This window comes from Mugil cephalus, chromosome 20 (assembly GCF_022458985.1).
Source record: "Mugil cephalus isolate CIBA_MC_2020 chromosome 20, CIBA_Mcephalus_1.1, whole genome shotgun sequence".
Classification (NCBI taxonomy): Eukaryota; Metazoa; Chordata; class Actinopteri; order Mugiliformes; family Mugilidae; genus Mugil; species Mugil cephalus.
Genome location: NC_061789.1, coordinates 7,587,914 through 7,724,732, shown reverse-complemented (window position 1 = coordinate 7,724,732; position 136,819 = coordinate 7,587,914). Strand labels below are relative to the sequence as shown.

Sequence of the window (136,819 nt, the reverse complement as noted above, 5' to 3'; positions counted from 1 at the left end):
GGTAATAAATAACACAATTAAAGGAGATAATGTTGGCACTATTATTCTGCACTCCTTTTTAAAGGCATCACAGAAAGTGAACAGACAACAGCACATATACACGTTTGCTGAACCAACTTTTTATTGTTTTCTTTTTTCAGAGTCGGTCTCACAGCCGTCTGGTAAGTTACATTTCCATGTGTAATTATTAATTCCTGTTGAGACTTGACACAATTTTAACACATAATTTGGGATTACATTTCTTTCTATTAGCAGAAATGTGTGCAGTTTGATTCTGGCAGAGCCATAGCCTTAAAAAAACAAGCAAAACCAGTTTTTTAATAAACCACTGACTATGATTAGTTGAACTTCTCCTCACTACGTCTTCAGCCAGTAGTTTATAGTCCTGACATGTGTTTTTTAATGGTTCTCTTTAGTCTGCGGTCGGCCAGCGCTCAACACCAGGATAGTTGGAGGACAGGCGGCCCCTATAGGCAGCTGGCCCTGGCAGGCTGATCTGCACAGCAGTGGACGTCACTTCTGTGGAGGATCCCTCATTAACAATCAATGGGTGATGAGCGCTGCTCACTGCTTCTCAAGGTTAGTAGATACCATCATGCCATTGGAAACATGTCTCTGTGAAGGTTCTCAGTCATCCAGATCATGGTAGTCCAAAAGGTGTTGAATAGAGGCAACTGGACTTCTTGAAGACGCTTCGCCACTGATCCAAGTAGCTTCTTCAGTTCTGAGAGACTATTGGGAAGTTGAGGGTAAAATAGTACTTACCTGTCGACGGATAAGTACCTAGCCATTATGGAAATTAGTGCCACCTGGTCAAGCACTTTCTGATGGGTTTACATAAAGTTTTCCTGTTCCCACTTCCCACTAGTCTTCCCACGCCTTTTAGACAGATACATGTCACCACAGGGCACCAATCGCTGAACTGAGGAAAAAAATAAGTAATGCTGGTTTCTTTTGTGGCATTTAGTTCCTCTACAAGGAACCTGCTTGTGTATCTGGGTCGTCAGAGTCAAGAGGGATCCAACCCCAACGAGGTGTCTCGGACGATAACACAGATTATCAATCATCCCAACTACAACAGCGTCACTAATGACAACGACATCACCCTACTGCGGCTCTCCTCACCGGTGACTTTCACCAACTTCATATTACCTGTCTGCTTGGCAGCCACAGACAGCACCTTCTTCGCCGGAGTTAACAGCTGGGTCACCGGGTGGGGCAATATTGGAAGTGGAGGTGGGTCAAAAAGAAACCAGATTATATTTATGCTCAAAGAAGACCTGACTACAGCACTACTGTGTCAGATATGTCACATCTGTTAAGTTAAAGTTGGTGAGGGCCTTTTTATCAGTTGACACTGTAAACACTCAAAAGAGCATGAGCAGCTGCAGAAGATCAGTCGTGTCTTGTTGTTACTTGAATTTAGTGTTTGTCCCTGACCTACCAGATTGAAGGTGGTGGTGTTACTGGTTTTATCATTAATGAGCTGTGTGTTTATCTTTTTTCTGTGATCTTAGTTCCCCTTCCTTCCCCACAAAACCTAATGGAGGTGAACGTCCCAATTGTGGGAAACAGACAGTGTAACTGCAACTATGGAGTGGGCTCCATCACTGACAACATGGTGTGTGCTGGGTTACGTGAAGGAGGAAGGGACTCCTGCCAGGTGATCATTTTACCTGTGTTTGTGTTAGAGTTTTACCTCCTGTACAACTTCCTTCTTCTTCCTCATCCACTCTACAACTAAATGTTTCTGGTCTTAAAGGGAGATTCAGGAGGTCCACTTGTGATCAAGCAGAACAATCTCTGGATTCAGGCAGGAATCGTGAGTTTTGGAATTGGTTGTGCACGGCCTAATTTCCCAGGAGTCTACACCAGAGTGTCCCAGTACAACTCATGGATTAACAGCCAAATCACCAGCAACCAGCCGGGCTTCATCTCCTTCAGATCCACTGGGACAAACAGTGACCTGAGTGTCAACTGTCCAGGCCTGCCACCCATTACAACCACCACACTCCCTCCAACAACTACGACCACCCTCACTACTATAACCACCACCCTCTCTCCAACCACTACAACAACCACCATCGTCCCTCCAACCACTACAACCACCACCACCATCCCTCCAACCCCCACACCAAGACGTGAGTATCTGTCATATCCCGGCGTTTTTCAGATTCATAATCGCAGTTTTGTATTGAAGCTGTATCCCAGATATCTGTGCAAACCTCCCTGAAATTCAGCCTGGCATATTTGGAAGCTTGAATTAAAGTTGTGTGTCTTGCCTGGATCTGCAGTGTTGGAGCTACACGCTGTCTTTAAAAATCAGTCTCATCTTATCTACCTTTGGTTTTTTCTCTACAGCGGTGGTCTGTGGAGAAGCCCCCTTGAATTCTCGTATTGGTGGTGGAAGCTCGGTGGCAACAGCTGGCGTGTGGCCATGGATGGCTAGTTTACAGAAGAATGGGAGTCATGTGTGTGGTGGGACTCTGGTGGCTGTGGACTCTGTGCTAAGCAACGCTGACTGTTTCTCAAGGTAAGACACCTGGGGTGATGGTATTTCAACTAGACTTTGCTATTCACTGTAGGGCTGTCGCGGTAATGATGATAATCGTGGTATTGAAAAAATTATTTCAATATTGTGGTAAAAATGTGCATGTGATAATATCGTGTAAATCCTGGCTATCCAATTATATTTGACCCGTGCCTTTCCCACTGTATAAGTTTTTTCCCTACCATCAGCGCTTGGATTCTGCCTTGCTCTCATTCAACATAATTTATTGGTGCACTTCCACTCTTGACCAGAGAATAACATTGTGACACACGGATGGTAGGGTGGCGCTGTTGAGCTCCTGCCAGCTCAAATGCTGTGAGGTAAAGAAGACCAGCAGTCAGCGAGGGCAGTTGGAGCCTATCAGGCAGTAGTACACAAACAAATGAAAATTCAAAGAAAGTTAGGAAAATGATTGTTTTTCTGAGGTCGATTCCACCGCAGTGTATGTTGTATGACAGAAGACTGTATTATTAATGGGGGCATGCTTTGTCAGATGTTACTTTGTTTATTGCACTAAATGTCTTTGTATTTTAAGATGTGATCCAAGGCCTAGTAATGATCCATGTCTGTCTTTTGCTGTTATTATTTACATTTTTGTTGATATCGTGATAATATCGTTATCATGAAATTTTTTGTCCATGATAATCGTGAAGTGAAAATCTGATGTCGTGACAGCCCTCGTTCACTTGATAACCAGTGACTGGTAGTTCACCAGGTCATACAGCTGCACATCATTTCTAAATCAACACCATCTAATTCACTTCATTTAATCTCCACAGTTCCTCTGTACCGTCTGAGTGGACTGTTGTGTTGGGCCGTTTGAGGCAGAATGGCACCAACCCCTTTGAGATGACACTGAATGTGACAAATATCACTCTGAGTAACCTGACTGGGTCCAATGTTGCCGTGCTGCATCTGTCAACCAAACCCACCCTGACCAACTACATCCAACCCATCTGCCTGGACAACAGACGGACGTTTGCTGAGGGCGTGACATGCTGGGCTGCTGGATGGAGCTCCGGGCGAGGAGGGGGTGAGTCCACAGCACAGTGGCGGTAATGCCACATCTTTGCATCATTCTACATCTTCAGATAAAACAACGTTGTTTAGACGTCATAGTTTTGTTATTTTTCTCCACTTTAGAAGAACAAGTCCTGCAGGAGCTCCAGACCTCAGTGGTCAACTGTAGCAATGCTTCAACAAGTGCCAGTGACATTTGTGTGAGCGCTTTGACCCTGGAGCAGGTAAATGAGGACCTGGTTACTATTATTATGCAGTATTATACTACTATTATACATCTATCACATGATCTTCATCAGCAGCTGAGTTTGCCTGACTTTCTTGGAGGAGTTTTGTCAAACACCTGATAACAACATTGCTGTCTGTTTGTTCAGGGTGACTCTGGGGGTCCGTTGATGTGTAAGCAAGACGGTTCTTGGTTCCAGGCGGTCGTCTTAACGGTTGAAAACAACTCCACCAGTCAAACACGAGCAGACCCACCGATGGTCTTCACAAGACTGAGTCGCTTTGAGTTCTTCCTGACTCAGACTCTGGGGAGGCTCTTGTCTCCAAACTCAGGCAGCAACAACACAAATGTCAACAACGTCATCAACGTCACTACCCCAGCCTCCACCAACTCCATTACCAGTGGGGGCACAACCAATCAATCCATTTTCATCTTGTTCTTCCATGTCCTCTTCCTCTTGTCTTGTCTCCAACTATTCTTATAGAAACGTCTTTAAATGATTTACACAATGTGATGAGCACAAATGAATATGAGCAAACCTTAAATTGAAGAAGCATTGTTACTTAAAATTTATATCTGCCATTAGTTGACTTGATTGTCCCTCTATCCGTTGACCACTAGCAGCAGAGTTGTGAAACGTAAGAGCCAAAGGGTAGCTGCGTGGTGCTTGTGCAGTTGACTCAACAAATACCTGTTAAAGCTCAGTCTGTGTGAGGAAGACTGATTCTTTATTGTTTTTAACCGTGAAGGACAGTAGGACAGTAGGTCTAACCATGAGCCCCATTTGCTACTGCTCTGCTGTAATGTGCCAACAAGGAATTAATTTTAAGGGTGTGGAAATGAAGATGGACTCAAAATTTAGTTATTATGAAGATTTAAAATCACTATGAAGACAAAATATGTCAAATCTTTGCACTGTTGAATGTTCTGTACTTACTGTAAACACAACATTATGTTGTTGTGCTAGAATATTGCTTATCATTAGCTTCTGTCTTTGATTGTACAAGATTTCGAGGTTTAGCTTTGCCGCTCATATTTGTTCTCATTGAAGTAATATGAAGGACAAACTGAAGTCGCAAAAACTAAGCTAATCCATAACTCTATGAAATACTTAGTTCAATGTAGGTAAATGGTTGCAATAGTAAACTCGGCTAAGACAGAAATGAATGAAATGGTTAGCTACAAGGATACTAAATGATAATGGAGTGGGATAGTTAGCTAAACACAATCAAAAAGATAACTTGTTGAAAAATTAACCAAACATATGCCAATACAGTACATATACAGGTAAAAGTAGGCTACTAGATAATTGGTCCAAATAGCTAAATGTAGTCTGCTAAACAAGTTATTGAATATGATGGTTATTTATTTACAGCAAATTTAAAATCTTATCTTACTTAAGAATAAGTGCTGTCAAACGATTACATTTTTAACCATATTAATCACAGTGTTGATTAATTTCCAGGCGGTCGTCTTAACAGTTCAAAACAACTCCACCAGTCAAACATGAGCAGACACACCGACGGTCTTCACAGGACTGAGTCGCTTTGAGTCCTTCCTGACTGCGACTCTGGGGACGTTCTTGTCTCCAAACTCAGGCGGCACAAATGGCACCAACTCCACTACCACTAACAGTGGAGGCACACTCAATCACTCCCCTTTCTTCTTGTTCTTCCATTTCCTTTTCCTCTTGTCTTGTCTCCAACTCTTCTCATAAAAGCATCTTTTAGCCTATTTACATGATGTGTCAAGCACAAATGAATGTGAGCAAGCCTTGAATTGACTTGATTCTTCCTCAAAGCATCTAGTCAACCACAAGCAGCAGAGTTGTGCAATCGGGTTGGAAAGATTACATTTTCGTTCATTTTATAAGACATTAAATCTCCCTGGTACAATCATCAGTAGAAATGCCGAGTGGTCAGCTACAAATACCAAAGAGCACTGCAGTTGCAACACCCAATCATAAAGTTTCGAACGCAGCTTCTGACCCCCGAGACTCCTGGATAATGTAGTGATTAGAGACGTTATCCAAAATCCTTATTGTGAGGTTGGGAACTTACAACAAGTATTTACTTAAGGTTTTCTTGTCTGAACATATTTTTATTTCATGCAGCTGTGAGTTCAGCATAAGTACGTGCACAGGAAATAATTGTTTTTTTGTGTGTCTACTGGCTATTTTAAATACTCACTGTGCACTTCAAACTTGATCGGAATTATAGTGTAGAGGGTGTTTTTGATGAAATTGTACATGTTATATAAGATTCAGGTTTATGAACTATGTGCACGAACACAGGAAGACTAATTGTTTCATTTATGTTTTTCACTGTGAAGGACAGTAACCTTGACACCATTTTACTGCTGCTCTGCTGTAATGTGTCAATATGAAGGGTGTGAAATTGTTAATTATGAAGTTATTATGTCATTATGAAGTTTTAAAATCCCTACAAATAGAAAATGTGTCCGATCTTTGCACTGTTCATTGTTCCTGTACTTAAAGCACTTACTAAATTCTATTTATTTCTTGTTTCATTCATTTTCTGGACAGAGTTAAATGAGGCCGCGCAGTATCTTCATTACCCCACGGTTACAGAAAACGAATTAATGCTGTCCTGTAACTTTGACAGCTGGATGTAAAGAAGGTATTTTGGAGGTCGGTGACCAGTCTGTCCATTGTCTACCTCATTATCAGAAAACTGCAATATAAATTGGTGTCTGGTGTGAAAATGCACTTGATTTTAAATACAGTATTTGCTCCTCTGTAATGGATGAATGCTGGTTTTATGTGATTTCTTTTTCACAGGGGAATAAAAATGTTGTGACATGAAAGTACGGAACTAGCTTTCAATCTTTGATTCACTGACCTTTTCTATTATTGCAAATATATGAAAAGTAACCGGTTAAAACCTAATTTGTAATTGAAGAAATACACTTTTAATGTTTGCTGACAACGTGACAGTCAAATAATTCCAGCTCATGAATCCAATTTAAAATATTTCAGAATTTAATGAAATGTACAAAAGAACAGATTGTATAAAATAAACTAGATTTTCTAAACGTTTACGAACAACAAGCTTGGATTTTCATTTAGAGGCTGGTTACTGAGAGTGTCTTTCTCTTTTAGAGGAAAACGTCGCACACACATAAAATTAAAATTACAAAGGCGCTGCCATATGACGGCAATAACACAATAAGTTTCGATCCTTAATCAAAAATGAAGAGGTCATGCTGATGCTCAGCGAGAAGAGGTTTGAAGCCCTAATGATGAATCATTAGATTGTCTTTGTTACCTCTCCACTGTAAAACCTCGGATGACTCCGTGTCATTGATGGTATGTGGGATGGATAGACTCCTCCACCCTCGTCTTCTACTTGATCCTGATCTCGAAGCAGAGACAGTTGCAGGACTCGCATTCGGGAGGCTGGCAGGTGCAGGCGCAATCCCATTTGAAACACTGTGGGAAAACATTCATCAAAACATTCATTAAAAACAATCCATCCTGCATCTTATTAAATACAACATACTGAGAACACTTCTTTATCCTCTGTAGATTCCTGTATTCACAAATATTCACAAATACTTTATTTATTAGAACAATCACCTGTTCCAAACTAATTTCTGCACAGGGGATTATTTAAATGGTGGTTAGTAAAGTATTTTCAGAGAACAACCAACTATGACTAACACGCGCCTACGTACTTCTCTCCATGCAGCATCAATACTAAAATTAATGATTATTATCTTTTATTCTAAGGATTCTAACTGATATGACAGTGTCCATTTTTACTTACAGAAGGAGAAGCGCATGAATTATTACACATTGCTCCAAACGTCAGCAGACTGCACTCACAGGCCTCAGCCAGCCTGAAACACTGCTCGCACAGCGAAATGTCTGGACAGCAGTCACTGCACTCTGAAGAACAGCTATCCTTTGAGACAGGAAACAGTAACAAGACATTAGAATTTATTTTCTAAAACGCCTAATTTCACTGTATTTCCAGACGGGACTCCGCTATCTTCCCCTTCCACCATCACAATCCACATTTTTTCACAAGTTATGTCCACCCTGTGCATCCATTCTACGATTATTATTATTATTATTATCACAACATATGATGCAACATCTGTAAATCCTGCATTCTTACATTTCAGTAAAAAGCCTCTAGTGAAAAGACGCCTTCCTGTCATGTGACGGAGCATTTTTTCTTGTTATTTCACTGTTGACGTGCACTTAGATACGAGGTGATTGAAGACATTGTAAATATTTTCAGCTTGTGTATTAACTTCTAATGGATCAAATATGTGCTGAATAGAAGCTGGAACGTTGATATCTTCCCTGCGAGTCCCTGACTCAAGAGAAAACTACTTTTTAAGAATATAGATACAAATGAAGTCCTAACATTTTACAAACTCACTGCAGTTTGTATGAAGCCCTCTGTGTGAGTGGGCCAGCAACACCAACCTTAAGGCAGTATCGGATCCACAGTCCAATCACCAGCACGACCATGTAAAGACTCACGGTAATCATCAGCACCGCTGGGAGCGGAATAGCAAGCTGCCAAATGGGCAACACCTGAGAAACACGAACCGACAAACGTTTAACAGCAGATCTGATCGGATGCCACACACCAAGTTTTAAGATTAAATGAAATAAAAGGATTCCTTACTTCCATTGTATCGTCCTGACACCTTTAACTATCACAGTGAATTCTAGGACTTAAGAAAAGAAAAAACAGAATTAAAACCTAGTTATTAAAGACGCTTTATTTACATGCTGACTGATACAGTAGCACTTAATTTTACTATTGCTTTATATATATGTAAATAAGATATGTTGCTGTTAACATACATGGATTTGTGAGTAAAGTAGGCAAAGGGTTTATTTTTAATTCTTTAGAGAGGCCACTGTTTTATCTTCATATCATCTTGGCAGTTTTTTAATTATTCTTTGGAAGTCATATCATATCATTTCAACATTTTTGGTTTGGCACAAATTCGTCTTTTTTGTTTTATTCCGGGTATTCTACTGTATAAGTAGTCAGAAAGGACCGATTTTAAAATGTATTCACCTTCAGTCATGACCCCAAATAATTCTTTAAAAAGTGCAACAGCAATAAAATTGTTAATAAAGTATTAAAATCCTTAAAAACGTGGGGTCGTTTTACAGAACAAAACAAAGATGCACGGGCCATTTTGTGAAAACACACAACTAGCCAACAACTTACCGCTCTGAGTGCTGCTCTGCTTTCAGCGGTGTGTACATACTGCATTTAAACTCCGGTGCTTTTGGAAAAAATGTCAGATTTGCCATGTTTCATCGTTAAACATTGAAGAAAGACACAATAACTGGATGTCCCTCCGCTTTGCTGCTGAAAACAAACAAACTGAGGGTAGGGGTTTGGCGGCAGCGCCGTTGCTATGGAGTCGTAAGGATCCCCGGAAGGGACAAAAAGGGTGAACTCGGAAATAAAACTCATGCCACGAGGAAACCGTAATAAACAATATAAATAACTAAGATCTGGGTGATTTTTTTTTATGGCATATACATTAATTACACATTTCTTCATAAAGGAAGAAATATGTCACAATGGCAGTTTATAGGATTATTTAGGATTTAGACATGTTTTGAAACATACATTTGAATATCAAGTGTAAAAGTGGATTAGATTCAACTTTATTTTCATTACACATGCGTACAGGTATTGGGCAACGAAATGCAGTTTAGCATCTAACCAGAAGTTCAATAAACGGTAAGTGCATGTAGTGTAGTTTGTATTGTTGATATAGGATTTACACCATATTCACAAAAATCTATGTACAGGTGAGACCATTTATACTTGAGCAAGAAATAATTTCGATGTGTTAAGTGAAAGAACCACCAAAATTGGGCTTAGATTAAGCAGTACTAGCACAAATGCACCTTTTTTGAATCATAAAAATAAAGGTCTGTTTAGATATGGTTTCTCATGTATTTTATGCGAGATATAACTTCGTGCATGTACATTAACGTTACTGCAGAGAAGTAAAACCACTCACACAGGGTTATCAACTGCAGAAATTTTTTATTGAACCAAATGTGTAATTTGCAAAACAGATTCTCCATCACTCCAGTCACAGTGTGACCTGGTCATGGCTTTGATTTTTTAACTGCATTAATTCATCACTACAGCTACGCATTCATAAATTATTGCATTGCAGGAAATTTAAGATTCAAGAGTCCATAACCACAGGTTTGGTATCGGGTTAGTTGTGGGACCCAACCAGAAAGCCGGTCAATCGCCAGAGTAGGAAACTTTTTGTTTACTAGTCAACACGATGGAAGACTGTTGCATTTCACAAGATCAGCTTCACTGAGTTCAGGACAACCAGCATTCGCCTTCACTTCCCACCCTAGTGTCTGATCGCACTGAACCAACTCAACTACAGGCCTCGCTTTGGCCAGAGTAAGACCACTTAACTGTCATCTCAAAAGGTCTTTATATATAGAAGAGAAAAAAAAAAAAAAATTAAAAAAAAACTGTGAGAAACAAAAAGGGCAAATCAAGAATTTCCTTAATGGTGGCGACAACGTTCAGTACTTTAAAAGTAGCTCTGCGATGAGTCGGCAGCCTGTTGCGTAAACGCTGCTCAAGGACAACTTGAACAGAATGAAAGGAGATAAATAACTTTAGGTGAAAAACATCCTGGATCCTCCTTCCACTTAGTCATAAATTCAGTCGTAAACAAATGTGACCCTCCTGCGCACAAACCCGTCCCCACCCCCCAATTCCCATGACACCACTCCACTCCAATACATGGAGACTCATTGTTTATTGAAACACCTTGAAGTACAAAACAAAAACGTTACATGAAATGGTGCATTATTGCAGCACAAGATCTAAAAAGAAAAAAAAATTAAAAAGGAAATAAAGGGGATGAGGAAGGAAGTGTTTGTGGGAGGGTCATCACCACTCATCCCTGATGTTGTGTGGAGCTGCAGTGGTGTGTCTTTGAGAGAGCGAGCCTGCCCCCCGGTGTCGTAGGGAGGCAGTGGTGTTACAGAGTCCCATGTTTGTCAGAGGTAATTCACGTGTTAGCTAATAGAAGTTGGTGGGGTCGCAAGGGAGGCGTAGGGGGAGGAAGAGCAACAGCAGCACATAAGAGGAGGGGGGAAGAGAGGAGGGGAGGGGGGGATGGGTGAGTTTAATAGCCTTCCCGGAGAGAGGGGAGAGGGCTGCGAGCAGCTTCTAAAAGCCGTGGACTTTGAGCTGCTCCTCCTTGGCCAGCTGAATCTGCAAAGAGAAAAACAAAACATTACTCACTGAAGACAACGTGACAGTTGAATGAATTCTGTGCTAGTCGCCCCAAACTAATCCTAACAGCAGGCAACCCTTTCCAAAAAAAAAAAAAAAAATATATATAGGGAACAAAAGACCTACATCTTTGAGGAACTGGCAGATATTCCTGCGCTGGTCTCCCTGAAGCTGGATCACTTCACCATACTCTGGGTGCTCAATCACTGTCCCATTGCAGGCAAACTTCTGTTAAGAGCAAATACAGAAAAACAAGTCAGCGTCAGGCAGGACAGGAAACAAGGCCACGCATCAACCTACATTACTATATTCTGAAGATTAGCAGTCACCCACAAAGACAGGTGCTGTAACTGGAGGGGGGGGGGGGGATAAAAATATGGCCGGGTGTAGTACCTTCTTAAAGGCCTTGACTAGCCTCTTCTTGTCATAGTCGGCGGCAATGCCCTGGACAGTGGTGAGGGTCTTCCTGCCGTTCCGCTGTTGGATTCTTATGTGGATGGAGTCCTCTGTCCCAGCTGGGAGGCGGTCATCACCCTTACTTGCATCAGCAAAGGGGTCTGTGGAAAGGGGGGCACAAGACAATAAACATTGTTAGAAAAAAAAAGAGTTGGAAAATATTGACCAAAATACTTCAGCACTGCTCATCTCATTTACCATATCCGTACTGACGAGCCACCCTGTGCCTATTTTGGCATGGCAAAATGTTCAGTGTTTATTTTTAAAGGGTCAGATTTCAGAACTGCGCAGGCGGTCGTGCTAAACAACTGCTAAACTGCACCTTAAGCTAACACCGAGTGAATAACAGCGGAGTCATTGCCGAGCAACGTTTGCTTTCACTGCCTTAATCGGGTTACAGTTACAACTATTTCAGCATAGTAAATCAGTAAAAAATAAAATGTGAAAGCGTTTCAGCAGCAGTGCCGACCATTTCCTCGGCGATGTTAGCAAATATGTTGACTTAGCTACGGCTTTGAAAACGCTGAAAATTTTTTTGGGCCTAATGGCGGCCGTCTTAACGTTAGCAGAGGCCTACGCGTCGACTAAAATCACAGTCCAGACTGCGACATTAATCCTTTAACGATTTACATTTGGGTTACAAATGTACATCTAACCACTTTAAAGCGTGTGAGACACGACAAATATTCAAAATCGGCTCCGAAGACAATAAATCCTCGACGATATTAGAGGCTTAACGTTAGCTCCGCTAGCAATCGCCCTTCCCCCACCTTATGTCACGGTTCAGTTTCATCAAAAAAAGGACTTACCAAAAGTTTGGAGGTTCTGGATAGCGGACATACGATAAGATTTGCTTTCCTTTCAGATAATAACTTGGTTAGCGAGCGGTACGTCGGCTAACTTTGACTTTTTTTGTCGATTCTGGGTTTTGCCTTTTCACGGGAGGGGGGGGACGTCGGTCGGCTCAGCTACAACAGCTCTCACAAAATGGAGATCGTCGAAGTCCGAGTACTGGAAAACAAGCCTTTATAGCCCCGCCCCGAAGATTACGTCTGCACGTCTCTGACGTACGCATTGGACGTCGCCGACTACCACGCCCTTAATGTTTCTCAACGTTACTGGGAAAAGTGACGTCATTGGATCAGAATTCGTATCGATGATCAGAATTTAGTCATCATTTAATCATCCCAGGAGGAAAATTACCAAAACATCCACAAACATCTTTAATGACAATTCCAGTAAAAACGAGGGTTTTGTCTAACAAAATACATTTATTAAGTATTATTTAAAAAAAAAATCTACCTTGAAAAGCTGTAAAGAAATGGGTGGGTTTCATATTAATTATATTTATGATGTGCTTCTTTTTTCTAGTCTTTTTTTTTTCTTTGGATAAAATATATTATTATTGACTTTAATCAGAGCTTAACTTCTTCCCTAAGTTCTGTGTGTGGAGGTGCGGACTTTGTTTGATACTGAAAAGTCTTGTGACCTCTAAGAATAAATGAGCATCTACACATGACGCCTCATCACTCATCACATTAGATTTGTGGAACAGTTTCCATATCGCATCTTTTTTCAAGATATGTTTTACAGTACATCAAGTAAATTTATTTATTGGCAATTGCAGTGCTTCTTAAAAATGAATCTTACAAATGAAACAGAAATATTACAAACATTTGTCTATTCAAGATAGTTAATAATTTGTATAGTTCTGTAACGTGCAAATTTTCTGTATGTGGTACCTTTGTGGGGTAATAACAATAGTTCAGCATCTCAGATAACTCCTAAGTCGTTTAGAGCAGACCGGGGGGATTTTAGCCCGTTCAGGTTCTTCCAAAGTCACGTCTTTGACTTGTCCATTTCATATCAATTAGTTTTGTTCATCTTTAACCATCCTTTTGTAGATCGACCTGTGTGCTTTGGTCTTTCTCTCAAGATTTATGTCATGGTCAGACGTCCTGACAGTTTCTTTTAGATGTCGCTGGTATAATTCACAATTCATTGGTCCATAAGTGATGGCAAGTCCTCCATGTACAGATTCCACAAAAATGGCTCAAAGAGGACATTACTTTGTTTTTCTTAATTTCTACCCCAATAAGTAACTAAGTATTAGCGGCATCTTTCCTATGCTAGCTCATTTTAAATCTTCAATCCTGTCTTTAAAACACCTTTGTATGAAAGCCGTAGTTAGTTTAATAATGTTTAAACCGTTCCTTATCAGTTACAACCAGCGATGAGACATAAACCAATCACCATATAATTAAACAGTTTGTCCTGGTTTTCTTTATTCAGATTGTTCAGCTCTAAAAAGTAACTAGTTGCCTGTGAACGTCAGAAAGAATTTGTTTTTTTTACTGTAGCAGCCATTTTCTATGTAAATGACCACGCGTCACACACACAGCTGAGAGAACAGGCTGTCATAGACAAAACAGCAACTCTTTAATGAAAGTCACATCGGGCTGCAGAGGAGGGGGGGCAGAAAAAAAAAGCATTTCATTGTATCAAGAGTGAGACTGTAGCAACCGTACCACTGTAGTCACAGGAGCTGTCTGGAGAATACTGGATACATCCAAGCACTCAGCAGAGCAACACGCCACCATAACAGCTAACCAGCAAAACTCAACTGCTGCACAACTGCACCGAGTACAAAAAAAAACAAAACATACAAGCAGGATTAGCATCAAAAATGTATATTTAATACAGAGTTCAGAAAAAAAAAAAACACAGATTTGCAGCAACTAAAGAAGATAAAGATACGAGTCTTTGATGAATTTCTGAATTTTAATGAGATACAAGAAGGAATTATGTAAAATCATTTCTTCTCATTGAACGTGTTTGACACTCTTTTACATACAGATTTTAAAGAAGAAGAAAAAAAAAAGAAAAAGAGGGATATTTTGAAAGCATCATCCTGGATTATTTCAACCAGGTGTATCTTCCATGAATGTGGAGGAACCCGTGTGTGTGGGGAGAAATATGCAGCCTAACCGTCAGACAGAAAGTCTGTTTCACTAATGCAGTTAGTAAAACTGAAAAACAAACGTTCCTGTTATTACAAAAAAAAAAAAAAAAAAAATGGTTTTGATAAAGCTGCAGAGTTTGAGCTTTCTGCCCTGATTTACTTCGTTCTGTGTGACTCAATGTTTCCCTGAATCTCTACAACAGAGGTTGAGAGTGAAAAGATTCACATTCATGTAAAACACAGAGGGCTGAAATAACCAGATTTATCCTAGTTGTGTTGACATGAAAGGTGTGGTTAGCGTCAGCTGGTTAATTCTGGCCTTACCTCCGTCTCCACGGTAATACGCACGAAGCTGCCTACCAACACTTGTCAACACGCCCTATATTCATGCTTTTCTCCCTCCTTTCTGGCACTGCAATAATTGAGTTTCCTGATTAAGTACATGTCGCATGTGACTGGATCGGAATAGCTTTGACAAGTTATTCCGATCCAGAGAAAGCCAGGCTAACCCGAGCTCTCACGAAACGGGCTGCGGGGAGAGGAAGTGAAAGGAAAGAGGCGACTGGGAGAAGAGGAACACGCTCATTTCTTTTGAAACCAGATCCAAATAGACATTATACACAGACTTCTAAAATCAAAAACTGGTGTATATATATAAAAAAAAAAAACAAAAAAAAAAAAACAAAGAAAAAGAAGAAAAGGAAATACAAATCACAGCATATGAATGTGTGTGAAATTAAACAGCCTTTCTGTGGCCAAATGAGTAAAACTGACAAAAGCACGGAAGACACAATAACAACCTTTTACAGCTGGACAACGTTGCGTGTTTGGGATCCAGTCTGGGAGCTGTGTCGTCTTCAACTGAAAGCATCAAAACAAACACACGTTAGGTTAAGTGGACCGTTCACCACATGTGTTTGCAGAACTCTTAAATGGAAATGCTAAATAAAACCAGAACAATAATTTAAAGTTGATATATTAACATATGTAATTATTATACTGCATCCTAATACTCAAAATCAAACCGTCACATACTTTGACTCACCATTTAAATCCTAATTTTACCTTTTGGCTGCAATCAAATAGGAGCCTTCTGAAACCACGGGTTTGTTTACGGGTTTTCGAGTAGACGGTCTGAATAACGCAAACACTGCGTTCATTCATTTGCATGCCGGAGGGATTGACACGGAAGCGGAAGCCGATCAAACCTCAGGTCCCCTCAAGCGCCCGCGTCCCCCAAACTGTGGCTTGGGACGCGACCCACGGAGGACAACTTATGTCCGACGGCGGACAGGCAGACGTACCTCGACACCAAACCCCAACACTGACTGCCTCCACCCTGCTGCTGCCGCCGCCGCCGCCGCACAGAAACCCTCACCAGCTGCAGGCGGCTCAGCAAACACCTTCTACCTGCTCAATCTGCCTCAGCTCAAACTCCACTTTAGCAAACTGGACGAAGCAGCTTGGGAAGGAGAGAATTCCAGATTTGGTTTACCGTCAGAACAGAATGTGTTAAAATTACTTTATTTGTTATTTTATTGGGTATGAGGTTGCAAAAGAGGATTGATGAAATGTTTTGGAACAATTAGAATTACTAATTAAATGGCTGCCATAAGGGAACAGTCTACCAGCCACACTACTACCTTACCACCTGCTGCTGCTAACAACCTGCTGACCGTGAGCAGCATCTTATCAGAACTCACCTGATACTGATGTGCTGATCTCTACGAAGAATCGCCTCCGTTTTCTGCTGCTTCCGCCGCCGCTTCCGCCGCCGCCATCGTCGTCTTGGGCTGGCTCTTGGATCTAGACCTGGACCCTCTTTTGGAGGACGGGGTGCGGCTTCTGGACCTGGACTTGGACCGGGACTTGGATCTAGATCTGGAGCGGGACTGTGCCTTGGGCTTCTTGGTCTTGGGGGAGTGGGACTTGGACCGGGAGTAGGACCGGGACCTGGACCTGCTGTAGCGGGATCGGCTTCGGGAGCGAGAGCGACTCCTGCTGCGGGATCGGCTGCGTCGCCTCTGTCTCGGGCTGCGGGAAGAGCTGAATGGATTCAGTGGGTTGAGTTATGGTCAGCGATGTGAAAACAAGTGGCGGTGAAATGAGGAAACATGGGCTGAAGTGAACTCGCTGGAGCTCGCAACGTGTGACATACAAATATAGTAAGACGTGCTCAGGAGAAAAACAAAACAAGACGTGAGCTGATAAGCTGGACCTCAAGTGCAAAGATTAAGCCATAAAGTTTAAATCTGTGTCACCACATTATTTTGGTTAAATGATTCACAGATGTGATTTGTATTTTACCCGGGCCTTGATTGTTTGTACTAATAAGTCAGGTTTATTCTAAAGATGTGTGTATTGTTAAGTGGTTCGAGGCCGCGCTGAGTAGCTTGAATTCGTCAATGGAGTCTGATTTGTTTAAAAATAAATAAATAAATAAATAAATTAACTGTGCTCTTCTTACCTTCTGCTACGGCGTCCATATCCGCCGTGTCTCCGGGTCGGGCCACCTCTCCGTCCCCCGCCAGAATGAGAATCAGGGGGTCTCCCGTACCGGGCCATCTGAACACGCAACTCCCGACCATCCAGCAGCGCGCCGTCCATGTCGTCCATCGCATCCTCCGCGTCCCGTTTGTCGTGGAACCGAACAAACGCGAACCCGCGACTCTCCTTCGTGTAGCGGTCCCGGGGGATGTAGACGTCCCCCACGCGGCCGTACTTCTCGAAAACGCGCCTGAGTGTCTCAGGCGAGGTTCGGTACGTTAAATTGTCCACTTTGAGGGAAGTCATGCCGTCGACGTCTGGCGGAGGCCTTCCGTAACTCATGGTGGTGGTTAGCCTGCCTTCCTCAAAACAGACGAAATAGATTTGAAAGACTTGGCGTGTTTACAAAAAAAAAGTCCACGGAAAATACAGGCGTATCTCACACGGAATTACAAGACCGTATAAACTCTGAAGATGCACAATAACTAAATTAAGGACTTCTGCACTATAACTTCGCCCGCGCGTCTACTACTACCGGAAACCAGGACGGTAGACTTCTTCGTCTGTCTTATTAAGTAGTTAAGGTCAGAGTTTCCTGTTTGGCGCCATCTAGTGGAAAGGTCAAACAAATCGATTTAAAAAAATAAAAACAAAAATACGCCGCCCTTTAAGAATGTAAGACATGATGTTTATCCTGCTTTTAATTTATTCGCTTATTCGTGTATTTATTTTGAACATATTTACAGCGTTTTTGCATTATGTTGTTTATCGTTTCACCGGAAGTTGCGCAATTTCTCGTGCAGCGTGTGCTCAGTTAGCTAGCTCACAAAAGATTAATTTATTTCTCATTGGTCGGTCAGTTTGAGCAAATGTGGGTTGCAAAGAGTGCACGTTTTATCCGCATTAATAAAGTACGACCATTAAACTCAAATAATATCACATTTCCATGAACAAAAAACAACAACTGGATTGAGTTAAGTTAATTCATTGCTAGTGAGCTTCCTCCTGATTCTTTCACATGGCTGTCTCTTCCAGATTTGGAGCAATTCATGTTTTACGGTTCTGTGAAAGGACTAGAATCTGGTGGGGAAAAAGTTTCAAGCACTTCCCCTGATTTGTACTCCCTCTCCTTGCATTCTCAGGTCTGCTCTCCACCACAGCAGATTTATTTGTGTACTTCTTTGAGGAATTTACATATCCCCCAAAATGAGTGCAGAAGGGAACCATATTTTAAACGTCACTATCCTTGGCTCTGGTTTTATGTTCATGCTTACTTATTTTGTGGCAATAAAGAGGTAGGCTGAATTTACAGAAAAATGTTCTTGACTGATCATACACATCTTACGAGAACTGACACTTTCAATCTCACTGTTTTCATAGTAAACAGCTATCAAGAGCTTCAACAGTTTCAAGGAAGCAGGTACAGAAGATAAACTGCACTGATGCAGACTTGGTGGCATGTTCTATAATCAAATGGGATAACAATTGTCCTTGTCAAGCTAACTAATGTCACTTTCATGTGTACTTCTTGATTTAAATAAAACATTTTTGACTCTTCTTCTTCTTCGACTCTGGAAATGCAATCATGTGTATCAGAAAGGAAACATCTACATATATATATATTGACATTGATATGACTTGATATGACTTAACCTTTTTTATTGTGCTCCAGTGATCTCTCTGGCAAATGTTCTCTGACATAGATTCAACATGCTTTAGCCAGCAAATCATCATCCTTGAGGTCCATGACAACTCCACAAACTGGTAATATGTACTAGTAATGTTCATTAATACTTTTACCCATTTACCATCTTAACTTCTATTTACTTTAATGTGTGACCCATAGTTGAAATCCTTGTTTTCCTCTTTAGTTTTAGGTCTGAAGGAGTTAAAGTGTACGGGCAAAGCCTCTTGAACGGGCTTCTGCTACTGAATTGGATTTTTCAGCCACACATCCTTCGCTGCCATGGCAACCCTTGAAAATCCGTGTGTCGGCCAGCTCAGGAGGAGTTTGTTGAAAGTTGTCGGAGCTTTTCACAGCAGAACCGGACAGCGCCGGATTGAAGTTTCTGTGAGCGCCTGTGAGCTGCTCACTGGAAATAGAGAGAGAAGGGGAATACAAGTTATTGATCCAGGTAGGTAAGGGCTGATCTGGGTTTTGTTTTAGAACAACGTGAATTGTCCTGATGTGATTTGTGTTTTTGCCATGATGTTGCCAAAGTTTCAGGAGCAAAGTTTTAATAAGTTTAGATTAACAGAACTTTGAATGCCAAATGGTTTTGATTTAACTATTAAAAAAAAACAAAATTTCTCTTTCACATTTGTAACATCACGTAATAATCACTGAATAAGCAAACTTTAAATTGAAAGTTGCTTGCAAGCTTAGAGTCCAACCCTCTGACGTTAAGTTCATCTGTTTAATCAGGTCTGTTTGAGTTTGAGATTGAATCAGGTTTCTTTGGCAACATAAGCAAACAACTCCACACGACACAACACAGGAAAAAACATGACAATCTCAAAGCAAATTTGCTGTTGATGTACATTGTATTCTGTAAACTATGGTGTCCATGTATTATAGTTAAATTGTTCAGATAAGGTGTGTTTGAATGGAAACTAGATGCATCTTTTAAATGCTATTACCAGATGTGGTGACCCCACATTATATGGACATACATTTTTTTTTCTAGAGTTTGTCATTTCATTGTCACCCTTGCAGGATCCAAAGGACGCCATGTTTTCCTTGTCGGAGCTGGCTCCTCTGAATCAGCATCAGAACAGGTCTAAGCTGCTGAAGCCATGGTGGGAGGTCTTCATGGACTACCTGGTGGTCCTGATGCTGATGGCGTCTGTCCTGGCTTGCACCGAGCAGCTCTCCAGGGACCGGGTCGTATGCATTCCCTTGGATCCAATTATGACCGGAAATAACAGCCACCGTGGTCCCTCAGCTAATGGTGGTGTGGCCCTGACTCCATCTCCTAAACCGCTCGTGAACCCTCCTCTCAACCTGAGCCCAAATCTCCACTCTGTAGCTCGGGGGCGACGCACACATCTGGTCTACCAGCAGTATGTTTACATTAGTCAGGTACGCAACGTTTGGCTGCTTTTTCCATTTCCACACATTTTGCCACTTGTTCAGAGCAGCCAGTAATCATTATTTTTATGTTAACAATGCATTACTTATATGTGATATTCTCACCTGGTGGAACAACTAGGCCACCCATTCCACCTTTGTACTGTACCAAAGACCCAGCTCTGTGTTGAACAGGCTTTTTTTAAAGTGTTGCTTTACTCCAGAATGGGGGACAGCGCTAACATCTAGCTAGTGTGACATTTAGAAGCTAATTTGTAACAAAACAAAAACAAGAATGAACCAAACTTGACTGGGTGAGGAAATGTAAACCGTGTTCAAATGGTGATAAAAATATAGATGTTGCTGTATACATGTCGATATTCCTTCAACTATTTATTTTCATGTGTCTGGTTGTCTAGGTGTGCTACCATGAAGCTTTGCCGTTGTGCTCCCGCTTCTTCCCCTACATGGCCTTGCTACAGTCCCTAGTGTTGGTGGCCAGCGGCTCCTTCTGGCTCCACTTCCCCCACACCTCTTCCCGCATTGAGCAGTTCCTCGCCATCCTGGCAAAGTGCTGCGAGTCGCCTTGGACCTCTCAGGCCCTGTCCCACGCCGCTCGCCAGGAGAACATCCAGGAGGTGGAGGAGGAGGAGCGACGACCCCTCCAGCCTCCTTCGACATCCTCTTCGTCCCCGGTTACCCGCACGAGACGTTCAAGCGTGGACTCGGGCACGGACAGCCCTCTTTTGAAGAGGTCGGATAGCGCATCCTCTGCGGCTCCTCCGTCGCCTTGTCCTTCCACTCTCTCCTCCAACTCTGCCGTGTCTTCATTATCCTTCGGAAACCTTCCCTCTGCCAAGCCCACAGTCATGGCTGATAGCCCCAGGCAGGTAATCAGTTTGGATAAAAGCGATGGGGAACAGGCCAGGGCATTATTTGAAAGGGTCCGGAAATTTCGGTCCCACTGCGAAAGCTCAGCTGTGATTTATAAGGTAGGAGATTGTCTTGTCGAGCTCTCCTTTGTTATCGTAACTTTCATTTATAACTAACCAGATTCCCTTTAACGTGTTTGTCCTGTCAGGTCTACTTGGCTCAGACACTATTCAAACTCCTGATGGTAACGCTCATCTTGAGCTACACCATCCCTCTTCTCAGCTCCTTGTCCTTCAACCACACTTGCTACCCTGAGGAGCACGCCTTGGTGGGCTACGTTACATTTGAGTGCATCCATGTGCTCTCATCACTTCTACACAAACTCCTGTTGGCCTACTTAACCCTGCTCGGGCTATATGGGCTGCTTAATTTTTACACCCTCGGCTGGATTTTACACAGGTCAGAATTACTATAAAAAAAATGCCCATGATTTGGAGCATGCAGAGTCCTGCCAATAGGATTAGAGTGTAATACTTTGTTTTTAGGCTGCAGAATTTCACATATTTTTCTGTTTTTTTGTTCTTTCCCTAATCAGCTCATTACGACAATATTCCTTCCACTCAATAAAGGAGCTGTGCTCTCTAAGAGATGTCCCTGACCTGAGGAATGACCTGGCCTTTCTGATACACATGTTGGACCAGTATGACCCTTTGCTCGTCCAGCGTCTCTCCGTGTTTTTGTCCCCGGTCAGTGAGAGCCGGCTGCTGGAGGAAAACCTGGAGAGGCGCTGGGGAGAGGAGAAGCTGCAAGCCATGATCAGCGTAGATGCAGGCGGCTGCTCCAGGCTGCAGCTGGTCGCCTTGCCTCGCCTTCCTCCAGCCCTCTTCGCCCTCAGCCAGCTTCACGTCCTCAAACTGGAGCTCATCACCGATGCCAGGTTTACCGCACAGGTGTCAAACATGACCTGCCTCAGGTGAGTCGTACGGACGTGGAATGTACTCATCTTACACACATTCGCTTTCGTGTTTTCTTAATTTGGACTCTTCCAAAACAGAGAGCTCCATCTGTACCACTGCACAGCAGCTGTGGACCCCAGTGCGCTGGTGGTCCTCCAGGAACGATTGGAGGTCCTCCACCTCACCTTCACTCAGGCGTCAGAGATCCCCAACTGGGTCTTGTCCCTCCGGAGCCTACATGAGCTCCACCTCTCAGGACGCTTAAGCAGTGAAGGTGGGGTGGGCCGGAGCTGGGCGCTGGGAAGCCTGCGCCAGCTACGTCACCTCCGTGTGCTTGTGATTCGAGGCATGTTGCAGAGGATCCCAGGGGAGCTGTGTGAGGTGGCCGGCAGCTTGGTGAGACTGGAGATCTATAATGAGGGCACCCGGCTCCTTGTTCTGACAGGTCTGAAGCGGATGGTCGACCTGACAGAGTTGCAGCTGCAGGACTGCCAGCTGGAGCGACTGCCCTCAGCCCTGCTAGCGCTGACCAACCTGCGGACGCTCGACCTGCAGCATAATAACTTGAGAACCCTAGAGGAACTGCTAAGCCTGGCTCATCTGCGTCGTCTTTCCTGCCTTCGACTTGCTTACAACCGTGTTTTGGTGCTGCCAAGCAGTGTGGGCGTGCTTCGATGCCTCGAGCTTCTGGATCTGTCCAACAACCAGCTTCAGAGCCTCCCCCCGGTACTCTTCACTCTTCGACGCCTTCGGAGGCTCCTGCTCGCTGGCAACCTGCTCGCGGAGCTTCCTGCGGAGGTAAAGGCACTGCAGCTGCTCACAGAGCTGGACCTCAGTGGAAACAGGTTAGAGAGTCTGCCCGCTGAGTTGTTCAGTTGCTGCTTGGAGCTGCGCATCCTAAATATTGCTCACAACTCTCTCAGTTCGTTACCCAGGGGGATTGCGGCTTTAAACCAGCTGTGCAGGTTGGACTTGCGCAGCAACAGTCTGGAAGACCTGCCTCCAGAACTGGGCTGCTGCTCTGGGTTGCATGGAGGTGGGCTCCTGGTGGAAAATTGGCTGTTTCTTTCTTTGCCTCCACATGTCAGGGACTTCCTGCGTTGTTCTTGTGCCCCAACTGCTACACATTCAGAGGATCAGTCACGGCCAGAGTCTGACAGTTTCCCATACTTCTGTCCTACAGAGTGGAGCTTCTCTTCGGCCCTGGAATCACAGATATAAGACTAATGGCAAGACTAACATCCTTTAGACACTTTCGATACTGATGCAGTTTACACATTTTAATCTCATTTGTTTTTACAGTGCGTTGGGCTGATTCTGCAGTGACTACTTCTTTTGAATATAATTTTTCAATTTGTAATTTTAATTTTCAAACCATACTGATGAGTGGGTAATGAGTGCCCAGCTACTCTTGACACTGTTGTGCATAAAGGGATCCAAAGACAGTTTTCCTGAGAGTGGACAAAACTTTCACAAATACTGTGTATTTTTCAGGGCTGCATCAGTAACTTTGGAACGGAGAAAATGTTGTTGTATTAATACAGATTAGACTGACATAAAATGAACATGTGTATTGATATCTCTAAATACAGTATATTCTGTAATGTAAATTAATTATTTCTCGTAATACCAGGCGTTTTAGTCTTTGTGAACAGTTGTTTATCTGTTTGTTTATAATTGCATCTTGTTGGTTTATTTATTATGAGAAATAGTCACCCAAAGTATTTATGTGACTGAACTGATAGAATTTCTATTTCTAGAAGGTAATATTTGTCTCCCATACATAAATAAACTCTTTATTGTCAGCACTTGTTTGCCTGTTGTTATTTGTAATAATGGGATCAGGTTAATGTATAATAAATATCAGTATTGAGGACAAATTAAACTATACTGATGCTTCATTCCTGTGATTGCTAGTAGAAAATGAAACTCAATATTTTTAGCACACTAAATGTAGTCAAGTAGTTTTTAACACATTAATTTGAAGTCTAGATCTCACATCCAGGAAATCAGTCTGGCAACATATGGAGAAATTAAATTTACACATTTTGTATGACCTAAAACAAATGAAAAAACTCAAATAGAATATTAATTACAGTTTTCAAAAAAATAATCCATTATCTAGCTTTTTCCTCTAATTTTCTTTGTAGCATTGAAACCTTCACCTTTTATGTTTGCAATTTAATTTTAAGCGAAAACTTAATTAATTTATTTATTTCATATGTCCCTCTTGAGCCTCCATACACAAAGCGCAGTACCGCCGCGTCCCGCTTTTTTGAACAGCGTTGTACTGCGGAACACTTTTCATCCAATCACAGGCCGCTGGCGCCACCGGGCATCCGAATCCACCAATCACTTCAGCCCACTACAGCAGAGGCGGGACTTCCGGTTGCTCGTATAAACCAACTGAGGCCTCCCCATGCGGTTTTGATCTGGACTCGGAAGCTAAACCGAAACGGTAAGAGTGCTACATCTGCTCCATTGTGGCAATTGTGGAGTATTTTAAAAAAACTCACATTGCCCCCCAGGTTGCATCTAAACTGTTTTTGCTTCGTTTACACCAGAAATTTGCTTTTTTAGAATGAAATCGCTTTTTTCATTGTTTGCCTGCGGTGGAGGTATTAGCTAGCTTTTTGTAGCCTAGCCCTAGCATGAATAGCTTAGCTTATCCATTCGTCTTCCTCATATTTCCTGATATTAGCTATCTGCGTGGCCTGTTTTTCTTTTCTTAGTTTACACTCGCATATGATATCCGCCAATAATGTGATCGGAGCCCACCTAATAAATGAACGAAATCGCTGTTGCCGTTTAGCAAGTTAGCTTGCCACGCTAGCAATGGTTATGCAACACAATGGCTTTTCAGTGTGTTGACGCAGAGAGGCTAACCGGTTTTGAGAATTCGTTAATGTACGTTTAGCTTCAAGGCTGCTGTTCACCCGGGTTTTTTGTTAGTAGTTTTATTTTATTTTTTTTACACCTTATGGAGATTATCGCAACGCTTAAATGCGTTTTATTGTAAAACTATAACTGCGTTCGCGTTTGAATAGATTAGTGGGTTGTACACAACAATACTAATCCGCTGTAGGTTGTATTTGAGGTTATATTACCAAAACCGTAAACCACACTTCATGTTCTCTTAAAATTTCCACGCTTTATTTCGTAATCCTTTCATAAAGTAATTGTTTACATTTTTATGGTAAGAAGGCGGCTTTGTTAATGGACTCCACCAAGGAATCCTCCCCTTTAAGTTAAGTTGAATGACTCGAGGCTACTTTTTGTTTCCAGAAACACACAATGGCTGAGAATGATGATAACGAGCTGCTCGACTATGAAGAGGACGAGGAGCCCCAAGGAGCCCCCGAGAGTGCAGCCCCCGCAGGCAAGAAGGAGGTGAAGGGCTCCTACGTCTCCATCCACAGCTCAGGCTTCAGGGATTTCCTTCTCAAGCCAGAGCTGCTCCGTGCTATCATCGACTGTGGTTTTGAGCATCCATCTGAAGGTAGGAAATGTTTTTACTTTTATGTGCGTGTGTGTTCAAAGTTGGAAAAAGTTTATCCTAACCAATGTATGGCCAGACAACTACATGCACCAGTTTAAACAATCTCTTTTGTGTTTCAGTTCAACATGAGTGCATCCCACAAGCCATCCTGGGCATGGACATCCTGTGCCAAGCCAAGTCTGGTATGGGCAAGACGGCCGTGTTCGTGTTGGCCACATTGCAACAGATTGAACCCGTCGATGGGCAGGTTAGTGTTTGTGTCTCGGCACACTGTGTTTTCGGAAAAATACAGAGTTTGGTAGCAGAAATTGAGCACTCGACTGGAAGTTGTTTTGGTTTCAAACAAGTTTGCACTCAAGTTTATCTGAGTTTTGTTAATTGGTATTGGTTTTCATGTGGTACATGGTCCCTGTTGCGTATTTTTTTTTAAAGAAATAATAATAATTCACATGCACATGGTTATATTATCCGCATTTCACGTTACATAGGTATGTGTTCCTCTGGCATGTAGTTTTGTCCATCGCCTGAGTATGTTTCTGTGTGTCTGCTCCCAAAAGGTATCTGTATTGGTCATGTGCCACACACGAGAGCTGGCCTTCCAGATCAGCAAAGAGTACGAGCGCTTCTCCAAGTACATGCCGACTGTAAAAGCAGCCGTGTTCTTCGGTGGCCTGGCCATCAAGAAAGACGAAGAGGTCCTTAAGAAGAACTGCCCTCACATCGTGGTGGGAACACCGGGACGCATCCTCGCCCTGATCCGCAACAAGACCCTCAGTCTGAAGAACGTCAAGCATTTTGTCCTGGATGAGTGTGACAAAATGTTGGAGCAGCTAGGTGTGTTTCTTTTTTTCGACCTCTGTGCGTCTACTTTGTATTTTCTGTTCAGACTCTAATTGGTTCCTGATCCCCCCCTCCCTTTTCTTTGTATGTGGCAGACATGAGGCGCGATGTTCAGGACATATTCAGGATCACTCCCCATGAGAAGCAAGTCATGATGTTCAGCGCAACTCTGAGCAAAGAGATCCGACCAGTCTGCCGCAAATTCATGCAAGATGTGAGTAGATGATGGAGAGTTGTTTTTTGTTTTTGCCAGAGAACCCCAGCTGCCGCACATTTTTTTTTAATTTATTTACTACCTCCTAATTGCCCCCACCTGCTGTCTCCTCTTCAGCCCATGGAGGTGTTTGTGGATGACGAGACCAAACTTACACTCCACGGCCTGCAACAGTACTACTGCAAGCTGAAGGACAGCGAGAAGAACCGCAAGCTGTTTGACCTGCTTGATGTGTTGGAGTTCAATCAGGTAAGTGGGCGGAGCTACTGCGATGTCCATAGCATGCTGCATGTTAAATTGAGTTTTTAATAATTGAAGAGGTAGAACCCCTCCACTCGACTTTACTACAGCTACCGAGGAAGCCTCTATTGTAGAAATGAAATATGTCTCCCAGCCCTTAATGACTTTTACTACTCGTATAAATTTTATGGTCTTAAGATATGAACTCGTGGACTCTGACATCCAGCTTCCAGTTGGTGGCCCGTGTTTTAATGCCTGCGCTCCGCCTCTAGGTGGTGATCTTCGTCAAGTCCGTGCAGCGCTGCATCGCCCTGTCTCAGCTGCTGGTTGAGCAGAACTTCCCTGCCATTGCCATCCACAGGGGGATGACTCAAGAGGAAAGGTGAGACCATCGTCTGAACATCTTCTTCTTACACGCCCGCTTAAACATGACCTCCAGTGAGGTCCACATCCTTCAACTCGACACATTATTGCCTTCAAAGGTGGGACACAGTCCAGTTATGCCGAACAGCAGCTGTGTTATTAATCCCCCCGGCTCTCCGTGTACCCCCTGCTAGGTTGTCTCGCTATCAGCAATTCAAGGACTTCCAAAGGCGGATCCTCGTGGCTACCAACCTCTTTGGGCGAGGAATGGACATCGAGCGTGTCAATATTGTCTTCAACTACGACATGCCAGAAGATTCCGATACCTATTTGCACAGGGTGAGTGAACCAGTGTTGTGGTGTGGAAGCCACTGCAAGATTCTGGGAGATGTGTCAATTCCTGTGCATGTTTTTGAGATTATCACTCATTCTTGCTTTCGCTGCATCCATCAGGTGGCCCGTGCTGGTAGGTTTGGGACCAAGGGCTTGGCTATAACCTTTGTGTCTGACGAGACCGATGCCAAGACTCTGAACGAGGTGCAGGACCGCTTTGAAGTCAACGTGGCCGAGCTGCCGGACGAGATTGACATCTCCTCTTACAGTGAGTGTTTCTGAACAGCCAAGACTCTTAGTAATGTTGGTTGTTAATTGTTGTTTGTGGATGACAGAGCTCTTAAGCATTTTACAGTATAAACATCATGCCATCAACGCTGAAGGTCTCACCACAGATAACCTTATCTCATCTCACACTTAGACTTTAATGATGCACCAGGGAAACTACTCGCTTACTGACGAGGGTTGCGGGGGTTGCTGCCGCGGCCTGTCCCAGCTGCCCACAGATAATCAGCCGCCGCAATAAACCTTTAGCCATTACGGCCACAAGACCAGAGCAGTTGTTGCTGTCGTGTAGCTTCCGGGCTTCCGTCAAATCCCTCACACGTTTAACCTGCTGACGAAAAGCTGGTATGCTCAGCTGTTGCTCATTGTGCAGATTTCTGACGCGTCTCTTCTCCTGTGTCCCCCCCTACAGTCGAGCAGTCCAGATGAGTCCTCCGACCAAGCAGAAGCCTCCTCTTCATGGATCTTGTCCTGTGTTTGGAAATAGATGTACTTCACTGTTGAAAGCTCTGCGTTTTCCCCTATATTCACAAGTTATTTTTATTGTCAGTTTTTGGGGGTGGGTGGGGCGGTTTTAATTTGTCTTTTATGTTTTTGTTTTTTGCTTAATGGAATTAAAACTTTTTATAAAATGCCATTTTACTTTTGTTTTTACTATTGTCTCTACCCCATTATCTTTTGATTTCAGTCTCGATGCAGAGCTTCAGGGAAACATTAAGATGAATCATTGTGAGGAACGACAGTTTAGCTTGTTTTATTCTCCCATCTGTGTCCAAGCTAGAATTGTATAGAAAGTTTTTAGTGGAGGGGAAATTTGACCCCTAGGTAGTAATCAAGTATTGATGTAGTGAGTGAACAGAAATTTGGCTCATGGCAGCTCTTTCTATAACTTTCTAACTGAATGCCTCCAATAAATGAAGTCACCAAGTGGAGTCCTAGTGGTGAATTTGCAAAATTTTGATTAGAAGATAATGTCGTTGGTGCGCTGTATTATAATTAACTGATACTCGCTTTGTGTGTCTGAGTATTTTATTGTGAAAAGATGAAAATAAAATGTGTAATGCTGACCAGACAACATAACAAGGATCTAGCAATGATGATGACTCCTTGTTATTGATTATAGCCGTGCAAGCTAAATAAAATTGGGAATATTGCAAAATGGTGTAGCTTTTATAGTCCACAAGAAGTATAAATTATATATAATAGCTAATCCATAGGTTTATAACGAAATGTGTTATTTGGTGCAAACGTTTCTAACACAGGCCATGTGTTCAAATTAAAAAGAAACTAAATGCCTACTCGTAAAGCGCAAAGTTGGGTTTTTGGTTCAAAATACCACAAAGTTAAATACTAAATTGCTGCTGTTAATCTCAAATAACTTCAGAGCTAAATAAAATTTTAACAGTGAGCACAGGCCCCTATAGAAATGGGTTTGGTGCGACCTTTGGCTCTAAACTAATTACCGGGTTGGATGTTGGCGTTTATCTCAAAGCACCACTGAGCTAAACACTTTTTGCATTTAGCTGAAACCACTGCATGTTAGGATGTTAGCATCAAGCTAAAAGTACCACAAAGCTAACATCTTGATGTGACGATGGCCTTTAGCTCAAATCTTTTTGGAGCTAAATGTTTTATGGTAACTTTGCATTTTGCTTAGACTTAGCACTGTGGAGTTAAATTCTGGATGTGAGGTTAGCATTTAGCTAAATAGCTTAGGGTGGTGCTAAGCTTAATTTTTACAGAAACGTTAGCCTTTACATCAAAGCATTGTGTATCCGAGCGAGATGGTGAGCATTTAGCTAAAACCACTTAAAAGCTAAATCCGCTCAAAGCATCACAGAATTTGCCTCAAAACAGTTTTTCTTTTGTTTTGAGGGAGATGTTGGGATTTTGCCAAATGTTTTAGAGAGCTGACTCTAGTTTAAGCAGATTTTACCGTAATGTCAGGAAATGTATTCTCTCTACAAAAGTTCACGCAGAGTAGGAGTGAAAATGGCTTTATTCAAAATGAAAAATAATGAACAAATCTATAACCACTTGTCTGTTAGCTAACCAGCTTCCAAGAGAAGTTACTTTTAGCCTCTGAGTTTTTTTTTTTTTTTTTAATCTTATATCCTCAAAAGCAGGACAGAATATTAATGATGGTATTAAATGTACACTACAAGTCATACAATCATCATGCTTTCAAATTAGCACTTAATGCTCATATAGGATCTGAACACCGCCTCGTTCAGTGCTAAACTATACATCGACTCATTTTAAGAATAATGATTGGCCCTTATACAGCAGATACAACTACGGAGAAGTTAACAATGCATCTGTACATAGCTGCTCTATAGTGTCCCTTAAAACTAGACATACAGTACCAAAACCACAGCATCTACATGGGCACATAGCAATGACACCAAAACAACACTTTTATCACGTAAAATGAAACAAGATTTTGGGCCAGCAGAGACTTTATTATTATTTTTTTTTTTAGCTAAGAAGATTTATTGTAGAAAAAAATGCAAAAGTGTTGAAATTTATGGCACAAGATCTATGATATATTCACATGACATACAAGATTAGATCATGAATCAAAGCTGTTGTAAGGTGCACAGACTTTAACCCGAGTACCATTTATTTCTTGAAGATGCCCCCCCCTCCTTTAAATCTGTCCTGATAATACAAGGTCTGAACAGGCCCTATGATGCCGTGCCCCTCGATTACAGGCCACATTAGACACCCAGAGCGGTTCTACCCGCAAGTCACAGATTACATGTTTACCTCCGCACGCGCAGTTTTTCAGAATTTATTTTTACAGCAAACCAGAGAGTGGTTGATTTTCTCTCGCTGCCCTTCAGAGTCAGGATTGTAATTTGCACAGAATTAGGCGGTTGACTTCTTGACGCCAGAATTCCAGGCTTGTTCCTCTGGCGCTTGCTAAATGTCTCGGTTTCTCGCGGAGGCAAGGCAGAGGATGAGTACAGCTGTGTAAACAACCTTTGACATATTCTCCGCTAAAGCACACAAAGCCTCGACCCATCAGGTTGGACTCTTGTCTTTTTCCAGTACATACCTCCTCTCCTCCTGCATCATCCATCATTAGATATGGTTTTCTGACCGCCGTGACCTCTGACCCTGGGTTAAAATCCCGAATATGTGAGGAGTCCTCCTCTCCCTCTCGTGACTGACAGCTCTCAGCTGTTTTAGTCTTGTTCAGGCACACTGATGCTCCAAACATAGCAGCGCCGCCTCTCCTGGTGGCGGGCCGCTGTGTCATCACGTCTGTCTCAACAATAAATACCAGTGAATAAATACCATAAAAAGACACAAACCACATTCCTGTCAGAACATCTGAGATGCTCCTCCATCTTCTGCCATCCCAGTCTTTTCCGCCGAGTCTTCATTTGGTTTAATCAATACTCACATGTTGGAGTGTGCAGACATTTGATTCCAGCTGCATCACATTTTGGCTCTACGGCAACGTCAGACCCGCTTTTCTATAAGCTAGCAGGAAGCTCAGCAACTGCGATGTGAATCCACATCACCAACAAAAGAGAACAAACATGACACAAGGAACAACTCTGCTTGCGTGTTTGCGTGTCCCACCCCCTTTGCTCCATCATTCCCAATGAAAGTCCCAGAGTTCAGGGAACATTTGAAGCACGGCAGCAACATGGTGGCCCCCGGTGGCGTCCATGTTTTACACAAAGTTTTAGTCGCAGTTTGAAGTCTGACCACGGCCAGAAACAACCTTTTTTTTTTTTTTTTTATCTACACTAAAGCAGGGGCTGGTCACTTTGCTGAAGGTGGAGGTAACGTTCATCTGATTCATTCGTCTTCTCTCCATTCCTCCCCAAATAAGAGAGAAGATGTTTTGACATGTGCACCTCGCTCGCGTCTACTCATAGATACACTAAGGACAGCTATTCTATTAGGGGTATCGCTAGAGGGGAGTTAATGTCAGTTTTTTTTTTTTTATGAAGGAATGTAGGTGGGGCAGGGTCGCGGTACCACTAGTCCTTGAACTTGTGCGTGTCGCCGTAGAGCCACCGCTGAGGAGGCATCGCGGCCTCGTTGAGATGGTTGCACTCGTCACTGCACTTGCACGACTGGATGAACATCACGGACCGGCTGAAGCGCTCGCCGTCGGGGCAGGCGAAGCTCACGTTGGCCGTGCGGGTGCGGCGGGGCGAGCAGCAGCGCCCGTCCCTGCATACTCCACAGTAGTTGGGCCTGTACAGGCGGGTGCTCCTGCAGCCGGCGTAGGACAGACGATGGGGCTCTGGGGCTTTATGGGTGCGAGAGCACTTCCTTCCTTTCTGCGGGTGGAGAAAGAAGAAAGAGCGTATTCAGTTTTCCAGTGAAAGGAGTTTATTAAGAATGTAAAACCTTAGAAGCAGCTTCATAGGGTGTAGTGCTACACTTGTGTTGTACAAATTTAAATTTCGGCCCAGTGATGGTGCCTTATCCTCATCCCAACTCTTCTGTCCATCACTGCATAAAGCCCTTTCAACGATTTGATTGGCCCCGCACCTCTTTTCTCAACAAAAGCCGTTCCAGGCAAACCACCCCCAGAAAAGATTTGCTTGTGTGGCTTCCAGGCCCCAAGGTAGACTTGAATGGATGTACCAAATTCAAGGCGAGCCAATCCACATTTTCATTCAAAACCACAAACCCCATCCTAAGGTGATGCTTGGGGAACAGTCGGTTGGATTTGCCCTCAGGAGAACACAAATATCTGTGCACATGCATGCGGCCGTCTGTCCAATAGTTGCTGAGCAGACCGTATGCGGCTACGCTGCACCATACATAATGTGGAGCAGGCTTAAAACTGCCCTCCAGTGAAAGCTTTAAAAGGATCACAATCCGATTTGTTCGGAATCAGAGCTGCAATCCTGCAGCAGCAACATCAAGGACCATTGTCCAAAGCATGAAAAAACAAAGTGAATGTAGTCAAGTACGGGAACTGGCACAAACAAAATAAAGGTTAGAACAGCAGATGAGTGTTGTAGCGGGCGGCGTGCCAACAATAGTTGAGGATTGACGCTGATGCGCGTTTACCACCCACGGCCACTCCGCAAACACCAAGAGGAGCACAGTGGAACAGGTGCATAACAACCCCATCAGCTCCACGAGTGGCTCAAGGCAGGAGGCAGAAATGTTTCTGAGCGCGTTGTGTTTGAAATGTGAGAGAGGGACAGAGTGGGCGAATCAAGTGCTCTTCAAATCACACGGCGCATTTCGCTCGGAGCAGCTGTCAGGCGCAGTGTCGTCAGATCGGAGCTCCACAGCCCATCAAATGAGGGAGGAGTTTCTGAAGTTAAAGTGGTATCTGTCTTATCATTGAACTCTCCACCAGGAAACAAACAGCCGTATTTTTGTGTGTATTTTCCACACGGCAACAGGACTGTGAATAGATAGATGGATCAGTAATGGACTCCAGCTACAGAAAGATTCAGAGGTGGGGGCTGTATACGTGCCATGATATTAATACCAATCTGCTCCCTTGAGAGCAAGTCTTTCCTGAATCTATTTAGCCTGGTGTCCGGACTACGTGTTTGTAGGCCATTAGAGGAGGCAATATATCCCTTTATAAGAATCTTAAAAGCTCCAAACGCATTCCTCACCTTAACGGGGATGGCCATGGAGCTGCAGGGTCGAATGTTGCACAGACGCGTCTCCTTGATCAGCTTACACCGAGCATTGTCATTGGTAACGCGAGAGGAAACGCCCATCCCGCAGCTCCGGGAACACTGGGACCAGGAAGTGGTCTGGACCACACACTCGTCTCCCACCTGCCTCCAGGCTACAAAGGGGCGACAAAAGAGAAGGGCGCATGATGATCGACAACGGACGGTGCGCGAGAACATGGAGCGCCAGAGACAGAGATTAGCAGAGAGTCAAACTGGGAGGAAAGTGGACGTTGGGAGTAAGAGGGAAAAGCAGGGGTGCGGAGATGCAAAGCACACTGGCCTTATTCAGTGAACAGGCAACAGTGACGCATAGAGAGGGTGATTACAGAGAGGGGAAAACTGGGTGACAGAGGTATGTGCTGTGTGAGGGCAGTGTGAGAGAGAGGGAGAGAGAGAGAGAGAGAGCACCTCTGGTGTGCAAGGAGCCAGTGGAAAACAAGCCTCACATAAACGCGAACACACATGCACGGATGCAGAGGAGAGGGGCTAACAGTGAGGCCGTTTGTGCGTCGGCGGGCTAACGCGGCTAAAACATAAATATGATGCTTTACTGCGCGGAGGAAACAGACGGCACTCTGAGGCGACTCGGCGGCACCCTGTCTTACCGGCCAGGTGCTTGTTTCCACGGTGCTTTTCCCACTTGCGCCCCACCTCCATCAGCTCATTACCCAGGGCGTCCTTGTCCTTCTTGGGCTTGTGGGGGTATAGCTTCCGGTAAGGTTTCGGGTAAGGCTTTGGGAAGGGGTAAGCCGGGTAGGGGACGAAGGGGTAAGGCGGGTACGCCGGAATTTGGGGACGATGCTGCGACGGGGTCAAGGCGCCGGTTCCCTTGTGGCAGTCGACGCTGAGGCAGCACTGGCCTGGGACCTTGACCAGCTGCGGGGAGGGACAGGAAGGGGACGCCAGGGGCACATGGCTGGGGCAAAGGGGCACGCAACCTACGGCTCCATCGATGCAGGTGCACTGGTGCTTGCAGCCAGCGCGGAAGTTCTCGCCATTTTGATATATCCGCCCGTTGTATTCGCAGGAGCGTCCGTCCGCCTTTGCTGAAATCAGTCAAAAAAAAGGAAGATTAGCATTTAATACACATGGTGAGTAGACCATGAAGTGAAAGAGAGACACACTGTCTCAAGCCCTATTCTTAGACCAGAAGGGAACTTGTTTACAATGTCCTTCCCCTTCGCTCCCTCAGCGGGACTCCCCATACATACAACACCCCCGGTCACCCCCTCTATACAGAAACACCCCCAAATAAACACCCAAATAAAAATACCAGTGTGCATGCATGCGTGCGTGTTTGTGTGTTTCACGGGAGCTGTTTGTGTAAGCGAAGTACTTGCATAAATCCCCCGGACTTGGCCGGATTTCAGTCGCGAGCTCATGAAGGTGCTCGTTTTTTTTTTTTTTTTGAAACGTGGCACTGGCTTCAAACCTCAAGCCCCTATCAAAGAGAAACCCCAGCCGCCCGCCTCAGAAGCCAGATTCCCCCACCCTGAAGTTACACATTCCCCTCGCTCAACCTCCGAGCTGTGCCCAATCTAAACCCGAACCCCCCCCTCCTCCCCGTCCTCTGATTCAGCGTCCCGCCAACCTCCTTTGGCACCTACCCCTGCAGATGCCATGGGTGCGACCCACGTCGTTGCCATAATTGCACTCCAGTCCCTTGTGGTGGTCACAGGGACGGCCCTCGTGGCAGTCTTGGTTGAGCTGGGCGGCGCACACCTTGCAGCAGCCGCAGCCGTCGGGGACCGAGCTTACCCCCGGGGGACAGGATGGGGGCCCTGCCGGACACTCGCACACCACCGGACAGCCGGCGGTGACCTGCAGGACAGCGCAGAGTTAACCCGAGTAAACCTACCAGAGTAAATAAGTGGGAGTCACAGTGGAAGCAGTCAGGACACAAATCGTCGGACTCATGTTACCAGATCAGAGAAATTCCTTAAAGTGTGTGTGCGGCTAAAACATTGCCTGAATGCTCAGCACTGTCCCAAACTGCCACCGGGGGTATCTGTGACCCTCTGTCGCCTTCCGCTTGGCATTCGGGGATGAAAGGGATGTTCTCTGAGCCCGTCCCTCGTCCCCCACCTCACCGCTCCTACATCTTTTGTTTCCCATCCTCCTCTAAGCCCAAACGCACAACAAAATCCCAACAGGCATTAAAGATGACAGCGAGCGACGTCGGTCTGCCACTCTCTAAACCCAGACCAGGTCCTGGTTTCACATTTTAAACAACAACTCTACATTTTCAGTATATTATATAATAAATATGTTGTGTTACATTTGAAATATCACCTTACCAGACGTGCTCCTGCAGCTATTTATAGTGTGCAGGAGTACGAGTTCATATTGACCTTAGGTGTATTTTTATCACCATATAACTCTTGGATGATATTACTGTAGCGCAATTTTAGACCTACAGTAGAACAGAGGCCTAAAACACTTAGACGGACCCTTGACAGACGGAAATGTTCCCACTTGGGAACCATTTATCCTTTATCATGTAATTAACAGATGCAAACTGACATTATTTATGTACCAGCTTTAATTACTTGCTCTATACTCCTACAAAATCGACCTTGTAAAATATGACGCACTATTATACACACACTCCAATTCATTAGGAACAGGACGAGATGTGTTAGAGAAAGCTGTTGATGCAACTGTGTTTTCAATCTGGAGGCTGATGTGGTTTAGACGCGTTACAACATAATTTGTGAGTGCACCAGGCTAAATAACAGTATTTAATTCAATTCAGTTTAACTACGCCACAACCTGAATGAATTACCATTTTCCTGACGCAGCTTCAACATAAACTGAACATTATAACACGTCGTTAAGGAAGAATTAGAGCAAAATCTTACTTTAGAAAGCATTGCTTTTCACCTGGTGAGTGCAAACTATTAATAACCAATAGATAAAATAACAAAACTTGCTCCACAATGACCAGAAACCAGTGTGAAATGGACTGAGCTTTTAATTAAATGAGTTATTCATTTAGCCTAACAGGTTCCTGAGAAACCCTTGAAAAGTCCTCCGCTGGTCCACAAACCCCACTTTGAAAACCACCTAAAAGCAGCTATGTTATAATTCAGCTGTGAGGACCCGAACATTGACCATTAACTTTATGAGACAGATTATTATTTTTGACGTGCAGTCACTGACAGTTGTTGGCCGATTAAGCCGAAAATTGGGCTCAATTCCGCTGGAGCTGCTGTTTCACGTGAGTCCCCCCCCCCCCCATGCACGAAGCCAAAACAATGACAGACAATAAACTTACCAAACCAACTGTCGCCACCTGCAAGACAGCAAACAATAGCAGTACCCCCATGCTGTCAGCGGACTCACATAGAAGAGGTGGTGGTGTGTGGGGGTGCTGGGAGGGGGGGTGTTTAAAAAAAATATCACAGAAAATGTAAAATCCTCCAGAAACAATAGCTTTTGTCCATAAGGGTTAAATCCGACTCTCGGAATTGTCCTCAAATGTCCTCCATCACTTTACATCGATCAAAGGTTGAGCCCTGGTTTTATATCAGCCCCGTGCTTCTTATGGAGGCCACGCCCACTCCGCGCCGCTCTCAGCCAATTAGAACGCAGGCGCGCAGCCAATGTTTCCCAATAAGGGAAAGGGAGGCGGGGATAGGAGGAGGGGGTGGGCGTGGCCGCTGAGCTCCAAACATTAGAGAGTTGAGGTCTGAGAGCTTGGAGGGGAGAGGGGGCGTGGCCGAGCATGAATGCAGTCATTCATAAAAATTCAGAATTACTACATTCCAAAGAGGACCTGGCTTCGGGGCGTTTATTTATTTATGTTTGGGTGAAAATAATATTTTCGATGCTTTAAAGTTCTTTTCACACGCATACCTCTGTCCGGCTGCTGCTTTGTGAAAAGCAAAATAAATATACTCAGCTGCTGGTCTGTGCTGCATTAATACGAGAAGCAGCCATGGAAAACAGCGAGGAATTTCCTTTCCTCCTCACCCATGCTTTTTAAAAATACTTTTAGACAAGAGTTGGACATATAAAGTACAAGTGCAGACGAGTTTTCCTTCGAGGCTGGGCACAATGACTAAATTCTAATCTGTATTTCCCATCTTTAGTCCCAACAGCTCCCCACTGAAGAGGTGAGTATGGTCTTCCTGTCATGAGATGTGTGACAATTAAACACATTTTCCAAATGATGTTTTCCCAAATGATCATTTAACAGATTTAGGTGCATGCTCCCTAATTCTCTAAACAAAAATATCTTCTGGTGCTCTTAAGCGGCACAGACATACAAATATATACAACAAGCATTGACCTTCTTTCTTAAATTAAACACAAATTACAAAAGAAAAGGAGAAAAAAAGAAGGGTTTATTTGACCCAAAGTACAAATTAATTGTCAAACAAAAGAGATAAGCTGGGCCATTAAACACAATTAGACTTAATGAATTAAATGCAACTAACATAACAATATCATCAACAATATCATTTCTCCAGTTGACAAAACAAGTCAAGACCAATTCAAACACAAAGGGGGAAACAAATAAATAGATAAATCTTTAGGATTTGACCCCTGATTCTTGACACTGAAGCACTAATTGGCAGGAAGCATTTTACAGGTGTAGCTGCTCAAGGAGGAGCCTGTTTTTAGTGGAGTATTTTATGGGTCAAGACCCTCCTAAGGGTCCCAAGACGAATGTGGGACGATTAATAGCGATGATAGACAAATAACCTCTGCTGCACAAATATATACCCACTTTATAAAATAGTTAAAGCAAGTGAAAGGTTTGGAAGGAAATGTTTCTTTGGTGAAAATGCAAACCATAGACATCCATCTCCATCTTAATGCAACATCCCGAGAATCCCAAAAAGTTTAACGCTCATTCCAATTTCTTCTTCCTCTTCTACTTCTCTACACACCATAAGACGTGCAGCTGCGCAGCACCTGGTCATGGTTAACACTCTGTTTTTTTGGGCATTTCCTGTTTTACTTAGACAGTTACTTAACTCTCTGTCATCACAGATGTTCCTTCCCTTCCTGCCTCCTTGTGGTTGCTGCCCCTGATTGCTCGCCCCGCCATGATGCATCACACCTGTGCCTCTCGTGTTCAGCTCCTCTGTTTCTTTTCCCGCTCGGCCAGAGACGTACCAGCCTGTCTTGGGTTTTTCATGTTTTGTTTCTTTTTTTGGATTTCGTGAGTATTTTTTATGTAAAGAGTTTGTACCTTTGTCTTGGGTCGTGCATTTGAGTCCTGCTCAGGTACACGCTTATGAACAGAAATGTGGCTGACTGATTGTAAATGATGGTGGACTGAAACTCCTCTAAGCTGGAGCACAAGGGCAGCACACCAGACACTGAAAACTTACTTTTGCGCCTCACAGATATGTAATATTGACTCATTTTCCTCCATAAACAAATAGACAAGTGTAATATTTCCCATTTCACTGGGCTCTCTTTGTCTACTTTCCGGATTTGTGTGCAAACCTGCTGCTGTTTTTGAATCGTTCTCATGCAGAAATGTTTAAGCAGTGATGATTGCGAGGAGACGTGAATGTAATTTCCAGCTCTCGTTGCGTAAGCGAGCGGACGCTGAAAAGGCTGAGAGCCACTCCAGCGAGCACGCTGACATTTACATATCAGCAAGACGCCGTCGTAAATACACTATCCTCACACACAGGGACAGACTCCTACACAGCGAGGGAAAAATTATGCATTCACCAAACCTCCATCCTCTTCCCACATAATCCATCTCCCTCTGTCAGGGCGCGGAGGTGATGTAACAGTCGCCTGTAAACAAGCCCAGCGTGGTGAGGAGGGGGAAGAAAAAAAAAACATTTTTCTAAAGCTTGCATGTGTTGAATGTGCAGAACCTCACAAAAAAAAACAACAACGCACTAATACAGACAGAGAAATCTGTTTTTGTTTGTTTTAATATTAAGTTTCACCGGAGAATTTGAGCTTTCCGCTTTGGTCCCAGACATAATAAACAAACCAAAAAGGGGAGCTTTTCATCAGGGCTTGTTGATGACAATATCTTTGGGAACGGCGAGCCAAAGAACAAGAGTGTGTGGGGGGGAGATATTCACGAAGCCATGGGGAAATCTTAATAGGCAGTAGGGGGGGTAAAAAAGAACATTGTGATATTTGAGATCTACGCAACGTCGAGCAGAAGAGCGGTGGTTTTACGGTGAGGAAAACTTTTTGTGTGTGGGAGAAAGCATGGACAAGAGGAGGAGGAGGACCAGGAGAGAGGAGGACAGGTGTGGAGTGTTTGTTCAGGAGAGCTCCTGTCGCACCTGCCGCGACACTCCTCTCGTTCTCGACACACGACGACGCAAATTCATGTGTTAGCGCTCGCCGAGCTGTTCTGGACGAGACAAGATTTACGTCATTGGAGGAAATTGAAACCCTTAACACTGTGCAAGATCTTTTATTTATCCGGCGTCCTTTTATTCCAGCCATGTTTGGTTTAATTGAAGGGAATTAAAAAAAAAAAATATATATATATATATATATATATATATAAAAAAAAAATCAACTCTTGAAAATTTGCATCTGCAAAAAAGAATAAAATAACTCTTTGGCTGATTTGTAAATAACCACGTGTCCTTTGTTTTTCTGTGTGTGACATATGTATGGCCGCGTGCAAGGAACAGACAGTTACAGGATTACTGGGGGAAAAGAAAAAATAAAAGAGTGGACAGTCTGTTCCAAAACAGAAGAAAGGGGAAAGAAAAACAAGCAAAGCGGGCGGTTAGAAGGGTGCCAGTAAGAAAGGATGAGAGGAGGAGGAGGAGGAGGGGGACAAGGAATTCAGGTCCCAAAGTTATTTTTAAACTTCCCAAACACCGAAACATGGATTTGTACGAGAGCAGAGCCGGGAAACGGAGACAGGGAGGTTACACATGCACACATCTGGTACCAGCTGTCAGGTGTGTCATCCCGTGCATGAGCGTAGGTAGGTGCATCCCTCAAAACACATTCCTCTCTGCAGGATCTCAAAACCACACTTTAATGGGGATGTGATCCATCTTCTTCTGAACAGCGCGTCGCTCTGTGTTTTCTCAGGAGCAGTTTAATGTAAAAATGAAGATTTAAAGCAGAGGAGAAGTTCAAATTAACGTTTCCCATATATATATCACACACTTCCACAAATATGCCTCGTGAAGATCAGATTTTAATTTCAGCAAAATGGGGAACTGAACAACTCGACGTCCTCTTTTTGGGATCTAAAAATGTGTCAAATCTGGTCTAGGGGCGCAACAACTTTTAAGTGGCTCTGCATATGTTCATTTTTGTGTACTCCACTATAATCAAGACATGGTGCACATCGGTGACATGCGGATCCATACTGAAATTTGGATACTTCTGATACCAGGTCTCAAATCAAAATATCGATACTTCAGTCATTCAAGGTGATGTAGGAACACAGTGGAAAATAACGAAACTATTGAGTTGCGGCAACACAACAAACCTTGTGAAACACCTCAGGTTAAACCACAACAAAGAATATGAGGCATTTATGATGAGGAGGACAGAAGAGGAGAGTCAGAATTAAGAAGATTTCATTTTACAGTAGTTGTTAATAGTTAAACAATTGTTTATTTTAATGGTCTTAATATTTTACTTATTTATTTTTTTGAATTTTTGGAATTAAGTGTTTAAAACAGCATATTTTGTATGATTGTGTCCTCTGTTTGGGGTTTCTTTTGTTTTATTAGCTTGGCTATATAGTAAATTAGGCCACTACCTCAATTACTTCTGACTTTTAAATAAATTACTCTTTTTTTTTAATTTTAGGTTTACCAGACACATTAGTAAAGTATCGCTATGTGTATCGCCGATAAAAGCCTGTATTTTAACTCGGTATCGGCTTGGAAAATAAATCGGTGGTATCGAACATCAATAGTGCACGTGAGGAACAGAAAGCGTGTCATTATTTAAAATGACGGTAGATGGAGAAGTTAACTGAGTTTCATACAAACTGAAATAAATACAGGGTCACCAATTATCGTCTTGGTGCACGGCGCTTTACGCAGTGTGCCGCCAGACTGTTCTTATCAAATGAAGACGTGGACGGGAAGTGAGTTGGGACAAAACACACGCACACACAAAAGGCGGGAGGGAGTGTTGTGTGTACGCAAGGCGCGCACACACCCTGCCATTCATGTGTGCTTTGTCAGGGGCTGTTATGAAACCACCGATGTCAATGGATGTTGTATTCCCAACTGCAGGCTCGTGCGACAAGGAAACAAGTAAGGCGCATAAAGGCGAATAAACAGCCGCGAGACAAGATCGGGTGCAGCAGTTATGGGCCTTCCTGAGAAGTCGTTACGATGCACGCGGTGCGGCGCGCTCTGCGTCACGGAGTATCACTTCCTCGCGACCTTTAGCCCCGGTCGCCTCCTTCGGGTGATGAGCGAGGTCAGGCTTAGCACGCACCGCCGTCGTTCCCGACGGGGTCAAAGGAAACTGGGTCACCTGTACCTGTTTGTTAGCGCGTAGACGTTTCAGCGACGGTGCCCGCCAGCCACCCAAGGCAGGGTCGCGCCCTCCCCTCTGGATCCCCCCCTCCACTCGTGCGTCTTCGCCCTCCCCTCACCTCCAAGGTGTCACAGAGAGCGGCCTTGTTCTAGCCCTCGCCTCCTTTCCACCGGACCCCCTCAAAAAAATCCCAGATATCCCTGCAATTTCCGGTGCAATGTTTATTTGGCGGAAAGAGGGCTTGTGGGGGGGTGGGGGGAGAAAAAAGAGCCTCACTCACAAACAGTTTGGGCCGCGTTGGAGAGTAAACATGTGCAGGAGGGGTAGGTGAGGCGAGCGGTGAGGAGGACTGAGCCTCATGTGTTCTGGTCCTGACACACACACATCCCACCTCAACAGGGACACAGCACCGCTCTGTTCAGGCCCCAACAGCCACAGTCTAATAAACCCCCCCCCCCCCCCGGCCGCCCCCCACCCCCGTCTGGGCAACGAACAGCGTCCTCTGCTGGATGAATGAGGACATGACACGAAGAGACGGGTTAGACCCATACACCAGGGGTCTTCGATGTTTTTCAGGCCAAGGATCTGATGAAACTGATGAGAGATTAAATATGGACCCCCTACCTACTATATGTGTTCTATATTAAACTAGTGCTATTTATAAATATACATTATTATTATTATTATTATTATTTTGCATTCAATATTAAGCTATTTAAATAATACACAGGTCCAAATATTCATGTTTTTATTTTAAACATGTGCAACAGAAGAGTGGCCGTGCTGGAGCGTTGTGGGGGAAAATGAAAAAGAAACGAATAAAAAATGTCTGATCAACTAAATATGTCGCGACCCTCCAGCAGTACTGCGGACCCCCTTTTGAAGACTTGTGCCGTAGAGTAGACCATACATGAAAGATAGTGATGCTCGATTCCAGCGAGTAAAATTCAGGCTGGTGTCGGCGAAACGTATCCGAATCCTATGATTAAATACAAGACGTCAGAGTAATTCATTTATTTATTTATTTTAAACTCTTTAAAAGTATACTGAGGTAGTTGTCTCGTTTACTTTATAGCTGAGCTAATACAACCAAAGAAAAACCAAACAGAAGACACAATCATACAAAATATGTGAAAATGCTTAAAAAACACTTAAAAAAGAAATAAATAAAATAATAAGAACATTAAATATATATAATAAATTATTGTTTAACTATTAAGAACTACTATAAAATGAAAACTTGCATCTTAATTCTGACCCTGTGTTCTCCTCCTCATCCTAAATGCCTCGTAGTGGTTTAACATGAGGTGTTGCACAACGTTTGTTGTGTTGCCACAACTCAGAAGTTTAGTTACTTTCCACTGTGTTTCTACATCACCTCGAGTGACTGAAGTATTGAAAGTATCGATATTTCAGTATCCGCATGTCACTAATGGAAGAAACTAGAACAAACAAATCAAAAGACTAAATAAATATGTTTCACCTCATGCATCATAACAACAGGATTGTTAACCTCCTATTCATCTTTTAATCAACACAAACTGTCATTTTCCCTTTTTTTTTCAACAACTTTGCATTTAACCTGCACCCTGTGCAATCTAACCATTTATCCATTAACCTGAGACTTTCTACCATTTACCTATTTAACTGTATTGACTGGATGAACTAACTAACTATTGTTAATAGTTCTCCATTATTTTTAGTTGGCCATTTCAACCATTTATATTAATATTATATTTTCCTACTATCCTTTCCACTATATTTTAAAGCACATAGCTTTTTTATCTATTTATAAACTAGCAAGTTATTTCAAATTATTATTCATTATTCTTTAGGCTTCCATTTTACTCTTCACTCACCCTTATCCACCATTACTGATAAACTAGCTAGGCTAACACGTAAGTTAGCTAGTGGCTTCAAATTTAGTTTTTGGTACCTGTTTCAACTATTTATACTTTACACTTAACATTTTTGACATTAGCTAAGTTATTTATAACATTTAAGCTAATTTTAAGCTAGCAGTCGTTTTAGTTTCATCCATTTATGAGTTACATTCTCATCAGCACATTAAACCAGCTGGTTTATCCATTACATTTAGGTGATTGATGATTAGCAGCTTAGATGTTTCCATCTACCATTTACCCAAATAAACCGCTGGCTTATCTTTAACATAGTGTACTAGTTTATTGTGTTATTGTTTTGGTATTTCCCTTATTATTTATTTAAGGCTTCAGTCTTTTCTCTATTTATCCTTTGCTTATGGTGAAAATATGGTTTGAAATCAAAATGTATTTTATATATTTCTTTACACGCCAATCCCTTCAAATCTGCCACTTCCTGGCTGGGAATCACTATCCTTGATGCCGATAGGTGCAAACAATAGTAGCATAAATGTAGCTCCACTCAAGTAACCCTGAATATTTCCACAGAGGTCGGTTTGTTGCTGAGACGATGCGCCACAGACGGGTTGTTGATGTCGACTCTTGACTAATGTACAACGAGGAAGTAGAACATAAATCATAAATGCAGATCACTGGTCTCTCTTCACTTTTTCCCTCCGTGAGAGCGGCTGCTGCGGCGGCACATGCACGGACCGGACGGGGGCACCTGAGAAGGCGCAAGGTGACGGAGGGGGGGAGTTTTCAGGAAGCAGGAGGGGCACGTGCAGGAGGGAGTCCGGCTGATTGATGGGAGGCAGGAAGTGGGGGCGTCTGTCTCTCCTGTGGCCTGCCGCCGTGTCTGGCCTCCTCGTCCGCCCCCTGCACCTGGACACAAATAGCCGCTGCTGGTTGTTTGCGCTGGCCGCGTCCTTCCCTTCGCTCCCTGCCATACCCAGACTCTGCAACCACTCACAGAGCCTGGCGTCCTCCTCTTCCTCAGTGAATAATGGCACTACGTATTTCTGTTTCCCTGCACAGTCCACCCTGTAGCTCCTCTTCCTCCTCCTTTGCTGCTGTTTTTCTTTGATCGCAGGGTCCTCTGATGTCTGAAGAGGTGTCACCAGCCTGGCCTCTCTGCCTCTGAGCCTCTCATTGATTGCTGCAGATGGACGCGGATCAGAAAACAGCTCCTGCTGTTTGTTTTGTGCATGAGGGCATTTCGAAACAAGGCCCCACGTGTGTGTTGAAACCCCTGATTTCGACGTGGCCGTCCTCCGTAGATCAGAGTCCACTGTACCACGCTGGACGTCCTCTGCACGTCCGTCGTTGCAACGCAGCGAACGCACGTGAGCGTGATGCGCTGTTTGTATGTTTGTGAAGGCGTCCGAAGCTTCAGTGGCGTGTGCGTTTGCAGGCAGCACGGCTCTGGATCTGCAGAATAAAGAGCGGAGCCGCCGGTGCGGGGGAAGGCTGGCCAAGAGCCCGGGCGGTCCGACGCTCCTGAACAGCGGCGGAGGTCGAAGAGTCGAAGAGGGTCTCGAAGGTCCAACTTTCGCTTCTGTGCTCCCGTCCATCCTCAGTAAAATATCCAAGGGGAGGGAGGTAGTTTAACTTTTGCCTTTGTAAAATGAGCCAAAATAGAACAGAAGTGAAGGGTAGAACATGAACACATCAGCCATAAAACACTAAATGAGCCTCACTCTTCATCCTTACAAGTGGAAGCTTGCGGTTGCCGTGACAACAACCACTCAACCTCTCATTGCAGACTTAAAAAAAAAAATCCTCCGGTCCATCGTCGGCTCCTGGACGCGACGGTTTACAGCACTGACTTTATTCTCGCTCATGTGGAATATTTCCTCCCGTCTGTCCGCAATCCTCTCTCTGCAGTGTCTCCTTCAGTTTGACTTTTTACACCGAGCTTCGGACGACACCAGTCTCTTCTTCCAAACAGTCCACCCACCTTCTCTCCCTTTCATCCCTTTGCCCTCTTGGACATGAAAGGCACCGGCCAATGCCGTTCCAACTCGATAAAATATGAATTAACAGTGAGTGGAGCACAAGAGATGTTAGTCATCTTATTTATTTATTCTCAGATTTCAAAAAAATAAATAAAATGCAGAACTTGTTCTATAACATGATATCTCCCTGGCCATATTGTAGAGAAATCCAGTGGTTTGGTATGTAGTATGGTTTGGTACAAAGTTTCCCCCTTATTAAGAGTTGGAAGAGAAGTTTGACAACACACTCACGTCTGTGAAGTAAATATTAGGATAATGTGATGTTGGTTGGATGCACGTCATGAGTGGAAACTGCAATAGTTCTTATCTGTACAAAAAAACATCCAGTCATATACTGCATCAGTCAGTAACATTATGTAGTATCAGTCCAGTTGCATCTTCCTTGTTTTTGTTTTTGTCTTTATATATTTTTTCACGTTTTAGTTTATCTGGTCTTTTTTTTTCTTGTTTTTTTCCTTTTTACAGCAAATTGATCCACGTTTGTTGTGTTTAAATGTGCTTTCTAAATACTCACACTTACACACACAAACTCACTCACAAACATCCCATCCTGCAGTTCCTCTTCCGACCTGAAGGGGGCGGCGCTCGGAGCGCTGCTCCGCTGAGAGGCGAGAAATAGCTGCGTGAACTAAAACGGAAGCACTTCATTGGTCCGCGAGGCCAGGAGCACGTCGCGAGCTAAACAATCAAGGTAAGCTCAGAAAACACTCCTTATAGATTTAATTGGCAGGTGTTGGTTTTGTCTGATAGTTTAAGGTTGTGCCGTGAAACCGTCCGGGTGGCGAGTTTTTACAACCAGAAGAAGAGGTTGTCGTTGGTTACGAGGAGGAAGAGGAAGAGGAAGAGGAGGAGGAGGAGGACGAAGAGGGCAAAGTCATACGTAACATAGATTAATGGAGGAAGCGAGCGGCCGGTAGATGAAGCTAAAGAAAATTACAAAGTTTATCAAATATTATTCATGTCTCAACACCTGAAGCTTTGTCGTTTCCTCATCTTGACATTTTTTTTAACAGTTGAGCAACATAGCCGCGTCAACAATGGCACCGCGTGCTAATGCAATTTACACATTTAAATCTAAATAAATGATAGTTAAAATAAAAGCAAACGTTGGTTTGACATTTCGTAAATAATGTTTACAAATGTAAAACAATTGACTTGTAAACTAACTTCTTTAATTGGCTGAGAATACAATGCGAGCATCTTGGTGACTTTAATTGATTATCAGTGATGAAACTGAGCACATTATGTTTTTTTTATCAATTAATCAGAAGATTTTTTAATAGTTTTCAGAGCTCAGTCAGAATCATCGTTTGGTTAAACAACAGAATTTAATTTTTTGATCACCAACTACTTGTTCATTTTTTCTTTTTTTCAAACAAAAGTCTGTAAATATTGATGTCTAATCTCTAAATTTGGTGTTTTTGTTTTAAAAGTAATTGTCATGATTTGTTGCAGTTTATTATTCATCTAAATTCCTGTCATGGTTGACAACTTGTAACATACCTGACATTATTAGAGACAACAACAGTCCTCTGCGTCTTTCAGTGGACATCATGGGACTTGTTTTGGTAAAAATGGACCCGGTGAGAGACAGTAGTCATAAAGACATAAAGTCCTGTTTGAATTGTGTGATGAATTACACATATGATGTTTGCTAATTAGAAATACAATTTTGAAAGTCAACAAAGTTGCAATTAAAGCAAAAAAAAAAAAAAAAGTTTAAGTCTCTATAAGCTGCTGAAAAACAAGATAAAGTTGTTCTTCCTCTTCTTGTCAAGTTCACGGCTACACCGATCAGCCCTAACACGCTGACCTACAGGTCACTGTCAAAGGTGATTACCACTGATTAACTTGTTATTGGGACACCTGTCAGTGGGCGGATTTTCCAAGACTAAGTGACTGGATCAGCGCATGTCCAAAAATGCCTGGTCTACCTGGCAGTCTGTAGTACCTGTAACAAAAGTGGTCCAAAGAAAGGAAAAGAGGTGAAGCAGAGTCGTGGTCTCACCGGCTCCTCTGGTCTGATCTACTGTACCTCAAATTGCTGAAATCTGGTTCTGACAGAAATGTGTCAGAGCACATAGAGCATCACAGTTTGTAGACGCAGACCAGTCAACATGAGCGTCAGAACTGGAAGGGGTGATTGGTCTGAACTATTCAGGTGGTGGTTCGTATAAATGCCAAGACCCAGGTTTCCTCAGAGGAACATAACGTCATGGCTGGTCGGTTTATATTGTCTGAGACAAGACATGTGGTTCACTGAGAGATTTTCACACAAAGCTAATTCCTACCTAATGATGTTCCTGCAATTTCCTTGACTTGGAAAGTTTAAACGTGTTCAGAAACTAGTTTCTCATCACTGCTGCACATTTCTCTGAAATAAAGCCTCACAGTGTCCACTAGAGGGAGTAGGAGCGTAAAGTAGTTACATCACTTTCGTTTCAAATTGGATTAAGACCAGCAGTTTGTTAAGATTGATTTCTAAGCTTGCGTAATTTTAACTGTAGCAGAGACTTGGAGAATCTTGTTTAAACCAGTTTGTGTGCCTGCTCTATAAATGAATTTATTTATTTATTTATTTGTTCCAGATGGCTCACAGGCTGCTGGTGCGTAGAATCTGGACGTTCTCCGTGAAAGATATTCGCCGCCTCCCCCCGACATCCACCACCGCCGCCACCACCACAGCGTCGTCTTCTTTTTCCACCTCCCTTCAGTCGGCCACGACCCGGGTCTCCTTCCTCTCCCCCTCACGCACTTTGCCTCGCGCCCTCCCTCACACGTCCCGCCGGGAAGTCTCCTTCAACGTTCAGGACAACGAGGACTTCACAGAACGGGTCATCAACAGCGAGCTGCCCGTGCTAATCGACTTCCATGCCCAGTGAGTGCAGCCGGGTGGGACGGTTTATTCGGAGGAGGTTGTGGTTATATGAACTGATGTTAAAAAGCAGCCAAAATTAGTCGTTTTCTCATTGTTCCCTTAAGACAAGAAACTGGCCCTTAGTGTCCTACGGTCCAGCCCGACCTTCTAGTCTCACATAAGTTCTTAAGAACAAATAAATCGAGTTTGAGAAAAATCTGAGATTTGATTAATCGGCGACATTGAAAAGACTTTTAATGATTGTAGGTTACGAACATCTTCCAGTCTAGTTCAGTCCTCGGTGTCAAGGTTCCGTCTGCACAGTTCAGTCAAAATATCCGTTGTTTGAAGATCACACTCACCTTTGGGGAAATAATTCGTTTTGCAGCTGTCTCTTCATTGGCTGGAATGTGTGTTATTAAAAATATATTTACACGTACACGGCTAAACCCTGGACCTGAAATACTCAAGTAACATGCAGTTACACAACAACCACTGTGTAGAGCAGGGGTGTCAAACATAAGGCCCGGGGGCCAAAACCAGCCCGCCAGAGGGTCCAATCTGGCCCGTGGGATGAATTTGCAAAAATTACACTGAAGAAATTAGCTGAAAATTTTTGACAAAATAAGAAATTTCACAATTGTTCATTGCATATAGCTGCACTTTTTTTTGCACTAAAGCAAAGGGAAACATTTGGAGTTGTCTTTATTTACCAGGTAATAAGCTATTGGGTAACAGGCCCCGCCCCCTTGAGGTCAACTTGGGCTGTATGTGGCCCCTGAACTAAAATGAGTTTGACGCCCCTGGTGTAGAGTATACAGTGTCCTATAGAGAGGCCCTCATCATCCTCACGGCTTTTACATGATCTGTCCCTTGAGTTCTATTTTAACCCACCGGCCTTTTTTCACATGTGACATTAGGAGGCAAGAATTTTATTTGCCGAGTGGGAGAATCTCAAATATCTGACCTGCATCAGCGCGACCGCAAACGTTTCCATCTCATTTATCTGGATCTCCATTAGCTTTGGCTGAGGCCGTCGCTATTCTTCCTGGAGTCCACGCCCAACACAGTTATCTTCACACTGCTAAACTACTCAATTACCCAAAGCACAACTCACAACACAACAAAACGACACAAAAACTAGTAAAAAACACCTCACAACACAACAAAACGACACAAAAACTAGTAATAAAACACCTCACAACAATAAACAGTTCCAGTTAGTAATAAAAATAACTTTATTGATCAACACAGGGAAATTGTTTTGTCCAAGGATAACAAAGAACGTACGTGAACCAGACATAGACATAGGAATAAGAGTCAAAAATAAAAATAAAATAGTCTTAAAAAACTAAAATAGAATGAGGTCGTAAGTTAGAATTACAAAAAAATATACAGTCTAATTTACAGTCCTATTTACCTGGAATATACAGCATTTCTGTACAGATATGAGATATATAGACATTTTAAAGTGTCTCAGTCCCACAGTTTATCAGTGCGGATCCAAAGTGTCATAGTGTGACGTTATATAAAGCGTCACTAACACCAGAATGTATTTCTTAGTATAATTCATAAATGGTCAGATGGTCAGTTATATATTTACTGACATTAGAAGTGATTCCAGGATGTTACGTTCATAGTTTCGATCTCATAAAACCATTTAGATTTACACAGTAGCCTCAGTTAAACATTAGCAGACACACAAAGAGACGTTTTAAAGAACAATATTTGTTGTTTTGTTGTATGATACTTCCGGGCAGGTTGTCCCATATCAGCACGACTCTATAAATGACATTATTTGTCCATCAGAACTAAAAGACAGATGTTTATATATTGGCAGTTTAGTTGCTGGTATTTTCCTAATAATAACAAGTAATGAGGAAATAAATCTGTTTTTTACCTCCAACCAAGCGAGACAGTTATTTGTCGGCTAAAGACAACAGAGTAAACGTCATTCTGCTTTATTCTAACAATCTGCTGTTTATTTATACTTAAGCTCTAGACCAAACCTCTGAGAAATGATCTAATTGTGTTAAAAAGTTGTTTGTAAAATATTTGCATTTTTCGTGAATGAGCTACAGATACACAGAGACGCTCCATGAGATCATATTCATATCATATTTATTATATTTAATGACTGAAAATCAATAACAGCGGAGCCACAATTGTTCCTGTTTCCACATAGTCCAGTGCAGCTGGACTCTCTATTCGTTATCAGGATATGAATCTGACGCGCTTGTTTTTTAATTTTATTATGGGGTTCAGAGTAAAAACACACAAAAAATATGACAATTTCAACTCCACGACTCCATGAGTGAGGTAGTTGTTCTGGCATCCAGGCTACAATACAGTTTATTATTAGATCTGTGATGGTTGTCGTCACCTGTTAGGACCATGATGCTCGATAATGACAGATCCTGACAGAGGTGGTGATAGATGTGTGGTTTCTAGATGACTATCGGGCCTTCGAATGACACTTGTGAGCTTTTAGTTACCACAAGGGAAGTCGAGAACACAAAGTGTATTGCTTTCAAGTAGGAAAATCAAGGGTAAGTCGAGAGACGTCTAGAGTTCAGCAGACTAACGACCGGGTAGGAAATGGAAAGACATAATGAAAGGACGAGGTTGTTGGGGATTTCCTCAGACGTATTTTAGAAATGTAATATCCAACTCTGTAGCAGCGGCAGCAAACATGACTTAAGAACTTGGATATTAATAAAAATGTTCGCTCACAAGGACGTGGTTGTCACAAGAGGGAGTTGGTCTTATGATCACGACCACAGTTGATGGCAGCAAATGTCATATGTATTATAGCTTATTAATCTTCTAAAGTTGAGTCAGTAGCGTTTTTATTTTATTGTACTATTAAAAAAGTGTATATTACAGTGTTCATGACAAGTTGAGAGAGGAATTAATGCAGTAGATTGATTAAGGATGGATTATTTTACTGTGATGATGATAAATATTGTAGAATAATCCCACACTAGTCGTGAAACAGGTTTTAACAATGCATGCTAATGTGGAAATCTGGGAACATTTACAGCTCGGAGATAAAGAAAAAATAATTAAATATTATCAATATGAAATTAAGTGACAGGGCAATTACAGTTTAATTTATTTTGACATATTTATTCATATTTAAACATATTTAAGCTGCTAATATCTTTAATGTCAATAGCGGTGAGATCGGTTACCGTAATAACTATAGTCTAGGAGCAACCTTTTTTTCCTCATTCATAAAAAGCTAAAATTGGGGCCATTTTCGGGGACGGCCTTAGCCGGGGGACAGGTCACCGAAAATGGGGACTGTCCCCGGAAATCAGGGACGCCGGGACACCCAAAAAAAAAAACCTATACAACTGCACAAGTGTAATTGTTCTGCCGCTTCGTTTTTTGGACCTTTCCACCTTCACCGCGTTTAGAAGCGCTACGTTGAAAGTCTTCCGGTCTGAAATGAATAAGCCGGTATACCCCCCCCCCCAGCCTTGTGTACTATTCACTGACTCTTCTGGTTGTGTTGTTTTTAGGTGGTGCGGTCCTTGCAAGATCCTCGGGCCGAGGCTGGAGAAGGCCGTAGCGAAACAGAAAGGCCGCGTCGCCATGGCGAAAGTCGACATAGATGACCACACAGATCTGGCAATCGAATACGGGGTGAGACCTGTTTAACTTCCTCTGAACCGTATCGTAGAAATTTATTGTTGTGATTTACAGCTTTGATAAAAACCTCCCAGGAATTAACGCGTCTTTCACGTGATCTGCCCTCAGGTGTCCGCTGTTCCGACCGTCATCGCCATGCGGGGGGGCGACGTCGTCGACCATTTTGTGGGGATAAAAAACGACGACGAGTTGGACAGTTTCGTCAGCAAAATCATTGGGCAGTAAACCAGCTGTCCACATACACTCATCCACCACTGAGCTGCTGTGCTCTTTGAATCTGACACCATCTGCAGCACTTGGGCTAATTCTAAGCCGGTTTTGCTTGATAAACAAAAAATCTTGCCACAATCTCAGCTGGCAAGCTTCCAAACACTCACACCCATCTCTAGACACTCTGCTTCTTCTGTGCATTATTGCTTCTGTCTCTTATCTTATTTTTTTTTGTCTAGAGATGGGTGTGCCTCCATTACCCTTTAAGTTCATGTGACATTTTTCTCGAACAATGTGACGAATATCTTTTTCATACTGCTACAGCTGGTGTGTGAAAGTCTGCAACAACGCTCTTATACTGTGTAACATGAGGGATGAACTTGTGTAGTTTTAGCGGCGGAGAGGATTTAAAAAATACTCGATGACGGTATTACATGTAGTTCCTGGTTTTGTCCACACGGGGATGCCGTTTCTTTACACATCGCATAGCCACACACACAAACACACGGTCACTGTACACCATTATGCCTAATGATGTGAGAGAGGATTGCGTGTGCGTATTTCTGTATATCAGACCGTGAAACTGAAGTCAAGCAGGACATGCAAATGTGAGTCTGATTTAGTTTTATTACTGAAATAAAACTCTATGTACTGGAAACAAGTGGAGTAATAAAGGCGTCAAAAAAACATGTTCTGAAGTTGAATTGTGTGTTTGTCTGTTGTTGTGAAATAGTTGGAGCTTCACTGTCCCCGATGATACTGATGCAACGTCTAAGTCATGTTCTCTGCGTGTCTTGGCCGCACTCAAATAATTTAATCTTCAGATTGATATCTGAGTGATTTTAAATTGTTTCTCACCAGAGAAGTAGATGAGTTATTTGTACTACGTTAGCGTTTTATGCTCCCCCCCCCCCCACCTGTCTATTTGCACTTTCTGCCTGAACATGTAGCCGTGACTCATCACCACCCTGTCATCAAGGTAACACTCACGCACTGTTGCCCACGTATTATTTCTGCTCTAAATCACCACCACTTCCATCAACGATGTTTGTTGCCTCCTTGTCTATCAAACGTCCACCTTCGTAAAGGCGAACGGACTCTGACCCTTCGGCGTAGGCGCCCGTGTCTCTATCTCCGGCCCAAATGTGTGTCAGCCTTTGCTTGTTTTAAAAGTTGCTATGGTAAAAAGAAAGTAATAAATGAGCGCGTTATCACTGGAGGCGGTAAATCATTGACAGTGCAATAGTAAGATGAGGCAGGATTTCGACTTTCATTCAGCCCCAAGGAAAATAACGTGGATGAGCGTTGTTGTTGTTGTTACAGGTGACACTGATGTAGCAACGACGCCAAGACAAGTTCTGAGAAAGAACCTGTTCCAAAGAAGCAGTGGTTGACTTTACTTTCTCACCATCGTTGGCACAGATCAGCTGTGAGGTGGCGTACGATTACTCACAAAGCTCCTCTCTCTCTCGTTGTCCATTCATGTTCTACCACCATATTGCACTATCATCTGTGGAGCTCAGTGTTTCTAATCTGACGTCTTGCCCACGCCGGACTGCCCTGTGTTTGCTACTTAGCCACTCCCACATAAATATTATGCAGCTTATCATACCCAATATTCATTGTGCCAACACACTCCCTTGTAATATAATGACCGTCATCGCTGATAACAGTAAACTCATGAGTCCATTTCTTGTACTATTATTTCTTCGGACGCTGGGTGTAAACATTTTTTTTTTATGTCCCTTATCAGTTGTATCGCGTGTCATCAAGTATCTTTTGACTGTACACATGTACATATGTTGCATGTATGCTTTTATATCATAGGTTTTTAACATATTTGGTTGATTAGACATTTTTTATACACACATATATTTAATTTTCCATCACAAATTTCATTTTCTTAAAAAAACACATTAACATGCGTCCAACATATTTTCGTGAAGGTAATAAATGGAGGCAGGAGACGTTATCTTTCAGTCTGCACTTCACTTATTCAGCGAAGCAGAGCGCCGCGCTAGCCGAGACCTGTCAGGCTAAGCCTCCCGTACCGAGTAGGCCCCGCCCCCGTCGGCGTTGTGCCAACCACAAGGCCGCATTTTACACACCGACTCCCATCAGGTTCTCCACAATCGCCTGAGAGTCTATTCAGTCCTCAGGTGAAACCCCAGACACGTGCTGCATTATTAGCAGAAGAGACGCTAGCAGAAGCTAACGCTGAGGCCAGAATTACTTCATTGTCTCTACTAAAGTTAAAACTTGAACCTGTGAATTATTTTCTTTGTCTATCAATACACCAGTTGCCAGTTACTCAAATGACTTACTACTGAATGCAACATGATAATAATAATGTTTATGTATAAATAGCACTAAACCGAGTTTAATATAGAGAACATCTGAAAAATGTAGAAGCCCCCTGCTTTATATCAACATCACCTGCCGTGAGAGCAGCCGTCCAATCATCAACTTTCATCATCCCCTTTAACCTCACGACTCGCCAACCTCCCCAAAAAAACATTCCCATCCTCGCGAGTCATTGCCGAGCTCGCGGTGAGGGCCTTCGCACTGCTTATTAAGGCCACATCATTCGTCATGTTGCATCTGCACTCTTCCCGGGCTTGAATTAGCTCATCGCCTGCATGACGTTCACGCAGTTTTTGCTCCAGTAGCGGCAGCAGAAGCAGCAGCATCGCTGTGATTTTTCAATAGGTGGGGGAATTCCACTGGCGTTACGTAACCAGGTTAGAGGGACTGGTCCAGATGCACAAATTGTTGTGAGCGGGGATGAAAGGCATTCCTGCATAGCTTTGAGATGTCTGCGATTCGAATGATGACACCTTTGTGAATGATCCACCTCTCTCTCCTTCTGTCTTTGCTTCTTTTTTTTTCTTTTTTTCTTTTTTTTAAATAATCAGTAACCAGGACTCAAGGCCTCAAAGATTCACTTTCGCGAATTAATCACAGACACAGCCATGCCAGGATGTGACTGAAGAGGTGACGACAGGTCCGAGAACGGCACGTAACCCTACACCCCTTCCGCCAAAAACAATAGACCACACCTCCACCCCGTCTCCCGCTGTCTCTCTCTCTAACTCAACCACTCTTGTGACCATATAAGGCAAAAAAAAGACAGGGGAAGCCAGCGGCGGAGGCTGCTGCTGCTGCTCCTGCCGCTGAGCAAACTATGAGACACAGAGAGGCCAGAATACTTCCAGTCCCAGCTCTGCCCGCCTTCCTCAGAAACTCTTAATGCTTCGCGTTGGAAATGAAAAGCCTTGAGAGAAAAGCGCGACTTTTTTGTGTTTGTGTGTGGGACTGGGACCCAGGCCGGGCCCCCGGGGCTTTCTCTGTTGATAGTAAATACGCCGCCGTATTTTTGTTTCAAACACACGCTGCCCTCCACCTTGTAAGGTCTCTGACAAATGACAGACAAAGCCGCCGCCGCTGTTGTTGCCGCTTGTATCTTTTCCCCATGCGACACTCGACACAGCTCGTGTTGATTTAGCGTGCGTTAGGCATGTAAGGCCGGCGAAGATGATGGTGGGGGAGAAAAGACGTCTGAAGCTTCGTGTGCTTCTCCCTTTACTCCACATTCCTCACTTTTGTGAGTCAACAGTGTCTTATCACTCCTTCCTGTTTGCTGATTACTCAGGGAAGGAGGCAGACTAAAGGCTAAAGAGCAGATGGCAGAATAAATAGACAATTTGTATGTTAAAAAGTGAAGCAACGCTAAGTTTTCTCCTTGTTTCTGGCCTTTTAACAACCAGTCGTTTGTGCTTCATCACGTCAAATCACTGTATATGTTTTAAGTGCACGTCTGACGCTACAGGATGTGGGTCAGACGGGAGTATGAAACAACCAGATCCGTGCTCCACATATATATGTATATATATATACATATATATATATATGAGCGTTCATGCATGGAGGCATAGAAACACACATTCTCACCGAACGCTCACACACGCATGAATTCACACAGAAGTAATTACACGGCGTGAGTGGCGGTCGGTGAGCTGACTTGCCACCCTTTTAAACATGCTATCATTGAATGGGTCCCTTTCTTTCTGACTGGATGATATAATGGCTTCACACACCCTGAATTACGGACACACCCTGCTGCTATTACAACCAACTGCAGGAAAAAGAGTGCGAGGGGGGAGGGCGATAGTGAGGTCAGAAGTGTCCATATTTGGTAATCCAAGTCTTTGTTTTAGTCCTGCATTTCTCCCCGTGCCCGTTATTTGTTTTACCTACTGGGAGTGTGTGTTTCCACACAAATCTGCTTTTAATTTAAATTTACGTCCTTATTTTTTTCCTGAGTTTTTCCGTTTTATTTCCCCCCCCTTTTTCAGCCATCTGGTCCCGTTCAGGCATCCAGCTGACCTTTGACCTGTCATCTGAGATTTTCTGATATTTCCCATCCATCCCAGAGAGCGTGAGATTTATTGATTTTTCCAAGCAGCCCGCGCCGAACGGTCAATGTTTTCCTCCGCATACATGTGATGCCCAGCTGCTAAACGCTGCAAAAACACACAAATGCATTCCTTTCATAACGACACATAGGGCACATAAATCACACATTGTACTGAAAATGTGATTTCCCCCAGGTTGGCCAGCGGATGCCGGCCATTCCTCAGAGCCTGCTGTGACATAAGGCAACTTCTGGGGGTAAATGGGCATAAAAGTTGGCTTTGTGCGAGGGGCTGAGCGTGTAGTTCTTGTATACCTGCGGTATACTGATATGTTTGTGTCAGGTCTTAAGGTCGAAAGCGCGTTATCCCTCGACCCCAGGACGGCATCATCTGTTTTGAATTCCCGCCTGTTATCTGCCGTTAGACAAAATAGAAGCTCTTGGTTCTCTAAAACCAAAGTTCCTTCATTTACGACAATATAAAAATGGAGTACACTTACTGACATTTGGAAAACAGTCAAAATCTTGTTTCTTTTGGTGATAATAGAAAAAGAAACAGGACATTTCGATGATTTTCCTTTGTCTTATCAAGACGTTTTAGCTAACTACTATTAATTCAATCATCTCTTGCTATGTTAGTTTATCAAACATATAGGGAATGCTTCCACTTACGCTACACGTACACATTAGTTAGCCGTCTATATTAGCCACTTCTTCTTAGCTAACCGCTTCAGCAAGCTAACAAGCTTCAATCACTACTACTTTTTAATCTACTGAGCCGTTGGCGCTTGCAGAGCTAGCTCCAGCGGCACCAGCTGCCCGCCCCCGTATGAACTCCCCCATCTTTCACCGTCAGTTTGCGCTGCCGAACAAAGCTGCAGATTTTTAATCGGCGATTTACACAGAGAAAGTGGAAAATATTTATTTTCCGTTGCTGACGTCTCCCCACCGGTCGTGACATGTGGTTTGGCCCCGCGCCCTCAGCTCTGTCGGCGAACTGGCCTCACATCAACCACGTCTAAATCCCCGAGGACTATCCGGAGTAAACAGGTTCGCATTGTGCTGTTCCATTCCTCTGTGTAGACGTTGGCAGTGTCACAGCGGAGCGCTCATCGATCACTTCGCTCACCTGTTTTTAATTTTCATTTCTCCTTCAGTCCCAGCAGCTTTTCCCCTCTGTTGCTGCTCCGGTGCCGCGCTCCTGCTTATATCACCGTGATGGCTATTTTTCAGATCTCTAATTAATGTAGTTCACCTGCAGTATATAAAATGAGTTATCCCCTCATCACATTTTACTATTTGTTGCTTTTACAAAGGCAACGTCAGGACTTCTTGGCAAGCAAAGGAAAACAAATGTCAGATAAAATATGAGGCAGAGCAAATGTTTCCCTCACATTAACGAGATCGACATCTGCAGCAGGTTCCCATGCAGCGTTAGCATGTCTGGTCACGAAGGTGAGCTCACCTGCCGGAGCGCTGAGTATTAAATCACACCTACACTTTATCTCGTGTCTTGTCGTTCGTCTAGATCTAATCTCATTGCTCCAGAGCACTTGGCTGCAGTCCAGTGAATGTCTGACACGATTCAAAAGAATAAGTGCACTGATACAACGAGCTGAAGGGTGCGGTGGGAGTTTTCAATGTCTAATTGTGACATTAAGTATATCAAAAACATGTCAGTCATCTAGTCTCCAATTTAAATGTCAATTCCAAGGAAGGTGCACGTCGGTCGAGCCTCGATTGAATTTAAATGTCGTCATGTGGTTAGCCAAATTTAATGTTTTGTTTTTTTTTATCAATGAATACAAACACGGATACATAGTTTTCATGGCATATTTGATGCCTATTAGGGTGAAATTTATTTATGTTTATGCAACATGATCCCTGGGTGGATTAAATTGTTTAATAATTTAAGGCCAAAGCGTCCCTAGCTCTAAATCATCAGTCATCTTCTGCTGCTATTTTACTTTGAGAGGCTGGAAAGCGGCCTAACTGTATAAATAAAGTGCAACAGCTGCTTCCACTAAATATATTAGTATTTGTCCAATGTTCCTGTTAACTATTTGAACTATTTACACATTCCTCTCCATTTTACCCATTTTTTTTTTTTCTTGATGAGTGTCAAACAGTTATGGATAAAGTTCCACAGCTGTTTGTTTCCACTGAAGTTTTTAAGGTGGCCATATAGATAAGCACGATAAACACAACATAAGATTTGTGTTATATTTGGCAGCCATATCAGAAAATAGGACTAAACAGCTGGAGCCACGACTGATACGTGTTTTCACAAGGAAGACCCTGGATGATGCAGTCCATCCTGAGAGTGACTGGTACTTATATGGTCATAAAAATCCTGAGCATGCACATACCTCTCTCATTAAACACGGCTTTATCGGCATCCCCTCTCCCCTTTCCTCCCTCGTTTCAAGTTCAGCCTTTTCTCCGCTTACGCCCCGCCCAGCCACTGACGCTGTTCTATGACGGCACGCCTTTAGCGGACGCTGATTGGTTAAGATAGTAGGGGTTTATACAAAAGCGTCAGTGATTGGTTTAAGCTATGAGGGAGTTATAAAACAACGCCGATGATTGGTCGCAGCGATACGGATACGCGGTTCACAGGCCCCGCCTTCATCCGGACCGCACCCCGGCTCCGGAGGCCTCCGCGAACCAGTGAGCAGCATCTAGTGGAAGAGGGAGGGCAGAAGGAAGAGAAGAAAAAAAAAGAAAAAAAGAAAAGAGATAGAAAGAGTGAGAGAAGTAGAGAAAGAGAGGGAGGAAGCGAGGACTGTAGTTTAGCCTCTGCGAAGCTGCTGTCGACAGGAAGAAACTGACGCTGACTGAGCCACCCGCTTGTTGTTAGCTCCCTGAAAAGCGCCCAAAAAGCAGGTAAAAATGATCACTTTTTTTAATTTTTTATTATTTATTTTATTTGGGTCCGCCATAGTGGCTCTTATGTTTTATAACTCATTCAGTTTCCACCACAGCAAGTGCAGCGAACCAGGAAGCAACGGCTACTAGTTTACAACTTTTACCGCACGCGAGACGCCCGTTACAGCTGTACGTGCATTAACTTTAAATGCACGTATTAAAACTTTAAATGTGCGTAAATGTGGGCAATGTTAGGGGGACGTAAGCTTCCAAGTTCACGGCCGGCTGGCGAGACGTTACAAAAGTCCTCACGGTAGAGAGGCAGGAAGTGATTCGGTTGAATGAGTTGCAGGAAAAAAAAAAAAAGGCCAAGGGAAGAGTTTTAGCTTAGATGGGCATGAGGGTACGGGGGCCAACACGGACACGTTGGCTCGGTTTTCTTGGAGGTGGTGGTGTTTGTTGGGTGGGTGGGTGGGTGGGGGGACGTGTGCGTTTTTAAGTTTGAAGGGTGAACTTTTTTTTTGTAGGAGCTAGAAACGGACGCCGTGTGTGGCCGGTAAGATGTCTGGCTGGCTGGCTGGCGGCATGACGTCATCGGTTTCACCGGTGAACCGGGAGAGAGAGAGAGAAAAAAAAAATGGAGGCGAACCATGACATATGACTTTTATGATGACTAATAACTTCTTTACGCTTAATAAAGACCGTGATTTAGTTCACCTGCATAATGCATTATGGCTTCTCCCGGACGTGTAATTATTAAGTGGGACTTAATCTGTCTAAGTTTGATATAAATTAGCTCGACTTTTTGATTAAATGACTAGTTTTTGAAGCAGTTTGCAATAGATTTTCTGTGTCACGAATCATATGGTGCATTAGGGGGCTAATTAATGGGCTATTGTGGATATAGACTCATCTTTTCACCCACCAATATTCTTTTAAAGCAGATTTTTTTCCAAGGTTGTGTGTTATGAATCGCACAAAATAAGTAGCTCCAGTCTTTCACATGTGTAAATCTGCTAGTTTCCACAGTTTCTGTTGTTGCATTAAAGATTTTCCACTCTCAGAAGTTCACACCTCAGTCCTTCTATGAGTTTGTGGCTGATCCAGAGGTGCAGACACAGTCACGACTGCTTGCAGCTGCTTTACAGTTTAATGTCACTGCATTTTAAGACTGCATTTAATCTTTGTCAAAGTCTGCCTTTGAAAATGACAAGAATTATCTACTACTGCTAACTTAATAGCAACGTTTATTATTGCTGTTTCCCACAGCATCATATGGTTCATTCATCTTATTACTTCTCATCAAAGCTCAGTATTTTTTTTCCCATCAGCCTGCAAGTTTCTGTGTTACAAATCATCTGGTGCATCAAGTTAAAATAAAATTTAATCTAGTATCTCTAGTCTTTTGTGTTGGTGAACTGCATAGCTTTCGCATTTGGCTTTTGGTCAGACAAAACAAATTATAGACAAAGTAGGCTGGGCTTTGAGGCATTACGGTAGCATGCCACCCTATCTTGATAAACAGCACAACATGATAAAATATCTAAACAACTATCTACAAAGCTGACAATTAGATTTTGTTTTAGAACAAACTATTTCTTGTAATCCCAAAGCGAACAATAGTTGTGATGGATGGGGCACTATGGTCAAATCTCATGTATAACCTTGTTGACCTGTAAGCTGAGATACATTCATGCTGGCAAAATATTGGACGGATACTTTTAAAGTTTAATGCAAACTATGAATATTTTAGATGCATGTAAGAATGTAAGCATGTAAAAACATGCAGAAAATCATCCATATACTAGGTTATCTGGTTCAGTAATATGTTTTTAACAGATGAAAGCATTTTGCAGAGGTAGATACACAATGTTGATGAATGTTTCCTTCTTGGAATCTCCTAGAAATGCCAGCTGAAAATGACCATGTCTGCCGTCTAATTACAGTGCGGCTGACTCTGATGAGCATTAGCGTGCCAACATGAGTTTTCCGTGGCTTAAGAGGATTTATGGGATCAATATCAAGCCAAGTGCAATGCCATTTATTTCACCAACCCAGTGACTTAAATATAAGATGGCCCATAGCCTTGGAGCACCATCAACAACTTTTTGGGAGAGATAAAGTAAAGTTGATAAAAGGCTGAGAATGATATCCCCTGCAGAGCGTGTGAAACTTTAATTCTCCAAAGCGTCTCAGTATTAGTTTGCAAGTGTTTTGCTTTGTCAGGACAATTTGTGTTTGCACTCCTCGAGACGCAAACAGATACTGGTATACTTGCACTCCCTAGTCATTTTGAGAATAGCGGGCAGGAAAAAGATCAGCCTAAACTTGCCGTCAAGTCAGCCTGGGAATCGAGAGGCTTCAGACTCTGGCGTTCTTCCACCTGAACCTGCTTCTCATTGTTCTCATCAAAGTGTTTCAGATGGATTGCACAATTTTACTTTCACACGTAGTAATGAGAAACATACATTTCTAATCAGCTGTTTTTTTGCCAAGAAGCTATCATGTTGCAGTCAAGTGCGTTACGGTACGAGAAATGATCATGCGACTCATGCCAGCATATCTGTGACTTATAGCTCGTGTCACAGTCGGGATTTTCGAAAGCCTTAAAGGGTCACGCTGGGTGACAGTAGTATGTCATTTCCTGTTATTGCCTTTGAGTCATTTTGTTGAATTACCTCTTGACAATGCCTTGTGCAATAGCTCCTCCTGGGGCCTTGTTCTTCCCAGTTATTGCCAGTTTCGGTTCTGTTGTGAAGCCCCCCCCCGCAGAGATCATTACATTCCTTCATTCGCGTGTCAGCAATGTCCATACCCGAGGCCCCCAGGAGAGTTATATACTGAAAGCTAGACAAAATGAAACGCAGACATCTTAAAATGTGAACAGGGTGCTGCTGGTGGTGTGCGGGGCTGCTCAGTCTCAGAGCAAAACAGTGAACATGCCTGTGGATGTTTAGATTTCTTTGAAGGGTGGTTGTCCTGGCTGAGAAGGATTAGTTGCAGGCCCCCTTTTGCTTTTGCTACAGATGAGAGGGCAGCATGACCGTCTCGATGTTCTAAGAAATGTCAGATATTTCCTATGTTTCTTTGTTTATATCTAACCTGCCAACTGCTTTCAGCGCTCCAGTTATCCCTTCACCTCAAATTGTCAAGCTGAGGGAATTAAGAGAAGAGACTCAAACGTAACACAGGCTGGAAAGGCTCTGCACAGCTGCTCTGTATAAAATAAGTTATAAGTTCTTTATTTTGTTAAAGATGGAAAAAATTACTTTGCATACAGGCTGCATTTTCAGTCCGTATTTCCAGACTTCGAGGTATGAACTCACTGAGTAACTTCTGGCAGCTGTGGGCGTGTTTTAGGTGTGATGTCGTCATTTTATTCGCAAATATTCCTGAAGAGAATGGCAAGATCCCACATGCTGACTTCATAGGTAGCTACACCGCTTTCATGTGAGCTTCCAAAGTTGTGTTGTTTTGGTTTGTCCTACAGTTTACTAGTTGAGGTTAGGTTGTTTGTGTTAACGTTTGAAATTCTCCTTTTTGGAGGACTGGTCAAAGATACTATTTGTAGTGGAATGAAAAGGCTTTCGTGGATGTCTTTTGTTTGTACGTCTTTTTTTTTTGGTTTGTGGTCACTCCCTCTTTGGGTTCATTGTGTTTCCCCACTGCATCCCATGCTTTGTTAATCTTATTGGTTGAAGTGAGTGCTGTTTTTTATTAGAAATGCCTGTTGTTTCAGATTTTTTTGTTGTCTTTCCCTGATAGTAAACTGATTATCTTCAGGTTTTAGACCTTTGTTCAGGAAAAAAAACAACAACTTTACAGTAAGTCAACTGGGCTTTGATAACATGCTGTTGTATTGTTTCGACAAGCCCTAGACTGATAACTGGCTTATACACAATACAAACTGATAAGATATCTAAGTCACTGGCAACCAGGACAGCTGGACTACGCCAGATTTCTTCTTCTCCTCTTTTCAGTAGTCGTTGTCTGTGATCGAAGGGGCGCTCTGGTCAAATGTCATGTGTATCCCAGTTTCCTAGTCAGCTGAGATTCATTCGTGCAGGAAGAACATTCCAGCTGGACTGAAAATGTCTTAGTTTCTTTGTTAACCACACAACCATCCATTTCAGCTTGTATCATCTATCAGTAATGACGATGTGGAGGAGTTTAAATTCAAGTCGCACTCATTCTGCTGCCTTTTCTTGTATCTATCTTGGTACGGCCCACACATATTTTGTCTGGTTGATATAAACGGCATAATTAAGTTGCCTCGGTCAGAGCGGTTGACCTGGCTGGGCTCAAGTACGCACTTACGCTGGTATCTGCTTTGGGTTTCCTTTCTAACATTTCCTCGTTGTCTCCTGTACCTTTTTCCCTGCGACCTCTGTTCCCACTCTATGTTCAGCTTCCCTTCCCCGGCCTCTTTTCCTCTGCTTGTGTATTTTGCCACCACCCCGTCCTGTCCTTCATCCTCCCCCTCACGGCACCTGTAAGGTTTCAATGGAGCCAAACAATACCAGGAAATGACTCCACTCCGACTTAGACAACCTATAGAAAGGAGTTGTTGAAATTTCTGATCTTGAAGTGGCCGGACCTTGACCAAACTTCTTGGTGGCACGGTAGATAGCGCCAGTTTCTGTTTCATTACTGAGCTACAGTAAGTTTACGGTGGGTAGATAGGTAAAAGGCCTTACTTTGTCTACTTCCTTGTAGAAGGGTTCAAAGTACACAGTGCATTGGACTCATTAGTATAAATACAAGTTAATCAATGTGAAGTAAAGTCCTGCATTTTTCAAGGAGCTGCAAGACTGCCAAAAAAAAAAAAAAAAAAAGTCGTTGGTGGCTGTGGTGAAGCATAGTTGCGTTTCTAATCATAGCTAGACTTTGCCCGTGGTTGGGTGTGTGACCTGTACACCTGGTGTGTGTGTGTGTGTGCCTGCACGGAGAAATGGTTAATAGTTGGAGATTGCGAAATGCACTAACCACAAACACTTTAAGCTGACTTTTGCATACGACCTTTGAATCGTGCTACACAATTGGTCTAACGTCTGACTCTTAATCCAAATCGTCCCGCGTGCCAGCCTGCGAAACTCGACACGTTGTTTGATGAGATGATTAAAACAAAATAATAATAATAATAAGTGGTGAAGCCATTAGGGAGCACATTATTAACCACAAAGCTGAAGTAGGGCAATGTGCTTATAGAATAAAGATAGTGCAGAAACGCGGTAACAGATTTTCTTCATCGTTTCTGTCAAAAATGAAATACATGGCCGTCCCACCAGAGCATTCCTCTTAAGAAAAATTACTGCTGACAAACAGAAATGTTTATCTTAACTCCCTACTGCATTCTTTCGCTGTCTGTTAAAAGGGCTTACGTAACCATCCGTCTATTATCTCGTGGTCAATACTGGTGGAGTGCTTTCGTAAAAGTGCAAACTGGTGCTGGGCAGTATCTGCCTCGTTCTGTCGAATAACCAGTCGGGGGTTTCGTTCAATAGTGCAGCGTGATATCTGCCTAAATGATAGGCATGGAATTCGTTCTGTAACGCTGGAAATGATGTGGTTGTCGGACCAACGCCCTCTTTCAAATCATGTGTTGGTTTTGTCTTCTGACATAAGCTTCCAATTGGCCTGCATTGTTAATGCTGATGGGGTGACTAGGTTCAAACGAAGTTCTCCAGGGTGTTTGAAGAAGTGTTGTAGGGAAGGGCGTGCATAGACACACTGCAAATGAAAGAGTGGTTGAATAAAACTACGCATATCCTCCACCTTAAGTCTGATTTAAGAGGGGATAAGCACTTGGATTTTGTTATGGGATTTCAGTTGATACTGCACGACCAAATATCGGTGATATATGCTTCTCGACAAATTCCTCAAGCCATTTAGTTGTAAAAAAAAAAAATAAAAAATGTGCAGCACTTAGATGACGTGCATGACTAGATTTCTCTCACTTTTCTGTGCATCGCCGCATGAAGCTCACCCAAAAATATCTTCACAATATCTACACAATAAATTCTTAATAGAGCTAAAATTTTCTATGCATGAAATAAGGCGAAAGGCCAATTTGTGGTTCACTGTTGGTGCCTGTGTTGAAGCAACTGACCTAAAGGCAACTGGTGAAAGTTTGCTTGTAACACAAACCAAAGAACAAAGAAGTACGAACAAAAGTGGATATTGTCTACTAGCTATGTCCACATAGAGTTTTATATTCCCTTATATGCTCACGATCTTTTTTAGCCTTTGTCTGACTCCACTCCATGTGTTATGCTTTATGATTCATTTCTTTTGTTGTTGGTTTTTGTTGAATGATGGTCTCCTACAAAAACCTCTCCAAACACCCACATTGTAATATTTACAAATTTCTCTCTTACTGAGTTAATTTCCCAGAGTAAAGTACTTCCACACACTAGACATGTTTAGTCATGTCTATCTTCTTCTTCTGGGATTTTTTTAGCTGCTCTGACGCTAGCTGACCACCAACAAAACACGCGAAACAGCCGTGGTTTTGGCAGAACTAAGAACAAAAGCCCTGCAGCCCAATCCGATACAGTCGTCTAAAAAAAAGCCACAACACTAACTGGGACATCCCTATTTTCTAGATAGCAAAACGCGATATTCTGATAGTCTTTTCCAGTCCGAGCGACAAAACTAAAGCTCCGAAAGCGGCTTCCATTTCCAGTGGTTCACATGTTTTTTTGGCACTGCCACCAACTGGCAGCTGATCCCAACAACAAGTAGACATCTCGGTGTGGCACCGAGACCTTAGACCTCAAAAGGGGGCCTCTGGTTGCAAGTGTTGGATGGCAGTAGCCAGCTTATAGCGCAGTGAAACTGGATCCCGCTTGGGTCAGGAATGCGAAAAGTAATGTGGAAAGTGATGTAGATCTGTCATGCAGTGTGATTATTTTCCACCGAGGGCTTAATTTATGTCTCAGTCCACGGAGCTGCTCAGCATGTGCTCTAGAAATCGCCACCTTTCCTCTCCCCCTCCATCCCTTTTTTTTGAAAGACTCACACACAACAAGTTCCACAAATGGCAAAATAGTTTTCTTAGTTTGTCATTTCCTCTTTACTCCCCTCTCTCCTCCTTGCCCCACCCTTCCTCCTCCTGCTTTCAGTGGACGAGGAAGAGAAGGAGGAGGAGGGTGAAGGGAAGAGGGAAGAGGGAGTCGACGTGCAAACCCATAAAGGATTTTGACTGACTCGGTACCTTACCAGCCCTAGTCTGGCATTCACTGTCGACAAAGTGAACTTGCAGAGAAGATGATCAGTGTGGGGGATGAAAGTAGTGAAGCTCAGACTGGAGGATTTGCTGGAACGAGCAACTTTAAACGTTCAAATTCAAACGGTCCGAGGTGTCAACAGTGCAAAACAATATCCTCAGCTTGAAGAAAACAACAGATTTGGCTCAGCTTAGGCTAGACGGATGTAATGAAGGGATGTAGTTGTTGGGAGACTTTGCTATTCTATTAATAATCCTGCCAATGGGACGGCCAACAAAGCACGGCTGGTTTATGGGTTCCCCCCCTTTTTTTTCGCTGGAGCAGATTTGACTGTACATGGTCAAGCTGCTGTGGCGGCGGGTTGTCACGATTCCTCGCCGTTGCAGTTACTCGGGGAGAATCGGCGAAGTGGAAAGGAATGAGATGGAGTCTGACCGATGGATGGATGGATTGCATCGGCTTTATAAAGACCAGAGTTGACCTGTTTTCTGAGCAGGAGTGAGGAGGAGGACGCTCTGCAGCTCTCCTCTTTTGCTTTCCTGTCCTCGTTCCTACTCCACATCTTAAAGTCCCGGGCCCCTGCCTTACTTCCTCTGTTTGTGACCACATTCTGGTTGCTGTGATCCTGTTTTAGAAGCCGACCTCCTCCTCGTGTTATTTATTTTGCGGTTCCACTTCCTCTTTAAAGCAGCCTACCCCTCGACGGGGCAGTCAGTGCTAACGCATTTTTTTAAAAAATATAATCCTTTAATGGTATCTCCGTCAGGTCCCATAAAATTCAGTCATTCTGAAAATAACTCCTGGCAAAAAAATCTCTGTGTGGCCTACCTCCTGCCATCTATTCTGTTAATGAGTAATCCTCGTTATGAATATCTGGAGCAGCTAATCTCATTTTAAACGGGCCTCTGCAGAATAGGTCGTGTTTTCTCAGCAGGTGTTGCTCCTCGGTGACCGGGGATTCGGGGAAACCGATTCTTGCGGGATTATGGAGGAGTTTCCAAGATCCTCGGTCATTAGGCTACAGTCGCACTAGTACGTTTAAAATGCCATTTAAAACAAAAACAATAGCCATCCAGGGCTGATAACACTTCAGGGTAGGGTAATTGCTGAAATAACATCTTGACTCATGCATGTGTATGCAGTAGTTGTGTGATAAAAATGAAGGCAGAACAGTCGTGTACAACATGACCAGCGTTTCCTTTAACTGGTTCTCCATGTTGAGTTGACTTTGCTTATTGATTGGTCTGCATGTCACCAACCTGAGGTTACCCTCCAAGTCCCAACTTCCTATGCTACTGTTGCCAAGTTAGTCAAACAATAAAAAGTGTCCATTCCCAAAAGGAAGTCCTGGAGGTTCCTCTATTTAATCACAATTAGTACGAGTTTTAATGCTATCTAAGTCTACAGTTGATTTTATATGGGAATAGCTGTTGTTTCTCTAACCTAACATAGAAAATCTGGACTAAACAGGGTCTAAGTTTGAGTTTTGTATTGGTGCGGATGTAGCCTGTATCTGTGAAGCTCCACGAGGAAAGGAAAAGATTTAAAAGCGGCTGATGGGAGGTCTTTATCCCTCCTCTTCCCTCTACTTTCTATATAGAACAGCGCTTGTCAAACTAGAATAGCCATCGGAGTAAATTTAGTCCTCGTTCTAGTCTCGAGAGAGGTAGTTCGAAGTGTGTCACTGAGTTATCTGTGTCAAGCATGTGAGTCAGACGGTGGTTGGCATCAACAGACCGGCCTCGTGTCTTTTCTTTACTGATACTTAACTGGTATTCTTTGTTTTAGGTGATAGTGATGTGCTTCAGTCCACTGATTGGAGCAAAAGAACAACTTAGGAAGCCACATTCGGTTGGCAAGACTCAAAATTTACCCTTTTTTTTCTCCGGGTGTTTTTATAGATTAATGGGATAATAAAATAAGCATTTAAAAATGATCACTGTTATAAACATCTGCAGCCTCTTAAGGAATAATCTTAACAATCACTGATATCAGTGACCCGGCACGTAATTCCTGCTCGAAAGCGGCATCTGTTGCACGGGGTCAAGGGCTTTATTTATTAGAAGTGTTTGAGATACGGCCAACGTGTCTCCGAGCAGCTTTGAGACACGGCGAGCTCAAGCATAACCGAGCTTTGGGTGTGTTCAGCCCGTTCTGTTTCACTTCTTGTTCTTGCCAGACGACAAAGCAACAGGGATTATCGGTCGAGGCACATATTTAACTCCGCATGTGGCCGACTGATCCGAATGTTTAAAGGAGCATGGGAGGACTGTCTAATACGTTCAACGCGGGGGCTGTTTGATGCGAGTGGACACGGCCGTGATGCAAGTGCGAGGGGATGAAATCCTCAAGGAGATTGGTGGGAATAAAAAAAAAAAAAAAAAAACTAAATGGGAAGGAACACCAGAAAGTAGGTCTGAAAAGGATGTAAAGATGGAGGTATGGAGGGCAGAAATTTGTGGAATGCCTTTGCTCACTGTCTCTCCCTGATAAAGGGTGAGTATGGGAGGAATGCGACCCTGAAAGGACTGGATAAACACGAGGGGGGTTGGCGAGAGGATTCTGGGATCTGGACTAAGAAACGACGGTGACTGAAAGGCAGAGGAGGAAGCTTGGAGCCAGCTGAGAGGCGTAGCGGGACTAATTTGCCCCACGTTCTGTTGTGGGATGGGGAGGACGCACCGGCGATTAGTTTTGGGAGGCGGAGTGAACCGGTGATGGACGTCGGCCGTAGTGAGGCAGGGGTCATGAGAAGAGTGGCTTCACTCTGCTTTCTTTCTCACAGGGCAGGGTTAATGTGCTGGAACCGACACAACCATGTTAAATATCTCTACTTTATTTATTTATTTATTTTTTTTTCTTTTTTTGAAAGACCCTCGAGAGATTGTTGTGTTTTCTCAGTACACTTTAGGAACGATTTGTTTGTGTTCGGTCACGGAGCATCCCCTCGTTGACGAGATTCTGTTGTACAGCAGTGTCTTAAATTTAAATTTAACGATCTTGGGTGCTAGCCGTAAAGTCCCACTCATGTTCAAGCTGTGTTTATAATGAGTGCGAGAATTTGGCAGCAGAGCCGGGTCTCGGCGGACCACAACACAATGTAAAATTACTCGCATTGTTATATGAAACACATTTACACAAGCTGAACCAGACCTCGAACGTGATTTCCATAGTGTTTACATGTGAGCAGCGCAGTGTGTGCAAATACGAATGCATGGGGCAGCTCTGGATTTCACGTCAGAGGTGAGGGAACGTTGAGAAACGTTAATGACCCTGGTGCTGCTGGGAAAACGGTGTCATGGTCCTGCGGTGTTGGAATGATAATTGAGATGGTAAAAGTCTGGGGCACCGGTCGTCGGTGAAAGCACACTATGTTCGTTTAATGGCCTGCAGCGTCTCTCTATGTTCGTTTAATGGCCTGCAGTGTCTCTGCTCTCGTTACGGTTGGGTGCTTCGCCTCTTTTCTTCTTCATTACTGGTTTTACTTGTCTAGTCACTTTCTATATGGGTTAAACTGCCAACAGCTTGTTTTTTATGAGCGCTCCGAGTTCTACTGTCGTTTCAGTTATGTACTCGGTGCGTTTGCGTTTGATATGAAACAGACATGCATGCGTTAAACGTAAAGCCTTTGTCTTCAATCCATTTCGAGAAGTTTTTATTCGGTTTGACAGTTCCCCTCCCAGCTCATTGTTTTTACAGCAGAACACGGAGAACCAAGGACAAGTCGTCCAAGTGCACAGCGAATGCTGCTGCATGAATTGTGTATTGTAAGTGTTCTACACGTGTTGACAGTTGTAGGAGCTTCCTACCGTCTCATTGTGGCCTGCAGAAGATGAATGGAGCATTAAACCCTCCCCATTAGGTCGCCAGATGCTGCTTTTCATACGGCTAAAGGCATTTAACCAACTGTAGAGTGGGGAGTCTGTACAGTTGACACATAGTTTCATAATCCAGTTACATTGTGGTACTGAACTTAAAATAATATTAGAAATCAATTTGTACCAAAGTTGGTGACAATAAAACGATTATGAAAAACTGAAACCTGGAAGGCAACCAAGAGGACGTGTAACCAGAATGAATATTTACTAATGGTTTTTAATGAGTGTGAATTGTGTTGACAAAGAGGAATACAACAATCTGGTTTGGCAAGTGTGTGTGTGTGTGGGGGGGAAAAAAAAACAAATACCTGCATCAGCTAAAACTTTTATCTTCCTTCTTTACGCTTTGTCTGAACCAAAACAACACAAACAGAAATCTACAAAGGGGACTTTAGTTTCCTTATTAGTTGCTGGGTTTCATTCCTGGGACTTCTTGGTTGATAAGGGCTGTAATTCTTGCACTGGTTCACTCTTATCTATTCAAGATCACGCACAGTCAACTCCACTCCCCTCCTCCTCGAAACAGACAGTAGGAACATGACGACAAACACATGCTTCCTCGCGGGTTTCCCATCGGTATTGAAGCATTCGGGCCATATGGGAGGCATCTCCGCCGAGAGATGAACTCGAGTCCCTCTGATCTTGGGCTCATGTTTTTTTCTTCTGTCACCTCAATTGTCCGGCGGCTGGAGATCTGATTAAGCATTCACGGCCGATAGCCAAAGGCCGGAGGGGAGTTAGTTTGACGTGGTTGTGTTTTATGTCAACAAAACCTAACATGAGCGCAGTCTTCCTGTTGTGCATCCCATCAGCGGTGACCTTAGCATTCCTTAGAGATGGCTTGTGAAAATAGAGAGGGTCACAAAGCAAGCAAAGCAAAACAATTATTTACCCAACCAGAGCTGCTTTGATTCCTCCAGATTTGATAGGAATGAACGTGGTTAATAATTCTGACTCCTTGTTTTCCTCTCTTTTTTTTTTTTTTTAAACAGCGACCATGTCAGACGCAGACAAGTTTCTGTACGTGGACCGTAACATGGTCAACAACCCGCTGGCGCAGGCCGACTGGGCCTCCAAGAAGCTGGTGTGGGTGCCGTCGGAGCGCCTGGGCTTCGAGTCCGGCTCCGTGAAGGAGGAGCACGGGGACGAGTGCGTGGTGGAGCTGGCAGACTCTGGCAAGAAGATCAAGGTGAACAAGGACGACATCCAGAAGATGAACCCGCCCAAGTTCAGCAAGGTGGAGGACATGGCCGAGCTCACCTGCCTGAACGAGGCGTCCGTGCTGCACAACCTGAAGGAGAGATATTACTCCGGTCTCATCTACGTGAGTATGGAGTCCAATTTGAAATGTAATGTCACAGCAAATGATGCACTGCGGTTAATTATCCATTGTTAGAAAGTCCCCACTGGTTTATAGAAAACAATCAGCCATGGCTCGCCTCCAACCCTCTCTATATCTCTGTGCCCAACCTCTTAATTATCTCATTAAGCCCCATTGTTCAATGTCGCCCATTGTGTCCAAAGTTCCATCGCAAAGAAAATTTACAATCTGTTAAACCACTTACGGTATTTGAGTTTCCCTTTTGCCTCTCCCCCTTCCTTTATCTTTCTTCTCTTTTGCCTCCAGTTGTGTCTTGTTTACCCTCCGTCGACTTAATTTCTCTCTCTCTCCCTGTCTCTCTGTTTGGAGTTATCTTATAAACAGGAAGCAGCAGGAAACAATGTAGTCCAGAGTATAAGATGTGAAAAGTTAGAGAAGGCGGGACCCCGAGAGTACAGCTTTTTTTTTTTTTTTTTTTTTTTTTTACAAAGATGGACATGGAATGTAAATTGTGTCGTAGCCGCCACTACTACCCCCTTAATTTATGTTATTTACCCCCCCCCATTTTCAAGGCTGGGAGTGATTTGGTCCCTTCGACTTTGAGTTGTGACCCGGTCATATCAACACAGCCGGTCGTCCCCTCCCTAGTTCCTTTAAAAAAAAAAAAACAAAAAAAAAAACCCAGGCTACGGTTGGTTTGAGTGGCTCCAGCCTCTGTAGTCCTGAAATTGACCATTTCTCAGGGGAGAGCAGGCGTACAACAGAGGCAGAGAGATGCCTGGTACAGAGATGTTGGGAGGGCAGCACAGGAATGTAGAAAAGAAAAAGAAAAAAAAAAAACTCAGAAGTTATGTGGAGATAAGAAACTAGATCCCCGTAAGATTTAGTGGATTTTAAACAAGGGAAAGGAGGAGAGTTTTGTATTTTTGTTTCTGATCGAAACATAATTCTGTCATGTAGATCTGAGATGTGACTTGGCTAAACTACATGTAGCTGTACTTTTTTCAATGCCAAGGTCACTCATCCGTTTAAGCTCGCAGCGTTGCAGCTGGGTGGGGCTGAGATTACATAATTGCATAAATCAGAGTTCATGAGAAACCTTCAGCCCAGTGGTGATGGGGAATGGGAAGGGCTCATTATTGTGTCAATGCAGAGTGCAGCGTAGGCCTGGCGTAGGGTTTCGGGCTCTGCCTCTCCAGACAATTTGAAATTGTTATTGACGCCGTATAAATAAAATAAAACTGAATTACAGCTTATCTGTTTTCTGGGAAGGAGCCTTTTGGAGGAAACCCTTGTACTAACATGAAATTACTATGACATTTCCTATGTTCTAGTCCATAATCGCCATCATGTACCGCACATTAAATACAGATTTGCACATCTGGTTTCTAGGATTTTGGCCTGCAAGTGTTGTGTATCTATCTATAACACTAGTTAAACCCAACGCACTCGTCTTCCACAGATACCATGTTCGAGGTTTTTTCTCTCTAATGGTCGCTTTTATGTGCCCTGCAGACATACTCCGGTCTCTTCTGCGTCGTCATAAACCCATACAAGAACCTGCCCATCTACTCAGAGGAGATCGTCGAAATGTACAAGGGCAAGAAGAGGCATGAAATGCCACCTCACATCTACGCCATCACTGACACCGCTTACAGGAGCATGATGCAGGGTAAGTCAGGCGTGAGAAGAGTTCACAAGGTCGTTAAAATAAAGGAAATGACACACAGGATGTAAGATTTTGCTTTGAGTTCATGTTAAAGATGTTCTGATTTTTTTTCATTGGACAAGTACTTATTGATGTACAGTACTGATACGAGTATCTGCAGTCAGTTTTTTTTATTTATTTTTTTTGTCGGTCATGTATCTTTTCACAGCTGCAGCTAATATTGACTGAATTGTTTTGTTGTATTTCTGGTTAACTCCTCAAATGGAGCCAAAACACACTGGTGGTGTTTCCAAAAGTGACTATTGCTGAGCAGACTCAGATATTCTCAGAGCCCGTTTGTGTTTAATGAGCATCATGCTACATGCTAATAGTGTCTAGTGCATCTTTTTGTTGGAACCGGCTTGAAACTACATCTGCGCCAAGTGTTGGTTATTAATTGTGACCCCAGGTCCCGTGATTAGAAGAGGTGTTTATCTTGGCTGTTTTACGACTGCATGAGTGCAGGATATTGGTACTTATATCAGTCCTGGGATATTCTTAGCTTAAGTGTTTGCCCGAATCATTTTTATAACCCCACATGTCCTGAAGCTTAACCCTTCAGATTTAAGAAATTGGACACATGGCTACAAAATACAAGTGTGTGTCTCTTTTTTTGGGGATATCCAGGGAATGTACTCTCCACATTTGTTTGCTCACTGCTGTGACATACCTCCATTTTGATGTTTCAGGCCTGATGCTGAACAAACATCCTGCCTGAACGTTACACTAATACAGATTTCCTGTGTTTGGCCCGTGTTTTTTCAGGCTTTTACCTCTTGTTATACATAATTATTCACTGTTTTGAGATTTCGTGGATCAACACTTGAGGTTCCTGTTTGGTGTTTCCTCCGGAGCAACTGCGCCAATAATAAGCCTCTGTTTCCCCAACTCTTCTACGTAGACTTGTTTTCTGGCGTGTTTACCTGATGTGCTCTGTGCATCTGTCATGCACACCACTCAAGCTCCTTCCCTCCAAACCAATTGTGCGCCTTCTCCTGAAAAAAAAAAAAAAAAAAAAAAATGGCTTGAACAATTTGCCGGAGCCAGATAGGGTAATTAGAACACCGGCTGCACCGAGTTGCTGTCACAGGAAACCGGATATTGATTTCCTGTCTGTGGTTGTGTACTTCCTGCTGTACACTTAAAAAAAAAACTGAATGCACTGTGATGATAGCATGTCAGCATAATCCACATTTGCTCTTTTTTTTTTTTTTTTTTATATATTGCAGATCGTGAAGACCAGTCCATTCTCTGCACGTAAGTGTTGTTGCACATGTGGTTGTCATATTACGGAAGCATTTCTTTTTGTTGTAGCAACATTATTCAAACAACCCATTTATTTTTTTTTTTCTCCCGTTCGTCTCGTACAGAGGCGAGTCTGGTGCTGGTAAGACGGAGAACACCAAGAAGGTCATCCAGTATCTGGCTCACGTGGCCTCGTCTCACAAGACCAAGAAAGATCAGGTCGGTCCTGCTTCCCACCCACACAGCCCTGATGACCTTCATCTCTCATCCCCTCATCCCCTCATCTCACATCACTCCCTTACTTTTGCTGTTTTTGTTTGACGCATTGTCATGTGACACTAATTTTATTTTACAGGAACGTCACGTTTACACGGACAATATATATTTTTTTCCAATTTGAATCATTCTGCATCCAAATTAACTCATGATTTGATACTAAATATGAACTTACACAACCCTCAATTAGAACATATCTAAATTAGTAGTTGACCGTCATGTTGCTGTTTCTCCTGAAGAATTTATTCCTTCCTCCCAGAGAGAAATTAAGTATAAAAATGGTTATTTAGTGCTAATATTTTATTACTGAGCAGATGCCGGCCTCAATCTAACTAAAAACTCCTTCAGTCTGTATTGGAAGTGTGGCAGATCAAGATAAGAGCTCTGCAGGAACAGGAAAAACAGTAGCATAGATTAAAAGTCTCCCAGTACGCGCTGACATATTATACAGACCAGAGGCCTCGCTTTATCTGCGAACGTGTTTAGCTTAGCCCGACTTCACTGCATCGACTCATCAGAAATAAAACTCACTTGACGTCACGTCAACCTTATCTGGCCTGGCAGCTGAAAGTGACCCTCTGGGGGTTTTTAATGAAAACCACATCCATCATCCCTTTTTTTTGAGGTTGTTGTATTTCTCTCTTCCCATCAACAGAACAGCTCGGTCCTGTCACATGTGAGTTAACTCTCCCCTTTCATTCACTCTTCCTCCTCACCCCCCCTCCCCCTCCCTCCACCTGCTTCTGTCGTCACCTTCCTTCCCCAACCTCACCCCCCCTCCTCCTCCTCCCCCTCCTCCTTTTTGCTGGAGCGCACTGTTGTGGGAGTCACTTTGTGTTAAGGGCAGAGTTGACATGTTTTGCCAGCCAATAGGAAGTCAGGAGGAAGTTTGTTTGCAGCTCAGTGGCAGCCGTTTGTGTTCCTGTGAAAAATTCAGCCAGACAATAGTAGGATAACAGGGAGTGGTCTTTGCTGGGGGGGAAAAAACACGGAGTATTTTTATTTTAAGATGGATTCATATTTGTCTGGTTGAATTTTTCGCTACTTTGTGCTAAGTTTAAAAGCCGCTTTTTCTCCTGTTGCTTTTGACATTTGTGTGTTTTCATAAAAGACATTTGCAGACGACGACGCAGTCAGATATTTGGATAGACGCTGTTATTCCGAGCGGCTTATTTTTGTGCCTTAACAAACATTTTTTTTAAGTCACTCTGTACACACAGCATACGTGAGGACAGTATAAGAATATTCTGAATATTTTGTCCTTGTCGTCCCCTGAACTGCTCTGGTTTAACAGGTGACGGGTTTGTGAAGACGGTTTTTGGGGGTGTTTGCTGATTTGGTCACTAACACATGTCGGGATAAAATGCTTGGGTTGTGATGTGTGTTGCTGGTTTATGCGTGTGTGTGTGTGTGTATCCCTGCTTTTATCACTTGTTTAAATGTTTTGTTGTCCCATCCCTTCGGACGTAAGTACATCATGAGAAAAAAGTACAAACATGTTTAACTAATTGTTTTTCTGGCAACAAGGTGATATTGTTTAAGACGGATCATTACTTGGATCCATCCAATCCTCCTGTAGTGTTGCAGACGGGATCATTGATTCTTATTTTTGCTTTGCTGTTCTATTCGTTTCCACCAGGGGGAGCTAGAGAAGCAGCTGCTGCAGGCTAACCCCATCCTGGAAGCCTTTGGAAATGCCAAGACAGTCAAAAATGACAACTCCTCCAGATTTGTAAGAACATATCAAAGTGTTTTTAAGTTTCTTGTGAAGATCAGTTTACCTATGAACCTGTTGCACTTAAATATTTAAATGTTTATTTAAATGTTTGTTTTTTTTTCTCCCCAAGGGAAAATTCATTCGGATCAACTTTGATGTCAACGGTTACATCGTTGGAGCCAATATTGAGACTTGTATCCTGTCACATCGTTGCTTCTCTTGTTAATTTTTTTTTTAAACATTTCACTCACTTGTACGTCCGTCTCATCCATGTGAACATGATATCTATCGCATCATTTTGATATAATCTACAAATTTGACAGAAACTTCCATATAGACTCAAGGATATATTTACACTTTATATCAGGAAGGCCAATTGGGAACTTTTATGAAATTAATTTTCACTATCCTACAGTAAATTATGGGTCTGGGGTATTTTTATTTATTTATTTTTTTTTAAATTATATTTTAATTTAGGGCGGCCTGGGTTGAAACACAGCACATGAACAAAAGACCATTTCCTCTTCCCTTTTTTGGGAATAAAGTCAAAAACGTGTGTCAACGTGAGTCCATCGTGTTCTTAGGGTGGATATCACTCTTAACTACAAAAAAGAATAATAATGGTCCACATCCAGCGAGAGTTTCAGCATGACATCATTCTAACATGTTGCAGTTGTTATCACTCAGGAAAAAACAAATCGCACTCAGATCGGATCTCCTGCCCCACCTACACACCCACAATTTTCACCAGCCTCAAAACCGCTCGACATCAAAGTAGCTATTTTACAGGGAGGTGGTAATTCTAATTAACGTTCTTATTTATTTGTTTATTTTTTGGATCACTTAGTCAGTTTCAAAGTGTCATTACAATGAACAAACGTGTTGAGTCATGGTGGTATCAGAGAACTTGGCCTTAACCGGTTTGACCTCTAGACCTGTTGGAGAAATCTCGTGCCATCCGCCAGGCCAAAGACGAGAGGACCTTCCACATCTTCTACTACCTGCTCACGGGCGCTGGCGACAAGCTGCGCGGTAAGAACGTCGCCCGTGAGACTCCATTCGAAGACGGGAGGCATTTTGATGTTTGAGGTTTTTACAGGGAACTTTTTCCTCTTGCGTTTCAGCCGATCTCCTCCTTGAAAATTACAACAACTACCGTTTCCTCTCCAACGGGAACGTCACGATCCCGGGGCAGCAGGACAAGGATCTGTTCACAGAGACTCTGGAGGCCATGAGGATCATGAGTATCCCAGAGGACGAGCAGATAGGTCAGCTGGCTGCTCTTCACGTTTCTTTTTCTATTTTTTAATGGTTTTGTAATAATCCTTAAAAAAAAAAATGATGTTTATGCTCTTGATTGTTCTCTGTCTACAGGCATGTTGAAGGTGGTTGCCTCTGTTCTCCAGCTTGGAAACATGAACTTCAAGAAGGAACGCCACACAGACCAGGCCTCCATGCCCGACAACACAGGTACGTCAGACTTTCAACCTCTGCATCTTCATAAGTAGCTGATAATTTTGCTGTTGCATATTTTTTAAATATACTTTTTATCTTTACACACGCATACACACACACATATATATACTTATATTTATACTTGCAAACATATAATCAGCATAATAACTATAATAATAATAGTAGTACTACCCCCTCCCACTGGTCTTAGCATCGTATCTTATTAAATCTCAGAAGACAAACTTCACATGCAACATAAACCTAAAAGCCACTTTTTCTAAATTCATTATATTCATTATATCCATTGCCTCAGTGCCTCATTCCTTCTCTAATGGAGCTTTTGAACAGATCCAATTGTTCATAATTATTTACTTTGTGATCATGTACAACGAGAGGAAGAGCTTTTAAGCCTTAGTTGAAACTTTATCAAATTAGATGAATCTCCTGATAGACATGACTCCTTTGGTCTTAGTGTAATAGTTACCTTGATGTGGTTCACGTCCTGTTTTGTTAAACCAAACCAAATTTCTTTTATTTTATGGCAATCCCAGAGTAGGTGAAACGAAGTTCCGTCTATATTTAATAAAATATGAATTGTTTTCCTCCTGCAGCTGCCCAGAAGGTGTGCCACCTCATGGGCATGAACGTCACAGACTTCACCCGGGCCATCCTGTCGCCCAGGATCAAGGTGGGAAGAGACTACGTCCAGAAGGCCCAGACCCAGGAGCAGGCAGAGTTCGCTGTGGAGGCTCTGGCCAAGGCCACGTACGAAAGGATGTTCCGCTGGCTCGTCATGAGGATCAACAAGGCCCTCGACAAGACCAAGAGGCAGGGAGCCTCCTTCATCGGCATCCTGGACATTGCCGGCTTTGAGATCTTTGAGGTAAATGAATACTGTTGTGCTAATTTGATTAAATCCAATATATATTAATTGGAAGGGTTCAGGAAATGGCATGTATGTGCATGTATTTCACGCGTCAACCGTGACCGTAATCATTATTCTCTCGTGCCTCTTTAGCTGAACTCCTTTGAGCAGCTGTGCATCAACTACACCAACGAGAAGCTGCAGCAGCTCTTCAACCACACCATGTTCATCCTGGAGCAAGAGGAGTACCAGAGGGAGGGCATCGAGTGGAGCTTCATCGACTTCGGCCTCGACCTGCAGCCCTGCATCGACCTCATCGAGAAACCCGTGAGTGTCCTTTTTAACTTTTTCCCACCTCTGCCGACATGTTCATCCCCGTCCCGTCTGCTAACTGCTCTCTCTCTCGTGGTTCCAGGCCAGCCCCCCTGGTATCCTGGCTCTGCTGGATGAGGAGTGCTGGTTTCCCAAGGCCACCGACAAGAGCTTTGTGGAGAAGGTGCTCCAGGAGCAGGGGACGCACCCCAAGTTCTTCAAGCCCAAGAAACTGAAGGATGAAGCTGATTTCTGCATCATCCATTACGCTGGAAAGGTAAACTGTCCTCGTGATACGTCGTCAAGCGAAAGCTCAGCTTGTTTTAGGCTGCACGTGAGTCTAAAACACATCTACTCCTCAGGTGGACTACAAGGCGGACGAGTGGCTGATGAAGAACATGGACCCCTTGAACGACAACGTCGCCACACTGCTCAACCAGTCCACCGACAAGTTTGTGTCCGAGCTCTGGAGGGACGGTGAGTTGAGCCTCGCTTTGCCGATATTAACCAGGAATCATCGCTTCTCTAGTAGTCGATGACTTTTTTTGGCTTTCTGTTCATCGCGCTTTCTTTCTCTTTTACTGTCTGGCGTGTGGAACCTTTGTTTTTACCTTTTTCTAATCCCACCGACTTCTTTCATCCATTTCTTCCTCTGTTTGGCCCCGTTCCGTCTTGTCTTTATTTATTTATTCTCTTTCGCTGGCACTCAGAGGTAAAGAATTGCCAGAGAGCCTATTTTTATCAGCGTTTTCCTATCCTGCACTCAGATTCAGGTGAAAAGGTTTCTCTTTTTCATACAACTTTCCTTCTTTCTCCTGATGTTTGTCATGTGTCCATTCATCCGTTTTTTCATAATTTTTTCCAAATATGACTCGTCTCTGTCTAAAACCAGCTCTTTGTGCAGTAACAAACTTTTCTGGTTGTCTTATCACTTGTTGCTCTGTCATTGAACTCTCCTTTTCTCCCTCTGTGTAATAGTGTTGTTTAGGGACTCCTGGTGTTGGTCATGGGTACTGCAGCAATGGGTATATACTGCATGGGTTTGGTTTGTCACCTTCCTGACGCACATACAAGTTTAAGTCAATCATCACGCATCACTCAGACAAATAGTTGACAAATACCCTCCACTCACTGCATTCACTGAGTATTATTTGTGTTGTGGTGTGTTACCTTTCCACACTTCACCGACTTCTTACGTCGTCCTCCTCCTGAGTTCCCTCCACATTCACTTTTGTGTTTGAGTGGTGTTTCACTGATCCTCTCTCCCGGTGTGTGTTTGCCGGGAGGAAGTGGAGATACAGTATAACGGTCATATTCATTCCTCTCTGTGACGTGCATTTGGTTTGAGTTTGCCTGATTAAATATTCAGATTATCAAATGAAACACTGCTGACTTCTTGCATAATGTTCTATCCCTATTCCCCCATTTTCCCCTCCTCTCTGCTTTTCCAGTCGACCGCATCGTGGGCCTGGATAAGGTGTCTGGCATGTCGGAGATGCCCGGTGCTTTCAAGACCCGCAAGGGCATGTTCCGCACCGTGGGCCAGCTGTACAAGGAGCAGCTGTCCAAGCTCATGGCCACACTGAGGAACACAAATCCCAACTTTGTCCGCTGCATCATCCCCAACCACGAGAAGAAGGTATCACATAGGGCTGGATGTCTGATTCAGTTTATTTAGAGCTAAAAACGTTTAGTTATGAAATAGATTTTTTTTTTTTTCTACAGAAGTTGTCTCTGGTTTGGGAGATTTGTTGCATTCCCCACAATTATCTTACATCTAGTTTCACTTCTTGCTTGTTTTAAATACACGTGCACTAATCTCGTTGTGCGGTCTCACATGAGACTAGTCAGGCAAAACCAGTCTCACGAGATGGCAGCGAGATTTCTAATGAGAGGATGCAGGAAATGGCAAATATTTAAAAAATAAATAAATAAAATGGCTCTAGGGGTTTTATGAACAGATAGTTAGTTGTTCAAGTGAAGATCAATTTGAATTTTGTAGCCGACACTTTGCTGGTTACTCAAAGATGTTCCAGTGCTTTGTTAACACTCCTATACACCTCAAATATTTAAAAACACGTTTTTTTTAATATTGTCATTAGTGTAATTAGCCTTATCTTCTGTTAATCTTCAGGCGTGTTGCGAAAGTGAAAGATTTTCAGTTTAGTTCAGTACTTTGTCGCTTTTATGTTGTTGGAAACTTATTATTATGTTGTTGCTGCACTGATGTTCTGATGTTACTGATGTTCCTCATCCTCAGGCTGGTAAACTGGACCCCCACCTGGTTCTGGACCAGCTGAGGTGTAACGGTGTCCTGGAAGGGATCCGTATCTGCAGACAGGGCTTCCCTAACCGCATCGTCTTCCAGGAGTTCAGGCAGAGGTAACGGTTTAGTGACAGATTGTTGTTTTTTTTATTTTTATTTATAAGGTCGTGCTAAGAAAAATAAATGACATTCCATCTTCTAGGTATGAAATCCTCACTCCCAACGCCATCCCCAAGGGCTTCATGGACGGAAAGCAGGCCTGCGTGCTCATGGTAAGAGAGGGCTTGTGAGATTGTAGCCAGATTCCTTTCATAGCTGCTTCCTCTTCAGCGCGATTGATCGCTTTTCTTTTCTGACCGTCAGATCAAAAGCCTGGAGCTGGATCCCAACCTGTACCGCATTGGCCAGAGCAAAGTGTTCTTCAGAGCCGGAGTCCTCGCTCACCTGGAGGAGGAGAGGGACATGAAGATCACAGACATCATCATCAGCTTCCAGGCCTGGTGCAGAGGCTACGTGGCTCGCAAGTAAGAGGAGATATCCGCCCCCTTCTGAAGACTTTTCTCTTTATAATAATGGTAATGTGAAGGATATGAACGCTAACTATCTAATGTTTTCAGGGCTTTCGCCAAGAGACAGCAGCAGCTGACTGCGATGAAGGTGATCCAGAGGAACTGCGCCGCTTACCTCAAACTCAGGAACTGGCAGTGGTGGAGGCTGTTCACCAAGGTAAAAGCTCCGTCTCCTGCATCCTGCTCATTCACATTTCCTTTCTTTTCCTCTCTAATCCCTCCCTAATTCCACATTTCGTCTGTCCACAGGTGAAGCCCCTGCTGCAAGTCAGCAGGCAGGAGGAGGAGATGCAGGCCAAGGATGAGGAGCTGAATAAGGTGAAGGAGAAGCAAATGTATGCCGAGCAGCAGCTCATGGAGTTGGAGGAAAAACAGCAGCAGGTAAAGTTTAAGACTCGTGACTAGTTCCTACTCTTCAGTTCACTTATAAGGCTTTGAGGCTTGTCGTTTATTCTTGGTTTGAAGTAAAGTAACGCTTTCGGTGCGCTTGCAGCTGAGTGCCGAGAAGATGGCCCTGCAGGAGCAGCTTCAGGCAGAAACCGAGCTCTGCGCCGAAGCAGAGGAGATGAGAGCCCGTCTGGCCGCTAAGAAGCAGGAGCTGGAGGAGATCCTTCACGACCTGGAGGCCCGGGTGGAGGAGGAGGAAGAGCGTGCCTCTCACTTGACAACGGAGAAGAAGAAGATGCAGCAAAATATTTCTGTAAGTGAGAAAAGATCATTCTGGACGGAATAAATACTGATTTCTCGAACACTGAACACCTGACTGAGTCGTGTCTTGTTAAACCTCAGGACCTGGAGCAGCAGCTGGATGAGGAGGAGGCAGCCAGGCAGAAGCTGCAGCTGGAGAAGGTCACTCTGGAGGCCAAGATAAAGAAGGTGGAAGAAGACGTTATGGTCCTAGATGACCAGAACAACAAACTAAACAAGGTTAGACTGGAAATAATGACTGGAAAATAAACGAGCATTTCACTTGCTTTGAAAATATCATAACCTAAAAATGTATCGTTTGTGAATCCAGGAGAAAAAGTTGCTTGAGGAGAGGATCTCTGAGTTCACCACCAACCTGGCAGAGGAGGAGGAGAAATCTAAGAGTCTGCAGAAACTCAAGAACAAACACGAGGCCATGATCACAGACCTAGAGGGTAGGGAGAATGGCCAATAGAGAAACAGAACAAGGTATTATTAAGTTATTATCTTTTCATCCTTGTAATTTTCTTCTTTTTTTTTTTTCTCTCCCCCCATTAGACCGCTTGCGCAGAGAGGAGAAGCAGCGTCAAGAGCTGGAGAAGAACCGACGCAAGCTGGAGGGCGACTTCACCGAGACACACGATCACATCGCCGAGCTGCAGGCCCAGATCGCTGAGCTCCGCGCCCAGCTAGCCAAGAAGGAAGAGGAGCTCCAGGCAGCTCTGGCCAGGTCTGCGTGAACTCTTAAGATTGTTGTTTCTGGAGTATTGGTAATTTGAGAAGTGTGGCCTATTTTTACTGATATTTCGCTGACTTATTTCCAACCTTAAGGACCGAGGAAGAGGCTGCGCAGAAGAACTTGGCGCAGAAGAAGATCCGCGAGTTGGAGGCTCAGCTCTCTGAGCTGCAGGAGGATTTGGAGCTGGAGAGGGCGGCTCGCGCCAAAGCAGACAAACTCCGCAGGGACCTGGGAGAAGAGCTGGAGGCTCTCAAGACCGAGCTAGAGGACACTCATGACTCCACCGCTGCTCAGCAAGAACTCAGGTAGAGATGGTGGCGCGGGTACAGATATAATTCAAGATTCAAGAGTCTTAAAGGCACACATAAATACACGAACATTTAAATTGTTCATGGACCTGCAGCCTTGTTGGTGTTCATCTTTCTCAGGGTGGAGGTCGCTCAAACAAAGCGTACTAACCTCTGTTCTTCCTGTGTAGGGCCAAACGTGAGATGGAGGTGGCACAGCTCAAAAAAACTCTGGACGAAGAAGCCAAAGTCCACGAACAGCAGATGGTTGAGATGAGACAGAAGCACAGTCAGGCCTTCGATGAGCTCAATGAGCAGCTGGAGCAGGCTAAGAGGGTACTTCATCACAGCTAATATCACTTATGTTTTTGCTTTCTTTATTTCTCATTTCTCCTCAAAACAATTACCACTTGCCTCCGTCCCTGCAGAACAAAGTGTCGATGGAGAAGGCCAAGCAGGCCCTGGAGTCCGAGAGGAACGAGCTGACCATCGAGCTGCAGACACTGATGCAGGGTAAAGGAGATTCCGAACATCGCAGGAAGAAGGCTGAGGCCCAGGTCCAGGAGCTGCAGATCAAGCACACGGAGAGCGAGCGCCAGAGGTTGGAGCTGGCCGAGAAACTCACTAAAGTGCAGGTACAAGAGTTTGAAACAATTTCGGTGCGTTACGTTTGTCAATTGGAGCGTCTGCCGAAGTCAGGTTTTCTACTCACAAAGTCATAGCATCCTCACTAACCCCAAGTTGAGTTACCAAGATGGCCGCCCTGACTATAAACGCTAATTTAAAGCTCCTGTAACAATATTAGCACATTAGTTTTTGTTGCATTAAATCGGTCGTACAGACAGTATTTTTCCACTTGCATAAGCTGTTACAGTGTAATTTAAGTTTTTCATGTGTTATATTGGAACTACAAGTCCATGTCGCGCTAACAACGCCTAAAAATAATAACCTGGTCAAACCAAAACTGTGATTAATAGTGTATTTTTTCTACATTTTAATTAAACAGTTAAAAGTTTTGAATATTTTTATAAATTTCTGCCTCGTGTGGTGTTAGAGACTTCATCACTGTAAAAGTTATCTGTTCCATCTGTTCCATTTACAATTATAGCAATTAATTATATTAGTTATTATCAAGATTTTTATTTTTTAAACTTTAATTTCACTCCGCACTCAAAAAAAAATGTAAATATGGAACACACCAAGTTATATTCCGACAAGGAGAGCGCTTTCATGGACACGGGCCATCTAGTTTTCTGACGTCTATAAGTTGAATGACGATAACTGTGTGACGTCATTCTCCTTCACTCGTTCCCAACTACAAGTCTTTATTTACTAACCATTGCATATACATTAGATTTATGTGGTTGTGTCCATTTTAAAGTGAAGATGTTCAGGGGTTTATTCGTTGTCTTCTGCCGTCAGGCTGAACTGGATAACGTCAACACTGTGCTGACCGAAGTGGAGGGAAAGTCCATCAAGGCAACCAAAGACTGCTCTGCTGTGGAATCGCAACTGCAGGACGTTCAGGTACGCTGCCACTAAACCAAGACGCAAACGTTGTTCACACTCCTCTGTAGGTCCAGAGTTTAGCACATCTGCTTTAACACATAACTTCATGTTCCTTGTAAGTAAACAGACTCAGTAAGGCTCACTTGAAGAATTGTTTAAATCCTAATATTATATGTGGCAAACGTCGCTGCTTGTAACTCTGCGTCTCCCGTCATCACAACAGGAACTCCTCCAGGAAGAAACGCGCCAGAAACTGTCGCTCGGCACTCGTCTGCGGCAGCTTGAGGATGAGCAGAACAACCTGAAGGAACAGCTGGAGGAAGAAGAGGAGGCCAAGAGGAACGTCGAGAAGCAGCTTCAGACGGTTCAGGCGCAGGTAAAACGCATCCGTTCGCTTTAACTCCGACCATATTCGTCAACTTTGAGCCACGATATTTATCAGCCACGCATTCCACCTCACTCCCAAACAGCTGACTGATCTGAAGAAGAAGGTGGAACAGGATGCGGGCTGTCTGGAGACTGCAGAGGAGGGGAAGAAGAGGGTCCAGCGGGACCTGGAGTCCACGACCCAGCGCCTGGAGGAGAAGTGTGCCGCGTACGACAAGCTGGACAAAACAAAGACGCGTCTCCAGCAGGAGTTGGACGACATGGTGGTCGACCAGGACCATCTCCGACAGATGGTCTCCAACCTGGAGAAGAAGCAGAAGAAGTTTGACCAGGTTGGACGACGGATTTTTTTTTTTTTGTATATTCAAGGAGCCTCCAGGTTTCAAAAGCATTAAACACTGTTGCTCTGAATGTCTGTAGATGCTGGCGGAGGAGAAGAACATCTCTGCGCGCTACGCGGAGGAGCGTGACCGAGCCGAGGCCGAGGCCCGTGAGAAGGAGACCAGGGCCCTGGCTTTGACTCGGGAGCTGGAGTCTCTGATGGACCTCAAGGACGAAGTGGATCGCAGCAACAAACTGCTGCGGGCTGAAATGGAAGACCTGGTTTCCTCCAAGGACGACGCTGGAAAGAATGTAAGTCTGGAAAAATGTCTTTGTTTGTTTATTTGTTTGTTTTGTGGCCGTCATATTCATCGCGAATCCTCTTAATCCGCAGGTGCACGAGTTGGAGAAGGCTAAACGTGCGATGGAGCAGCAAATGGAGGAGATGAAGACTCAGCTGGAAGAGCTGGAGGACGAGCTGCAGGCCACGGAGGACGCCAAGCTGCGCCTGGAGGTCAACATGCAGGCCATGAAAGCCCAGTACGAGAGAGACCTGGCGGGACGTGACGAGATGGGCGAGGAGAAGAAGAGGGCTCTGGTCAAACAGGTAACCTACATGGATGAAACGAGGCCTCGCAGGATTTAAAGAAACGGACAGAATTCAATCAAAAATGTGGGGAAATGTTGTAAAAATTTATGGGAAATGGATGTCTGTTCAGGTGCGGGAGATGGAGATGGAGCTGGAGGATGAAAGGAAGCAGCGCTCCGCAGCCGTGGCCGCACGCAAGAAGCTGGAGCTGGACCTGAAGGAGCTGGAGGCAGGAATCGACATGGCCAACAAGAACCGCGACGAGGCCCTGAAGCAGCTGAAGAAACTCCAAGTGAGTTCAGCGCACGAATATGTTCACATCAGTTCGGTGGCACGATCCCAGTTTGCTCAGTTTATCCATTTTTTTTTCCCCCCGTCCTCAGGCCCAGATGAAGGACCTCATCCGGGAGCTCGAGGACACTCGCATGTCCAGAGAGGAGATCCTCGCCCAGAGCAAGGAGACCGAGAAGAAGCTGAAGGGAATGGAGGCCGACATGATCCAGATGCAGGAGGTCGGGGAGCTCACCTTTTGTTCTTTTTAGCTTTTTATTCTCATCCCCTGCTTCTGTTTAACTCCGTCTCTTCCGTGTGCAGGAGCTGGCAGCTGCAGAGAGAGTGAAGAGACAGGCTCAGCTGGAGAGAGACGAGCTGCAGGATGAGATCAATAACCAGGCCGCCAAGAAGTAAGACCGACGAGCTGTTAGGTGTGAGCTTCGTGCATTGAAGACTTCGTGTGCTAATATCTGAACTCCTTTCCCTGATTCACAGCGCTCAGGTTGCTGAGGAGAGGAGACGACTGGAGGCTCGTATCGCTCAGCTGGAGGAGGAGCTGGAGGAGGAGCAGTGCAACAGCGAGCTCATCAACGACAGGCTGAAGAAGTCAATGCTGCAGGTTTGTTTGTTTGCTCATCGGCCCGTGTGCTTTCTGGTTGTAGACTCTAAAATGAGTAAGAAACGTATTTGATTTTCAAGTTAAAATGATCAAAAATAATAATCGGAACAAAAGAAAGATTTCTTTTCTTCATTTTGTGTTTAAAAATAAGAATTGTGTCCAGTTTCTGGTTTTATTTCTGGTTTTAAACACCAAACAAAAGAACTGTACAAACCCTAATCTAATTCATTGATTACCTTTTTGTTTTTCTTTTTTCCAGACCGACCAGATGAACGTGGAGCTGGCCGCCGAGCGCAGCACCTGCCAGCGCGTCGAAGGCGCTCGTGCCCAGATGGAGCGTCAGAACAAGGAGCTGAAACTGAAGCTGCAGGAGCTCGAGGGAACCGTCAAGTCCAAGTACAAGGCCAACATGGCCGCCCTGGAGGCGAAGATCGCTCAGCTGGAGGAACAGCTGGACATGGAGACCAGGTAACGGAACAAAAGCAGCCTGGTTTCGCTCACCAAGGCGCCGTTTTTATTTCGTTCTGTCTTGTAAACGTCACGTTTGTGTCCCAGGGAGAGACAGGGCGCCACCAAACTCGTGAGACGCACCGAGAAGAAACTGAAGGAAGTCATCCTGCAGATGGACGACGAGAGGCGCAACACGGAGCAGTACAAGGACCAGGTCAGTGGTTTCCCTTCTCCTTCGCAGCTCAGCTGTTGACACGGCAACTAAATCAGAGTTTGTTGCTGTGGAGCATCAAAATCTACTGGAAACATAACAGAGCAACACGTGGTTTATTTCAGGTGGACAAGCTGAACTCTCGCATGAAGCAGCTGAAGCGTCAGCTGGAGGAGGCTGAGGAGGAGGCTCAGAGAGCCAACGCCAACCGAAGGAAACTGCAGAGAGAGCTGGAGGACGCCACGGAGTCGGCAGACGCCATGAACCGTGAAGTCAACACCCTTAAGAACAAACTCAGGTGAGGGTTGCCTCTCATTATTACGCAGTTTCATACACAGATAAATAAAGCAGTTGTACAGTGTAGTAACTTTTTTATTTTTTCGATCGTAGGCGTGGTGACCTCCCCTTCACCGTGCGCCGCACTGTTCCCCGCGCCTCCGGCATCGAGAGCGACGAGGAGAGCGAGCCCAAGAGCGAGACCCCCGAGCCCAAGGCTGAATGAACAGCGACTCCTTAGAGCTGCATCAGAAATAGACCCAAGAAAAAAAAAAAAACATTCAGGCACACATTACTCACATTACTGTAACTATGAACAGAGGGAAGAAAAAGAAAAAAAACGTATCCAGACTAGAGACAGGGACTCATTCCTCCATTAGTCCTGAGACAATCTATGCATTTAGAACATGTAAACCAGTTTTAACTCGGACAATCGTCGCGCTGACAAAAAACACACACTCACACGTTATATTATGGGCCAAAATTTTTCTTTTGCTTCATTTTTCATTCTCTGGGAAAAAATATTTTTGTAAGGAAGCATTCCACTTATATTAGTCCTGATTTAGGATCTATTTTTCTAATTGAAGAAAAGGAAAATAAAGAAAGAAGTATACATAAATGAAGGCAGATTACTGGAAGGGGACCAAAGTAATATCTCAATCTATAGAGTTGTATTTTATGCAGACGTTTTTATAATGGTTAAGAATGGAAGTGCTTTATTATGCTCGCGCTCTCGGCTCAAAGGTTTATACGCTGAAATGTACTCTATCAGTTTAGCTGCAATTAGCACTCGTGACTATGCTTTTGGGCTTTTTTTTTGTTACATTTCATGAGGAAACTTAAAAATTTGAGGCAGATTTCAAGTAACGATCAGAGACTCATTGGCATGCTGAAGGCATTGTGATTGTGACTGTGCGGAAATTTCTTAATTTTGCACTGAAAAGAAGAAGGAAAACAAAAAAAAAGACTTTAGCCTCGAACGATGTAAACCACTGTTTTTGTGTGTTTTCATTGAAACGGTTAAGGAGAAGTTTCTAAAGCTCATTTAGGAAGTGCCAACACACACTAAGGGCCTTAAATGCAGCTGGGAAGGGGCTTTGTTTTCTGGACATGCATTGATTTGTTGTTTTTTTTTTTTATGTTTATCATGATCAGTGTTTCGGTTAATGTTCAGGGTCGAATTCAGGGGGTGGTGGGGTAGTTCTTATACTCACAGCACACACTGTATTCTCAGGGCACAGCTTTGTTGAGACAGGAGGTTGTAAAGTACTAAAAAGGCAGATTCAGGAAGCGGTGACGTTACTTTTAATGTGCGCTAAACTCTTGATTGGCCTTTTATAGTGAACCCACGAGAGCGGGTTCGGGGAGTCGCACGCGAGTAGATGCGAGTAGATGCGAGCTGTGCCCGGGGTCGGCTTTTGGCTCACACTGCTGGAAAGTGAGAGGAACGTGTTGTTACTTAACAGCTCACGATTTAAAGGGTCGCATTTTTCGATAAACTAAAGGATAAAAAAATAAATAAAAAAAATCTCAAATATTTTGTCTGTCTGCACCTCTGGAACAGAAATCATGTTGTGTAATGTTAATGCAATTAAAGATGCTTTCTAAACTGCTACCTCTGTGTCCTCGTCTTTTCGTGCATTTCGTGTTCGTTGGCATGGGGACGAGTGTTGTCGCTTTTCACCAGGAGAGGGCAGGCGAGGTTTCTATAAGTGGAAAGCAAAGGCAAATCAGGTCAGAACCGGTTTCACCATATGTTCTGGTAAACAAGGATGGAGGCATTTGGGTGAGAAAGCTGCTTTTTAGTTTGTCTTCCACCACGATTTTAAAAAACTGGAATTAAAACACTACAAAATAGAAATAAGTTAGAAAATATTTTTTTCTGTTGCATTTCTTTTTCAGTACTTTTATTTCATGCTATTATCTTTCAATCTTCTCTATAAAATCTAAACATTTTCCAAAGTAGGGTAAACATTGCATTAATAATACAATAACTGTTGATTGGGACAGTTAATAAAACTGAACCAAGTTTTTACTAATTTCATTAATGTTTGTAGATGACACAATGATTGTGGGTGCATTTTGTTTACATTAACTAAATTTATTTTTTTACAGCATTTATTACAAGTTATTTTCTATACAGAATAAAATTACACCTTTTACCTTTATGCATTGTGTATGTGTATATATATATATATATATATATGTAATAAATTATATTTTTTGAAAAAATGTAATAAAATATTTTATATAAAATCATAAATATTGATTTAAATATAGGATATATTACAAAAAGGATATTATGTATGTATCTTTATATAAAATACATTGTAATATAAGTTTTAGAACACTTTATTTCTTTCTTTTGTTATTGAAATGTATTAATTTTTTAATGTCTCTTACTCTGAAATTAAAGCATAGACCAAATAAACAACTGAAGTTACAAATAAATAAATAAAACATGGAAGCAATATATAACCCAAAATATATTCTAAACTTTCAACTCGTCAAAGTAACTTTGGCTGATTTACTGTGTGAACACACTTGTGACTTTCCCTCTTTCTAAACTGGAAATCAAAGACAGTTCGTCCCAGTTTTGTTCCAGAAATTAGGGTTAAGGTTAGAGCTGGGGGGGAAACGTGTGACACCTGTAGGACGCTGTCCTTTCACTCTTCTGTCCAGTTCATCACAAACCACCTCCATGGGGTTAAAGTCTAGAGACTGGGGACACGGGCCACTCCACGTTTTCAAGCTTTCCATCTTGTTTTCATCCTGAGGTGGTTCTGGTTTAGCTTGGACTAAAGTTCTGGGTCATTATCTTGTTGTAGGATGAAGCCATGAGCAACTATACCAGAGAATACTTTTTTTAAAAAAATATAGAGAGATAGTTAATTTCATTCCATTTATTGAAGAATATTTCTGACAAATAATTTTGTCTTCATTAGTCCACATTGCAGCGTTTCAGATGTTTCAGAGTTCGTCTTTTTGTTAAAAACATCAGTTTATCCGCTTCACCTGTCACGTTCTCCTACAGCCAACCAGGGTGCACGTGTGTAATATGCGTGAAACGTCAGACCGGCGGCCAGCCAATCAGAGGCCTTCTTTTTTGGGGGTGTGGTTTCGACCGGCTTACGTCGACTCAAGCAGGAAGTGGCCGGTCTGAGTTTCAATGGGAGGTCTTTTTATTTTATAGCAAGACTTTCACAGCCTGTTACAGGAGGTGATAAAGTATTTTGTTGCTGGTTCTCGACGGAGACAAAGCTGGAAGTAAATAATTTAAGGTTCGTCTTCGCTTTTTAATTTTCTGAAACAGGAACATTTACTTATTTGAAAACGATAGCAGTAGCACAAAATTCATAATTCTGGTAAAAAAAGTTGTATTTAAAAAAATAAATAAATGACATTTATATTGTTATCGTCTTATGTAGTAAGAACATGAATCCACGCTTACAGCATTAGTCTCTCACGTGTTGCACAATAATTCCTTTGGTGAGTTAATGAGTAGCTGCGTGTTGTGTGTCTGGTGGTCACTAATGGGAAGCGCAGCGTTGGTCATCTGGTTTGTCTATTTAGAGATCTGCGTTTACCTTCCCTGGCTCAGACTGCAGGACTGCACGCATGCATCGTCCTCCTCCTCCAAAAGGCCAGTTTGTGACTTTTTTTTTTTAATCCTGTTTTAGATTGAGCAGCAGCATTCAAAAGGGAGAGGATCAACCTACATTTTTGTGTCTTGGATAAAACATATTCATCGTCCTGAAGAATTATGGAACTGTCACTGGTGAGTTTGGCAGCGGGAACACGTATTTACACGTTTATTTACTTTGTAGTAGTTACTGGAGATGACCTCCATAAGTATCTCGTCAGGACGTCCCTTAAAATGCTCAATGATTTTCCTGGCAGCCGGATAATTAAGATCAAATTCTTTTGTTATGCAGCTGTTAACTTTTTTTTTTTTTTTTTAAGAGATTGTGAAAACGTAATTTTCTTCTTTGCTTGCATCAAAGTTTTATGCCTCATGTTTCATATAAAAAAGAAAATAGGACAAGTAAAACATTTATTTGTACACTCCCCTCTTTGGAGGCCAGTGTCACCTTCCTATGGACAAAATTACTATTTAACAATGCGTTCAGTAAAAAAATATGTACAGCATTAAAAAAAAATAAGCCTAAATAATCTGCATATGTTGTCGTAGTGCAAATAAAGCTTCAGTAAAATCTATAAAATGCACGTTTTTATGCTAAATCAAACTGCCGTGGAGGATTTTATTGCAGATATTTCTGTGGTGCTACATCTGGTTTGTACATGTGCATTATAAGTGAAACTCATCCCCATCCCTCAGGCTCACCCGGCAATCAAAGCCTTCATGTGCGGCTCCCTGAGCGGGACCTGCTCCACGCTGCTGTTCCAGCCCCTCGACCTGGTCAAGACCCGTCTGCAGACGCTGCAGAGCGGCGTGCAGCCGGGGTAATTACCCTCTCGGACCCGCATGCCTCAAATCAATTTATTGAAACCGTTTGTTGTTTGACTGATTACAACTGCTTTATCTGGATGTTTGCCCGTCGTTCCAGGTCGGGCAGAGTGGGCATGGTGTCCATGCTCCTCAGCGTGGTGCGGACTGAGAAGCTGCTGGGCCTCTGGAAGGGGGTTTCACCGGTTAGAACGTCTTACTGACACTTACACTTCTCACGGCATCATTTTTCTCAGACGTCCACTTTGTTTGTGCCTGAGCCATTTAATCATCTATTTTTTTCTCATCTGTGTGCTCCCCCAGTCCTTCGCCCGGACCATCCCAGGAGTCGGCATCTACTTCAGCACCTACAACACTCTGAAGCAGCACTACTTCCCGGAGGGCAGCCCCGGAGCCGTGGAGGCCGTGCTGCTGGGAGGTGGAGCTCGGACGGTGGCGGGCGTCATAATGCTGCCGGTCACTGTCATCAAGACGCGCTTTGAAGTAAGCAGCCGATACTGTGTGAGCACACGTGCCAGTTCATTAGGTACACTAGTAAAAGAAGGGAATGCATTCTAATATTACAGAGACACATGTTCCTATTACTTCAGTAACCCAGTTTTAGTTAAACAAAGTGAACGTTATAACAGTAATAAAGAAGGATTTAGTGCAGGGCTGTTGCATTAGATCGTGTTCACTAGTGTACCTAATGAACTGGCAAGGTTGTAGTGAATGTGGCCTCTCTTCTCTGGTGTTTAAGTGTTGGAGACTTTGCATTTTATTTTTAAAACATAGAGATACATAATTCAGAACAGATTTTCCTTCTTGTTTTAAGAAGAATTGAAGAAAAAAAATGCAAATGCTCTGTTTAAATGAGCCCTTTTACTTCAGTGTGTTGTTTGTCATTGTGATCTCTGTGCGTGCATTGACCTAAACTCCGCGTCCTCTCTGTGTTAGTGCGGCAGGTACAGTTACGGGAGTGTAGCCGGAGCTCTGCGCAGTGTCTGCCGGACCGAAGGCCCTGCTGCTCTGTTCTCCGGTCTGATGGCCACCCTGCTCAGAGACGTCCCCTTCTCCGGGATCTACGTCATGTTCTACACTCAGACCAAAGCCTCGTTGCCCAAAGGTAAACACAGACCCAGATGGACAAACACAGGGATGTCCCCATCAAGTTTTAATGCTCCACTGTACTAATACTTATCTTTCAGTATTGAGTATTTCCTGTCCTGAGTCCCGGTCCAATCTTAAATCAACAAAATTTCCTCTCCTTGTGTTGAATGGAGTTGCTAGTATTAACTAACGATATCTTACTACCACCGCCTCTCCAAATACCCACATTACATAATTTACAGATTGCTTTCTGGCTGAATTTATTGTCCAGAGTAAAGTTCTTTCATGCAGCGCACATGTTTAGTCACATGATTCTGTTATTCCATCTTCTCCTCCGGGGTTTTTTTGGCAGCTTTCACAGTAGCCAGTTTCCATGGAAACGCACAGAGATACAGAGATGTGCTCCTGGGCCTAAAATAAACAACTACAAAGGGTCTTGACTTCCGATCATTTTAGAATTGCCTGGGTCGGCCCCTTAGAGCGACCGCCCAGTGATGGCGCCGTCTTCATGACGACCGTTTAAATCGCAGGTCTTCGACCGGGGGTCCACGACAGGGGGTCCACGAACTTTAGTGGTCTGCGGAGGTACTGCAGGGGGGGCGGGGTCACAAAATCTTTGGTTGATCAGACATTTTTTTTATATATTTTTTTTAATTTTCCCCCACAAATTTGCCACGTTTGTTGCCCACAATTTCTTACACAAATACACATTAACAAGACAATCCAACATATTTTAGTAGGTGTTTTATGTTTAAAGTTAAAACTGTCAAGAAAATAATTTTATATATATATATATATATATATATATATATATATAATTGACAGATAAGGAAAATAATTGACAGATTGACAGTTAAAATTAACTTTAAACTAAATGTTTTGTCATTAGTGTCATATAGTCAGTTTGTAACATGCAGCGTTGTGATTGGCACAGTAGTGATAGGGGGCGTGGCCTATTATGTACAGGAGGCTTAGATTGAAATTTAAAAAATAGCATTTGAACCTGTGTATTATTCGAATAACTTACTATTGAAGGCAGATAATAATGTATATTTATAAATGGCACTAATTCAATATAGAACACATGTAGTATGTAGGGGGTCCCTACTTAATCTCTCCATCAGTTTTGGGGTCCTTGGCCTGAAAAACATTGAAAACCTCTGATTTAAGTGTTCGTTCTCTCTTTCTTGCAGAGATCAGCTCTTCTCCTTCGGCCCCGGTGGCTAACTTCAGCTGTGGGCTCCTGGCCGGCGTTCTGGCCTCCCTGATCACTCAACCTGCCGACGTGGTCAAAACACATGTTCAAGTGAATCCACAGCTGAGGACGGCCGAGGCCATCAGATACATCTATATGGTAGCTATTTCGCTCAGTTCTCCCCGGGGCAAACGTGTTTTATTATCGTTCTATTTTTATCTGCGCTGCAGGATAAACTGTTAATGATTATATCTGATGTCTCCTTTTCTAAAGGAACACGGAGTCCAGGGCTTCTTCAGAGGGGCAGTTCCTCGCTCCCTGCGGAGGACCATGATGGCCGCCATGGCGTGGACCGTGTACGAGCAGATGATGGCGCACATCGGACTCAAGTCCTGAAAGGGAGCGCGGCGAGAACCTTGTGAAAGAAAGAAAGAAGAAGAAGTAAAGTCGGAGTGACGAGTGTTAGAGGTTCACGGGAAGGAACCTGTAACGTGTAGAGGAGCTCATAAGAGCGTCGAAGGAGAATCGGGAAGCTTGATGAGATGAATGTCTGCTGTATAAAAACGGTTTTCCTTGGCTGGAGGTTCAGGAAACAGACTTTTAACCTTTGAAGACTTTTCTCACAATTTGTGAAAGTTTTAGGGACGTGTATGAAGACATTTGTCCCAGATTACAGCTTCTGTCGAGATCTTTAACCCCGGCTATAATTTGAAGCTCTCTGTGCCTTTAAAAAGCATTTTGTTTTTTAATGTTTTTTTCCATTTTTGCTTGTAAAAGAGGTCGTGATGCTGCCACCTCCATGCTTCACAGTGAGGATGGCCCCCGACAAACGTAGCGTCTAGTCTTCCCAACATGTTTTTGGGTGAACTCAAGTCGAGGTTACGTTTCTCTTTGAATGGTGAAGAACCCGTCCAACAGCTGGTGAAGACTTTAACTCTTTCCTAGTTGTCCTAGGTGCCTTGGTGTCCTCCATCACCACCTGAATTTAACTGAACTCCAGGTTATGTTCAGTGAACATTTCTTTTCTCCATCCTCTGACTTGGGATTGGTGCTCAAATGTCTTCAAGGTGTATTTGTAGACAGAAACGCTTATTAACCAGTGACTGGACCTTAAAGACAACAAGATGTCTTTAAACTAGAGCCATGAGAGACACTCAGAATATCTCCATTTCAATAACGGTCAGACAACTGCCCCCCGAGTGTCCCGTTGTTTGTCTTCTGATTGACTACCAACCAGACGGCTCCTGAGATTTCTCAACTCTAGTTTCTGCTCATGTTTGTTCCTCGCTATTTCTGCTCTATTATTACCGGTTTTCAGCATTTTTGCATGGGAATGGACCCAGTTTTGCTATAGTTTGTCTCACACAGAGTCAGTGACTTATGAAGTCGGGGCTTGACGTTGAGCAGCAGCTCTGTGATCCGTCGTGAGAAGACCAACAATTAGCTGGACCCCTGTTTAATAATTAGGTCACGGACATTAACGGGGTGAATATTTATGTTATTAACTGACATTACTTTGTAGAAATGTGTTTTCACTTTGGTGTTTGCGAGATTAAATTGACCATCCGCCTTTTCAGCCGTGTATGTAACAGAGTTTTATTTATTCTGATTATTAGTGCCTCACGTGTGATGTAAATATTTTGGTATTTAATGTGTCTTAAACCCTTATTAACACATTTCACCTCTTTACAGAAGAAAATAAAAATGCATCTGACATATTCTTGGTTCTTATTTCAAGTGCAACCTGAGAGTAAATGATTCAGCGTTCTCATTATGCGCGAGGGCTGACCTCTGAAACGTTGCAGCAATTTTTTCATGACATGGTACATATCTGGTGTCATGGTGGGCAGGGGTCACTGTGACATAACAGACACCTATGTTGAGCTAAACTTGATTTTTATCTTATGTCTGTGGAGCTCAAGGAATAAATAACACATACTTTACGAATTCAACAAGAATATACACGTATTCTTTTAAAAATAAAAGTGTTTCAGTTGTTCCTTTCCCTCTCATTAATTAGTAAATAATAATAATAATTAACAACGGGGTAAAAGAAGCACTTCCAAGACTTTTCAAAGATCTGTTGCTCAGCACATTACAAGGCTCTGCGAGGACACGGCGGCCAAAGACTTATCACAGAGATAAGTAACACAGGGGGGGGAGTGGTGCAGTGACATCAAAAGGGAAATGAGAACAAGGAGTGGTAGCGTGAGACATGCGTCAATTCAAGATTAAGTGGATTTAGAAAGATTTGGAATAAATATACTGGATTTGCAGATCACTGAATTCATAAACTTCTTTATTATGTTGAAAATGTATGCAACGCAGGCCTCATCAGTAACATGTAGATCACAGTTCATTACAAAAACAGGACACACAACCGTCCTGCACTTATCTTCAGGAAGGTTACGGTGTTCAGCATCGTTATGACAACCCCATTTTAACAGAAACACTGTCATATAGTTAAATCACCACTTTCCTGACACAGTTTTTGACTGTCATGAAGGAGGGTTTGGTATTTCTATATTAGAACGCATATGCTTTCACAAGTTTTGACAAATTCCTATTCTGTGCTTTACTATTCCATTTACTACAGTGTCACATCTAAGCTTATTTTATTTGAACCACTTATGAGCTCCATCACATGATTAAATCAATACCTTTGTTTTCTTTCCTGGAAAATAATTCAATAAGTTTTGTTTCCAGCCGATGGATTTGTAACATCCATCGCCTCTCGCGTCCATGACATTAATCCTAACTGCACGGCCGGTTAACCTACATGTGTCTGCTCAGTCTTCATGCACAGCTGTCCTGCAACCATACCTGCACCATAAAATACACAATTTCTGCAATTTGAGATAATTTCTGAACATATTGTGTCACTGTGTACATATTATGACCCCCTTTTGCCTGGAACTCTTTATCTCTAGCAAATATACTTGCAACACAGGTCAGTCTTTAACCGAGAAGTCAACGTCTCAGCATTGTCTTAATATGGTCTTTCCATCAGCCATTGTCTTAATATGGGATATCCCGGCGAACCGACCTCCAGTTACCTCTCCACAAACAGCACACGGCGAAAGCGCCCCACCGAGTGGCCACAATCCGGAAGTGCAATCTTTCAACCATTGCTTTCGACTCACGTAATTTGGACCAATCACAAGCCCGGAAACGCTCTATAAATACTACGTCATTTCCTGCTAGCGTCCTCTTTTCACCGTGTGGTCTGACTTCCATACGGCGTTGTTTCGTGGTGAGTTTAAACGGTTATTTTTCCCGTTTCAAAGCATGAAATCAGACAAAATACCCAAACTGAATGATGTATCAGTAATTGTTCTCACACTAGAGCAGCACAAGTCCGAACTCTTGAGCGTTAATTCGTGTATTTTTAAGGGTTTAGCGCTTGCTAACGCGCGCAGCTAACTGGCTAGCCGCGAACACGCGTTTCTGTCGCTGTGTTCCGCTAACGTCAAGTCTAAAATACCCATTAATAGTCGCCAGTTACGCGAATAAAAGCAGTTAAGAAACAAGAACTGGGTCTGTCGGTGTATAATAACGCTATACCGTAAACCACTGCTTTTTTGTCCACATTAAAAGCTATATTGGCCCTTTTAGCTTCTAGCATTTAAGGTAACGTGCCTTTTTTTTACGATTGAATGGGTCAACGAAGAATTTTTGTGACCGATTATTATATTATACTATTATATACAGTTTTGTAAACGGTGATCACCCAGTTTAAGTGTCTGTGTCTTAAATCTGACTGTGCATGGACAGTAAATGAATTCCTTGATATTTTAACGAGTTTCAAAACCTCAAATGTACTTTTTATGAGTTTGGCAAAATGCATGCACTCCATGTTTGTGATAGTTTACCCCACATAAAGCGAAAAGAATGCCTTTATTCCAGAGAAAACCAAACGGATTAAGGGTTTAGATTATTTTATATTATCTATCTATGAAAGGTTTACTTTACCCTTAATCTGATTGGGCCACTGTTCTGATAACGTGCTCAAAAGTCGTGTTTATAATAAAACAAATGCTGGTGTCTGAGTATAAATTGTAAGTACTTTGGTGAAAACAAGCCCACAATTGATTGATGTCCATTTCATCCATCTTTCCCCAGCTCTCCCACTAAACTCGTAACGCAGGGAAAGCGGTCACGATGTCCGGAGGTCTGGATGTCCTTCAAATGAAGGAGGAGGATGTGTTGAAGTTCCTGGCTGCAGGAACCCATCTGGGAGGAACCAACCTGGACTTCCAGATGGATCACTACGTCTACAAAAGGAAAAGTGACGGTGAGTGGTGCATTGGTGTCGGCATCCAGAAAAAACAGAATAACATCCCAGGACTCTCTTTTAAACCGTGGTTCTCCCCTCTGCAGGTGTGTACATCATAAACCTGAAGAAGACCTGGGAAAAGCTTCTGCTTGCAGCCAGGGCTATTGTTGCCATTGAAAACCCAGCCGATGTGTGCGTCATCTCTTCCAGGAACACTGGACAGGTAGAGAACTGGTAAAACTAGTGATAGGTTTAAGTTTATGCACACTATTAAAGCCGGGCACCGACGTCGGTGTTCAGGTGTCGGAAGTGTGCGAGAGTAAGCCGGCCGGGTTTTCGCTAACACCATGAGGACGACTGTCCCATGACTGGGGTTTGATAGTGACCTGAGCCACACTTTAAAATGTACCATAAAGTTAAATCCTATGATCATAGCTAAGATCTTGAGTTTAACTTAAAAACTCTGCCCATTTCAGAGAGCAGTGCTGAAGTTCGCCTCCGCCACCGGCGCCACCACCTTCCACGGCCGCTTCACCCCCGGTACATTCACCAATCAGATCCAGGCTGCTTTCAGAGAGCCCCGCCTCCTGATTGTGACTGACCCTCGCGCCGACCATCAGCCACTGACTGAGGCTTCCTACGTCAACATCCCCACCATCGCTCTGTGCAACACCGACTCCCCACTCAGATACGTGGACATCGCCATCCCCTGCAACAACAAGGTGAGACGGGTCAAACTTTAATAAACATCCTGCACACCGTTAGAGCCCGGCGCTATCTTGTCTGTGTAGTGCGGGGTGTAGGACGTGTGCTAAATAAAGATGCCAGGTCTTTAACTCATTTTCCCTAACCCACATGAGGGTCTATTGGTTAAGGTCTTGCCACAAAACTCCTAAAAACATGCAATACTTATGACATAAGACATAAGGGATCATAATACAGACTTAATAAATGTTTATCTGTTTCAGGGTCACCACTCTGTGGGTCTGATGTGGTGGATGCTGGCCAGGGAGGTTCTCAGGATGAGGGGAACCATCTCCAGGGAGCACCCATGGGAGGTCATGCCTGATCTGTACTTCTACAGGGACCCTGAAGAGGTAAGCAGTGTGCGCTGAAGTTTACGTATAGACAAGTTGAACGTCCTGCTTCATTTTTTGTGCCTAATTTTTGCAGATTGAGAAGGAGGAACAGGCTGCAGCTGAGAAGGCTGGAGTTAAGGAGGAGTTCCAGGGAGAATGGAGCGCTCCTGCAGCTGAGTTTGCTCAGCCCGAGGTGGCCGATTGGTCCGAGGGTGTTGCAGTTCCATCTGTGCCCATTCAGCAGTTCCCTGCAGGTGAGATCGGTTTGTCTGTTTGCTCCGACTCATTTCTGTGAACTTCTGCAATATCTTGTGACATGTTTAATAACTGTAAACTTCTTTTCTTTCAGCTGCCCCAGCTGTCAAAACAGGTGAAGTATTCTGAGTTTATATGATCACACTTCCATGTGTATAGTTTTTCCATGTGTGTAGTGTTTATAACGGTAATTTTTTTTCTCTCTCTGCAGAGGATTGGAGCACTCAGCCTGCTACAGAGGACTGGTCCTCCGCCCCCACTGCTCAGGCTTCCGACTGGGGTGGTGCCACCGCAGACTGGTCTTAAGTCATTGACTATGGCAACAATAAAAGTGTTTTTTACACTTTGACTCTGTGGTTCTGTTCATTTGATATTTATGAATGGTTGTCTGCTGTAAGGAAATGGAAAGTAATAAAGCTGGTGGACCTGAAATAGACTTCTATGCTCTAATGAACCTTTGTGGGGAAACCAGTGTATGTGGTTGTCTAGAAAAAGCAAATCACTGAAATTTCATAACCAGAGTGTTGTCGCAGACTAAATACACACCCCTACTGCATGTCAACATGTTATAATCATGTTATCACTAAATATACAGACCTAATTCACACTAGAGAATAAAAGTTCATTGTAGTTCTCACAAAGCCCTAGTAGTTTATACAACTATGAAAGATAGGAAATGCATTGTGAACTGGAAGCAGATGATTCACTGTGGTGACACCTGAAGGGAACAGCTTAAAGTAAGGAAGAATAAATCAATCGTATTAATTGCATAAGTCATATTTGAACATGAAAAATTTTTAGTAAGCACATTGACATTTTTATTGTAATGGTAAAAAAAAATTGAAATTTAGGCAATTTATGAGACAATATGTAATGTGCTGTTCATATACACATTTTCAGGATTAACTATATGCTGCTAAAACAACATGGCACATATATGAAGACTGTATAATTTTATAATTAAAAATAAATATTATTTTAATAGACATTTAAAAATGGCAAATTTCCGTTTTAATTGTATTACTTTGTCTTTATGAATGACAATGAACATTTTTATCTATTTCTAATTTGCATTTTATTGAGTAAAATCATAAATTCCTACCGTCGGAGAACGCAGCAGATGCGTTCACGGACATCCCGCCATCTCCTCCATGTTGGCGCGTGTCGGTCAAGTGGGCGTGTTCCTGCGCTCCCATTGGTCGAACGCGGCTCCCTCTCTTCCCCGACTTCCGGTTTCTTTTCACGTCGCGCACGCCCAGGCAGCCTCTGAATAATGATAATAATGATCAAGATGGCTACTTCTGAACCCTCTTTGCGGTAGCTAACCACCAGTTTCATGGAAGCACTCAAAACTGCGATTTTCTACAGTTTAAGTCCCTCGTAGGCGACGGGGCCCGTGCAGGGGATAATACTTTATGGATTGAAACGGCCGAAGCGGAGATAAAAGTGATTGTGTTGCCTGCAGCACTCATCCTGAGGAAGCTAAGTAGCTACCTAGCTGTAGTTGTCGACCATCTCCTGGTTAGATTTCCAGGCAGCGGCGGCGGCTCGCAAGAAGTGTGGCGGCTTCCCTTGTTTTGTTCGCCCCGGTCGTCGGACGGAAAAGCGTGAAAAATGGCAGAGCCGAGGAAAGTGCCCTTCGTCACCATCTCATCCTTCAACACCCCCACCGCCGCCTCCTCGTCCTCCACCACCGCCGCCACCACCAGCACCTCGTCGCCGGACTCCGGCAAGAAGCGGCGCCGCGAAGATGAGGCCGTCGTCGATATCACTTTTGGGAAAGATGGAGGTGGAGGTGCGGCGGCGGCGGCGGCGGGGGCGGTCGGGTCAGGCGGCGGAGGTGTAGGTGGAGGTGGTGGTGGGTTGTTTGGGAACACGACGAAGGGAAGCGACGCGGAGTCCGCGGAGAGGAAAGCCACCGTCCGTCTCACCCTCCCTCTGGCCGAGCCCAATGAGCGGGGGTCCTCCGAGTTCAACTACGGGGAACTGGTCAACAACTCCAGCGTCTCACAGGTTAGAGGAAGACAAGCATGGTGGAGACACGGGGCCTGTTCACTTCACACAAAAACCTGTTATTACTAGTTAGAAACTAATATTAATTACCACTTTTACGCTTATTATTACCTTAGAGTTATAATGAAACCAAAAAAATCTCATTAAATGTGTGTGTAAAGCAGAAGTTGAACTATCCTAAATTAACCTTTGGCCAAAACATTAGGTACACTAGTGGGAACAGGTGCATTATAAAATGACCTGCATTAAATTATATTTATATATGTAAATTAACATTAAATAAAACTACTAGAAAGGTGTAAATTCATTCACAGTTAAACTTGAATTAAGATAAAAGTGTTTCTGTTATTTATCTTACCTCACTGATTAAATAAATGTAATAATATATTTAGTATATATGGTAGTTTTGAGTTGTAGCGACACCTGTTCCTGTTCCACCTGTTAACAAACTGAAAACGTAGATAAGTCGACTTCTTTTCTCGGTAATTTTAAACAAAACGCTTAAAGCCACAACCTTCACAAAGTGTCAGTGTGGTTGTGATCGAGCTTCCTGGAAAGTTTCCCCACCCAATTAACATGTTTAATTTTTGTGAACTTTATTTGAGTGTCTGTCTCTTCCAAACGTTATGATTCACCTCTAAATTATCCTGCTCCATTTGATTTAATTTAAAATGAAAATCATTTAATTTCAGGTGAAGCCGCCCGTTTCCGCTGCACCCAAAGGACTCGCTCCTCCGCTCGACCCCAGCGACCCCTTCGCTGACGACGACAAGGAGCGGCGGGAGGTGGAGGCGATAGCCAGGAAATTTGAGAGCAAATATGTGAGTGAATAGTCCGAAATCCCTTGTTTATGTTGGGATCGTCAATGGATTGCATGTTTTTTACAAAAAAATACATTTTAAGATTATTAAAAAGCAAAAAACAAATATTCTGGCTTTATGCAAACATGTTTTATTATTCTTGCAACAGTGAAAAATGTTGTCCAGGATATTATCCAGAAATAATTCGCTATGATCGTGATCCAAAAAAATAAAAAAATGCAAACTATCCAGCTTGGTTGGTCTTGATCGAGGGGAATGATCGGTATTTGAGACTCGGCAAATTCCAGTGGAAATTTACTTCACGACAACAATAAATGCAAATAATTTCAGTCTTGACGAGGTCTTTACTGCTCAGTGAGATTTGTTTCTGCCACACACGTCACCTCATGTATTTATGGACGACGTTCAGAGCTTTGCTGCGACAGATGCTCTTGAAACGTGTCCAGATAAGTTGGTTTACTTTTATTCAAAATGCTCCGTGGTGCTATTGGCATGCTGTTTTTTTTTTTTTTTTTTTTTCTTATCTTCTAATCCTTCTGTTTGCTCGCCGCTTTCAGGGTGGTGCCCCAAAGAAGAAGAAAAAGGACCGGATGCAGGACCTCATCGACATCGGCTACGGCTACGACGAGACCGACCCTTTCATAGACAATTCAGAGGCCGTGAGTTTTACTCCGATTTGTTTTTACCTGCACGTGTTGCACATGCAGTGGAAATAGTCACAGTGGGGTAAAAATGAGAATTTAAATGGCACAGATTCTTTGTATACTAATAGAAAACCCATTTGCACGAATATCTACACCACAAGTTAAATATTTGGACACTTTCTTATTTGATTGAATGAGCGGATGTGCCAAAACTTTTGACTGTTACTTTTGATATTATTGTGTATTAAAACAGCCAATTTCATCATGATGTTGTTGTAGTAATAGAAGAAAATCTAATTCTTCCGACCTTTCAGTACGATGAGCTGGTGCCGGCTTCTCTCACCACGAAACACGGAGGCTTCTACATCAACACAGGAACTCTGCAGTTCAGAGCAGCGTCCGACTCCGAGGGAGAAAACGCAGACGACAACCATTTCAAGGTTTGTCAAGCACATGTGATCGGATCCACATACACTCACCCGTCAAAACTTAAAGGAGTTTTCAGGTCATTTCTGACAGTAGGTGAATTTGTTCAATCACTTTTAAGCCCCTCTACACATCTTCTCCTGTTTCTATGTGAACACGTCAAATTAAAGCTGAGAATCTCGACTTTAACCCTTATTAATTCATTGTGTTAGGAGTTACAGCTAATATAACAACCCAGATACTGATCGCGTTAAACTAACAACGCTGTTTTTGGTTGATTTTTTGTAGAAGATGAAGGACGGAGAAGAACGGGTGATTAAAAAACGCAGGAAAAAGCAAGACGGCGGAATTCTGGAGGAGAAGAAACCCAGAAAGAACAAAGTACCAAAGCCTGGGTGAGGTTTGATGTTTGCCTCGTTTTTCCAGGAGGCTAAATTCACATGAGTTTGCCGTCTCTGCGTTCACCGTGGATTCATTAAACCTCTTCTCTCCCGGCAGCGTTTCCGCCCTGAACGTTCACCGGCCGGAGAAGAAGAAGAGGAAGAAGCTGATGAAGGACTCGATCCACCTCGCCAACATGCTGCGCCGCTTCACCAGGGAGAAGGAGGAGATGCGCAAGAAGAACGTAGGGTCGGCCGTGCTGCCGCGGCCCAACGCCAAAGCGCCCAACGCCAGCAGCGCGCTCCTCAACGCCCACACCAAGGTCACGGGCGCCGGCGCCGACTGCAACATGGCCGACCTGTCCGCCGACCCGTCCGTCATGTCGCTGCTCGGCTCGACCAACAACGACGTGCTGCAGGACATGATGGGCGACCTGGACTTCGGGATGCTGGACTCTCCCCAGCCGGGCAGCCCGGCGCAGGGGGAGAACGGCTCCTTCGGGATGGGGCATAAAGCGGGAGGCGTGAGGGTGTCGCAGGGCGGCGTGATGGCTCCTCCTCCTCCTCTTCCCAGCGGACTCCCCGGCCCGCTCGCGAAGCGCATCGAAGACCTGAGAGCGGTACGACGTCCGGCATTCGCCGCTTTAAGAGGGACGGTGTCTTGAAACGTGAACGCTAACGGGTGTTGTCTGTGTTTCTTCAGGCGTCTCGTCTGTTCGATGAAGAGGGCAGGAAGAAGTTCTTCACACTGGACATGAACAACATCCTACTCGAGTTAGTAGCATTTAGATTTTGTTTGTTGTTTAAATGAATAAATAAATAACAGGATAAGATTGAAACGCTCGTAACAAACGTCGTCTTCTCGTGTGTCAGCATCGAGCTGCAGGTCCAGGAACAGTCCTCAGAGGTGCGTTCAGCCGTCTACTCTCACCTGGAGGCCTTCGTTCCCTGCAATAAAGAAGCTCTGCTCAAACGCCTTAAGAAGCTCAGCCTCAACATACAGGTACGTGGCCCCTGCACCGCAGATTGAAGTCTGAGATTTGTGGTTCTCTGTAAAAACTTTTCTACTTCCTGCTTCACTTTCAACAACAGCGACTGAGTAGACGAGTTACGAAAAACTCCAAACCTCTTCAGTTAAACTTTCCTCGGCGTGGTCCATATTTATTGATCCAAAACAGTCGACACTAAAGCAGAAACACGCCACTATGAAGCCGACCAATCACAGCTCTTGTAGGGACATGCATGTCAGGGTTTATAAACAGCACGTGTTAGCTTTTTGTGCAAGAAATTGCAAAAAAAAAACATAACTAGCTTCAGGTTTAATAAAAAAAAGTCACATTCATCTGAGAGAAACATAACCAGCTAATGTTCTGTGTGATTTAAACTTCCTTGACTGAGCCAGGGCAGAAAAACGTGGTCGGTTTTGTGTGAATACTTATCAGTCCGGTCCTTATTGAGCTGTCAAATGTGTCAAACGTCCGTCGCTTCTCGTTGGAAAGTGACGTGTCTGTCATTTGCGGCACATGCACTGTGGAGTTTGCATATTCACCGGATCTGGATCTGGATCTGGATTTAGATCTGACCCACAGGACGTTAGCTGAATAGCTCTGGTCTATAACTTCCCAGCTAATTTTAGCGTTTCTTATTCTTGAGGACGACCACAGACTGATAGCGTTCATAGAGTCGTACCTCTGTTATCTTCTCCCTCACATGTGGACTAATCTCTTTCTGGTTTCTTGCGAAACTAGAAAATGACCCATTTTTCAAACAACAATCTGAGTTGACGTAACATATTCATGATCAAAGTTATTATTGTTTTAAATCTAGCACAAATGTTTTAGGCACAAATTATGTTTGTTTGGAGGTTTATTTTCTCCCATATGTGTAAGAGCCACTGTTTTTTATTGTCCTGTATTCACCGCGTGTTGTGTGTCTCTCTCCGCCGCCTTCAGGACGACCGCCTTCGAACGCCGCTGCTGAAGCTGAAGCTGGCCGTGTGCAGCGTGATGCCGGAGCAGATCGCCCGCTACAATATGGACTGCATCGCTAAAGTGGCAAAGTGAGCGGCTCCTCCGGCGCTCTTATTTTGAAGGAGGGGCGGCTGTTTGGATGTATGACATTTATTTATTGTTTTTTTATTTCTGTGCTCGCAGGCAGCAGTCCGAGGAGGGAGAGAAGAACGGGTCCGAGGACGATGATGAGGAGAAGCCAGGGAAGAGAGTGATGGGTCCCAGGAAGAAGTTCATCTGGGACGACAAACTCAGGTCGATAGGAGGCGAATTTCTCTTTGAAACGGTTTGAAATGGGGACTCAAGGACACATTTTAATTATTTAGATTTGTTGCGTTGCCTTCCAGGTTGTTGTTGTGTAACTTGGTGCGTGTGAAGCTGGGCTGCTACGAGCTGGAAGGGAAGAACACGCTGTCTCTGGAAGACTACCTCAAAGCCTTCATGGAGACCGAGGTCAAACCTCTGTGGCCGAAGGGCTGGATGCAGGCCAGGTGTGTGTGTGTGTGTGGACGTCAACCGACTTCAGGTCACTTTACCGTTTTAACGTCACACTTCTGATGTTTCCCTTTGTTTCTTGTCGACAGGATGCTCTTCAAGGAGAGCATCATGGTGCACGGTCACCTCACAGGCTACACGTGAGTCATTATTTCAAATTTCTCTTCATAACTTGTAGCTTGTGTCGCTTCTTACAGCTTTATTTTGTCTTTTTTTTCTCCTTTAGGGCAAAGAAAAAGATGGTTTCTACTCCCAAGGCCAAGCCAAAGGTTAGACGTTTTTTACGAATCCAGCCCTGCTTGAAAATAAACCATGAAAACCATTAAAATAAATTCTAAACAGTCTTTTACAGGTGAGTTATTAAATGTTTGGTGTAATTGTCTGTGTCCTCAGGAGTCTGTGTGGGTTCAGCGGGCCGCGCCTCAAGCGACCGTCGCCCCCTCCCCCTCAGGTGCTCAGGTCGCCAAGCGACCGCCTCCGACGCCGGCCGAGCCCATATGTCTCGACTCCCTGGACGAGGCCCCCTCCCTGGACTCCATCTCCCAGGCGCTGGCCATCCTCGGCAACGCGGCCAAGGGCCTGGCCCAGGGGGACAGCCCCCCGTCCCCGGACGCGTCCAAGACCGGCGCCAACACCTCAGGCCTCCACAGCTCGCCGCTCATCCAGCAGCAGCAGCAGCAGCAGAAGAAGAACTCCGTCAGCACTCCCGGCTCCGGCACACCTCACTACATCTCTACCTCTTCGTCCTCCTCCACCCCTCTGTGCCGGCCGCTGTCCATCACGTCCTCCGCCGCGTCCTCGGTGAGGGTGGACGGGATGGGGGTCGTGAAGGGCGCGGCGCACAGACTCTCCGTTCTGAACGCTCAGAGACCTTTGGGCGTGGGCGTGGCCAAAGCCAACATGCCTGCCTCGGCGCCGGCGCCCAAGCCGCGTCCGCCGCCCACCGCGTCCCCGCTGGTGCCCCCGGGGTCGAAGACGGGGGTGTCCGCCCCCACGTCGGTCCTCCTCAAAGGCAGCAATAATAACAAAGCGGGCGGCAGTGACACTCTCATCCTCACGTCTCCCCAGTCGCGGGCGCTCACCCTCTCGTCGTCGCCCTCCCTCATGGCTCCCAAAACCTTCCAGGCGCCTCGACTCCCCCAGACCCCGCAGAGCAAAGCCTCCCCCTCCCTCTCCCAGACGCTCCCCGGCGTCCAACCACGTCCCCAGTCCAACTTCATCACCCCCATGCACGCCACCCTCACCAAGTCCGCCCACAGCAGCATCCCCCCCATCGTCAAACTCACCCCCCGCACCCCGAACCCCGTCGTCACCGCCGCCACCTCGGCCTCGCCCTCCATCTCCCTGACTCCCAGGTCTCAGGCAAACCCCACCCTGCATAAGTACCCCCCCAACAGCCCAGCGGTGTACCGCCTGCCATTCTCAGGGGCCCAGGGAGGAGCAACCAAGCCGGGGCAAGGCAGCTACGCTCCTCCGGGCGGCCAGAAGACGCCCAGCAACAGCACCACCAACACCAGCCTTATTAACTCCTCATCCATAAGCAAGCATTCAGGATCCAGTGCCTCCCCCACGGTGGCCTCTGTCGCCCCGGGACAGCGTCAGAGGCCCGGGGGCGGGACACCTCAGGGGGCGAAGCCGGTCGCGTCTGTCCCGTCGTCGTCGTCGTCGGTCTCGTCTCAGCTGCCGCAGGTTTGTTAAACGGCGCCAAATGAATCGTCTGTGGATTTGATTCTGTTTAAAAATCGATTTATGTTTTGTGTTCAATGGCGCCCTCTTGTGGTATTCACAATTTTTTTTTTTTTTTTTTTTTAATATGAGGTCTGATCTGTCATAAGTTTAAAACCACCAACTAACTAGCTTTACCGGGAAATTTCAAATAACATTAAAAAATAATCAGAACACACCCAGCATGCTACATATAAGCTATATATAATAGATAAGGGGTTTTCAGTGGTATTCACCGGTCATAATGTTATGGCTGATCTGTACATATTCTAGTTGTGTATCATTTTGTAATAACTCGAAAACGAATGTTAACAACCCCAGTGTCCTCCGTCTTTCGTCACGTCTCCGTCAGCCTCTGGAGCTGTTGCCTAGCAGCGGTTTTCTCCGGCGCTCAACGACGAGTTTGTTTTGTTTACACGTCCGTCTGACCGCCTGTTCTCTGCTCAGGTCTCCACGGCGGGGGGCGGCGGCGGCGGCGGAGGCGGCCTGCTCGGCTCGGCCCCCTCCCTCCCGCTGGGCTTCGGGATGCTGGGGGGCCTGGTGCCCGTGTCCCTGCCCTTCCAGTTCCCCCAGCTGCTGAACCTGCCCTCGCTGGGCACGGGAGGCTCCAGCTCGACGGCCGGCGGCTCCGCAGCCAGTAGCAACGCCTCGTTCTCCACCCTGACGCAGAGTGAGTGACGCACACTTCACGTTACGCTCGTTAACCGGTGCAAATCAGCTTCGTTTGATTAATTAATATCGGGCAGATTGTGTGCGTGTGTGTTCCCCTGTTGTAGGCTTTGTTTTATGTCGTTAGAGCATCATGTTTTATCACCATATCCTGTGTCTGAATGTAAGCTTGATGTAATTATTCCATTATGCTTAATTTCCCAAATTTCTCCCTTCTTTACCAATTGGTTACTTCTCCAACTTTTCCCTCATCTTGGCCTCATGTCTCTGTCTCTACCTCCTCTCCGTGTGGCCGTCGCTACCTCTGCCTCCTTCACTCCCGTCTCCCGCCCTCATTCTTCTCCTCACATTTGTTTTTTTTCCCCCTCCCCCCCCTCGTCTCTTGTCGCCCTGTCCTGTCTCCTCAGATCTGTATAAGAGTCTCCAGTCAGGGTCTCAGGTTGCTCTGCCTCCTCACTTGCAGCTCGCTTTCTCAGGTAAAATCTGACCCTCCCTCCACCTCAAAGCCTGCTCCACATCTCCTGCCTCTCTCTCTCTCCGTCTCCAAGTGTCCCGTGTTTTCCGTCTCGGGGTTGTCCCTTATTTTTGTTTTCCCCCGTCCTCTGCTCGTCTGTTGGTGGCAGCATGCCTTTTTATTTTTATTTTATTTTCCTTGTGTGGTTATTTTCGTCTCTTGCGAAGCTTTCGCTGACGCTCCAGTTCTCTGTGCAGATGTCAGTCAAAGCCAAGGAGGAGACGCAAAGAGGAAGACGCTATGATGATTCTGACGCCCCGCGATGAGACGTCGGGACGGCGTTTGTGTGACAGAGGGACAGACCGGGCTACAACTTTATCAGCTTTTTTTAAAAAAAACAATTTGATAACTTTTAAATACTTCATAGAACTGTTAAATCAAAAATGGCAAATACAGATCATCAATGTTTACAACATAGACCGATATCACTGTGGACGGGGAGGAGGAATGAATGGGATTTATAGGCGAGTGTGTGTGTGTTTGTGTGAATGAGCGCTTGGTTTGCCGGACTGTGTGCCTTTTGTACGTCTCCCTCTCTGATGCATGGTCAGTGTGTCGACTCGGTGCTGTTTATAATCATAATGTAATTATTACTGATGCCTGTATGAAAATGTAAACTGCAAATTGTTCAATTTGAGCTTCTTATTTGTTTTTTTTTTTTGGTTTGTTTTTTAAATGAGAGCTGTACACATTTTCATTGTACTTGAATTTGTTTCTGTATAGAACTCAAGTCGACTTTTAATTAAAACCTTTCCCTAAAATGGAGAAATTGTTTATTTACAAGTCACCTCCTGGATGTTTCCCCCTTTTTTTTTTGATTTTTTATTTAAATATTTGACATGGTGATGTCAATTAATTGAAAACGAGTGATTGCAAAGTCTCAGGCGGTTTTAGTATTAAACCATCTGTTGTCTGGGAGGTTCATCACTGCTTAGTCAGTGTTTTTATCTACGAATAACTCCACAAAGATAAAAAGGTAACTGAAAAGTATAAATCTAGAGGACGACACAAACGTACCCTGAAGTTAAATCCAGGTGGTGAAAGATTTATCGCTACGGCTTTACCAGCCGAGTCTCTACATACAAAAATAAATGTTTGAAGCACGGTGGTGGCAGCATCACACTGTGGAGATGCTTCTCTGCAGCACGTCCTGCACAATTTGTACAGGTCTACTTTAAAAAAGAATAAATAATGTAGGGAAATCCTGGAGATCTGAATCAGATCAAGAGAACCGTGCAAACTTTGAGGAGTGAAGTATTCGAACACGTATTTTACAGCCTATTTTAACTATGTAACATTTTTTGGTCAAAAACCCCCAAACTACACAGATTACGACTTCATTAATAAAAGAAAAAAAGAAGGCAACATCCGGTACAGTAAATACTTTTGACAGTCACTGATCATTACGTTTAAATGAAATTTTAACATAAACCAGACGTGACAAATTTAAAGATACTTAATCAATGCCAAGTTTATGAAACACCTTTTCAAACCATATCATATAACCAACAAATAACAAGGCAAGGACAATACAAAGGGCAAAATAAGACAAAAAAAAAAGCAGTTTCTGAAAGAATTAAAAGTGAAGTGGCAGTTTGAGAGAGTCAGGATCTGCTGTAGCTTCTCTCTCTTTTTTTTTTCCCCCTTGAAAGTTCTGGAGCCTACTTGACCAGAGGCCTGGTTTTATCGTCGTCGCCACACTGGTGGGCTTTGTACTTTTTCACCTCAGCCATGTACTTTGACCAAGCATCGCTCTTGCCTGGCTCTGCCTGCAAAGGGAAGATAGAGTTCAAGAGTGCAGCCTTCGACTCAAACGGGTGCGATCGATTCGGTCTTTCACCACTCACCTCTGAGTCCTGTTTCTGCTTCTTCGCAACAATGCCGGTCTTTAGGAACACCCCGCCTCTGCGCTTCCCCACCTGGGTTAGGGGATAGAAGACTGAAACCGTTACAGGAGCCCTTGCAGGTGGACTGCCAATGAAGGAGACTACACCAGAGCAGAAGGTCTACACTTAGACTCCTGTCGCACCACCAGCGAAACCATCATCAAGAGAGGAGCATCCCTAGTCTTTACTGCACTACTTGGTTTTTGTTACACAATTGCAATGCAAGGACAACACATTCACTGGCTCAAGTGCGAAATACTGGCAATTAAAAAAAGGTAATAAGAGCCAGATCTCTGCTTCATTTTTTGGACTACAGCTATCTCATCTTACAACTGCCAAACCCCTTACAAAGCTCGTCACTGGAGGGGCCTTCTTTTCCACTGATGACTGTCCTTGCTCGGTGGCTCTCGCGCCTCCACCTGTTTGCTGCAGCAGCTCTTTTTTCCTCTTCTCCTCCTCCATCTTCTTCTTGAACATCTCCATGAAGCTGCCGTCGTTGGCGAACACGTTGGCGCCGGGCTGCGGGGCTTGGCTCGCCGCCTCGACCGGGCTGCTCGAGGGGGACGCGGGGCTGCCGCAGCTGGACTCACCGCTGCTAGAACTACTACCACCACCACCGCCAGTCTGAGACTTGTGTGCGCGCTTTGTATCCATGTTTCCTGGCGTAATGTTCAAATAAGCTCAGTCCAAAGGCGCAACGCGAGAATATGTCAGTTTATTATTTTTTTTTAAATGGCTTTGTTGTGGAAAGGATAAACAACTGACAACACTGACTCCAGGACGAGTCTGACTTCACCTGCGGTAAAGTCTAAAAGTCTCCACAGTCCCGGTTATCACCAAAAAAAATAAGGCGAAGTAAAATATACAAAACAAAACGCTTTACGGGGTCCGACTTTTAACGCATTACCTTTACAACGACAAAAACAAAAGCAGGCGCTGCCTCTCCTGCTAACGTGGCTAATGCTAAGGTGCTAAAACCCGCTTTGCCGAGGCCTTATCGGACAAAACTTAAGACTTCTACCTCCGCTTCCTGTGAGGCACGATTCGAGATAAGAAAAAATAAACTCGCTGCGCTCGACGCAATTCAAATAGCGGCACCACAAAACGGGAGGATTGTGGATTTCACCGAGGCTTATCGCTAGCTGTGGACATCCTCTCAGCTTCGGTCGGCCATGTTGGCTTTCTTCTGATGACGTCACGTCTGCGTGCGGCGCCCGCTGTGCCGGAAGTGAAACTGATTTTAATAAAAAATAAAACGGAAATTACGACGATTACAAAACTAAAAAAAAAATGAAACGTATTTTACTTCAGTCAAATAGAACAATGAAATACAATCATTAACAGCACTAAAATATGTGTATATTATATAATTTATAGTTGAGCTATATTTCAACCTGTTATCCCGGTAATGGACACAAAACCTCAACATGTTAAAGTTTCTTCAAGAGGATTCATCCCAGTTGCTTCTTCTACAAACTACATCCTCCGAAAAATGCTAATACCGCTTATTTACCACCATTTTGACACTATTTCAACATAAATGTAACATTATAAGAGTCAGGTTAGGATGTACTTGTTTTCACTTGCGTACCTAATGTTTTGTCATATTACTGTGGGATGAATAAATTCTTTAAGTGCAGATTCTCTGCTTTAATTTGAGGGTGTTCACATAAAAACGGGAGGAAAGGGTTTACGATCATTTATATACACAGTGCGTATAGTTGTTTCATGTACCAGTAAATATTTCTTCATCAATTAAAAAGTCAAAATTGTTCAGCTGATTTCAAGTGTGTCATTATATTTGGTGAACCTGCAACGTACAACATATTCCTATTAAAATGTCTTTAAACATGACTGTGTTTAAAGACATTCCTCTCCCCCAGTTTGAATGTAAATACCCTGAAATTAAAGTTGAGTTTATACTTTAAAGTCATATTTATAATTACACAATTGTAACTTCTGTCAACAAAAGATTGTCAGTGTCCACCATATGGCATAAAATAATCTACATGTGAAGCTAAATAATTTACAACTACATTTATCTTTCTCCTAATTTTGTCTGTTAGTTTGAGATGTTCGTGTTCTCCAAACTGCTGATAAGGTCCTCGTAGAAAATGCAGCGACAGATAAACAATGCCTTCACAGTTGCACAAAGGATGTGAGAAGTTTGACTAATCAGTTTGGCCTTTAGATTGTTCCAGATTTAAAGTGCACTCACAAGAAGGACCAAGGTGTCAAGCTCTGGGACGGTCTTCTCTCTTTCTCCGACCGGGCTGGATGAGTATTTTTATTTTTTTTTTAAAAGAAAACACCAGACTCCATCTTTATCTTAAGATCCCATTTATTTGTAGTGCAAAAAGAAGTAGAACAAACAGGACTACAACTCGCCTCAGATCCCCGTTTCAAGTATGCTACAATCTACTAGACCATCATCTGGTACAAACGAACCCTGACAACCGTAAAACGTTAACCCCTCCAACGCCATGCAAATGTGCAGGAAACACTTCACACAACAAACATCAACTCGATTAAAGGAAAAAATGTGCACACACAGGAGAAAAAAACAAGACTCTGGTCTGTAGATCATAGCACGGACAGTTACAGGGAAGTTACAGAACAGCAGCTCTGATATGGGACCGACTAAAAAACAAAGATTAACCAGCAGTGATAAATACAGGCTCGGGCTTTTTAATCTGCTGTCGACTTCCTTTCAGCAGAAGAATTCCAGCGTATCGACAAATTTATTTCCTTCAACTGTAAATGAGGCCTAGCAGCCGGTAAACAGCCATTAGCTGAGGCTTTGTGTTTAGTGTCGTCATCGTAGTGTTTTCCAGTGATAAACCAGGAGGACTTTATTCCAGTCAGTCGAAAGTGGTGAGTGCAATTAGGTCCTAACCACAACTAATCAATCTTTGGGAAGAGGTATGGAGGGAAAAAACAACAACAACAAAAAGAAAAAACATTTAGACAGTAAATGTTGAGAAAAACCCTACACAGAAGTCGGATATATTCCTTAAAGTAAAATCTAATTATCTAGTTTTACTATGAGGCACCGAACAAACCCACCCTCCTATAGAGAAAGTGCTTTGGTGATTTTTTTTTTTTTTTTTAAAAGAGATTTAAGTGAAAACCAAACAAATCGAGACTAAAGCCACTACGCTCCCTCATAATTAAATCATTGCATCTTTCCAAGGCTCTTCAAATTGTAACTAAAAGCTCACAAAGAAAAAGAAGAAAACGCTCTAAACAAATTTAGAAAAACCAAAACTCCTTTCTCTGCTGTACACGGAGGTATCGATAGCTTGTGCAGCTTTTGCCTCTGAATAAGTCCCGTGCCCCTCATTTAAATATCTAAACTAATTCACATTCCATCTTAGTGTTTAAAAAAAATATTTAAAAAATAAAATGAAACTCCAAGAGGCTAAAGAAAAAATAAAAGTCACCTAAAAAGGTGACGCAGCCTCATTTTTTCTTGTCCTCCAGTTCCTTCTGTTACAGGTCTTTCCTCCGAGACTCTGCAGGGAACGTTCTCGTTGAGAGCCAGCAGGGGGCAGCAGCAGCATGGAAATAAAAACGTGCGGAGCGGCGCGATCCAGTTGAAGGCATAACAGGCGAAGAGACGCAGGGAGTTGAGATGATGCGGGTCGGCCCGTCGTTCCTCGCCGTGCGTTCATGTCAGCGTGCTCTCCGGCCCCAAGATGGGACGTCTCATCTTGGGTGGTAACGCGCCAGTCCTCTCCTGGCGTGGGTGGACTGTCTCTGCTGGGCGAGGAAGGACATGGCCTGGTTGGACGGGCCGAGCCGCTCGCCTGAGATCTTCTGCTGCAGAGCCATTCCCTAAAGATGGGAAGGAAAAGCGATGAGTCGCGTTGTGTCTTTCGCCTCGTGTTTTTTGTGCGTACGAACACCTACCATGTTGTACCACGCTGTGATGATGAGCTTCTCCTCCTGGTCGTGTCTGGCCCTGCTCTTCTCATAGTCGTGCTGCGCGGAGACAAACACATCAAAGTGCTTTTGTATCTTTGTTAAAGTTTAATAGTTGTTTAAAAAAAGAGGCTGATGAGATGGACACTTTGTAAAAAAGAAAAAGAAAAGCTGAGTACAGAGCATCTCAAAAGAGAAGAGCGTCTGGCATTTCAACCTCAGAACGATGAGACAGCAGCCTCAGTATTTGAGCTATTTCAATAGTTGGTTAGTGGTCAGAGTCTCAGAGTCGCTGCTGTGTCCTCATCAAAAATAAAAAAAAAATAAAAAAAGGCTCTCCAGAGCAGAAGCTAATGATAAGCAACCTTAATAATATCAGCCTCAAGTTAAAGGCAGAAGATGATCAACAGGAAAAGTTAAACGGGGTTCTTCATTCATAGGTTTCATTTTAAAACGGGTTCTCACCTCCAGATGTTTGATTTTTCTCTGCTTCTCTAACAGCTGGTTCTTCATGGCCTGAATCTCAGGAGTCCCAGGGGCCGACGGCTGCTGCTGAGGATCCAGGGTTTTAATCACCTGCACGAAGATCAGACAGTGGCAGCACTCACATTATAAAATAATAATAATAATGATAAAGAGAAGGAAGAATGAGGAGGGGAAGGAGGTGAAAAGGAAGAAGAAGAGGAAGAAGGATGACAAAAGGATGGAGGAGAAGAGGAAATAGGGGAAGCACAAGATGAAGAAGATAAGAGAAAGGGAAGGAGAAGGAGAAGGAAGAAGAGGAGAGGAAGAAGCAGGGGAAGGAGGAGGGGAAGGAGGAGAAAAAGTAGGAAAATAAGCAGGACAAGAAAATGAAGAAGATGAAGAAAAAAAAAGGGGCAGAAGAAAACAAAGTGAAGGAGAAGAAAAGGAACAATGAGGAGGAGAAGAAGGAGAAAAGAGGAGGGGAAGCAGGAGAAGCAGTAAAATAAGAAGAAAATAACGAAGTGGAAGGAGAAAAGAAAGAAGGAGGAGAGGTCTTGTTTTCAGAAACCGACCGTTTTCGCTTTCTCCATGTAACGTTTGTATCTCTCCTCCATCTGCTTCATGTCCTCGTCCTTCTTCTTCAGGATCTCCTGCAGTTCATCGATCTTCTTGGCCACTGAGAAAAAAAAACAGACCTGCGTTTTAGAGGAGAAGAAGAAGAAGAAGAAGAGCGCGGACGAGCTCTGGAGGCCTGAAGCTGGAAGTGAAATGTCTCACTGTTGCCGTCGACTCTGGGCTCGAGGTCATCGATGACTTCCCTCTTCTTCTGCAGGTCTGAGTGGGCTTCATGGAGCTTCTCCCTGGAAGAGTCGCACGTCACCACAGTGTGAATCTCTGTTTATGTCACCCACACAGATAAAATGATCAGTAAGCGGCCGTGGAGTACTCACAGATGCTCCTCCAGCTTTTTCTTCAACAAGGACGACTTAAGAGAGAAAAGAGGGAAACGCTTATTAAAATCAAAACTTTCTAAATGACAAACATACAAAAGACTCAGTGCAGACTGTGAAAGTCAAACAGTCAGAGTCAAATCATGGGCCAGGTGCTCAGAGGGAGGGAGGCCGTACTTACGATGGCCTGATTTTGGCCTCGGATGATCGGTGGGGGCAGGCGGAGGGAGACAGACAGAGAGGGGCAGGCGTTAGCAGTGAATCACCACAGCAAACATGGGTTAAATTCCCACACAGCATGTACACAACCAACACTGCACTCTTTCAAAACCAAGAGGCTCCAACAGTCATCACCAATAAATCCTGACCTCTTCACTTAAAGAAATCAACTCTGCGTCCGTCTGATTCACCAGCTTCAGGTCCACATGGAGACGGGTTATACGCTCAAGTTCTTTGTCATGCGGTCGTTGTTTCAAATCTTTGTTGAATCGCGGCTCCTCCTTAAACAAATATATGCTTCTGTGCATGGCCACACAAGGACCTGATGCATGTAGTTCCACGCAGGCGTGAGACATTTATACTTGTGCGTCATCAGTCTGGCTCACTCTGTAACTACACCACCCAAACACTAGGTGGCGCTGTCTCTTTTTTGCAAGTACGTTAATTTTAGTTTCTACTCCCTGCTTCAAATTTTGACAATGGCGGCTCAAACTTACACCAAACAAGTCATACAAATGTCTGCAGCTCTAAATCTCCTCCGTTAACCTTTACGATTCTTTATTAATCCAAATCAATCAATTCCGAAAATTGCGGAGATGGAGAAGCAGCCGTAAATGCTAAAGCAGAAACACGTGACTAACAAGCGGACCAATCACAGCTCTGCGTCGCCGCATGTGAGTAGTTACGTTACGTCTGGAAAAAACACCTCATGAGAACGTAGAAGTGTTTTAGCTTCAGATATTTGAGTTTTTTTTTTCGAAATGTAGGTGTTTCCATTACCAGATTTTTATCATAATATTTGGGTTTCGCACATTTCTAGGAGGAATGGAAACGCAGCCAGAGACACCGCGAGGTCTGAACACTGTACGTTAACGCCAGAAGAAGAATAAATTACGCTTATGCACTAATCCCCCACTACCACCACCACCAGCTACTGAGCTTGATATCGCTATTACAGCAAAATCCTATTAGTCATAAATCTTATAGCGTGTTGTATTTCTTCTTCTTTGTTTTGTTGGATTTCTGTGGCTGCGTTAAAGCGCCACCCACAGGCTACATGTATATATTACAGCGTTTGGTGTGGACACAAATATTTTCTAACACGTCGACGCGTTTATAGAAAACTTCGACGTCGACCCCGTTTCCGTGTGGACGTGGACCTAATCATCTGCACACAGGCTGTAGAGCCTGAATGTTCTGCCTGATTGCTGATGAAGACGTGAAGAAGAGGAGAAGATGGAGGCCTCTTCACTCACGTCCTCATTCTTGCTGTCCTGCTCCTGCAGGGTTTTCTGGAGCTCCTCCACCTGACGACGCAGCTCCGCGATCTGCTGCTCGTTCAACCTCGGGAAGGAAAGAAAGGAAAGAAAATGAATAGACGGGAGTCATTAGCCGGGGAGATGGGAAAGTCATTAAGTTCCTGCCACTGTGGGTGGAAGATGTTTGTAAAGCGTCATGTGGATCTTTGTACATCTGCTGCCGCTTGGCCATTCACTGCTCGGCTCCAACTGAGCATGCTCCCTCCACTCCTCTCCTCCTGTTACTGTTGCTGAGGATGCTTCCCACACCCTGGGCCTGGTGTTGCAATAGACGCACACATACACACACACACAAACACACACACAGTCCACCCACATGTCCACATGCCCACAGGCATGTAAACACACACACACACACACACACACTGAGTTGAGGGACAATCTGGCTTTCTGCTGTCTGTCCTCCAGTCCAGCCCACACAGCTCACTTGAACACACAGTCCAGAGGGTGAGTTGACATTTAGGCAGATATCACTCGTTGCGTGAGCCAAACCACCGGCTTAATGGCCAGGAACACACAATATGGTGGCTTAGAAGGGGAATGGTTACTTAACACTGCTGAAACAAATTAGACGCCTTAGGCTACACACACACACACACACACACACACACACACTCTTACCTGTTCTGAGTTTCCAGAGCGTTCTTGCTGCGCTGAGCTTTCTCCAGCTCCGCCTGGACCTCCACTACTTCCTGTCTGTATTTCTCCTCCTGGACGCACAACATCTTGTTTTCACTCTGCAGCCGCACAACTGTCTCCCTGTCCAAAAAAACAAAACAACAAAAAAACACAGCAATTAGAAGACAGCAGAGGCGAAGGACGAGAAAGTGGAGGAACCTTCTACCCAACAACAAAGCCTCGGACCAAATGTGCAGCTCTGCCATGTGTCACTACTATCTGCATTCAGCTCCTATAAATAAACTATAGCAGCTGTTTTTGCAGAATTAAAACAACGCTCCAATGGGTTATTCATAGCTGCACCAGTGTTGGATGGTTTAGAAGAAAATGTCATGTTATGCTTAAATCTGACTCCTATTCTCGCATTAATCTGCATCCACAGCCGATACACGCAGACAGCGAATAATAATAATAGACCTACTTGAGCTCAGTGGGCATGATCTCTGCAGCAAGGTTCCCCACTGGGACGCTATTGTCACACATGCCTCCTGCAGAGAGGGAGAGAGAAAGATTAAACCGTCTGATGAACGTATCGCAGACAGAAATACATCATGACTAACGTTTTCTTTAGCTTGAGCTTTTACAATTTCACTTCAGCGTCCGCAAGTGTGTTTACAACCAAAAAGTGTTCGTTTAGATTAGTATTTTTCCTTTAAATTGCTGTTAAATGTTATTTTTTTTGTCTCTCTGATCCTGATTTCTGAAAGCTTTTCTTCTCCTTGTATTCAGCTAGATCATGTGTGTACTGTGTGACTGTATTAACACCAATAACTTTGAGTTACATTACATTATAGAGTGAGATGTTTCACTATATTGCCTTGGGTGTGACCAACTACAGAAGCTCCAATAAAACCATGTCCGTCTTTGACTGGAATACGGGCCCACCCTCTTTTATTACCACTGTCCGCTGACCCCTCCTTACTCATCCTACACTGGTTCCTTTCCGTGTCTATGCAAACACCTCACTCTGTTATCAAACAACCAAGTATTACGTAACGTAACCCATCGCTCTGTGTTTCACTATGGGAGATAAAGCCCACTCCCCTGTTGCATCAGCTCCCCACAGATGAGAACTGAACCAACCTGCAGTGAAACTATTAGACACGGGCTGGAAGCTCCTGCCTCCATGACTGCATGATGCAGCGATGCCTGAGCAACATCCAGCTCGTCAATGAGCTCGTCTCGACACATTAACCCAAGTTACACAGACACCAGCTACTAGTAATAACACAGAGTAACTTAACCAGTCACTGACCCTTAACAACTGCGTAGCTACTTCCAAAAAGACTTACTCAGCACAGTCCAAACAAAGCCAGAAACCTGCGTTCGGCCACGTTCTCCTTGTTAGGATACCTGGGAACTGTTAAACAGAAATCCAAGCTAGAGCTGGACGAGCTGAGGAAGTTTATTATAGTTCTTCACGGAAGTGAGAATCAGTAAGGAGGGGTCAGCTGACAGTGGTAGTAAAAGGGGGCGGGGCCTGTATCACAGGTCAACCTGTCTGTCAAAGACGGACGTGGTGTCATTAGAGCATCCGTAGTTGGTCACGTCCAAGGCGATTCCCACAGTGAAACACCTCACTCTGTTATACTAAAATACTCCAAGAGTGTTCATCTTTTAGTGGCACTAAAAGTCTACTTAACTAGAAACTAGACTAAACTAGTGCCAGTTAAAACTCACCTGCTTCACTGAGAAACCTCTGTTGGACTTGGGCGCACCTGAGCTCATCATTTGTCTCCCGAAGCGTGTCCCTTTCTGAAATCAGACGCTAAAGACAAAAATAAATAAATAAATAAATAAATAAAGCATCATAACACGCGCTTCAGCTTCTATTTAATTGGAGTCACTCGTGTTTAATTTAATATCTAGAACTCATCTTGTGTTTTTGTTAAACCATATGACTCTTAAACCCGTGCAGCCAGACTTGGCGTCGCCAGGACAAGCTGTATGTAAACTACATGCCGGTACATTATGCATCGGTTAATTACTCCCACAAGTAAGTGAGAACATTAATCACTCCTGTCAGATTGCAGAAGGTGCTAGAATTGACACAGGACGTGGGAGTCGGTTGAAGAATAGTACAATATTTGCCTGGCAACAATTCCTCCAGCAGGGATGTGTGTGTCCTGTACAAGGGGAGCGACACAACATCTGTCACCACTGAAATAAATCTACTCCTGGTTTTATTGGGAATATGACGTTTGTGAGTAATGAGCCTGATCTTTTCACACCACGATTGACCTTTCACTTCATTAAAACGTTCCCCGACTCACTTCCTTCTCCTTCAGCAGCGCCTCGTACTTGTCGTTAAGGTTCTTGTATTCAAACTGCCACTTCTCAGCTTTCATGGCCTCTGCAGAGTGCCGGGTGTGAAGCTCATGAGCCTGCAAGTTGGAGAAGCACGGTGTCAAAAAAAGCTGCTTTCCAAACACGTGCAGAAGCCAGACTGTGTTTAACATCACTTGTCTGTCAACACAGGAACGAGATTGGCTCTCCCTCCTCCCTCCGTCCCACAGCTTGCCTGTCTCTTGTAGGTGTCCAGCTGACCGCGGACGGCGTTGGCCCTGCGGAGCTCCTCCTCCAGCTCGCAGGTGCGCTGCATGTACACGGTGTTGCGCTCCTCCAGGAGGCGCACCTGCCTGCGCAGGTCTCCCAGATCCTCCAGCTTCCTTTTGTACGTCTCCACCAGTGCTTCGAGCTGGTTCACCCGGTCAGACGAGTGCCTGACGGCGGCGGCGGAGGAGGAGGAGGAGGAGGAAAGTTGAGTGTGGGAGGCGTCGAGTGTCGGCACAGGAATACAGTTTTTTAACCACGACGCATCCGTGTGGACATGTACTTATCTGGTGCAAACCGACAACTATGACGCAAGTCATGAAATTCATATCATCGACACAGATGTCAGAGACAGGAGCTGAATGGACGGACGTCTGTGTGTGGGAGTGTGGGGGTTGTTTCTGTGAGTGGAAATTGATAATACACAAACTACTGCTTAAAGACAAAAGGCTGGTGATGATGAACATCTCTGACACTGGCAATAAATCCTCTAAAAGAACGTGTTAGATTATCCCTCAATAGTTCTGCATCACGTCCATTTGTTTGTACCTAATATTTAATTCTTAATAAAGTTTAATTAACTACAATAAGCACAGTTTTAGCTGTTATCAATAAAACAGGAGGAAACTAGGTTGTATGTTTAGAGCACTAGATGTCCTGTGTGTATGTTCACATAAGTAATTTTTTTAATATGTAAATCACTGATAAATTATGAATGAATTGCAACAACAACAACAACAAAAAAAGCTGTAAAGCAAAAACCCTCAGAGTCCATGTGACTCAACGCCCACCAAGCGTGACTTTCTGCAGTTGCCTTGTGTACAAACTTGTTAACAGGGCCCGATTATATAACACTCATTATATAATCATCAGTATTTGTTTTTTTTATGCTGATTTAATTAAATCACGATTTAACCGGGAGCTGGTCTCACCTGAGGATGTCCATCTCGTCTTTGAAGGCCTGGGCCTCGTGAGCCAGACTGGTCAGCTCCTCCACGCGCTGCTGCAGGTCGACCACCTCGCGCTCCAGCATCTCTCCCCGCACGCGCATGTCGTCCCTGCTGTTCTCCAGCCTGAAACCCATCGATACACATTCACCGTGGGTTTTTATATAAGAGGAGGAGGACTCGCAGTGAGATGCTTGAAGGGAGCAAGGCGAGTCAACAACAGCATCTGATTAGCATCTCTAATTGATGCTGACTCGTGTATGAAGTTGAGCAAATCATGTGGAGATCAACATGTCTGGTGTGTATGTGCTCACTCGTCACTTCGTTGGGTACGATGCAGAACACTAATTCATTCTAGTGCATGAGTTCGGCACTAAATCTTACTTTATTTGTTTGGTTTGCAGAACTAATGAATGACATGTTTTAAGAGTAGGAAAAAATTGATACGGCAATATATGGCGACACTTTTTCTTCTGATACAATGTCGATTTCTAAAGAAAGTCATGTTTTGGGGCAATTGTGAACAACTTCCACACCTCCACCACCTCCTTTTCTGTACAAGAGCAAAAAATTGGAAAAGGATCATTAGGATTAATATTCTTTTTGGACTAAATCTGTCCAATGAATTATCACTGTCATCTAATGTACATATCCAACATGTATTTTAAGCTACGTTTAAAATTTCTCAGTGAACTAAATAGAAATATCACAATGATGTATCGTATCGTGACTCAAGTATCGTGATATCGTCATGTGTTTCTATTATTTTGTCACTCCACTAAGAATCCCTTTTTATTCAATCCAGTTTAACAGCACCACAAACTACATTCTCATAAATGATCATCCACCTTTTCTGACCCCAATAAACATCAACTCAGAACATGTCAGGAAGGAAGATTTAGTTACACTAGAATAGAGTTCCTAATGATCTGGCAGGCGACTGTAGACGATGACGTACTCGCTGCTATAAACCTTGAGTCGACTTTTACCTGTAATTCTCCTCCTGAAGCTGCTCCATCTGACTCTGCAGCAGCAGCAGCTTCTTGCCCGTGATGGCGTTGGTGGAGGAGTCCAGGGAGTCGCTTCGGCTCAGCTTCTCCTTCAAGGAGCGCGCCTCGGCCTGAAGAGACGACTTCTCCTCCAGAGCCGCAGACAACTGTCGTCGGAACAAAGACACAGACAAACATTTAGAAAAAGGGAGGTTTTCGCGGCCGGACTGCTGAGATTAACGGCAGAAAGATAGAAAGGGACAAAAGAAGCAGAGGCAAACGCACAAACAAAGAGGACGAGCCACAGACATCGAAATAAATAAAATCTTTCTGAAATATAAAAAGAACAGGCACATGACAGATTCGTGAGGAAAAGCGCAAAGGACGAACTCAAAGAGGACCTTAAACACATGCTTTGTTCTTATTTCTCATGCTCTGTCATAAAACGCTGGTTAGTCAGCTGGTGTGCAATGGTCTCAGGCAGATGGAACTTTCTCAGTAGTGTAGTTGTTAGCGTTGCCCTCGGGGTCTAAACCAGACCTCCGAGATAAAAACAGATACATGTGCGCGGCTCGTTGAAGAGCGATGCTGGTTAAACCGTTAAAGGTCAACTGGGCCGAGCTGAGAAACGGGTCGACTTCAGTTTACAGCTACATTTTGTTTATAAAGGTGTTTGTGTTGCACTGAATTGAGGTTACAGTTAGACAAGCTCGCATTCAAGTATTAAACAAAAGTGTGTGGGGGAGGGAGGGAGGGCGCATACTTACCTGCAGGACATCTTTCCAGTTTGAAAACAGCGAAACCCTTCACTGAACTTTAAGGACAGATTGCATGCTTTAGCACCGGACCAGTAAATAGCTCTCACAACAACACAAATGACTAATCTTCAAGGCGTGGGCTGAGTAAGTAAACAAACAGGTGGGCTGAGAGCAGTACAAATTATTGTTGGCTACTGCTCCATCCCAAGGCAATGTGTCAGTTTTATCTTGATGTTATGCAACTATTGACTAGAATGTACCTTAAAAAAAAAAAGAAAAAAAAAAAAGCTAAATTAGTCCCTTCTCAGTCAGTGGTGCAAAAACAAGACATGGGGAACACAGACAAGCTCCTGGCAGGTTGATCAATAAAGGCCAAAGCACAAACGTTGCAGGGCACACAGATTCAATAACATGCCGCAATCACAATACAGCTAAAAAAAAAAGCTTTATTTTAAAACAAGCAAAACAGTTTTCAGCCTTTTCAGATACTGTCAACTGCTCTAGTCTAGATTTCTAAAGAAAGATGGATCCAGATGCTGTTGTTTCATCGACAGCCTTTAAGCAATAGTGCGAAAACCTGCAGTTCTTCAAATGGCCACTTGAGGGTGGCTCCAAAAGTGAATCAACGTTCATTGGCCTCCATGTAAAAATGTCCAAAATAAACACGCTTTCTGGTACAAAAATAGATTTCTAGAGCCAATTTCTCCATTCATGACAAAAAAAGTAAAGTGGCAAATTCAATGCGTAAAGTTAGACGTAATTACCGCCGTCCGTTTCGGCCTCAGCCAACCATCTCCACTCCAATCATGTTCCACAGCTTTGCCAGTTTTTGGATTAGCTGGGAGTTAATCTACTGCCAAGATGTTGACGAGCAAAGCCACCGCGCCAAGTGTCAAAACGACTCCTCAGGAAAAATGCTGGGGAGGTTACTGAGGGGTTTGTCTAAGTTTATGAGCAGTTTATAAGACCAGGAGAAAAGCTGTTATCGGCAATATCCACAAAACTTGAAACTAGCTTAAAATCATAGCCAATATGGCGACCATTGACATCATTGCGTGTCTGGTAGTTTGACTCTGAAGTAAAGAGTCGAGGGGACGGTTATTCTCTGACTGCAGCACGATGTCACCTCCCAAAGCATTGAACTGAAACAGGTCTTGGGCAGAGGCTGATGCAATTTCACAGGAAACAAGTACAGACAAAAAAGCAGATTGAAGCTTGTGGCAGGGTCCGTCATTAACACGCGACGCAGCATTTCCGTTTTGTGTCTGGCACCTCATGACAGCAATAGTATTAAATTACTGTTTCATTAGTATTTCAAGGTTCATCTTACAAAACAGAGGCTTCATAAAGAACACAAAAGAAGGCAGCAAACATTTGATGCATTTCTTGATGATGACGGTACACCTCCAACTCTTCCTGCATCCTTCTTCCTGAAAACTAGTTCTTGAATGCATCACAGCATAAAGCAAAAACCTATTCCTAAATTCCTTATTAATTCTATTATTTCATCGTCCACTTAACAAACCAACCTGATGTTCGAGGTCTCTGCAGCGCTGGGTCAGGTCCTCCTTCTCGCCCGCCTCTTCACTTAGGAAATAATACTTCCTGGACTACAAATACAACATATCAGACAGAGGATATGTCACACTAATTCCAATACGTGGGTGTTACATTATTAAAAAAACAAAAGGACGTAACAGATCTGCGAAGTGGAGAGCAATAATAGAAAAGGGGAAAGACTGTGACGTGGGTTTCACCTGGTAGTCGAAGTCTCCGTAGGTCTCTGGGCTTCCTGGTTCAGATGAAGGCTCCTTTGATAGGAGCTTAAAAGGAAACAGGAAAGAGATTTAGTGAATGCAGCTAGCGCACATTGTGGGAAAATAAATAAAAGAAGGGTGAGGTTTATTTGATTTTCTGGGCGAATTTGTTTGGTAAAAACTGGAAGGCAATTTTCCCAAGTTCAATGTTTTTACAGACTAAACATATTCTTGAAATAGCGCAGAGGAGGGTTTCTGGGATGCCGTTCATGTTTATCCAGACTTCTTTGATGCAGAATTAACCATGACTAAGAGCTGGATTAATGCAAAGCAGAGGGAACCGAGAGGATAAGCAAAGAGGCTCACTCACCTCCTGAATGGCTGTCATCACAACATGCTGGACAGATTCCTCAAGTGTCATTATCTGCTGGATTTGCTCTGCGTTTATGGGGAGACAACAAAGACCGGTGAAGGTGCAGCCAAACACGGATTAACACAAATTCTCTCCTGAGAATAAAAAACACACACCAGTGCTGGGTCTATTTTCAGAGATCAGTTTTTTCTTCTGAATTATAAACTGTAAAACGGCCTTTAGCATGGGAAAAGGTCATTTTATAAACTTATGATGTGATGCTCGGGCTTAAAAAGAATCACGTGATATGACTTCTAGTTAATCCTATGTTATTTCCACAGACGACTGCCTCGGCTGTCTTTTTTTTTTTTTTTTCCCTCCCCTCTTACACCACACAGCTTACCCTGTTTCTTCTCGCAACTGACAGCGCAACCCAATACGAGCTGCACCATCTTGCCCAATTCGGTGACATCGCCCATCTCTCCTATAAGGTTCACGTCTGGCAAGTGCTCATCAGACACCTGGTGACCGAGCACCTGTTTGCATGAGGGGGAGTAAGGTGACACATTAGGGCTTGATCTTTGAGCATGTTTTGCTGTAAATAATTAAAAATATCAAAAACCTCCTTACATCGTGATAGTACTCCAGCATGCTTTTGAGAATCTTTTTTAAGTTGCTGACCTGAAAGAATAAAGCGGATTAAGAGTTAGAGCCTGGATAGTCATTTAAAAAGTTGAAAAATAGACATTACAGGTAGCCATGGGGTATTCTGTCATATCCTGTTGTTTCACAAATCACCTTGAGGCGCCAGTTGGCCCCGCTCTCCTCCTTGATCCGGCCGAGCCACGTCTCATTAAACCAGGAGGGGTCTCTGTTAATGAGAGCACAAGAGAGCTAGAGCGACGACACATCCCTGGACGTCAAGATTCACAGAGAGGCCACGGGGGAGGGGGGGCAGCGAGGCCCCGTGCTTCAGTTCCCCCGGGCGAAATGACATCCGAGTTAAACCTTTCATTAAAGTTGCATGGCATGGCAATAATGACGAAGTTAAAGCGGCCTTAAAATAAAACTGTTTTCATTTATCGGTGCGTATGGGTAAAAATAAAAAGGTTGCTTTACTCCAAAAATCACACCTACGCTTGAGGCATTCGAGGCCACAGATGAGGAAATACGCTCGCAGACAACCTCACGAACTACATTTTAAACTTTGCATAGATAAAGGACTTGTGCAATCCGAAAGGCAGCGTAGTGCAAATCGCGCAGATAAGCAAATCTCGGTGAGTGAATTTCTACAAGCAGCTTCCTCTTGTGCTCATTCAAGTAGATAATAAACAGTAAGCGGTCCAGGAAGCTTACATTCTGTGCAGGACGTGTGCGATGGCGATGCCGCTCGTCAGGTCGCTCTTGCTGCTGCATGACGGCACCTGAAACGTCTGCAGCTGAGAACGAAAGGCGCAATTAGTGGCTAAAGAATGAACCTTTGGCAACACTGTACATTCGATGCAAAGCCACATTTCACGGTTTGTGCTTGTGCTAAGCATGGGAACAAACAGCAGTGATCAGCCATAACATTATGACTGAACAGTCACGTGAATAACACCGATTATTTCCTTTCTATGGCACCTGCCAGTGGGTGGGATACATTAGGAAGCAAGTAAACATTGTGTCTTCAAAGTAGATGTTAGAAAAGGAAAGAAAAGGGGTGAGTGGAAGGATTTGACAAATTGTCGTGTGCTGTATGATGTGATGATTTAAATTTTAGTTACAGTTTAAGCATAGATTTTGCTTATTTTGAGCCACAGAAGCCCGATCAGTAACAGGTTGCTGTTTCTGTCCTGCTCCAGAAAAGCTGAAGAGGTCGTTTCTCCCTCACAACACCTCCCTGTGATGAACCAACTGGAATGTGGTCATTGATGATACTACTGTATATGTGTTTGCACAGTATAAAAATTGCGATGGGTCAGAACATATCCAGAATTGCATCTCTTGTGGGATGTTCCTGCTCAGTACCTACCAAAAGCGGTCTAAGGAAGGAAAAAATATGAAGTAGATTTAGGGCTATGAGTAGCCAAGGCTCACTGATACATTAAGGGACTGAAGCCTGGCCGGTGAGGGTTCAATCCAGCAGAACTACTGAAAAAGTCATGCTGGTTCTGAGAGCCAGATGCCTGTGGGTCACATATCTGGAGAACACATGGCAGCAGGAGACAAGGTGCAGCCCTTTGTTGTTGTTGTGTGGGTGTGTTTGGTCTGCAACAGTGTTCAAGTGTTTTTTTAATGTCTCAAAGTGGCCTCCAAATAAATACCAGGACTCCCAGAGGAACATTACATCTTGATGAGATCATCAATTACTCACTTCAGCTGCTATTGATGTTGTGGCTGATTAAGTGTATGTGCACAGTTTCTTGGCATAAAAACGGAATAGAAACGGCCTCATAATGACCACAAAATTATTTGTAAAAACTACAAAATAAAACAAGAAAGCATGCCCTGCATTTTTATAGAGTTAAGGGAGACTTTAGCTTGATTTAACATGCTATTTATTTACACATTTGTGTGGGGGTGGAAGTGCCAAACAGGTGGATTTACTTTGAACCTAAAAATCAAAGTTACTACACTGGATTAGTCTAATAGTAGCTCAGCTTTCACTAAGCTTATTTTGGTTCGTTTTTCTGACCGATATCTCTGCTGACTAAGACAGTTTGATAACACGGATAACAAGTTAAAGCAAACCACCAACTTATACTCAGCTAGTTAGCTTATCTGGTTAGCGTGAGTTAGCTTGAAATAAAACAACTTTCCTTAACAACTAACTGTGTATAATTATTCAATGAAATGTTAATTATCTCCAACGTGAGGCGGTGACTTTGTAAAATAAGGCCGTATTCCTCTTAAATTGCTAACACCTGCTGCCACTTGTCAGTTAGCCGCTTAGCTTGTCGCTAACATCAGACTTACCCAGGTTAGCAGAGAATCACACAGCTCTGCTTTGTCCAGACTCATTTTGCCGTGGAAAACCCGAAGCGGCGTACAGAGAGACGACGGACTTTCGCCCGAGACGTGTTTTGCCCCGAAGTTTCAGTCCACGTCAGTCATTATCCGGCCACGGCCTCCTCCGTGGCTCCGTCCCCCCACCTTCGCGTTTCGGCTCCGGTTATCCCACTGAGCTTCCGTATTAAGAGCGTTCCCATGGAGACGTGTTGTGTTACGGGTCAGCTTGTCTGGTCTCGGCAACAACAACAAAAATGATCATAATAATAGCCTATTATTTTTAGACTGTCATAATTATGTTGAAAAAAAAACAAATTAACAAGAATAATAGTAAACAACAAATAATAATAATAATCATCCGGTTAACACACATAAACATATGACAAAAAGCGCAAAAAATATCTCAACAAACCAGAATTAAAGAGCAATACGATTATATGACACACATATATATACATACATATGTGTGTGTATAAAAAAAAATGCTCATGTAATTGTGTGAAAAGTTTAAGCAGCATTTTAAGCATTTTAAAAACACACGAGGCAAATAAACTATAAAATATGAAAAAAAATATTTGATTCAAAAACTAGCCACTTGGATTCCAAGACATTACTTTGAATGTAAGATTCTTCTTCTTTACATATATATGTGTATTTTAAATAGAAAAAAAGCCTTATAATTACCGTCCAAGTAAACTAAAGTTTTTGCTTAAATCAAAGCCTATAACTTGAACATTTTTCATACTCATTTGTTGACATAACAGCTCAATTTTAAACATTTTGTCATTTGAGAAAGACAATTCCAACAATGACTGGTGGACAACGTCTCAGTTGATGGTTCTATTGTTATTATCATGTTTTTTTTTTCCTACTCTATTCAAATTTCCCTAAAGCACCACTGGATGGCTCTAGCTGACAGATAGCTATACAAAAACATCTTGACGCACAGCTGGCAGCACCGTTCTCTATGGCTGGAGTTACATGATGACTCCTAATAAAATATGCTTCCTAAGGGATCTAACATGTGATCTTCAAACGAGCGGAACTAATATTATTTTATTCGGTTTTCATCAAGATGTCCTACTGGCTTCTGGGTATTGTGCAGACATATATGTGTGTTCCAAATTTAGTCTATTATCTTGGACTTCGGACAACATGTCTTGAGAGCGCTGTCAAAATGTCTCCAGAGTGGGTTTGTGCCAACCGCTCAGCTCAGGAAAAAAAAAAAAACTTTAGCAGGTTTCTGTCAAAAACCCTCCTCCACACGTTATTAACATGCTGCCACACACGTACACCCTTTTCCTCTGTAATCTGCATACCTCTCCATCCACTTCCCTCTCCTTCCTGTGCTCTTTGTCACAAATCAAACTGAGGCGGCCAATCGGAGAGACGCACTGCCCACTGCTTCCTGTTTGCTCTGGCTTCTCGAACACCTGCTTGAGATATCTGTCCCCGCTCCCAGTCCCTTTTAATCCCGTAACCAGCCTGGTCACGGCGCTGCCTTACATCTGGCTTTACCATATTTGTCTGGCCACAGTTCCTGTTTTTCCGCATGGTTTTTTCGTGCCAGAGGAATGCTCATGTTTACCCATTCCCTTCCAATCGGCTCTTTTTATAACAGCACCAACTCCTGTAATCTCTCAGCGGATTTAATTGTTTATTTTGCATCCTCCAATTTATTTTTCTTTCATGTTTATCTGGTTCTCATACTGCCCACACAAACCTTCAGTGGAGACTTATAAGAGCCAGTGGAAAACATAAAAATAAGCAGGGTCAGGGGTCAAGTTAAGCAACCTTCGGTTCGATTTAGACACCTGGGAGGAAGTAAGGTTCCATGACTTGAGGTGAGGGGGGTTCAGCAGAGAAGTTACTCACCCCGTGAAGGATAGGTCGGGGCTGACTAATGCTTGAGTGGCAGGAGGTGTGGTGGTAGGGGCTCCGGCAAGCCAAGGCTCGAGCGGAGGCTGACTATTTTTGGCCAGCTCCTCTTCCTCTGTGCTAATTCCTCTTTTCACCCGTTCTCTCTTTCCTTATTCCCCAGATGTGTTTCCTTCCTGAAAGTCAAAAGGCTTTACTTCTCTTCTTTTCCAACCCCACACTGACGCACTTGCCTCCCTCTGGGGGGAACTGGATGGGTGGAGGTGGGAGGGCCGGCAGCTAAGATTGAGTAATTATTTCTTTTCTTGAAGTTTGCGGTTTTTTGTGTTTGGAAAAAAAAAAATGGGGATAGTTCCTTATTTTTTTGTTTTTAGGAAACTCTTCAACTTACAGCCCATTTTTCATTACACTGACAGCAAGTGCACCATTCTATGTAAACTGAATAAAAACGACATTTTTATGTGACATTTTTATTTCCTGTTTATGGATGATTGACCTTGTTTGAGAACCCGTTGTGCAGAATGATGCATGTACGTGGGTGTGAGTATTACACTGGAAGGCTATTTCCACATTTATTCTATGAAGGTGGAAAGTTTAAATATGACTTAAACACAGATCATAGTAATCTCCTAAGAGCCTTGAACATAAGGGAAGTGGAAACTTTAAGTATGGACGTTAATGGACGTTAGCGGCTGCTAGTGAGACACATTTTGAAGTTTCGTCGTGAAAATATTAAACTCTTTTTTTTAAAATATATAATTTTATTGTTCAGTTCATGAACATCACACTTATTTTCCATCACCTTCTAGTAATGTGTAAATTATAATGGGATAACGACGGGAGCCGCGGTAGTCTGACACGTAATTATGCGACGACAGTGACGTCATTAACTGGGCGTCAAAACGATGATACGTGTAGTGTCCGATAGCTGTTTTGAGCCCCCTACATAGGGAGTAGGGGTTAGGGAGTGAGTGGACGATTTAGGACACAGGGTAAAGACTTGTATACAGCTACACAACCCCCGCACAAAATGTTCACTTACTCCCTAATATATCCACATCCTGACGGGTGCCGTTATAAAATGTGAGTAAAATATGTTCATATTCATCAGATAATGGAATAGAATACAAAAAGAATAGAAATATAGAAATAGAAATATAATTTCAATATATATCTTATATCTTCACAACAGAGAAGATATTCAAGACAAAATAAGCAAAACTGAAGCCAAAACTGCAATTAATATTTTAACATTTAAATTGTCACACAAAAAAAAAGCAGAAACGATGAGTATTTAACTATCAGTTGTTCACGTTATGTGTCTTAATGGGCTTTGATGGGTAGATCAGTCCTGAAATTTCACAGCTAAATTGCAAAAACCACACGTCCACATGTGAACATATTTCGAGGCGAGGCGAGACAAAGAACCGCTGCACCTTTAAATCGAAGAATGCCAACAATTCGCGGCTGTGCCCGGGCCTTCGGAGCTGGAATGCACTGGAATGTGTTGGCAGCGGTTCGTTTCCCCTGCAGCTTTCCCAGGTGTTACAGGGGAAAGGAAAACAACGAAACCGCGGAGCAGAGATGGACGGGCGCGGGTGTAATGTGCGGCTGTAGGTGAGAAACACCCAGGAGTCTGATTAGAAAGCCCCTTTCCAGACATGAGGTCACCCGTGTAGGTACACGCTGTCAGGACATGCACCGCAGAGGAGGGGAAAACACAGAGGTCCCTGCTCCCTCCTCGGCGTTATCAGCTGTCTCCACTTCGCCCGTGTGGATTTACGACTTCAGTATAAGCGATAACTTTGGAGGCTGCCAGGGAGAATACACACTCGAGTAAAGGCTGGTGGTTACTGACCCATTAAACAGCGTCTGATATTTTAGCTAAGAGCACATGTTGAACACATTTCATCCAGTTAGTTCAGCTCTTCTCTGGTGACTCAGTGACTGTTGTGTCTGTGCCTCTTAAAAAACAGTTTTACTCACGTTATGTAACAGACACTTAATGACCTCGATATTTATTGATTTCAGTCTTGACATGACTCATGATGACTGCAGCCCCACTCTGCTCTTTTCAAGTCTCCCCCCCGAAAAAAAAAGAAAACAACAGGCCAAACAGGAGGAGGAGAACGAAGAGGAGGAGGCGGGATCAGCTGTGTTATAGGAGCAGACACCCCCTCCTCGCGCTGTCACGATATCCGTGCTGCTTTTTTCGCCCCCTCTGCACTCTCGAGCTTTGATTTAGCTCTTGTTTGTGTTTTCGATAAGCCCGTCTCTCCGATTCTCTCTCAGCCTCGCTTTCTGTTTCGAAGCCTCACCCTCTCGCTCGCAAACAGGCAGCACATGGCCAGCGCGAGTGAGTCACAGCGGACTGGTAACAAGTGCCTCTTCTCAGGGAGAGTCCCTCCATGTGTCCTTGTGATTAGGGCCAATCCCCTTGAGTGTATCAGGTGCGCTGCTCCTTGAAGCAACGTGAGACTCGGTTCTATTGTCTCTGCGCCAACAATACGCTGGATAGATGATACACTCTCCTTCAGGTATTAAAGGATTTCCACAGAAAACATTATAGTGGTGTGTAGCCACACAAAACATCTAAAAATAGAAATATTGAAGTGTATTTTATGAGACACTGGGACTCCGGAGGACGGAATGTGGACTTCTGCTTGACAAGGGCTCACGGACAGACTGCAGAGAGGGCTGACCCGGCCTCAAGCAACAAAAGCTCGCTACACACAACGTGATTGTCATCTACACTCACTTGCCAGTTCATTAGGCACACTAGCGTAAACAAATGTATTCTAATATCACATGCCCGGCCACGTATCCACCTTCGTGACTGTCGTAATGTTTGGTTTATGTTAAAGCAGCGTCAGAAAAGTGGTAATTTTGGAGGACTTAGTCTGTGGCGCAGTTAAGCTGGATTAAACCGTAAAAGGTGTTTCTGTTTCTGTTATTGAGCCTGGCCCACTGACTAAAATGGAAACACGGCGTACTACAAACCGCAGCCTCTATAATGAAAGCACGGTTGAATCAACAGCTTTCTCAGTTACTACGAACAAATGATAAAAACCGTGACTTTCGTGGAGATAAGGTTTTGTGCATCAGTTTTCACTGGTGTTCTTAATGGAAAGAGAACCTGTGGTTTTTGTATTATTTTATTCAAACTATCAAAAAGACTCAAGAGTTTAGACTAGCTTTTAGACTGCAGGAACGATTTTATAGTTCCTGTATTTTTGTTTCTCCAGGCCAGTTCTTTGACGTATGTTTTATCTTATTTTAGCCTCTACTTTAGGAGCGGTGATTTCCCAGCATAAGAGGAACCTTTAGCAACACGAACAAAACACTTGAGTAACATTTTGTTCCAGCAAATGTTGATATTTAGCAGGTACCGTGTTTACCACATTTAAAACCTTAGTTCACTGTGTTAGCATGCTAACATTTGCTAATTAAGATAACAATAATATCCATTCCGCCCATGGGAACCATGAATGTCTGTACTGGATTCCATTGCTGTTTATCCAATAGTTGTTGAGACAGTACAGTCAAGCCCAGACTGCAGCTAAGGTGGGGAATGACCAGACCTTTTCAAATTCATCTTCTGTGAACCATGAACACCCACACAAAACGTCCCAGATCATGCATTAGCTGGCCTGAGATTTAATTGAAAGGCAAAACTGTCCATACAGGCACAAAGGTTGAAGTTCGGAAGCTACCGAAAATCAAGAAGGTTCATCCTCTGGGCACCACGAACGTCAGTGGGAATATACAGCAGAGCATTTGTAGCCGAGGCAGTTCACTCCATGCTACACAAATGTCAATTAATGTGTGAAATTTCTCTGGAGAACAACAAATATTAATATGTCTATGCACAAGAGATGAATGCAGAAAGACGCAATAGGATTCACCTCCTCTGGACCATGAATCCATGTTAACCATGCATTAATCCTGACGTTTCACTTAGAGACAAAACATTTAATCCTGTCTACGCACTTAAGTTTATCCTCTGGGGACAATGAACCTCTGTACAAAATTTCATTAACACAATTAAATAGTGGAATACATGTTGGACTGGTAGATCATCCACACGTGCACGGCTTAAAATGAATGACACATTTTTATATTTACTGTAATAATTCGATATTTGGATTTAAACGCAGGCAAACAGCTGTTCTGCTCAAATGCTAGTTGTTAATG

At 43.7% G+C, this 136,819-nt stretch overlaps 14 protein-coding genes and 1 non-coding gene across 22 annotated transcripts in view; 9 read left to right on the top strand and 6 right to left on the bottom strand.

The window, feature by feature from the left end:
- Positions 1–6,626, top strand: part of LOC124997833 (transmembrane protease serine 9-like) — a 30,717-nt gene extending 24,091 nt beyond the window's left edge. The window contains exons 14-21 of the mRNA XM_047571840.1: positions 405–579; positions 968–1,236; positions 1,518–1,663; positions 1,763–2,141; positions 2,362–2,533; positions 3,331–3,584; positions 3,695–3,795; positions 3,946–6,626. Of these exons, the coding sequence (XP_047427796.1) occupies positions 405–579; positions 968–1,236; positions 1,518–1,663; positions 1,763–2,141; positions 2,362–2,533; positions 3,331–3,584; positions 3,695–3,795; positions 3,946–4,281 (1,832 nt within the window). The 3' untranslated portion in view covers positions 4,282–6,626. The remainder of the gene's footprint in view (positions 1–404; positions 580–967; positions 1,237–1,517; positions 1,664–1,762; positions 2,142–2,361; positions 2,534–3,330; positions 3,585–3,694; positions 3,796–3,945) is intronic.
- Positions 6,627–6,775: 149 nt separating this feature from the next.
- On the bottom strand, positions 6,776–10,425 carry si:ch211-198p11.6 (guanine nucleotide-binding protein subunit gamma 4). Its single transcript, XM_047571099.1, has 5 exons — positions 9,020–10,425; positions 8,462–8,510; positions 8,257–8,367; positions 7,586–7,723; positions 6,776–7,248 (listed from the first exon to the last, which is right to left on the bottom strand). Exons 2-5 carry the CDS (start codon positions 8,465–8,467, stop codon positions 7,162–7,164), a joined length of 342 nt encoding a protein of 113 aa, XP_047427055.1. The 5' UTR covers positions 8,468–8,510; positions 9,020–10,425; the 3' UTR covers positions 6,776–7,161.
- A 160-nt stretch (positions 10,426–10,585) lies between these two features.
- eif1 (eukaryotic translation initiation factor 1) lies at positions 10,586–12,548 on the bottom strand. Its single transcript, XM_047571098.1, has 4 exons — positions 12,352–12,548; positions 11,480–11,643; positions 11,213–11,314; positions 10,586–11,065 (listed from the first exon to the last, which is right to left on the bottom strand). Exons 1-4 carry the CDS (start codon positions 12,380–12,382, stop codon positions 11,021–11,023), a joined length of 342 nt encoding a protein of 113 aa, XP_047427054.1. The 5' UTR covers positions 12,383–12,548; the 3' UTR covers positions 10,586–11,020.
- A 1,396-nt stretch (positions 12,549–13,944) lies between these two features.
- Positions 13,945–17,558, bottom strand: LOC124997420 (serine/arginine-rich splicing factor 2-like). Of its 5 annotated transcripts, none has more exons than XR_007110971.1 (4): positions 16,972–17,557; positions 16,208–16,550; positions 15,305–15,966; positions 13,945–14,176 (listed from the first exon to the last, which is right to left on the bottom strand). XR_007110971.1 is itself a non-coding variant. In XM_047571097.1 (3 exons), the coding sequence occupies exons 1-2, from the start codon at positions 17,331–17,333 to the stop codon at positions 16,229–16,231; spliced, it is 672 nt and encodes a 223-aa protein (XP_047427053.1). In that variant the 5' UTR covers positions 17,334–17,558; the 3' UTR covers positions 13,945–15,365; positions 16,208–16,228. The 5 variants fall into 5 exon arrangements, 3 of the variants coding, with proteins under 3 accessions (XP_047427053.1, XP_047427052.1, XP_047427051.1); XR_007110970.1 differs by having other exon boundaries at positions 15,305–15,365; XM_047571097.1 differs by having other exon boundaries at positions 13,945–15,365; positions 16,208–16,538; positions 16,972–17,558.
- Positions 17,559–18,816: 1,258 nt separating this feature from the next.
- si:ch211-106h11.1 (volume-regulated anion channel subunit LRRC8D) lies at positions 18,817–23,695 on the top strand. Its single transcript, XM_047572084.1, has 6 exons — positions 18,817–19,126; positions 19,708–20,073; positions 20,481–21,053; positions 21,143–21,393; positions 21,530–21,907; positions 21,989–23,695. Exons 2-6 carry the CDS (start codon positions 19,723–19,725, stop codon positions 23,109–23,111), a joined length of 2,676 nt encoding a protein of 891 aa, XP_047428040.1. The 5' UTR covers positions 18,817–19,126; positions 19,708–19,722; the 3' UTR covers positions 23,112–23,695.
- Positions 23,696–24,216: 521 nt separating this feature from the next.
- On the top strand, positions 24,217–28,596 carry LOC124998211 (ATP-dependent RNA helicase DDX39A-like). Its single transcript, XM_047572453.1, has 10 exons — positions 24,217–24,348; positions 25,176–25,389; positions 25,509–25,636; positions 25,947–26,223; positions 26,325–26,443; positions 26,561–26,692; positions 26,956–27,065; positions 27,241–27,385; positions 27,500–27,647; positions 28,077–28,596. Exons 2-10 carry the CDS (start codon positions 25,185–25,187, stop codon positions 28,091–28,093), a joined length of 1,281 nt encoding a protein of 426 aa, XP_047428409.1. The 5' UTR covers positions 24,217–24,348; positions 25,176–25,184; the 3' UTR covers positions 28,094–28,596.
- Positions 28,597–29,645: 1,049 nt separating this feature from the next.
- si:ch211-106h11.3 (CCN family member 1) lies at positions 29,646–36,829 on the bottom strand. The gene is made up of 5 exons (XM_047572771.1): positions 36,623–36,829; positions 34,953–35,166; positions 33,951–34,391; positions 33,280–33,458; positions 29,646–31,971 (listed from the first exon to the last, which is right to left on the bottom strand). The coding sequence occupies exons 1-5, from the start codon at positions 36,671–36,673 to the stop codon at positions 31,666–31,668; spliced, it is 1,191 nt and encodes a 396-aa protein (XP_047428727.1). The 5' UTR covers positions 36,674–36,829; the 3' UTR covers positions 29,646–31,665.
- A 9,433-nt stretch (positions 36,830–46,262) lies between these two features.
- Positions 46,263–52,592, top strand: txn2 (thioredoxin 2). Its single transcript, XM_047572533.1, has 4 exons — positions 46,263–46,397; positions 48,295–48,584; positions 52,091–52,214; positions 52,329–52,592. Exons 2-4 carry the CDS (start codon positions 48,295–48,297, stop codon positions 52,443–52,445), a joined length of 531 nt encoding a protein of 176 aa, XP_047428489.1. The 5' UTR covers positions 46,263–46,397; the 3' UTR covers positions 52,446–52,592.
- Positions 52,593–59,498: 6,906 nt separating this feature from the next.
- On the top strand, positions 59,499–90,516 carry LOC124998253 (myosin-9-like). 2 transcript variants are annotated; one of them, XM_047572517.1, is made up of 41 exons: positions 59,499–59,730; positions 71,812–72,143; positions 73,656–73,812; positions 75,078–75,105; positions 75,219–75,312; positions 76,025–76,045; positions 77,009–77,101; positions 77,217–77,280; positions 78,020–78,118; positions 78,211–78,354; positions 78,461–78,556; positions 79,153–79,424; positions 79,560–79,733; positions 79,822–79,995; positions 80,081–80,195; positions 81,170–81,357; positions 81,979–82,100; positions 82,187–82,256; positions 82,348–82,508; positions 82,602–82,710; positions 82,803–82,934; positions 83,047–83,253; positions 83,343–83,480; positions 83,572–83,695; positions 83,799–83,970; positions 84,072–84,284; positions 84,458–84,602; positions 84,695–84,901; positions 85,689–85,793; positions 85,999–86,151; positions 86,246–86,494; positions 86,583–86,795; positions 86,878–87,090; positions 87,203–87,364; positions 87,456–87,584; positions 87,667–87,755; positions 87,841–87,964; positions 88,224–88,432; positions 88,520–88,628; positions 88,751–88,923; positions 89,016–90,516. In XM_047572517.1, the coding sequence occupies exons 2-41, from the start codon at positions 71,817–71,819 to the stop codon at positions 89,125–89,127; spliced, it is 5,886 nt and encodes a 1,961-aa protein (XP_047428473.1). In that variant the 5' UTR covers positions 59,499–59,730; positions 71,812–71,816; the 3' UTR covers positions 89,128–90,516. The 2 variants fall into 2 exon arrangements, with proteins under 2 accessions (XP_047428473.1, XP_047428474.1); XM_047572518.1 differs by lacking the exon at positions 76,025–76,045.
- A 1,516-nt stretch (positions 90,517–92,032) lies between these two features.
- LOC124997977 (mitochondrial glycine transporter A-like) lies at positions 92,033–97,371 on the top strand. Its single transcript, XM_047572082.1, has 8 exons — positions 92,033–92,182; positions 92,582–92,679; positions 93,241–93,365; positions 93,470–93,554; positions 93,673–93,852; positions 94,306–94,474; positions 95,652–95,812; positions 95,927–97,371. Exons 2-8 carry the CDS (start codon positions 92,665–92,667, stop codon positions 96,047–96,049), a joined length of 858 nt encoding a protein of 285 aa, XP_047428038.1. The 5' UTR covers positions 92,033–92,182; positions 92,582–92,664; the 3' UTR covers positions 96,050–97,371.
- Positions 97,372–98,808: 1,437 nt separating this feature from the next.
- rpsa (ribosomal protein SA) lies at positions 98,809–101,612 on the top strand. The gene is made up of 8 exons (XM_047572080.1): positions 98,809–98,906; positions 99,776–99,947; positions 100,034–100,152; positions 100,406–100,651; positions 100,898–101,026; positions 101,103–101,262; positions 101,358–101,378; positions 101,475–101,612. Exons 2-8 carry the CDS (start codon positions 99,815–99,817, stop codon positions 101,567–101,569), a joined length of 903 nt encoding a protein of 300 aa, XP_047428036.1. The 5' UTR covers positions 98,809–98,906; positions 99,776–99,814; the 3' UTR covers positions 101,570–101,612.
- On the top strand, positions 100,189–100,328 carry LOC124998538. The gene has a single exon (XR_007111078.1). It is a non-coding gene; the product is annotated as a small nucleolar RNA SNORA62/SNORA6 family (small nucleolar RNA).
- Positions 101,613–102,536: 924 nt separating the features above from the next.
- Positions 102,537–111,720, top strand: ubn2b (ubinuclein 2b). 2 transcript variants are annotated; one of them, XM_047572917.1, is made up of 17 exons: positions 102,537–103,276; positions 103,969–104,097; positions 104,655–104,756; positions 105,056–105,181; positions 105,456–105,562; positions 105,666–106,167; positions 106,251–106,321; positions 106,421–106,550; positions 107,500–107,606; positions 107,701–107,811; positions 107,904–108,047; positions 108,141–108,191; positions 108,278–108,320; positions 108,445–109,740; positions 110,224–110,446; positions 110,853–110,921; positions 111,157–111,720. In XM_047572917.1, the coding sequence occupies exons 1-17, from the start codon at positions 102,878–102,880 to the stop codon at positions 111,201–111,203; spliced, it is 3,657 nt and encodes a 1,218-aa protein (XP_047428873.1). In that variant the 5' UTR covers positions 102,537–102,877; the 3' UTR covers positions 111,204–111,720. The 2 variants fall into 2 exon arrangements, with proteins under 2 accessions (XP_047428873.1, XP_047428874.1); XM_047572918.1 differs by lacking the exon at positions 110,853–110,921.
- Positions 111,721–112,410: 690 nt separating this feature from the next.
- On the bottom strand, positions 112,411–114,046 carry trir (telomerase RNA component interacting RNase). Its single transcript, XM_047572921.1, has 3 exons — positions 113,194–114,046; positions 112,807–112,878; positions 112,411–112,728 (listed from the first exon to the last, which is right to left on the bottom strand). Exons 1-3 carry the CDS (start codon positions 113,497–113,499, stop codon positions 112,621–112,623), a joined length of 486 nt encoding a protein of 161 aa, XP_047428877.1. The 5' UTR covers positions 113,500–114,046; the 3' UTR covers positions 112,411–112,620.
- A 1,122-nt stretch (positions 114,047–115,168) lies between these two features.
- On the bottom strand, positions 115,169–130,932 carry hook2 (hook microtubule-tethering protein 2). Of its 2 annotated transcripts, XM_047572919.1 has the most exons (23): positions 130,715–130,932; positions 129,113–129,195; positions 128,555–128,627; positions 128,387–128,437; positions 128,160–128,292; positions 127,775–127,842; positions 127,405–127,470; positions 127,177–127,257; positions 124,890–125,056; positions 123,886–124,026; positions 122,922–123,123; positions 122,674–122,784; positions 122,081–122,168; positions 120,822–120,888; positions 120,344–120,481; positions 119,660–119,747; positions 118,366–118,371; positions 118,185–118,219; positions 118,012–118,094; positions 117,807–117,910; positions 117,235–117,345; positions 116,758–116,829; positions 115,169–116,682 (listed from the first exon to the last, which is right to left on the bottom strand). In XM_047572919.1, exons 1-23 carry the CDS (start codon positions 130,757–130,759, stop codon positions 116,554–116,556), a joined length of 2,142 nt encoding a protein of 713 aa, XP_047428875.1. In that variant the 5' UTR covers positions 130,760–130,932; the 3' UTR covers positions 115,169–116,553. The 2 variants fall into 2 exon arrangements, with proteins under 2 accessions (XP_047428875.1, XP_047428876.1); XM_047572920.1 differs by lacking the exon at positions 118,366–118,371.
- Positions 130,933–136,819: the final 5,887 nt, after the last annotated feature.

Bases quoted from the DNA above. Each gene is read 5' to 3' on its own strand.
- si:ch211-198p11.6 (XM_047571099.1), bottom strand. The intron at 7,724-8,256 runs GTTGGTGTTGCT...CCTGTCTCAAAG, and splicing joins GGATCCGATACTGCCTTAAG to GATAGCTGTTCTTCAGAGTG. The intron at 7,249-7,585 runs GTAAGTAAAAAT...GTTTTCCCACAG, and splicing joins ATTCATGCGCTTCTCCTTCT to TGTTTCAAATGGGATTGCGC.
- eif1 (XM_047571098.1), bottom strand. From the start codon at position 12,382: ATGTCCGCTATCCAGAACCTCCAAACTTTTG. The intron at 11,644-12,351 runs GTAAGTCCTTTT...CCCTTTCCACAG, and splicing joins CCAGAACCTCCAAACTTTTG to ACCCCTTTGCTGATGCAAGT. The intron at 11,315-11,479 runs GTACTACACCCG...TGCTCTTAACAG, and splicing joins TAGTCAAGGCCTTTAAGAAG to AAGTTTGCCTGCAATGGGAC.
- LOC124997420 (XM_047571096.1), bottom strand. From the start codon at position 17,333: ATGAGTTACGGAAGGCCTCCGCCAGACGTCGACGGCATGACTTCCCTC. The intron at 16,551-16,971 runs GTAAGAAGAGCA...GAATCCATTCAG, and splicing joins TATGGACGCCGTAGCAGAAG to CTCTTCCCGCAGCCCGAGAC.
- si:ch211-106h11.1 (XM_047572084.1), top strand. From the start codon at position 19,723: ATGTTTTCCTTGTCGGAGCTGGCTCCTCTGAATCAGCATCAGAACAGG. The intron at 20,074-20,480 runs GTACGCAACGTT...CTGGTTGTCTAG, and splicing joins AGTATGTTTACATTAGTCAG to GTGTGCTACCATGAAGCTTT. The intron at 21,394-21,529 runs GTCAGAATTACT...TTCCCTAATCAG, and splicing joins CTCGGCTGGATTTTACACAG to CTCATTACGACAATATTCCT.
- LOC124998211 (XM_047572453.1), top strand. From the start codon at position 25,185: ATGGCTGAGAATGATGATAACGAGCTGCTCGACTATGAAGAGGACGAG. The intron at 26,693-26,955 runs GTAAGTGGGCGG...CTCCGCCTCTAG, and splicing joins ATGTGTTGGAGTTCAATCAG to GTGGTGATCTTCGTCAAGTC. The intron at 27,066-27,240 runs GTGAGACCATCG...ACCCCCTGCTAG, and splicing joins GGGATGACTCAAGAGGAAAG to GTTGTCTCGCTATCAGCAAT.
- si:ch211-106h11.3 (XM_047572771.1), bottom strand. From the start codon at position 36,673: ATGGGGGTACTGCTATTGTTTGCTGTCTTGCAGGTGGCGACAGTTGGT. The intron at 35,167-36,622 runs GTAAGTTTATTG...GCTGTCCTGCAG, and splicing joins AGGTGGCGACAGTTGGTTTG to GTCACCGCCGGCTGTCCGGT. The intron at 34,392-34,952 runs GTAGGTGCCAAA...GACTGATTTCAG, and splicing joins CACCCATGGCATCTGCAGGG to CAAAGGCGGACGGACGCTCC.
- txn2 (XM_047572533.1), top strand. From the start codon at position 48,295: ATGGCTCACAGGCTGCTGGTGCGTAGAATCTGGACGTTCTCCGTGAAA. The intron at 48,585-52,090 runs GTGAGTGCAGCC...TGTTGTTTTTAG, and splicing joins CTAATCGACTTCCATGCCCA to GTGGTGCGGTCCTTGCAAGA. The intron at 52,215-52,328 runs GTGAGACCTGTT...ATCTGCCCTCAG, and splicing joins ATCTGGCAATCGAATACGGG to GTGTCCGCTGTTCCGACCGT.
- LOC124998253 (XM_047572517.1), top strand. From the start codon at position 71,817: ATGTCAGACGCAGACAAGTTTCTGTACGTGGACCGTAACATGGTCAAC. The intron at 73,813-75,077 runs GTAAGTCAGGCG...TATATATTGCAG, and splicing joins TTACAGGAGCATGATGCAGG to ATCGTGAAGACCAGTCCATT. The intron at 84,285-84,457 runs GTAGAGATGGTG...CTTCCTGTGTAG, and splicing joins GCTGCTCAGCAAGAACTCAG to GGCCAAACGTGAGATGGAGG.
- LOC124997977 (XM_047572082.1), top strand. The intron at 93,555-93,672 runs GTTAGAACGTCT...GTGCTCCCCCAG, and splicing joins TCTGGAAGGGGGTTTCACCG to TCCTTCGCCCGGACCATCCC. The intron at 94,475-95,651 runs GTAAACACAGAC...TCTTTCTTGCAG, and splicing joins CAAAGCCTCGTTGCCCAAAG to AGATCAGCTCTTCTCCTTCG.
- rpsa (XM_047572080.1), top strand. From the start codon at position 99,815: ATGTCCGGAGGTCTGGATGTCCTTCAAATGAAGGAGGAGGATGTGTTG. The intron at 99,948-100,033 runs GTGAGTGGTGCA...TCCCCTCTGCAG, and splicing joins CTACAAAAGGAAAAGTGACG to GTGTGTACATCATAAACCTG. The intron at 100,652-100,897 runs GTGAGACGGGTC...TATCTGTTTCAG, and splicing joins CCATCCCCTGCAACAACAAG to GGTCACCACTCTGTGGGTCT.
- ubn2b (XM_047572917.1), top strand. From the start codon at position 102,878: ATGGCAGAGCCGAGGAAAGTGCCCTTCGTCACCATCTCATCCTTCAAC. The intron at 104,098-104,654 runs GTGAGTGAATAG...CGCCGCTTTCAG, and splicing joins GGAAATTTGAGAGCAAATAT to GGTGGTGCCCCAAAGAAGAA. The intron at 109,741-110,223 runs GTTTGTTAAACG...TTCTCTGCTCAG, and splicing joins TCTCGTCTCAGCTGCCGCAG to GTCTCCACGGCGGGGGGCGG.
- trir (XM_047572921.1), bottom strand. From the start codon at position 113,499: ATGGATACAAAGCGCGCACACAAGTCTCAGACTGGCGGTGGTGGTGGT. The intron at 112,879-113,193 runs GTAAGGGGTTTG...CCCCTAACCCAG, and splicing joins CCCCTCCAGTGACGAGCTTT to GTGGGGAAGCGCAGAGGCGG. The intron at 112,729-112,806 runs GTGAGTGGTGAA...TTCCCTTTGCAG, and splicing joins AGCAGAAACAGGACTCAGAG to GCAGAGCCAGGCAAGAGCGA.
- hook2 (XM_047572919.1), bottom strand. From the start codon at position 130,759: ATGAGTCTGGACAAAGCAGAGCTGTGTGATTCTCTGCTAACCTGG. The intron at 127,843-128,159 runs GTAAGCTGTGTG...CCATAAACGCAG, and splicing joins CAGTTGCGAGAAGAAACAGG to AGCAAATCCAGCAGATAATG. The intron at 116,830-117,234 runs GTGAGAACCCGT...GTCTCCGCGCAG, and splicing joins GAAAAATCAAACATCTGGAG to CACGACTATGAGAAGAGCAG.